Below are 141656 nucleotides of genomic sequence, written 5' to 3' on the forward strand. Positions count from 1 at the left end.
CTCGTTTTTGGTTTTTTTGGTCACCCCCCCCCCCCAAACCCCCCCCCCTCGTTCTCTCTCATTGCCTGGAAGTAAAAACAACGGTGCCACTTTTAAACGGTGCACTCTAAAACAACAGTGGACCACTAGGGAAATCAAGCTTTTGACACCAGGGACAGATACCATAAACATGTTAGAAAAATAATTAAAACAATATATGTGAATACGCAATAGATAACGATTTGTAAGTACACTCCAGAAGAGACATGATAGAGTGAAGCGAGATAAGAATACATAAGTAAACATAATTATAGAATAGCTAAAGGTTTGTACGCACAAGAAAAGAGATGTCTAACCGATAGGAGGTTACGTTTGATAGATATGTAATCGTAATTGCTCTGATTTTGCTTAATACGCTGCCGTTCGCATATTTTGACCTTTTTCAACTCTTGCGGTTTGATGAATGATTACATCTGAGCCCTGCTATTGATTGAGTGAGTTTTGGCAGTGATACAGCAAAGACCCCCTGGTTACAGAGGTCAGCCATTGATCCATGGATGGCCAATCAATATCAAGTGCATTAGTAAATAGTCTTCACAGTTCAGCCTTGAAAATTACTCACAAAGTCAATGATACCTTCAGGTCTAACCTTTTTCTCCTCTGAAAATGATTCCATGGATACCATAAGGCTTGGAGTTCAAGAGGACCTGCATTCGGCATGGATTATTGATTTTTGAATTCTTGATATTGAATAGAATGTTACCAAGATTCACATCAGGCCCAGTGTAATCAGAATGGCTGTGTGTGTCTGTGTGTGTTTTCTTTTTTAAACTTTATACAAGATGTTAACATAGCAAACACACATTCTCTCTCTCTCTCTCTCCCCCTCTCTCTCTCTCTCTCTCTCTCTCTCTCTCCTTCTCTCTCTCTCTCTCTCACTCACTCACTCAACCTCTCTTTCTCACTCACTCATTCTCTCCTTCACACCTGTATTACAGATAAACCATGTATAAGATTAAATACAGAAATGCTTTAACATGCGTGCATTTGAAAAGCTTTACAAAATAAACATATGCATGAGCCATGCTGTTTCTACTTCTCCGCATGTGTCTCATTCTAACATATGGTAAAGAACGTAGGCACAGCTCCTGGGCTTCTGTCTGATTGTTTTCAGTACGATGTCTGAACATTGTCAACATTTTAAAGATACTTGTTTCTTTCTTGTTTCTTGTTTCTTGTTTCATTGTTTCCACATGTTTCAAAAACCTGTTATCCTTCAGACTTACATGATACATGTTTCCCATACCTTTAAAATTGTTCTGCTCCATCCTAAAAAAAATATATATATATATACAATAATTGACCTGATGTGTAAAGATGTAAAATGTAAAATTTTCATTTTCACAAAGTGGTTAACAGATTTTGAAGGTCACATTTAAAAGGTGCTACCAACGCCCTGAGGCATTAAGTTAAGACACAATTAGTGTATAGCACTCCTAAAATAAGCAAGAACATTGCACTGTAGCTATGTAGAGTTTGTCAGCAAAGGTGCCTTTGAGAAAAAATGTTTAGTTCATACTGTTACAACAGACATGTCATTTAGTAAGCCCTTACTAGCTACAGAAACCATGTGGTTATGTAGCTGTGAATATGTCGTCTTGATATCTGGATTTCAGATTCACTCAGCGTCATAAAAAAAAGACCTGCAGTTCCTTCCACTTGCTGTGAAATACAGCACTCAGGGAATGAGTCACCTTTTGCCCCTGTGGAAGTAGAATGACTAAAACATAAAGTTGTGTGGAGTCTCTTTCTTTTGTTCGTAAATGTATTTTCAGGTTCTTTGCGAGAACAAAAAAAGTAGGGGGTCTATGAATGCTCCTAAGCTATGGAAGTGCGTGGGTGTTTCTTTTAATTGCCACCACAATTGCTGAAGTGGGAGCTTTTAACAGTGAATTGTCAGTGATATAAAAAAAAGAACGCTGCCTGTGATACTCCAATTTCTCTGATATTTACACGTGTTCTTAAAATTAGAAGAAGAAGAAGAAGAAGAAGAAGAGGAAGAAGAAGAAGAAGAGGTCCACTGAGACATGCAGTTTTGAAATTTTGAGGAGTCCATGTTAGTTTTGTAAAAACCGATGACAACTGATTTTTACAGGCCACAAAAAAAAGTTGTCCTGTTGATTTGTCTTCTGGCTTTCCTGAATATTGATCAGTATGCACACATGCAATTTTCTTTTAAAAAAAAAAAACCCTGAGTGCTCTTTCCATTTACTCACTCATTTTATAGGATGGTATAGACAGTTTCAATATGAGTGAAAGCTCTGACAACTTATTAATTGAATTATGATCTCATGCACAAATGGTGATGGACATATCTTCAGTCACACCACATTACGAATGTGATTCTACCATATTTCCTTTATGATACATCTACATGGCTTTGAGTTCATCTTCCCCACTCTTACACAAGAATTGTCAGTTTGTCCATGTAGAAACTCTTCAAAAGATGGTTTGTCCTGTGTTTATCATTATTATTATTATTATTATTTTTTACATTCAAACAATGCTTTCTTTCAAAGAAACCTCATAGAAAATTATTTTGTAATTTGAGGATGGTGGGGTTTTGAACAGCAGTTAAGAAAATTCATCTGATGGGGTTTTGTGAGCAAAACCACAAATGTGTTTATCAAAGTCGCAGGAAGTAGGCGTTCTTATAAGTACAGAGACTGGGCCAACCACTTCCTGTTGAGATAGGAAACTGTTGACGGTGTTACAAAGTGTACAGTAAACAAGTCAAATAAAAAAATGCAATTGAAAAGGAAATATGGTTTCAGAGTGGGGCTACAGGAAACATAGGTTTCACACAGTCCAAATGTATCTTTTCCCACGAAACAGATCATTGTTACTTCAAGTTATGAAAATAATTGATTCCACCTAATAATGGTCTTTTTAAAACATGTTTCAACAGTAAGTGTAACTGGCTCTGAACTCTGAATATAATTCCAAGAGAGAAAAATGACTGATACTTCCAACTACTGTAAATGATGGTGATCTCTTGAGCAATTACTTCTGGAAAAGTTTTCTCTGGTTAGGCAGAAACCATCCTTGTACCACAAAAACATTATTCAAGTTCACAAACTTCTCAAGTTCCACCAAACTGTTCCTAAACTGTTACTGCTGAGACCTCTAAATATATTTTGGAGAAGAACATACAAATTTGTTGGCATGTTAGAAACATTCATAATTCATTGGTCTAAATACTGGCAAGCTTCATACAGGACTTATGGGGTCCTTTTATTTCATGCCTCATTTAACAGTTATCAATCTGAATCTCATTAAAGGAGGAAAATGTGAGTGATCAGATCTCAGTATTCTTAAAATACTTTTGAAATCTGTTTTCATTCTCATTTTTGTGGAAGTAACATACTTTTGCCTGAAGATCTGGTGACAATGTGAACAATTTGCAGTAAGTGGCTTCCTATCAAGAAATAAAAATATGTGAACCTAGTCTGAGAAGACTGTAATACATATTGACCTGATTTAAAAGTGCTCTTTTTTTGTCTTGCTGAGAGGCAAAAAAGAGAAGTGAACATCCTATTGTTCTCACTAAATCACTGCTGGTTTAGATAGTCCAATTGTCTGTCAGTCTTTGCATAACAAGACCCACTACACCTGGTAATAATTTGAGGTTACTCTTTTCCAAGGATTCTTCAAACAAACTGACAAAACCTCTCCACCATGCGCATTACTGTGCCCTGCTGTCTAATTAGCAGCGGCTGGATTATGATGGTGCAAGGATACAGATCATTTTACTGCTGTCAGTCAATGTCAATACAAAAACTTGGGACAGGAATAAGTTTGGTTGACAACAGAGACCCCTGCCGGTCATGTTCCAGTATTGACGCAAGTCGCAGTATGTGTGAAACCCATCAGCGTAAACTAATGGATCGTAAACCTGCTATGGCACTCACATAGGTCGATAAAATACATATAACAAATAACTTTAAGCCTGCTGTGTTAAACGAGTATAGTGCAAGAGCATATCCTGAGTCGGCGGACCGAAAAAAAAACAAACTTTGACATAATTTCACCCGGAAGTGGTTTGGGGCTTTTAACAAAGTCGGAAGTTGTCCTTCTGCAAAGAATAGTTTGGAAGCGGAAACATGGCGCTGGATGTAAAATCCAGAGCGAAACGATACGAAAAGTTGGACTTTCTTGGAGAGGGTCAGGTAATAGAAGCCCCCTTTAGCTCAGTTATGTTAAGCTGTGCAAGACTGCTAAATGTTGAATAGTGTTCAAACTACAGTTGTTAGCTCGGGCGTTAAAGACCGGACTTGTTCGGCACCTTTGCACGCTACAGGACATGACACAATGAGGATGTAAACTTCACATGAGTCTAAATTAAGCCATTTAAGAACCGTAATACTGTTTCGTTTATATAGCATGCTAATATTTGTTTGTATGTTACAGTTTGCCACAGTTTACAAAGCACGGGATAAGACAACAAACACCATAGTTGCCATTAAGAAGGTAATATGTTTGACAATAGAATGAGACGTTTGGGCTGTCTGCACAAGAGAACCAGCCCTAGTTTGAATCTGATGGCTCATTCGTGCTCGTGTATGACGCATGCAGAAATCTTACCCTACCAATAATGTACAGTAATTGGCAGATTCACATTTGTTGCGCATGAATGTGTAGTTGAATTTCAGTAAACTACCGGTAATGTCCTTGTGAAGAGGCCATTAGTTGGGCAATCTCTGTGTAAAAACAGGGACAGTGGATAACATTACGGTTCAAATAGAAACACTCGAGCAATCTTGTTTATACATGAGAGAAACATACAAAAATACTTTAATTACGCTAATGCACCGCTCGCTGTCTTGTACTGATGACCTAGTCCCATTATTCATATACGTGTTTTATTGTCGTCACAGATTAAGGTTGGACACAGAACTGAGGCAAAAGATGGTAAGTGCCATTCATTTTAGATGCTGTCCCTGCATGGACCGATATTTTGTACCTACGTACTCCAGCTGTATTAATGGGAATTGGAGAGAGCTTCGCAGATGTTGGTTGTAATAACGAGGCAGAAGTATTTTCTTAAATCAAGTATTTTCACTGAAACATTCCTGCCCCAAATGAGGTGCTTATTATTGTTACAGGCATTAATAGAACTGCCCTTCGAGAAATTAAACTGCTCCAAGAACTAAGTCATCCAAACATCATCGGCGTAAGTGATCCACTAACTTGCATGATTCGATTCTGGCGAATGAAGTCCATAATAGAATTACGCTTTCCAATTTTCTCAGCGTTCATGGATATTCTTTTTGATATCTCTCCTAGCTTCTGGATGCCTTCGGACACAAATCTAATATCAGTCTCGTCTTCGATTATATGGAAACAGATCTTGAGGTGGGTCATATCCATAGATATCATTTGAGATGGCTCCAGATGTTTTAATTATTATAAGTCTTTTGTCAGTCAGGCCCTGCCTTTCATCTAGGGCCCTAACAGTGACTGCGTTGTGTTGCTGATCAGTTATAATGTGTCAGTGGTTCAGGTCCTGTATGTTATGTTACTCTTTCGTTCTACTAGTGGAGAAATTTAAATATATAGCCTAGTCATAACCACTCACCATAAAATTGTTTTACATGTGTGCAGTTGTGTCTGATGATTTGATTAGTACCCCCCCCCCCCCCCAAATAAAATTTAATAGTCTCTTCTTGACAAAGCTTAGATATTGCAATACCTTACAGCACTGATCTTTTACAATTTACAATATGGCACTTAGCAGATGCTTTTAACCAAAGCAACTTGCAATAACCGCGTCAGTCAGGTTCAAGTGCCTCATAAGGGAAAGACTGCGGTAAGAATGCAAAATGAATTCTGCTCCGTATCACGCCATTTAACCATTTACTCATATTTTCTCTGCTTCCAAGAACCTCTCTCTTTTAAAATTAATTAAACTTGGTTTGTTATGCACAGTTGACCACAAATTTGGCCATTTGAACCCAGAACTATCCTTTGCAGAAATATTGCGTCAGAATTGGTCTCAATTTTTCGTCGTTGTTTCAATCTGAAGAAGTTTGGTTACTCTCGGGGGCGTCGGAGCACTTTTTCTGCGTGTAATTCATGAGCTGCAGCTGAGAATTCGGTGGTTCTGAACATCAAAGGCAGCATTCCAGCGTGAGAAATTGCGGAATTCGTCCGAGTGCGTTTTTTTTAACTCCCGGGTTGAAATAAGCTCTCCGGTGTACTTTTATCATGCGCAGAACAAGTCTGGCCAACTCTAGTTGGTGCCTGCAGCTTGAACTCTGCTTAAATTTTAGCTGAAAAATCAGGAATGACAGATCAAAAGCATTAAGAGTGAGGAGTGAGCAGATGACCCCAAAACTTAATGGAGGATGGCACTTAAAAAAATCAATAGCGCCTCCCTAATGGTTTTGGCCTTCAACAAGGCATTTATCAAGTTAGACAGTCCTTGCAAACAACAGGCAAATTAATTTATGATGATGGAACTTTATGCCGACTGCTGCTGAGCAAAACATAGCCTGTTTATGGACTCTGTCCATATTCTGTTTCTGTGCCTTTATCAGATTTGAGTCACATAGGATACAGTGCTGGAAATCTGATCTTTTAGTTCAGTAAGCAGTGCAAAAAGCAATCTGTCCTCGTTTTCAGCAGCTGACCCCAAATCCTTACTGAAGTTAAACGTCTCCCGAAAACTTCTTGACCGTGTACCCATGAGCTTTTTTAAACAGGTTCCAAGCTTATTTTCAGTTGGTGTCCTGACTATTGTTAATGAGTCACGACGGCAAGGAATTTATTCTCACGGCCTTAAAACAACTGTTGTCAGGCCTCTGCTGAGGAAAAGAAATTTTGACCCCACTGTGCTTAGTGACTGAGGACCGGTCTCTGGTCTTCCTTCCTTCCCTCTTCGCAAAATAATCGAGGAGGTCGTGTTCCTCCACCTTAACGACAATCTCAATACAGTTTATCTCAATAAAAATGTTCAGCCTGGCTTTCGTGCCCGTGATAGAACTGAAACGGCACTTCTCGAAGGTCTCGGGGCGACCTTCCATAGTTGTTGTTCATCTGTAGTTGTTCATCTAGCGGTCTGTGCATAGATAACCTAAGCTTGCGGACGTCTCAGAATGTCTTGTATGTCAGTAAAGATAAAACAGAGGTTCTTGTTATTGCAAACGAAACATAGAGGAGATGCATGCTGGCATATCATAGACTCGTTGTCCCGGAAAGCCAAAAACCACATCAAGAACCTGGGACTTGTTTTTGACAGCAATCTTAGTTTTAAAAACCACATCAGCAGCATCTGCAAAACTGCTTACTATCCCCTCCGAAATATCTCTACCGTCATCCATGATTTCTATCAGCTAGATTTCCTTCTAGATTGGACTACTGTAACAATCTTATATCTTGCTTTTCTACCAAGAGCATTATTGCAAATATGCAACACAATCGAAAGTACTGCTTCCAGAATATTAACACACAGAGTGATGCTTAGTGCTTCTGAAAAGAACCTTGTTAAAACGTTTTTATTTAACATCGCTTTTAACTTATTAAATATTGAAATGATCGTTATCATTTATATGTGGAAACGAGGTTAACAAATGCTGAGCAGACAGTTTCTTCCAGTTTCTTCCGTGTCTGTTATTTAGCATTTGCTGAGTGTTGAAATGTTGCATGAAGTGATTTTTTTTTTTTTTCCCTTTTAAGGTCATTATCAAAGATACCAGTTTGGTACTGACTCCAGCCAACATCAAAGCCTACATTCTTATGACTCTACAGGGCTTAGAATACCTACATCACCATTGGATTCTACACAGAGTAAGGGCTTGGGGCCACACATAAACTTCCATGATGTTTAATATTCAGTTAAGTTAAACTACAAAGTGCATTGATATGCATAGCCGTTGAAAAAAAAAACTGTTCCTCCTTTTTTAATTTTCCATATGCTGTTCTGACACAGAACTGCTTATCATGTTTTTTTTGTTTGTTTGTTTGTTCTGCTTTTCCTTTTTATGGAAGGCATTTCAAATGTATGAACGATTGATTTATGGTTTGTTTACACTCTGTTGCGTAGGATTTGAAACCAAACAATTTACTGCTTGATGAAAATGGAGTGTTGAAGCTTGCTGATTTTGGATTAGCAAAAGCCTTTGGGAGTCCAAACAGGGTCTACACCCATCAAGTAGTGACAAGGTTTGTGTTTCTATCAGTGACAAAAAAACTGCATTTATACATCCTTTATGTAAAATTAACTTCTTTTTTTTTTAGATTTTTTATTCACAACTTGCTAACTTTTCAAATGTATTCATGTATTCTGTCAGATGGTACCGTGCTCCCGAGTTGCTCTTTGGGGCAAGGATGTACGGAGTGGGCGTGGACATGTGGGCAGTGGGCTGTATCCTTGCCGAGCTCCTCCTCCGAGTATGTCACATGACCTTCACAATGGGCGCGATCAAAGAACTTCATGCACCCGAACACACGCGCACGCACACACACACACACACTTTTCAACTTCTCAGTATTTGACAGTCTCGGTAATTGTTACAAAAAGAAGTTGCTGATGAGCTTTTGAGTCCTATTTGTAATATAAATGATGTTTTTCATTTTTCCATCAGTTACCATTTTTAGCTGGAGATTCAGACTTGGACCAGCTGACAAAGATATTTGAAGCTTTGGGGACACCAACAGAAGAGACGTGGCCAGTAAGCTCTTTTCTCTTTTTATGACTTCAATTTTGTCCTTTGATTACAGGTTGATTTTTTTTTTTTTCTAAATATTGTCAATTTTCTTACTCAGCTGTAATCAAAAACACGCCAGTCGTGAGTTTGACTGGCATTATGTTTTGCCCAACAAATGCATTGTTGTAGTCACCATATTTCTCATGTATTTTAATGGGATTTATTTGGCTTTGAAGCGAAACTGAAATGATCTTTGCGAAGTTATCCCAGCGTTATGAGGTCTTATGTTAGCCTCACAAGGATTCTTGGACGCCTCGACGCAGCTTGGCAAAAGAATCGCTCCACATCTGTGTCCAATCACTTTTTGTCAGATTATTATGGATTTTTTAAATCAGTTTCCATCTACTGGTGTGTGTGTATGTCTGTGTGTATGTGTGGGTGTATTGTATTCTTCTGGAGTGCAGTGTCTCTTACTGAACACACATGAGGATTCTACAAACACAAATTTGCCAAAATCTGCACTTAATGATGTCCAGGAGAATGCAGAGTGAAATATTTATGGAAGCATGTGTGTAAATAGAATAAGAAATCAACAGAATCGGTGCTATTTCCCATAGTTGTATTGAAACAGCGAAAGGTCGGGGTGATACTTTAAAAGTCTCTCTCTCACCTCTTTCTCGCTGTTGAGAGATTCCTCATCTCGTTCATATTGCTCTTGCAAAGTAGTAGAGGAATGCAGAATCGCGCCCACACATGGGATACCAGTGTGCCAAACAGTTTGTTGTCCACATATTGTGGCCATGGAGCAGCGTTCTGCTGTCTCCTGTATACTTCTGCTGGTCTAGTGTGAGTCATTCAAAGGCATGAGTCTTGGACCTTGGACGCAAACAGCAAACCTATATTTTGATAGGTCCATACTGAATACGCTGTTAAATGTCTGAGTGTGTGTCTGTTTGTGTGTGTGTGTGTGTGTGTGTGTGTCTGTCAAAGGGAATGACGAGCCTTCCCGACTACGTGTGCTTTAAAACCTTCCCGGGCACTCCTCTGGAGCACATTTTCAGCGCGGCGGGAGATGACCTCCTGGAGCTACTACAGGGACTGTTCACCTTTAACCCCTGCACTCGAATCACAGCCACTCAGGTAACCGTTGCCAATGCCTGAGTCGGGATCACCAACCCGCCCGGTAGTGATGAGTGGGGACAGTTCTGTACTAGCCAAACAGAACAACCGTAAAATGCCTTCATGCCTTCACAAGTTTCCAAAGTGGATTGAATCGATAATGGAACTCTTTCGTCCACCGATAAGTTGTTGGGACATGTTCAATTTTTGTGTGTTCAAACCAGAACATTTAAGATGACTTAATGTAATTTGCAGACGCATGCAAGTTGGAGGAGGGGAGAAAATCCCGAGTGTTTTTGTCTTTTCAGTGTTGAGCTGAAATGTTTGGGTGGATACAGAGATTTCTCTCTGTCTGTAAAAGTAATCTATCATGACCCACTGTGAAGAGCGTATGCATGTGTGTTAAAAACATTTACCAATAAGTGCACCAAGACACATTATTCATGGTCAAGTCTATCTTAACGTTAACTTAAGGGACGTTGTCTAAATCTCGATCCGACATCATTCTTATTCGAGCATTTAATGAAGGGGGAAAAAAAAAACGTTTTTGGCAGTTGCAACATAGAGCTCTGTTTTAATTAACTACTAAGATGTATGAGTGGGAATTATTTTTGAATACAAGAATGTTTGGGGATTTATTCGAGAATTCTTCTCTCAGGCTTTGAAAATGAGATACTTCAGCAACAGACCTGGCCCCACCCCGGGCCCCCAGCTCCCGCGACCAAACGCTTCAGCCGAGGCCCTGAAAGAGAAGGAGAACCTCACCATAGGGATAAAGAGAAAACGCGATGGAATCGAAGACGGTAAGACATACACGCAAGGCACAGCGCATAATGATATACAAAAACACATAGTATTAATCTTCTCATATACTGTGTAATCAAAATTTACTCAATGCTGCCTTTTTTTTTTTAGTTTTTTTGGAAAACAACAGATGTTTGCTTGAGACAATGTAGCTTGAGCCAGGATGTTGAACTGAATAACCCATGTTGATGGAGACCTTATGTCTTGGCCTGAGTTATACAGGTTATCCTGATTGCTTTCTCTCTCTCTCTCTTTTTTTCTTGTCTTTTGTTCAGTTGCCCTAAAGAAGAAGCTGGTATTTTAAATGGTGCGATGGGACCATTTCTTTCTTTTTTTTTCCTCAATGTCTCTGAGCCATGTGATCACACCTGCTGCTGAAGAGATTCTCTACAGATAATGTAAAATACATGTGCCCTTCACTTTCATTTAAATGATTTTGGTGAGTTGAAACCTCTTTGGAACAGAAATATTGTTGTTCAGTTGACTTGTCATACTATTTTTTTTTACATGTAGTGTAGATAATTAAATTATTAAAAAAAAGGGAACAGGTTTGTGTTGTCACTTTTTTTATTACGCTCCAGTGATTCTCTCCTGTAACATTTTTGCTCACAACAAACTGCTGAATGAATGTAATAGAGAGACTCATAATGAAAAATTGATTGACCTGTTTTTTCATCGGCAACATCTTAGCATCTCTGATTGTTGAAGGTCGAAAAGGCAATTGCACTTTTCCTCGTTTCCGGCATTCACGTGTGTGTCTGTCTTGGTCAGATTTCTGGGTCACCGACAAACCACAAACAGAACTCTCACACCAGTGTGACCGAGGTCATATTCACATGTTCAAGTCCCGAGGTTCAACTTTTAATCTTTTTTACTTTAGCTTGACTTGATTTTACTTTAAAGAGTGGATAGGCTGAGGTAGAGAGAACAAATGGAGCTCGTGCAGCTTGATTTTACCTGCTCATTCACTGTTGGGAATAGGTGAAAAAGAAGAGATAGGGAGAACAAACGAGTACATAAGAACTTTTCAAACCTGTGGTTCAGCACGCTTCTTGTTGCGAGAGAGGCCAGAAGGGGGCGTCGTTGTCATGAAACAGTCGCCAGACTCTGCCAATTTCAGGATCACATAGCACAACTGGTACAACTCGCACCTGGTGCAATAAAGGCCCTAAACGTTTTGATTAGCATGCTCACTGCTGGGCTTAAAGTGCTCGTGCCAGACCGCTCTAACAGGACCCGCGGTTTAGGCTGTTACTAATACAATTTCCGCAGTTTTAAACAAATGCAGTTTATCATGTCCTATTTAACGGAACTGCCGCTGTTCTCGAGAATGCCTCTGAAGAGAGTTTGTATTGATATGAGTTGTGTTGTCTATAGCACCTTCATTTGTACTGGAATCCCTTGTGTCAGCTTCTTTGTTTCCATCAAATCAAGATGATCCAAAGAATCACAGAGTGTGAAATCAAAACAACCCGCCGCTGACCCATCACAAACGTACTAATGCCAAGATCTATGAATATTAACTCGACTTTACTGAAAACAACAGCCACAGAAACCCAGCTGTAGCCAGATATCTAAGCATATGTAATTTAGCGATTTTGGAGAGCGACACAACGTAGCTTCCTTGTTTACCATTTCAAAGAGAATTCGAAACCGGGAACATGACGACAACGGAAGTGACATGAGAAGAGAAATCGTAGGTTTTGGCTGAGTCGTGAGTTTGTGGGAAACAAGACTACACGTTATGGATGACTGAAGCTCTCATCGGTGATTTACAGAATTAGACATCATCTCCGCCATCTTCATTGTCAACGACAGCATCTTCCTGCCTCAGTTTGGCTTCGATACGCTCCAGTACCCTTTGTCTGCCTGGAGCACATCAGGCAGTAGCCACTCGTAGCGCACGCTGTGAGATTCTTGAGACGAGTGAGGGCGAAAGAGTGCGTGAGCATAGTAATTGCTGTGGCGAAAATTTCATGAGCGGCAACATCTGTCCCGGATCGGAATAGGGAATATTTGTCGTCTTTTTCAAAATGTGCACCCGTTGCTGTATAGCTCAGGTGAGTACAAGAGCTTTGTCTATGCAATAGCTAAAATGGGTTTCCCTGTTAATGTGACCGCAGGCAGCGGTCCCTGGATTTTCGAAAAAAAAAAAAAAAACGGTTGGCGAGAGTCAGATTGTTTTCGTCGCTTGGCACTGACAATGAAAGTCAAGCTACATTATTTCAAAGCCAGTTTTATTTTTAACTTCAGTTCCAACTCGTTTTTACCGGGCTTTGTTCATGTATTGGTAGAGTGCGTGAGAGCAAACTGACAATGGCGACTATGTGTCCAAGTGTCAGCATCAGCAATGTTTACAACGAGAATTTATCACGAAACTTAATGTGTGTCAAGCTTTCATTTACTTGTATTTAATACAGCTTCATCGTCGTAATTAGGCTCCATCATGTTTTGTCACATGAGTTTATTGTTTCCATCGTTTAACTGGGAAGTGACCACCCTGTGCCCTTGATAATTTGCGATGACTCATTTGACGGGATATGGTGTTCATTCAAATAAACTCTTTAAACGCCATGATATGCTACAGACCTACACTCTTTACAGTTGTACTGTCGTGATATTTTCATTTTAGATTAAGTTACCTCGAAACTCAGGCATTGCTAGTCCAAGTTACAGTTACAATTTTGTTTGAATTCCTATTTGTATAGTCGTTGCGGAAATAATTGGGCTGGACCTTAAAGTAAGTTGGAAAAAAAAACAGTGAAGTATAATGTGAACGATTTAATCATGGAAAGATCAACAATAGCTTTGCCAACTTTGTCTTCCCTACTCTCTCTCTTTCTCTGTCTCTCTCTTTCTCAAGATGCTGATTTCTGCCTTAACTGGCCCACGTTAGTTGTTGCCCTTTTGTTAGTAAAGTAAGTCCGCGGGTGGTCTTTTCATTTCCTAGTTGATCAGTGAGGCTGGTTGTTTGCATAAGATTAGCGTTGGAAAACAGAGACCGGGCAGTGCGAAGTGTTGGTGGCTTGTGCGGCTGTCTCATTAGCGCTAAGCCTGTTAGGAGCCAAAGGCCCCAAAGTTTTTTTGGCAGTCATGATTAGGGACAGACATTGATAGGGGTCCAATTCCAGAACTCCTCAAGATTCTTCCTCCCCACCTCCAGCCCCTCAGTGCTAATTAAGACCGGGGTGGGTATAAATGGTCTCGACTAAGTGGCTACCATTTTCCCTCCCATCTATCTAGTTCATCTAAACAGAAGCTCACGATAAGAAAAGAAAAGAAGGCAGAGATGCTAATTTGGAGTTTTGGAATGTGGCCACGGACTGTGAATTCTTGTGAGAGGACTAGTTTCCACTGTAATTAACCATCTCAAACTATCAGTTAACACCAGGAAAGTTTGTGTTTTCTTAGCTTTCAGTGACCTGCTAAAAGATCATTCATCGCTGTATATGTCAAAACTGGGGAAACCGAAAACAGAAACTTATGTTGCATGTGATGTAAGGTACATGCTTGTGTTTTTGTAAACTTCTGGTTTCTTATTTTGTCCGTGGAACATTGTAACAGCTATTTTTTTCCCCAGGTTTGGAGTTATCTCCTTGGAAAATCTGCAGAGTGCTCTAGACTAGCTGCCAGAGTTTGAGTCACTCGCTGATGACTATGTGCTGACCCAGAGACATTTAGCACACATGACGTTTAGTGGGAAATAAATAGCTGTTTTTGAAATATTTGTAAACATAAGCGATTGACTTGTTTTATCTCTTGTTTTTCTTTCTCAAAGCAATTATAATTAGTCTAACCGCACTGACAGAACCATTGTATCTCTAATGGATTCATTATCCCTTTTAATTAAGTTTATTAGATTAACAGTTTTCAGGGGCCATCTGTGCATGACGAGTTTGTACTTTCTTTTTCTTTTTTTTTCTGGAGGATGCATGCATGTGTTTTTCTTTCTTTTTTTTGTTTCTTTTTAGTTTTTTAGGTGGCATTGGTTTACTTCATAGTATTGTGTGTCCGACTGCAAATCTCTTAAATAAGCCATTATCGCCAGCTGTGGTCTATCAGCGTGTAAACACTCCCCTTAACTGTACTCTTCAAGGTCAAGCTTGGGTTTGAACCTTCCAGAACCTCCCGCTGTGATTCAGAACTCACTTATGTAAAGAGGTGGGTAAACGCTCTTGAGAATCGGGGGTTCGGGACTGGCTGGCCATGCTGATTTCTCTCTCTGACAAATTCCTGGAAATATAATAAACAAACACCCTCATTTTGCCAAACATGTAGGAGTAAGACATGTTTGCAGTCGATGTGATGATTTCATGGTTTATTGCATGGATTTTTACCAGTCGCCACGAGTTTCCCGACCAGCTTATTTAGGACACAGTGAGGTGTTCAGTGCTGAGGGTATGATGAAATGGCATGAAATGCCCTCCCAGATGCTAATGTATTCCGCCCGACGACTGAACGCACCTATGGATGCAGAGGCTGCTCTCTCTCAGCACTTAGTATCACGTGTTAACAAGCTGTTTTTCTTAATTGAACGCATTAAAAAAAATAGAGATTTATGAAAGCATACAGTCATGAAACGTACTGATATATAAAGCTTTGTATGTGTCTGCGGTTTTTTGTTTTGTTTTGTTTTGTTATATTTTGTTTTATGTTTGTGGTATTGGTACAGTTTAACCCATTAAATGTGTTAACAGCATTTATAACTATTTAGTGGTTATAAGTACTAAATGTATAAATCCACAGAACGTCCTCTGTTGGCTAATATTTGTTGTTGGACTTATCTCTTTTCTTCTGGTTGTCTCTTCTTCAGTGGCCGTTCAGTCGGACATAGAGTGGGAACTAGCAATCAGACCAGATTGCACTAGTTGTGGCTTTTACCACAGGGGTCACATGCTCTTTGATTCATCTGGTTTACTCGTCCAGTCGTGTGAAAGTGGTGTTTTTGTCATGTACAGTACTGTACTTCTGTGGGGGGAAAAAATGTCCCTTTTGACGGAGCGGAAAATAAACTTCTTATATCATGCAAACCACTCCCGACCAAACTCTTCTGTTCGTCATTGCTTCTTTTTTATGCTCCATACATTTGACAGCGGAGTAGAAGGCTCAGATGTTCGGTGTAACTATGGTCCCTATTTACCAGACACAAAAGAACGCTTTCTTGTGTGTGTACACTTCAAACAGTGAAGTAATACATTTTTTGCCTAGACTATACAATTGCCTGGTGAACCAATCAACAATGCAGCCATTCACAGACCAGAGACTATAGAAGAATTGTTTCCTTTTTTTTTTGCCAACAAGCACACTTCCAACCAAAAGTGAAAGATCTCAGATGTAGTGTAGGCAGTTCCCTTTGTGTGTGTCTGTCTGTTTTTTTCTGTTTTGTTTTTTTTTTTACGGGCAGTATATATATCAGCGCGAGGGCTCTCTAGAGTATGAGTCACCGTTGTGTTTTACTGTTGTTTCCCTGTTTCACGTTGTCATGTCAAACCTGTCGATACTGTCATTTATGTAGTGCTTTATCTGTTCGGTTTCACATGGAAAAAAAAATTCCAAAGGAATATTTTTGAAGGGAAGGTGTGCAGTTTTCAAGTTGTTGTAAAGCAATTTTTTTGTGTTGGTTAAAATCGCATCTGATCAGCCATGTGTCAGTTGTTGTTTTTTTTCCCGCTTTCGACCAAATTCTTTGGGAAGTTTCGTAGTCTTGGTGTCATCTCTGGTCAAAGCCCCACGGTAAACTGTGTGGTAAACTGTGTTCCTTCCGATCCTGCTAGTATTTCGTGGGACTTTACGGTTGAGATTTTCAGCCAGTGTTATATGTGTGTCATCTCTTTCTTCCTCAAATGCCACGTTATAACTATCAGGAGGATATCGCCAGTCTGTAGAGATTATGTCTCGTCTTCTCCCAAATGTATTCTAAAGTTGCCATCTCAGTTACAACTGAGATGCAAAGTTACATCTCAGTTGAGCAACTTAAATATCCATGTTAAAATTGAGCATCAGTTTTTAGACTGATTGTCTACATTTCGACTGATTTTGTCTACATTCCATGTGTCTCAGCTTTAATTACCATGAGAAACTTCTGACTCTGACCAGGTGTGAGATGTATCAGATTTTCTCAGTACAGTAAGTACTGATCTGGGATAAGGTTTTTTTTTTTTTTTTGCTTTCTGTAATCCTATTAAATGTATTTGTTTGGACAGAAGGGAAACTGATCCTATATCAGTGCTCTTACTCTTAAGACACTTGATACATGTGAACCCTGGTTCTTTTCCTTAGCTTGGACATGCCTTTGTAAGAGGTCAGGTCACCTTTCACCCAGACCTCTTCCCGCCTGCAGCTGGAGAACAACAAAGGGAGTCCAGTCAGAGAATGGCTTTTGTGGAAGTTTCATCTGATGCTTCCATGGGGGATGGGCGTCTCACTAGCTGAAGTGGTTACCCACACTCTCTAACACTCTAAATGTTGGGTTAGCTGTTAGCTGTCCTTTGGTTAACGGACTGTAATGGAATGAGGCTAATAGGGTCTGGGGTCATAGTAGCTGGCCACCTGTCGCCAAGGGGAGGGGCTTAACACCCCTGTATTGGTTGCCAGCGAGACCCCTATTGTGTTAGGAACTTATGTCACAATATGCATTGTCTGTGGTGTAATTTACTACATGTTCTCACGGTCCTTGAGTGTCTCTGTTGTAAAGTACATGCTCTGGTTTGTACAGAGCTGAAAAGTCTTTCTGTAATATTTAAAAACGATTAAGAAGCCTAAGTGACCAAATACCTTTTTCTTGTCTTCAGCAGCCGTATTAGAGGCTGATTTTCGAGACAGTTTGTGAACAGTTGGGAAGACAGCAATAGTTATCAGCTGGATCCACAGTTATTGGTTTTTTGTTTTTTTCTGTGCTTGTCCTGTTTACTCCTCTTTGTTGTCGGCAGACAGTCAGTGAGCAAGTTCCAAAATTCCCAGACGCTCTCAACCTATCCCACATGTAACAGTCTGTGTTTGAAGAGATAAAATGGAGACACAACATTACTCGCTTAAGATGAATGTGTGGGCGTGTTTCTGCCATCACATCTGGCCTGAACTCAATCTGATATTCAAACAATATGATGAGATTTCACATTGTGGAACATTCTACAGTATTTATATTTAGTCCTTGCAATGTTTTTTTTTAAATTATTATTATTAAGTCCAAAGAATTTGCCAAAAGTCTTAAAATCCATTTTGCTCTGTACCTGGGTGTGTCATGTTCTGCCTCCAAGGGCAGGTGTATCTTTAGGTATTTTGGACGGCTGTCAAACAATTCTGAGAACCTAAGCAAACACATTCTCTGTGAACACATCCACCTCGGTTTTTAAAAGGCAAAGAAAACACGCAGGCTTTCAGAAATGAGTTTTCACACCCCTGCTGATGGTTACAAATGATGCGACCGCTATCTGGACCAAATACCCCCCCCCCCCCCCCCCCCCCCAAAAAAGGGTGAAAATAATCTACACATTGCTAAAATGAATGACTGCGATTCTTCTCCTTTTTTTTTTTTTTTGTCGTTTCCCTGTAGCTGGCGTGCTGCTGCGGCTCTGCGGCCTGCTCGCTGTGCTGCGGCTGCTGTCCGAAGATCAAACAGTCGACGGGGACGCGTTTCATGTACGCCCTCTATTTCATGCTGGTCACTATCGTCTGTGTTATTATGATGTCGCCGGCAGTGGAGAAAGAGATGCATAAAGTAAGTATCGGCTCGGTCGTTTCTTCGTTTTGTTCTGTTTTGTTTTGTTTTGTTTTTTAAAGATTCGCTTTATCAATAGCGTCTGTCTTGGATTTCTAGGTTAGGTTATAATGAGACTGTAACACAGGGCTTGGGTAGAGAAACTCCAGCCACACGCATTATCCAATTATTCCGGGCTTTGTTTTTTATTTTTTTATTTTTTAAGGGGAAATGCAAAACCTTTATCAAATGATATCTAATAAAGAATTATAATGCATACAGCAGACACAACAGTGTAAAATGAGAGAAATAAATCATTGGTTATATGTTGCTGTACAGTTAAGATGAGAAGTTTTGAATTTTTGTACAGAGGTATAAGTGTGGTATTGTGTTTTTCAGACTAATGGCAATCATATGTCTACCAGAAAGAACTCAAATTCTCAATAAATTCCCTTAAAAGCTTTTCACTGTGTTGAAGGAGTCTTATGTTTGGTTTAAAGGCCATTACAAGCAATGCAGTAATCAAATGGGGAAGACCAGAAGGCCCCGTCTTCATTAAACTTTCAAGTTTCACTGCAAGCACTCAAACACAAGCCATGAGTTTTTGCTGCAGTCAAATACAGACAGCCATGAAACAAAGGTAGACAAATGCAGGAATGTTTGTTTTGATTTTGGGCACTTGGGACAATAAGGTCTATGTCTGGAATCTTTCAACATTCCAAGAAAAAATGAGAGAATGTATATTTGCACTAATCCACAAATTACAGATGTGCATTTCCCATCGCTCTGTATCCAAAGCCGCTTTTTGAAGTTGGTTTTCATGCGAGAACCCTCTTCAGAGCATGCAACTACTGGACGGGAACTATTTCTGAAAACCATAGAGATGGTAGAATGGAATGTCATTTGGTGTGACTGAACTGTACGGCATTGTGTACAAGCCAGGCCGGCTGGAGGGTTCCGTTTGGCAGACTGATCGGGGGAGCTTGTTTTGTCTTTAGGTATAGGGTTGACTCCCTGCTGTGTAAATTCCACGAGAGAACAAGAACAGCTTAAAGGCCCCGTCAAATTACAAAAGACCCTCCTCTTGGAAGGACCTAAAGAGAAGCAAATTTACCACACTGTTTCTGGAACAGAAACAACTGAGAGACCTTGTTGAAGTTTTTTTTTTTTTTTTCCGTTCCCTTTGCAAAAGACTGTTCTCAAAATTTGAAAGCCCAGTCTCTTCGATGTCTTGATCTAATCAGAGAGAGATGTTAATTCTATACGTTGATTGCATTCCCCCAACCACAGATTAAAAGCATGCCAAAGCTTCGACAATTTTTTTGAAGCCCCCCAGCCACACAGTTCTGATTGGCCTATTTCACTTCAGCTCCTAAAACTCTATCGCATTATGTATCTAATGGTTTTTTTTGTTTTTGTTTTTTTGTACAGAACACTGTCAAATTACATTATATTAAAGTAAGCAGTCTCTATTAAAAGCAGAATGCTCCTCTAAACTTAATAGAAACCCCCTTTTGTCGTCCAGTTTGCCCGTTGCCAAGCCACAAAAGGCGGCCGCGAACGCGCCAGTCCGTGTGTACAGAGGTTTTACCGTCCCCACCTATTGTCCAAGTACACGTGAATACAGATCTCGAAAGGCCCTACTCATTCTTTCTCTCGTTTTTTTTTTTTTTTTTTTTTTTTTACTTTTTTCCCCCTGAAAGAGAATCGGATCAGTAGAATGCCTTATAATTTATTCATTCCCATCCCCTGTTTGTCATTCCGAAATGTTGTTGGCATCTTGTTTACTCGCTCCATTGAAACAGATCTATGGACGTTTGAGAGCCCCTTTTTCTTCTTCTACTTCTTCTTCTTTTTCCAGCCCAGCTAGAGCCGTGAAAGTTAATATGGGTACAATTAGGCCCCTGTCTTTCAGTAGAGAGTTGGCAAACGTCTGACTGGGGTAATGCGATGTATGCGTTTGTCCGTTCTAAACGTCCAGTGACCCAGTGTTTTAGGTCATGAGGCATCAATTATTCCCTCATTCAATCTCACCGATGTGAAACACGAATCTTGTGACTAGGAAAGCAAGCATGAAAATAGTTGTGTAAAAACGTCATTGCGTTAGGTGAAAGTGAGAATAATGAGTGTTTTAAAGTTAGTCATTTACTAGAATGAGCTGTAGCTATGTTTTTTTTTTTTTTTTTTCATTGACTGGATGACATTGCGGTCTGCATGTTTATTGAAAAAGAAAACGTTGTCGGAGCCATTGAATTGTGACTTGCCTGTAACCAGTGTGATAAGCGCTTTTTTTTTTTTTTTTTAATATATCACCCAAGGCTTTCGCACTGTTCCACATCCTCATTTGCATATCTGCCCCATGCATGAATTTTTTTTTTTTTTTACCTTAAAGGCTCTCGCTTCTGTAACTGGTGATGTACAGTTAAAGGACTGAATTTTAATTTCCTTCGAAGGATTTCAATTCAAATGTCCCCCAAGTGGAACCGACATGAAACGGAGCAGCAGTACGCTAAGTCGAGGCGGCCGGTGAAGCCTCGAGTTTAGGTCTAGCTAAGCCTTAAACCGAATCTCAACTCTTTTTTTTGTTGTTGTTGTTGTTACAGCATCTAATCCTCTGTCTGCTTTTTTTTCGTCTCGTCCAGATACCGTTCTACTCTGAAATGTGCGCCACGCTCAACGCGGGGGACAACTGCAAGACGTTGGTTGGTTATACGGCCGTGTACAAAGTCTGTTTTGGCATGGCGTGTTTCTTCTTCTTCTTCTGCATTTTCACCATACGAGTACGAACCAGCAAGGGGTTCCGGTCGGCCATTCACAACGGGTATGTGATCTTTGAGTCCCCGCCCCACCCACCCTCTTTTTTTCTTTGGAAAACATGAGACTTGCTCTGTTTCTGCATTGCTTGTCTTTCTCCACCCCTTGACTACCACACTTTGAGCTGCTTACATGTGTCCCAGGTTCACCAGAGCTGCAGGAGTTTGTGTGTATCCTTTGGCTGAAAGCCCTCAGCCGAGAAATCTCCCTACGAATTCTGTCCAATGGCGTCTTTCCTTCTCATTCTCAGCTGTCCACCCACTCTACTGTCACTGAATGGATGTATTAATTAAAGAACTATGGAGTGGAAATTGGATTGGAGATTTGAGAGTCAGGCTTTAATCTAACCTTCATACAGAAAGAGGTTTAACCCCCTTGCTGAAGCGAAACCCTCAGTGAATGGATCTTTGTCTTACGGTTAAATGTGACATAATGGAACAGCCAATATATGGCCACATCTTGAGAAAACTAGTGACAGGATTCGTTGTACAACCTGACGCCATGTTACACAACCCAAGGACGGACCTGTTTGCAAAACGGACATTCATTTTATGTTTACATTGGTGAAATACAACAGGATAGCCCTCTCTAAACAACGGAGGGAGAAAACTCAAGTGTTTGAGCAGCCAGATGTACAGTGGAATATACACTTGAGGAATTTTCATAGAGTGGTTGAAAGGGTTTTCAGGTTCAGTAAGCTGTGGAGTCATGTGGTTTCTCAACCACAAAGCTGTAGTTTTGTGAAAAATCATATGCATCACGTGGCCTACACTAACACTTACAGATCTAGGATCAGTTCCACTCGGCCCATATAAACGTTTTTATTAGGATTGTGAAAGAGAAACAGTGACACTGGATCAGCGTTGTTACCCATTGAAATCTGATATACATATATATATATATAACCTTTTGTCTGAGCTTGAAAAAGAAACTGGGTAAAGTAGAGTGTTTTTGTTTTGCACATATCTGTGGGAATTGGATGTTTGTGTACTCGTTTAAAATGACTGGGACAGTTACTGGACTATTTTCAGACGGACCTTACCCTCATACACTCTTTTTTTTTTTTTTTTTTTTTTTTTCCCCTCTCCAAATAGTTTTTGGTTCCTGAAGTTTGCGGCTTTGCTTGGCTGCTGTGCTGGAGGATTTTTCCTCCCAAACCAGGAGACATTTCTTGAAGGTACAGTATATAATGTCTTTTTTTTTTCTTCTCTCTCTCTCTCTTTTTTTTCTTTCTTTCTTTCTCCCCTACGTTTGAATCCTTCATTCAGATGTATCTTTGGTCGCCTTTAGTATCTACTCCTCCTAGCAAACCCTGAATGATTCAATGTTAAAATCCATCTCTACATCTTCTCCCTTTTTATTTATTCAGCTTTATTTTCAAAGAACTAATCTGCCCCAACAGATTTTAAAAGGAAAACACATATGTACATATCCCTCTAGAATTCTCCATCCTTATCAGTATGGCTTTGTTTTCCTATTCCAAAAATTATTGCTTTACTCAAACCTCAAGACGCAAAGGGAGAATTTCCTTTGCTGAACCGTATCCTGTGGTGGTACGCGCCCCGTGTCCGAAAGTATGGAAATCTCAGCGGATAAAGTCGATATCTCTAAGCGTGGAACAACATTGCTTTGGAACTCAACCAGTTCGTTTGGAATGCGCCAGTCATTTTAAATTACGGTCCGGGCGTCTCATTGACAATAGCAACACAGAACAGAGCGAGCTCGAGGCGCATTCGACACAGATCTCCGTAACCTCAACATTTGACATATCCCAGATATGATTTAACGATAATGACTTTCTGGTGATGAGGAACATCTGCAGAGCGGGACCCGCATCCTGCACGCTTCCTCGTGATCCTGCTCGAGTTGTAAATAGCCTCACGTGTTTGTTTCGCACTGATTTTGTTTGAGTCCATCCTGAAGCTGGAGAACGCTGAACCCTTGGCGTCGGACCTGAGTAGAGAGGCCAATGAGGCGACCTCAGACGCGTGAAGAATCTGATCGTGTCTGTTTTCCGCTTGTGTCTGAGATAAGCGAATGTGGCTGTGAATATGGTGGATCAAACTTGGGGAATTCATCTAAAATTCATCTTTTTTTTTTTTTTTTTTTTTCCCTTTCTTTTTTTTTCTGTCTTGCTTTTTTTGATTATAGTTTGGCGGTACATCGGCGCTGTTGGTGGTTTTCTGTTCCTTCTGATACAACTCATGCTCCTGGTCCAGTTTGCCCACAGATGGAACCAGAACTGGTGAGAGAACTTTCCAGCAAAATGCTAAACCATTTTCACAAATGTCTCCCTCTCATTTTTATATCTTCTCTCTGACACTTGGAGAACTTTTTTTTCCCATTTTCCACTAACCATGTTTCCATACCCAGAGTTTCACAGTGAATTGAGTCTTCCCACAACTGGAAATCATTATGCTTTGGGAACACGGAATATAGTATAAACAGGCAGCCCTCAATTTCCATAGACAGAGATTTTATATATGTGGCGGGGAGAGCAGGGTTTGCACTCTTTAAAACTAAAACTGGAATCTGAGCTCTGGGTTTTCGTGCTTGTTTGGTTGGTTCAGTCTTCTAGTTCATGTAACAGTTATTTAGGGATGTACTTTACCTGAGTTGGTCTGAACCAACTCCCTTCATGTGGTTGTTGAGTGAGGTATAGATACACATTTGTGTATCAAAGAACAAATGACTCTTGGATTTGAATGAATCTTGCTCTGCAGCTATAAGTGTTTTTTTGTTTTTTTTTCAGTAACACTTAAACAATAGTGGAGGCTGAGATGATGCTGCTGGTTTGCAGTCAGTGGCAATTTCTACGACAACAGCTTTCTGTGTGAGGCGATTTAAGAGCTAATATTTTACGCTTGAACCAACAGCACATAGAGCTCTCTATCACACCATATGCATATCTCTTTAATCTTCCACTCTTTCACCTCACTAGATTTTTTTTTCTAGAGATCTTTAGATACCTTTCATATCGTATTGTTTGCTAAATGTTGTTTGCTAAGAGCCTGTTAAACATTTCAATTCTGGTCAGGTGATTTCAGTACACTCTTAATTTCAATTGTTTGACCCTGAAGCTGTGTGTCGAGGATGAGTGGAAAGAGGAGTTACTTTTCACCTGTCCTCTGCATAAGGCCATCTGGAGAGTTTTGCATAAGTAAATGCTGCCAGTCAGCGGTGCGTGACCTCGTTTCGTTGTGGTTGATATTAACAGAGAGAGAATGGAGGGGAGGGAGAAAAAGTAGTCTTGGCATCTGTCCAGCTCTGTGGACAGGATACACATGGCCAAGGGTGTACACAAACTCACAGTTTCCTCTCCGGGCTGCCTAGAAGCAGAAAAAAAAGTCATAAATAAAAAAAATAAACGCTAACCTCGACACAAAAGGCCCCAAATAACAGAGTCATGAGTTTTTTTTTCTGTTTGTTTTTGTTTTGTTTTTTTTGTCTTATGTCCTGTGACAAAAGATAGTTATGTGTACAGACAAACCAGCTATTTTAGGTTTTCCTTACGTTTAAACACAACCATAATATTACATCCAACATATTTTAGTAATTGACTATCTTTATAAATAATTTAATAATGACATTTTAATCATTTTAACCTCTAGTGCCTTGAAGGTGTCTTTGTATGTCAGGATTTTGAGGTTGTAACATTTGGACATGTTTTGAACAGACAAAAAAAAAAAAAGAAAAAAGAAAAAATCTAACAAGATTTTGAACAGAATAAGATTTCATGTCTTTTTTTGGTTCGGGTTTTTTTTTTGCATTGAGAAGAGATAGTGTCCCAGAGGGACTCCGGGCAGAGACACTTTCCTTCTGCTCGGTGTTGTGACAGCTCTTGTGTGAATAGGCCAGATGACATGAGGCTGCCCCTGGAAAGCAGCCAAGTGTGTGACGTTCATCTCTGCTCGGCACTGGGTGAGGGAGCATGCTGCGCTACAGAGCGGGCTCGTCACAGTGCACTTCTCTCATTCGGTTAAACGGGGGTTTTTTTTTTTTTTTTTTTTTTTTTTTTTTCATTTTAATGAGGCTAGCAAGATACGGGCTGACTTTGCGGAGGGGAAACCGACACGGCGAAAGCGAACAATCTGGCGAATAAATCGAGCTCATCATATTTAAGATGCAAGAGATGTTTCTTAACCAGGAGTATGGGACCTTTTTTTTTTTTTTCTCATGCAGAAATTCCCAACTTGTGTAACTGTATGTCAAATTCACACGTATGAAGTTGATTTTAGCATTCATTTTTTTTTTTTTGTACACAACACCAGAAACCTCATTTTTTTTTTACGTACGATTACAATTACAGTTACGAATGCAGATTAGGCCGATGCAAAGAGAACCCACACTCCTCCTATGTTTTTACTAGCTGCTAACACTCTTTCGCTCTCTCTGTTTCTCTCTCTCTTCCTCTTTCCCTGTCTCCACAGGTCCTCTGGCGTGGAGCGCAACAAACTGTGGTATGCTGCCCTGGCACTGGCTACACTGGTCCTCTTCTCGGTGGCTGTCGGAGCTCTGGTTTTCATGGTCCTGTTTTACACGCATTCAGAGGCCTGTCTCCTTAATAAGATTTTCCTGGGCGTCAACTCCGGTCTCTGTTTTATAGTGTCTCTGCTCGCCATCTCCCCCTGCATTCAGACCTGTGAGTGACAAGCTTTCAGAAAAAAAAAACGTATTTGGGTTTAAAGTTTTATAAAGTTTAAAGTTTTATAAAGCTGTTTATAGTGCTTCGAAAGTGTAATGATTCAGCTCTGGTGTGTCGTGGTGGATTATTTTCTGCTTGTAACAACCTTGTCAGGGCCTTGGCATTTTGAAAAATTGCACAGAGTTTATAGAATAGAAGAGAATCCTGTGATCGCTCACACACACACACACACACACACTGTGAGCAGTGAATTTATCCTCTGCATTTAACCCATTCTTACACGCGGGTAGTGAACACACACACACACCAGGCACAGGAGCCGTGGGTGCCCGGGGAGCAGTTGGGGGTTAGGTGCCTTGGTCGAGCCCTCCTTCCGGTCCTGGGAATCGAACTGGCGACCCTTCGGTCACAAGCCCGATTCCGTAACCTCTAGGCCCACGGGCTTCTGCATGCTTGCAATGTATTTTCGTTAAAGCCCTCTAGCATTTTCTCACGACCAGTATGTGGACCAGTTTCAACCCAGCTATTTCTTTGTGCAGGTGTCAAAACAAGCAGACCTTTTGTTACAGTTGTCTGGAGTCGTATTTTATGTTTTTCCATTTCTTGAACATGTGTTTGTTTTTAGAGAACGCTGTTTTCTTTTTGGTCTGAAAAACAGATGTAGAAAGCTGAAAATATCCTCCTCTGGAATAGCTCCCTGAACATGGGAGCGTCAGAGAGAATCAAGGTCAAAGTGTAGCCTGTTCTGGGTGCTACGCTATGTTTGCTAAGCTATGTTTGCTAAGCTATGTTTGTTCTGTCCATACCACAGTCCAACCCACCTCTGGGCTGCTCCAGCCGGCTGTCATCAGTGTCTATGTCATGTACCTGACCTTCTCAGCTCTGTCCAGCAAACCCATTGAAAGTGAGTATAGGAAACCTCGCCTAGATTTGGGCGTGGAGCAAAAAAAAAGAAAAGAAAAAGAAAAAGGCTAAGCTAACATGCTTGTGTTGACAGTATTAGAGGCTTTCACCCTTTGTGGTTTCTGAATTTTTAGACTTGCAGTAGCTCTTTCATACAGGAACATAAATAGTGACCACGGCATCCTGGGAGTAGACAGTTAATGAGGAGAGTGAAACACCCTAGGAGAAATGAATTGAAGTAATTAAAATAGTAATGCACTATGAATCTATAAGGAATTAAAAGCACAGTGCATGCTCTCCTATATGTACATGTTTATAAATTGGGTGAAATATTTCACTCCTGTTTATTCATCCTGCTGTTCTTTCTCTTGCAGAGGTGGAGGTGGATGGGGTAAACGTCACTGTCTGTGTCTTTCCGTTCAGTTCCGGATCAGACAGCGACAACAAAATTGTGACGGGAGTAGGGACAACCATTTTGTTTGGCTGCGTGCTGTACTCTTGGTATGAGCTTCCCGTGTTTATTTTAGATCCTCTCTCTCTAAATCTGTCTCTCTCTCTCCCTCCGTCTCTCTCTCTCTCTCACTCACTCTCTCTCTCTCTCTCTCCCTCCATCTCTCTCTCTCTCTCACTCACTCTCTCTCTCTCTCTCTCTCTCTCTCTCTAAATCTCTCCATCTGTCTCTCTCTCTTTCTCTCTCTCTCTCTGGTTTATAATCTTTCTGTGACGGAGGAAGCAGGTCCTTAAACTGGGCGTCTGTGAGGACTGTCCCGTTTAGCCAAAGGAATGTAAACATGTAATTAAGCAGTTATTGTTGGGTGTTACATTGAACATGAAAGCAGGTAGTCTTGTCCTGCTTGGCATGAAGCTGAGATTATAGTGTGCCATGTTTAGCTCCCACACTGCGGATGGGCGGAATCGCATATGTTTTCCATTATCTGGAGACACGTCTGCTGAGGTTAGCTCTTTACTGAATTAGTCCATTTCAGAAGCACCAGAGCTGTGTAGATCTGTTATTAGTGGTTGAGATGAACTGAGTTTTAGATGGTCGCAACTCAAAGGTGTAATTTTATGTCTTTTTCATAACAGTGGATATACCCCACTGAGTTTTGCCTTTTCATATAGTTTAAGCAGTACTTTTATAATGAAAGATTCAAGCATTAAATAATTTTCTTTGTAATTATGCTTTTAACAAGTAAATGGAATGACTGGGTGGGGGGGGGGGGGGGGGGGGGGCACTTTTGCGAATACGCTATCAGTTTGAATCAGCCTTGAGTTTCCTTCTGTGGAACAATATTGGCTGCCTTTTTTTTCTTTTGATGTTTTTCTCCAGTTTGGGTGGAGTGAAAAAAAACCAAAATGTATGTTTGAGAAATGTCATTTACAAGAGGGAAAATGAGCAGAAATGGTTTTAACGGAAGGGCTGTTAACCTAATATTTTATGTCTCTCCCCCCTCCCTCTCTCTCTCTCTCTCTCTCTCTCTCTCTCTCTCTCTCTCTCTCTCTCTCTCTCTCTCTCTCTATCTCTATCTCTCCATCTCTCTTTCTTTTGTTCCTCCCCTCTGTGCATCTGTTCATGCAGTTTGACATCCACCACTAAGAGAAGTTCTGAGGCGTTGCGTTCCGTGGGGAACTCGGTGTCGGAGAATGAGGTATTTCACCTTAAATAGCCCATTGCGTCAATAGGTAACTGTCAGAAGAAAGGAAAAACACGACCACAGAGTGTCTCAGTCGCACTGAATGACATCAGTGCGCAGGAGTCCAGAACTATATTCGAGGCAAGAGATCTCATTCTCTCGCTGTGGTGGTTTGGGGATAGTGGTGGAAAAAATGACCTTTCGCTGCTCACTGGATCACTTCCTGTGCATAGTTTTAATCACAAATATGGATTTTTAGGCGTAATAAAGGATCTGACTTTACTGTCGCTGATGGACCTCCCTGGATGAAACTACTCGCTGAGGCACCTGACCAGTATTTACAGTTAACAGATTGAGATTTACTTGTCTGTTTTAACTTGCCCCTCCAACTAGATTGTGAATGTCACAGTCAAGGAGCATGTGAATGTGACCATAGCTGATCCTAGCAATAACTTTTTGACAATAACTTTTCCTCAGACTATCCGTGCCAGCATCACCTTAGCCACCGTTCCCCATCAAACATCAGTAAAACGTACCCAAAACAATGATCCCTCTCTCAGAGTCACTGAGGTCTCTTCCTCTAGTGATGGACACATGCCCAGCATGTTTAAACCCTCGTTTGAATGTTTAAATCCTAAACAATACCGTGACACAAACTTCACTTTGGAACCACACCTGTGAGGAAGCACGAGCAAACAATAGAATTGGTCATTCTCGTTTAAACGGTCGTTTCCTCTATTTTGGCAGTTTTCGCTGATGTAGGGATAAAAAAGTCGAACTAGGAAGATGGTGTTGTCGACAATAGAAGATCCGAAGACTGGTTTTGATTAAACTAGATGACTGTTCTGGTCTAGCAGAAAGATGATTTTGTTGGGAAGTGTCGCTTGGTTCTGTCTCTCAGTGATGTGTTTTTCTTTCAGAGAGCACGATGTTGCTTCTGCTGTGGTGACGACACAGGTAAAAACTGCTTTTTTTTCTTCTTCTTCTCCTTTTTTTAATATAGATCCATGTCTCAGACAGTTCTATTGGTTATCCACAGTGATAATCACAAACTTTTATCAGCTTCAGTCATCCAGTATGTGTTCAGCTCTCTAAAAACAAAATAAAAGCTGATCACTTACGAATGAATTCAAATCAGATCAAAGTTGAAAAAAATCTAGGTTATTGTACAGAGACTAAATTAAGGGGCAAAAAAAAAAAAAAAAAGAAAGAAAGGGTGTGCAGGAGACCTCTGGTGGTCATGAGAGTGTACTGCAGGGAGCCCCTTTGGCTGAACAGAAGGGATGCTGTCATTGCAGAGGACTATGATGAAGAGGAGAACAGCAGAGGAGGCCAGAGCGTCATGTATGACGAGAGAGAGGGGACGGTGTACAGCTACGCCTACTTCCACTTCGTCTTCTTCCTTGGCTCGCTCTACGTCATGATGACCGTCACCAACTGGTTCCAGTGAGTCATTTCTCTGTTTTTCTTCCGTTCACTTCCAGTCTCTGCATCCGTTTACGCTCGCGCTCACGTTCGACTTTCCAATCAGAACATCCCTGTTTTTTATATGCAGAACACCCCTCTCTTGAAAACCATGTGACAATGACTAGTCCACTGGTTAGAAGATAGACAGAGAAACAGACAACAATCAGACAGTTACAAGGGATTATGAAAGTTGGTGTTGTTGTTGCTGTTGTTTTGTCTCTCTTAATTTAGTGAAAGTCATAATTATGTCTATGCACTGTGATTGACCATGACACGTGTGTGTGTGTGTGTGTGTGTGTGTGTTTGCAGTTATCATAATGCAAAGATTGAGAAGCTGTTGGATGGAAGCTGGTCAGTGTTCTGGATTAAGATGGCGTCGTGCTGGGTGTGTCTGTTTCTCTACATGTGGACTCTGATAGCACCCATGCTCTTCCCAAAGAGGTTTGAGGCATAGTACCTGTCTCACTCACCCAACCCCCACCCTTTACCCAAAAAAAGAGACAACATGCCACTACTGTCATCCTACAAACAAACAAACAAACAGATGTGTGGGGTCTTTCTTTTTCGTCCTTGCCTTTGACCATAGCGTTCTATTTTTATTTGGTTTTATTTTGTTACTAGTTTTATGTGAAGAACAAGCTTGGTGTGTGTAGGCCCCTTTAATTCTTTCTAAGGTTGTTGTTGTTGTTGTTTTTGTATGCATTGATATTTGGAGCTTTGTTACAGTTCCGTCGCTGTTTTTAAGTCATCTCTTCTGTCACCTGTGACCCAGACTACATATAACTACATATAACTGGGGGGGAAAATGTAAATGATACATTGCTCAGGCTTACATACCACCTGTAAGTGTCTTGCATGTTACATTATATCCAATTAAAGGATGTGTAAATAACATTTCTCTACAAATAGATCTCGATATGGTTTCCATTTGGTTATTTTATCAGTAATTTATAGTTTCACATCACCCTTTGAGGCGTTAGAATTTAGAATGGTCTTGTTACAATGTTACGAAATAGAATTCATCAAAGAAAATGATGTTTTCCGTATGTATGTCATTATCTTTAGTCACGTTTGATACTGTGGGACCAATCTGTCATAGTAAGTCATTTTTAGTTAGACTATTTTGTCTGAAGAGAGAGAATGCTTATTTAAAGTGAATACATTTTCTGCTCTATACAACTCATGACTCAGGCTATGAGTAAAAACCTGGAGAATGTGTTCCACTCGTGGCAAGAAAAAAAAAAAAAAAAACGGAAATATACCTCAGCTCAGGAGACCAGTTACTGCCCTCACTGTTCCAAGCTTCTGTGCAGTTTTATAGAAACAATACTTTTTTCTCAAGTTTCAGGTGTGTTACAAATGCAATTTAGTAGTGTTAACCTGGGCTGTTACTTTTTGTCTTCTATTTCAGATGACAAGGGTGTACTTTCTTTTAATCTCAATTGTCGCCGTCATTAAATTTTGGTCAGATTAAAGCGTTTTATATCATTTTACCAAAGGCAAAATGTTAAAGAAGTTTATTGGCTCAAAGCAGCTTTGAATACCAAGCAAAAAGTACTAATGTTCAAAAATTGCACAAATAACGGATGTCTGTAAATTATGCCTAACGTTTCTCAGTCTGACCTAGTGTCACTGGAGCTGACAGGTAGCAGCAGCCCTCTGGAGATTAGTTTAAGAGATACGGAGTTTGTTTAACACTGCTTTTCCTCGTCTTTTGGTTGCCCTGTACTGTTACTCTTTTGAATAGATTCACATACACTATGTCTTTTTTTTTAACCGCAGTAGGCGATTGATGCTCTACATTGTTACTGTGTGTGTTCTGCTTTTTTGAATATAGACTCTATAGAACCCACCCACCCCCCCCCTCCCCCTCCACACTCATTTTAGATAGACTTTGGAATTAAGTGTATTTCACTTAACATGCGGAAAGCCTTTTGTCTTTGTTCTGGTGGGCTTTTCCATTTAAGTTTCTATTCTGACTCATCTTGTAGTGGTTTCTACTAACACTAATAATGTTCCATACATTTGCAATGTGTAAACCTTTGTTTTGTTTTTTTTAGTTACTGTTAGAAAATTGTCGGTTGAGAAGGATGAGCTGGAAACTAAACTGGAAATTTGTAGTATTTGAGTTTTTTAATTGGGTTCATGTAAGTGTGTCATTGCATTTAAAACCGAAGGGAAGCAAATATTCTAGTCGAAGGAGTATGACATTTGACTTTTGGAATAGAACAATTATAAAACATTAGTCTGTGTAGCAGTTTTTTTTTGTTTGTTTGTTTGTTTTTTGCTCTTTTTAGATAATATTTTCATCTAAACAAGCTTTAGGAATATAATCATCCAGTTTGCTTGTATGTGTCTTTAGCAATCAGATTTTTTTTTTTTTAAATAAAGACATGGAGATGATATGCCTTAAGAATTACAGTTGTTTGAGATGATAAAAGCTTTGCTGTGTAGTTCAAAACCATCGCCCTTCTTTTTCTGGAAGTACACAAATTGTTGACATTAGCAGATGTCCTGATAATTAAAAATATTTTATATTGATGTATAAGATAAAATATAACAACAGTTTAGACTTGAATGCCAAAAATCAAATCTTAAAACCTAGTAGAGCTTGCCTTTCACCACAGTGAATGGTATTCTTGGAATTTGGTCATTTTTTTTATAATTTCATCTTCAAATATGATACCTGTGAATTATTTTGGTGCTCTCTGATGGTGTTACAACTGTGTCTATGTGCAACAGATTACAAATAATCATTTCCTGCAGGTGACCGCTGGCCACGTTTACTGTAATATTTCCAATGACCACTAAAGTCCATGAGCCACACAAAGATTTATATGGCTCGCTGTAAAATGTTTTCGGGCTACTTTTGCATGAAAATAAACCACAATACTTCCAAAAAAAAAAAAAAAGGCAGTTTTTTTTTGTAAGTGTGCCGTTTTGTCGTGACACGTCTTTGGGTTTATTGTTCTTTCTTTTCCTTTTTTTTTTTTTTTTTTTTTAACAATATGAAAAACAAAAACCAGATTTTTAAGAGAAAAAAAAACCGTGAGCATAGCTGGCTGTGTGCACATGCATTATGAGCCTGGGACTGTGCACGACCAAACTTATAAAACGTTTTTCAAATGTTTGTTCTTTCAATAAAAAAAAAAAGACAACAATAAACAAAACATTGTCCTTTTTTTTTCTTCCTCTGCAAACCATTGGAATATCTTGAACATGCTGTGTGATGTACTGCATGCTACGTATAAAGACAAAATGACACCATCATGCATTAATGACAGCACATTTCCATTATTAAATTCATCCTCATGAATTACTGCAACAGAATGCTTCTCAGACATAATACCAACTCCACTCAAAAACGGCATAAAAAAAAAAGCCAGCACGTTGCAGACATAGCAGTGCTAAAGATCTCGCTCACCTCAGATTGCATATTAAGCACGTTCATTAAAAAAAAAAATATGTATGACTATGATTACAGCTCTCATTTCTGACAGTGCGTTGTGCATAGGTAATGAATGCATACATGACGGGAGCAAAATTATTTTCTGTAAGACAAACCACTGCTCCATATTTGACATTAGACATTTGTTGCTTGTATGGACAGAATTCCAGCTTTTCCGCTTGCTGCTGTGGAATCAGGCACTTCACGTCAGGAACGTCCCGCTTTCGCCGTCACCTTCACCCCTGGATGTGCTGAGTACGGTACACCTCAAAATCCTCAGGAATCGTGTCTTAAAAAAAAGGGGGGGGGGGGGGGTGAGATAGGATCAGATCATAAAATGAAGGCACTTTCTTTTTCATTTCAACATCCAAATTCTTTCTTTCTTTCCTCTTTTGGCAAAATGTGTAACAACTTTCAACATTAAACATTTTAGATTTATTGGCTCTCTTACACTGCATCAGATTAAAATTACACATCAAATTACTTGACTGACTTAACTCATAAGGTGAGTTATTTGGCCTATGCTTTTTCAATATTAACAACAGTCTAACAACAATACTGTGCCACTGTGTTTTTACACAGAAATGCAATAAATGTTCTAAGGGGATATACAGATTGTACTCACACTGAATTATAATCATTACATTAGATTTATCTGACTTTGATTACTTATCAACGATTACAAGACTATGTCAGATTACTATCAGACCACAATATTTTAACTTCCCCTCACCATTGCAGCGATACCGCAGGTTGGACCAGATGATGTTTTCCTGTGAGAAGCAGAACACACCCAGACGTCCACCTCTCATGCTGGTGTCAACAACCACTCCTGAATCAGCCACCAAACTGGGGCCCTCATAGAACCGCACCCTGTTCACAGCAAAACACCCAAAACCAAGAGTTTTTTTTTTTCTTCACAGTTTCATAACTTATTTATGATCTGACAGATGGCTAAGTTAAGTAAATGAACTATAAACCAAGTTGCACTCTAATCAAGGGAATCACACCACACGCTAGAAGAGATCTGATTCCTAAACTAGCATGTTGTGGATATGAATGATCAAATAAAATGAAAGTAAATAAAGCAGTGTATGCTGAGCTAACCTCTATGACAGAAGAAGCACTTCATTTGGTCAGTACTGCAGATGTATTACCTGATGTATCCAACCTGAGGCCGGTGCTGTAGGCTCCATCGATAGGACACCTTGTCTTTCCAGCCTACGTTGCGTGGGTCTTTCCACAGAAGGCGGACCTGGTCATTAGTGTCTCCTGTGTGCCAGAGTGAATTCCTCAGGAATTCTCCAGGTCCTGTCTTAGATTTCACTGCCTGAACACAGACAAGCAGACCACCATAAATGGAATCTGACACTGTCAAACTTTACAATAAAATCTGAATTTTCAGCTAACTGGCGAGAGTTGTAAGAGACTTGACTGCACTATAAACATGAATGTACCTTTGCTAATTCTTGTGATATACCAAAAGAATGCACAAGAGGGCGCTCCAATTACTATTTGTCCAGTTATCAACCCAGAATTATTTGTGAAAGAAGTTGTTGAGGTCAACTTGACTATCCTTGTCAAAACGAGCGTTAAAAAAAAGTAAAGCTCTAATGCAAAATTCCAAGCATAACCAAAATTAGCATGGACATTAGCATAAAATGTCGGTGAACCTTCAGCTGAATGCCAGGCTCTGCCACAGCCCTGAAGGGCACCGCCTGCCAGTAGGTCTGCTCTGTCTGTTTCCACATCACCACATAGAAACTGGACGAGTCCTGGTAGCCGAAGATGAAGCCGGCGTAGTCGTCGTCCGTCACCGTGTTGACGTGGAAAGTGCCCTCGAAGTCGACACCGTTGAAGGCCGTGTACCCTGAGAATTCACCGCGAATTTCAAACTTTTGGCACTACAACGACTCCAGAATTATTATTATTTTTTTTTTTTTTTTTTTTTTACAGTTTTCACGTTATGTTAGTTTCTCAGTGGTAAATATTTCATGACCTTGAGGAAGACGTTATAAGATAAACACGTACCCACAGCAAGTCCAGGATCACTGTTCATTGTCTGGACAATCTCCATACCCTGATGGAGCAATGCATGTATATATTAAAAACACATATATTACAAATATCATATTTTTACAATTCTGTTTGATATGTTTTTACAAAAAAGCTTGTTCAGTAGTCTTACAATAACTTGGGGCTAAACCTTGATGTTCAAGGATCAGGCTTTGTTACCACACTAATGTCAACTGTGGCGTGGCAGGTGACTGATCAGTAATTCACATTTATTATTAATGGACCTGATTGAGGACGACCCAGTTGGGATCGATCTGGGCTTCTCCCTCTGGATCCAGGACAACGGTCTGATAGGCCCGGAAGTCTGTCAGGGTGATCTCAGCATTCTCCGGGCAGTTATCAATCCGATCAATAACATGATCTTTGTCAAAGTCCCCAGTGCATGCATCACCAATACCATCCCCTGTTTAAGGGCATTTAAAAAAAAAACATTCATACAAAGTATATTAACCCACCCAGAATTCTTTCACAGTGTTTTTAAGAACTGTACAAAAATAACCTTAAATTTAAATAATAAATTGAATAATTTTCTTAGATACTGACATGTGACCACAGAATCCTCTAAAAAGAAAAGGTTAATTACTGTCCTAAGTAGACCACGTTGCCAAGTATCAGTATTAAATAAATCCCACATGTCTTCAAATGTTTCATTTGCCTTTGTACGTTGCCATGATAATGAAACATACGGTAATGAAACGCACGGGCGTGTTACGTACTGTTTTCGTCTTTCTGGTCTGGATTGGGTACCAGGCGGCAGTTGTCCTTTATGTCGGGAATACCGTCGTTATCATCGTCATCATCGCACTCATCTCCGGCGCCATCTTTGTCGGTGTCCAGCTGTGAGCTGTTTATGACAGTTGGGCAGTTATCTCTGGTGTTCTGATGTCCGTCCCCGTCTCTGCAACACAAACGAATGTGCTTCGCGTCAAGAGGTGTCCAGAAACATCAGACTGGCTGATATCAAATGCCTGAAAACGCGTGTCGGTTGTGACATAGGCCTACGTGTCAATGTTCGTGTCGCACGTGTCTCCCACCAGATCGTCGTCAACGTCAGACTGTTGAAATAGAGAAAAAGACGTTAAAACGAGCAGAACTTTATTTAGCCATAGTTCTGATGGATCTGTTTGTGATCTTATTTGTTAAAGCAGCCTCTGCTTCTAAGATTTGCTTTCTGTTATTCAAACTCATTTCATCTCTAACTCCCTGCTATTGAAAAACGATACCGCAGAATGAAAGTGTTTTAAAACACTGACCAAAAACTGGCATTTAGCATCTCTGATTGAAGAGTCCTTAATTACAGAGTCATTGATCGTAGAGTCATTGATTGCAAAACTACTAAGCAAACTTAAAGTCAGGGCGCACCATTTTTTAATTCTTTCACCACCATGTTCTTACTTCAAAAGTAAGAACATGGTGGTGCTTTCCACTGGCTGTTACTGTACAGTATCAAGACTCTCACATTTGGCATCCTTAGCCGGACACTTTATATAAGGCCAAAGTTTGGCAAGTTCAGTTCTTGGAGTTCCTGGACCCATATTCACTGTCATTATTACCTGTTACAGGGACGCTAATATTAGCAATTGGAAACTTATATAATAACACCTTTATGTGTGTGTGTGTATACACACACACACACACACACACAAACATATATATATATACACACACACACACACACACACACACACATATACATATACATACATACATATATGTATGTATGTGTGTGTGTATGTGTGTGTGTGTGTATATAAAGATATATATATATATATATAAAGGTATAGCACCCAGTGGAATGTTTCAGTTCAGTTTCCCTAGTTGTTTTACAGTAGGAACATGATGGCAAGAAGACTAAAGGGTAAATATTTTGTTTAAATTTGGCCATTTGTCAGTGTCAAATGTAAACAAATGTTTTAGCCATGTGCTCAACCTGGTTGGGGTTTGGAACATCTGGGCAGCTATCACAAGCATCACCGACGCCATCACCGTCTCGGTCCAGCTGGTCAGGGTTTGGAACTCTCTGGCAGTTATCCAGAATGTTCTTAAGACCTGGCAGACAGAACAGAGTCTCTCTGACCAATCAGCACCGCTGTGTATTTTAATTTTGTGGATAAAAAAAACAAAAACCAGACAGCTAGCACATGAAAGAGGAAGGTTACGCCAATTGCTTGTGGTCTAGAGTGAGCAAACACATTACATAATGTTCCTTAGCTTCAAAAGATTACAGATTGCTGCCCTTTTAGACATAATGCCTTAAAATCCAAGTTCCCGAGAAAGAAAATTCTTAGGAAGAGATGGTAGCTTGTCTGGAATACTGTATGCCTTTGTGTACTCTTGTTTTTCCAAGCTATATGTCACAAGGTGGCACTCTTTCCATGAAGCAGTTGTAGAAATAGTTTCCACTGGTCATCAGTTCTTGGAAAGGGTTCACATTGGAAATGTGGTTTTGCACAAGGAGACATGACCAAGCTCCAAAAGCTCTAGTCAAGTGTCTGGAGAAGTGCAAATGTGAAGTTCTGTCTGGACTCAACTTTTTTCCCCCCATATTTTATACTGGAATAAATAATTGTTCATTTAAAAGCACATTATCAATATGGCGGGTCAGACAGACTTAAATACCGGTATAGGTCTACGATATGAGTCACCTGAACACCTATCAAGAAAGTCGTTGAAAAGTGTTTTTAAATGCCAGTTCAAAAACAGAAGCACACGGTGCGTATGCTTCTGTTTTCCCCCAATAAAAATGACCTAAGCCAAAGAAAATTTGGATGAAAAACAGGCAGACAGAAAAGATTTTTTCAGTGTAACACACAATGCTACACTGCTTGAAACAGATACATTCAGTCAAACACACACACACACACACACACACTGGAAGTTCTGAGGAGGAGGCCAGAAGGTAAAGAGGCAAGTGTTAAGGGCATATAAATGAGTATATTCTAAATATCATATACAGGTATTCAGAAGATTTACCACAGCTGCCACTGGGTCGAAATAAGCCCAGTTTAACTGTATAAAACTGACTGAATGGAATAGAACAGAACTGAATCAGAAGTCACTAGAACTGATTTGGATTCAATGAAAAAGAAACTGCACTGAGATTAAGTGAGCTGAACTGAATTGAATCACCATCCCCATCCATGTCGTCATCACAAGCATCTCCCAGTCCATCTTGATCAGTATCACGCTGATCCGGATTGTCCACCAAGCGGCAGTTATCACAAGCATCACCATGGAGATCTTTATCGCTGTTCTTCTGGTCCACGTTTGGCTTCAGCCAACAGTTGTCCTACAATGAGCGTAGACAGAAATACAGTTTATCTGTCTTGACACCAGACATCTGTGGTTTAGGGACTCAGCGGTTAACAGTTCGTACCTGTTCGTTATAAATGCCATCGTTGTCTGCATCCTCGTCACATGAATCTCCTTTGCCATCATTGTCTGCGTCTTCTTGACCAGAGTTAGGCACATACTTGCAGTTGTCCTGAGATTTAAAATTCATGCAAAATTAACTGATTGTTAATATGCTTTGACCGCAGTCAAAGAAAGTCTAAAGATGATCAGAGACTGCCGATTATCACCTTTCTGCAATTGGGTCCTGTACATTCCAGCTTCCGGTCAGGGGTGTCATCAATGTCCGTGTCCTTTCCACAGATGTAACCGTCGCCTGCCCATCCGATGTTACACTAACGGACAATCAACAACTTCACAGCTGTTCAACGTCAAATGTAAATAAATTTGCTGTCGCCGTCAAACTTTTTACTCGGGCACACTTCATTATTTTTTTTTTAGAAGGAGGGTGTGATGAATAAGTTATGAGCCGTATGAGCTCTGTACGTTATGGCTTTAACATGCCTACTGTTCAGTCATAACCTATTGCTTTGTGTCTCACTGTGAAGAAATGTCTTTATCGTTTGGAGATCTCACCCTGCAGCTGATGCTCCCATCTCTCTCTACGATACACTCAGCATTCGGATCGCATGGATTCTCTTTGCCATTGCCGCATACCCGCTCTCCACGGCAACCTCTAGTTTGGTCACCGGTGAAGCCGTCTTTGCATGCTCCGCAGTAGTACGAACCCTACGGGAGAGAAAGTCTGAAACTACTTATCAAAATTCATAAATATTCCACACTTATCTCTTTTCATTAACAATACAACAGCTTAACAGCTTGAATAGTTAAGCATTTGAAAATACAAAGCTAGGATGCTACGGTGGGTGGGGGGGGGGGGGGTGTGGCTTGGTGAACGCGCCAGGTGGTCTTACCTCTGTGTTATGGCAGTGCGAATTGGGCGTGCAGCCACCGTTTTCAAGGACCTGGCATTCGTCTATATCATTACAGATCTGTTGAGAAATTACAATGACTGTCATACTAATGCAATCCAGCAACCTTTTTAGACATTCAGCATAAAGCAGATGGAGTCTTAATCAAGTGGCCTTCACAGTAAATAAGATTTCATCTTTAGTTTTGCTCTCTTGGGTTTTAAAATTTTGATCAGTATGACATAACTGAGAGTGGATAAGGATTCTTGTGCATAGAACTGACTGTACATAAAATGTTGAACTACAACTCAAATGGGATAAGATGAGGTATCTCAGCTACATTATCTCTGCTGGTCTCAACTATAATCTCATCAGTGGCATCTGGGAAAGGTGAAAACAGTGGCTAACATGCTAAAGTGCACTCTCTGTGGTTAAGTGACCAACCTGTTTGTTCGATTTAGCATAATCTATGCCCACGCCCTGAATCTCTGGACCAGTGTATCCTACTGGGCAGTTCTCACACCTGAAGCCTGGAGCAGTGTTGACGCATCTCACGCCAGGGAAACAGGGATTAAACTTGCACTGCAAACACACAATCCACCAGACAGAGTGTTTTTTGACTCCGACCTCAAAAGCCCAAACCATCAAATAAATATTTACTGTGGTTTTGTGACAACTCCCTGAAAGCGAATGGTAGAAAAATAAGCTCTGGAGAGCAATCAGAGTCACGTTTTTCCATCATTGTTGACTCTGAAATCTTAATTGCTCCAAGACGCCCATACTCAATGTGAGAGAGCAACGCTTGGATGGCTTCCATTACTCTCTAGTCTTAACTCAGAGATTTTCTATGTTTAGTCTGATTTTGAAACAAAATTATGGCATCGTCCATGGAAAGAAAAAAAAGGAGAGAGGCTTTTAAAAGTCTCATTCATGTTCCTTGGGGAAAATTAGTCAATGTGTATTTGTCATTGTTATGTTGGCTGATGATGAACTCAGAGTACATCTCTAAATCATAGACAGGCTTCTGGATTTTAAAGTGCAAATGTAGTTACGTTTTATGTCAACAAAAGACAACAGACTTACATCTCAGCTGCAGCTGTGTTATATCTTCAATACATCATGTTGGTCAGATACCAAATTATAATTATAAACTATATGTTGAGAGAAAAGAAAATTTCCCAAGTCTCACCTCATCAACATCATCACAATGCACCCCGTCTCCAGTGTAACCCACTGGACAAGGAGCACATTCAAAACCATTCTCTGTTGGGATACACATGCTTTGTTCAAAACAGACCCCTGGATCACACTTTGTTTTTTCCTTGGGCTCTCGTTTCCTAAGTTCCTGGGGTACATTTGGATGGTCTGAGGAAAAATAAAAACAAAATCTTGACTTTCATAGCATGATTCAACAAAGGTTCATTTAATCTGCCTTAGAGAATCATCATCCTCATTATGCCGACTTATCCAAGCGGCTTGCATGAACAAAAAGTAAACAGTTTTGAAACCAACTGAAAGGATTTTCTCTAGAGGTGCATCATACTAATTAAAGCCTAAAATCTTACCACCGCACGGCATGCATTCTGTCATTCTCTTTTTCAGAAATGCGGTTTCATCCATCTGTTGTAATGAAAGAATGAGGGGAAAATGAGATTAGGAAGACCTCTCTTTTGACCAAATGTGTAAGACACTGTCAGTAAAACTCATTTGACAAAAATTCACAGAACCTGTTGTCTTAGCATCTGTTTCATTTCTTGCATCATCTCCACAAGTTTCAGCATTGAACCGGGATCTAGCTGAGAGGTCAGTCCTGTAAGGAATGAACAGAGAGCCCAATTATTACCTCTGCAGGAACCCAGTTTGCCACTCAGTCAAAAAAAAAAAAAAAAACAGTCCGAGATAGCACAAAAGACCTCACCCAGCAGTTGCAATGATTCACTCTGGTATGTGCTGCAGTCCTGGAGGGTCACGACATTCTCAATGGAGTCATCGAGGACAATCTTGAGATCTATCAGCTTGTCCTGTAATGTAAAGTAGTTCTTCTTCACAACCTGAGCACTCAAAGGTGAAGTCAGATCAATCGTGCTCGGACAGGTAGTGAAGTTACAATCTCTTTTATGCCAACGTACCTGTGCTGTGGATGGCATAGTCTTCAGGGCGACCTTTTTATTTCCTGGTGTGAGTCCCAGGAAGGCAGCAGGCAAATCCTGCACGATTTCCACCAATCGGCAGTCGACGTAGAGGGCCATGCTAGGACTGCCTTTCCTCAGGCCTCGTACGTGGATCATAACGTGGTGGGGCTGACTGTCCGCCACTGGCACTTTGATAAAGTTTGCAGAGCCCATCTTATCGTTGCTTTTCAAATATTTCATTGATACTGTTGGACAAAAAGAGTTTGGAGAGGAGAAGACAGGAAAATATCAAAAAGGGGAGAGAGAAAGAGAGAGAGAGTCAGTGCGGTAACTTATCAAAGTGGACATGAGGTCGAAACAATGTCTTCTTGAGAACAAAACCCCTTCTGAAACTTCTTGTCAATCTATATCATTTTTCCTGAAGTTTCATACATAAGGCATCTTATTCGTCTAAAGTGGATGAAGCATTTTGCAGTGTTACCGTTTTCCAAACAGATTTTAAGCCACGATATTTCAGAGTATCCGTGCAGGACAAGAGCGTACCTACCTTTGTTCAATTTCCCATGCACAGTGAAATCAAAATAATCACTGTTATCTAAGGGATTGTAGATGCGAAAAACACGTGTTGGAGCTTTGGTCTGTAGTTGGAAGGTGGACAGTATAAAAACTTCATCAACATTCTTTGACTTTAGTCCTCCTTGCAGGAGATCAGGTAAACAATCCGGGGACACGAGGAGATCATAGACTGACAGGGAAAGGGGGGAAAAAAAAGCAAAAACAATCATAATCAAAACCAATCCAGGTATTCCTTCCATTAATTCATTTTATTCATATTATCTCCTCAGTGCTCTCTCTAAGAGATTATTTATTCTTCATTTAGGCATCCAAGGAATTCCAGGCATTCATAAGCACTTAATCTGGTTGGTATTGTTAGATATATTTGATGTGATCACCAGTGCATCCCTTTTTGACAAAAAGAATATATCTAACTTTTTTAAAATAATTTATAGTTTAGAATATAGAGAATATATATATAATCTCTTTTCATCACTGCAGGCATACTCATGGGCTCTGTTAAAAGTTTTTAATAGGCTGCTTTTTTCCCAGATTTTACCTCAAGCACACTGATTTATTAAGTGTTTGAAATCACACCTGTTTTAACTTCTGTGTACCACAGAATCCCTGCTGTGTTTTTGGTCATTTAGAACTTTATGGAGTGTTGCCTGCAAAATAGCTAAATGCCACTAATCCATGACCTGAATAACCAAATAGCATGCAGAGATTTATTTTGACATTTTACAAAGTTTGTGACGACATCTTTCACATTAAGGTAATATTCTTAGTGTTTTGCAGTCAGAAACAGAATCTTTCTTTGGTTTTCTCTCATCAGTTTACAAGTAAAAGATGCATTTGATCTCAGCACAAAAGCACAATCATTTTAAAACCTCTCCAATTCTGATGATAAAATGATATATAATAAGAGACACTGTTGCTACCTGCCAACGAAAGAAGAAGATAAATGTTAACCTACTTACCAATCCCCTGAGCTTTCACACTCAATGACAACTGTAGAGCCACCTGGGAAATAAATAAAAGTCTTATCCACTCATTCATATTTAAGCTATTTTTGCGATGCCTTATTTTCCACCGCCGTATAGTAACTCTGTTCTTTATTTTACAAGGTCAGTGTATCAGTACAGACAGACTCCTTTCCCCTTAGGCTGAGATGCAGTCTTGCAGCAAAATGAGAACCAGATAGGTGTGCGAGAGATTTATGCTTTTCAGATGGCTTTTTTACATGGAAGGTATCACCAAGTCCCTCCTCCAACACGCTCCTTCAGTCTTGTTCCCAGAATCTGGATCTGGATCCCGTAAGAAAGTCGGATGTGCAGCCTCAGATATCTGGACTTTTTTCTTTCTTTTTTTTTCTGTGCTGAAACTTGTAATGGTCTGTTGTTTTCTGGAATGCTAATGCGCATGTGCATTACTCCAAGTTACACAGCACTTGTATGGAAAGAAGAAAGACAGAACCACTGATAATCGGTAGAAAGTAATCAGAGAATGATGTTGGTCGGTGGAATAAGAGGATTTGTCTTGCCATGAGTCTCTGTGGCTACACTGTGTTTAAAAATCACTTCACCGTTTTCTTTTTTTTTTTTATTCCAAGCCGTATTACCATATTCCACCCTGAATGTGGCTTCCGACTGAATTGTGTTTATTCTGTCCTTCCATGAAACCAGTATGTCATGTAATCATCTCAATACAAAATAACAAGCTTTTTTTGTTCGCACAAACCAACACCAACATGTAGACAGGCATCGTGAAAGCTGATTTCTGAGGTGTGTAATGCAGTGTGTGATATCCTTCAGGTGCACTGTTTCCCTATAAGTGTTTAAGAGTTTCCTTGGAAATTGTGCAATAAAATGACGTTTACCCCTGCAAAGGAAGTCTTGTGTTTCATTTTATATTTACAGGAATGACCTGGCCTCATGCCCGCTCCTCTTGGACATTGTTTTGTTTGGGTGGTATTGGGTCCACGGGGGAATAGCTATACAGGACAAGTATTACAGCAGCTTCCTCTGTCTAAAATTCTAAACAAAAGCTTTTTATTGATTTTACTTTTTATTACTTTATTTTATGAGCCAGTAAAAATACCCCATACCCACCCACCCCCCCCCCCCCTTAAAAAAAAGGAACAAACTGAGGGTACAACAACAACAAAAAAAACTATTTTCTTTAAAATTAATACAGATTATTATTAGGACGTTTTTATCATTAGATGGTGTTACTGGTAAATAAAAACCTATATTAAATGCATAAACGTGTATGTAAATCATACATATGGTATTGATATTTATTGACTATATTGTGTTATTAGTAAATACAAACATATGCTAAATACATAAATATATGTATTTAAATCATCTACATGCTTTTACTTTTACTTATTCATTTGCTATTTTGATAGAGTGGCAATATCATTTGTTCACACACGCAGTCAAGGGAAGCTACAAAGCTATTGACAGTATGACCATGGAAACAAATATGGCGACTCCCATGGAGCTGCTTTGCTGGGGAGGCGACTGGGACTTGCCGTCCGTTCACACAGAGTCTCTCATTGTGTTGGTAAGTGAACACGATTAGATTTGGGCAAAATGAAATACTCGTATGCATTGTAGTGCAGGTGAAATGCAGGAGTGTTCTCTTGCCAGATTGCTTGAAGGACGCCTTTTTGAAAAATCGATGGCTAGCGAAAGTGGATGGGTTAAGTCAGCTGGCTAGCAAAACGCTAGCTATGTCAATCCATCCTCCGTGGTAAACAGCGCCGTTATAAGTACCTTGGTACCTAACAACGTCAATGCTACGTTTATAGTAAGTGACTCTAGTGCTGTCTGTGATATCTGTACTTTTCTTCTTTTAACGAACACGCTAACAGATACCTGTAATGTCAAGGTAATGAGAGAGTATCACAGGCTTGCTAACGCTAGTCGACTGCTTTACCCCACAGCTGTATAGTCTTTTCAAGGTCAGCTTCTAAGGGAATCTTTACTGTCCTCAGAAATATCCATTTTGAAAAGTCTCCAACAACGTTGTATCTTTCAGAATATTTTGCAGTTTGCTGGTTCATCTCTAAATTAGCAGAACAAAAGTTTTAGACGACCCCCTTTCGTAGAGCTTCTAGTCCTTTTTGCCCTCGCTAGATTTGTGAAAACCCCCTGGTTAGATCATTAACCCTCTTATGTGTTTAGATATCCCGCCCAGTATTGTACTTCAAACACAGTTTTGCTTTGTCTTATATTTTAATTAGCATACCCTTAGTGTTTATCACGTGTTTCATTGGTTTTCTCATATAGTGTAACAAGTTTATACTGGTTTGTTCATCTTTGCATTAATCTTGCACTGACTCAATTTGCTCCCTTAGGCCTATGCAAAATTTGCTGGTGCAAACCTGATAGCGAAGCCAATTGACTGGACGTGGAGAACAATTACAAGTAATGTATTTCACTTTGCTGTTGTTTGTTTGCTCTGCCCTTTGTCCTCATTGTCGCTGTTGTTGTTGTTGTTGTTGTTGTCACTGAGGCTGCTGTATATATAGAGGTAGGACAGTTCACCCTAATGATGTTTCCATTTATACCTTGGTTTTTTGGCCATTGTTCAGTTTGTTTCATAGTTTGGTTTGAAAAAAAATTGAACCAACTCAGAACTAACTCAGAGGTTATTCTTTCTTTTTTGTTAAACATATAGGCTTGCAAATTCAACACAAAAAGAACAGGTTTAATACAAGCAGAACCAAAACTCTCCAAAAAATGAGAATGAAAGAAAACTAATCTTCAATTACTGTAAGGGTCTTCTACTACAAAATGACTGGAAGAAAACTAAACTTGAGCAGAGATTATTTTGAAACTTTTCTCTATAACAAGTAAAATACATCTAAATATGAGTGCATTTTGCTTTAAGCTTTATCATCGTCTTCTTAAGCATGTATGTGGGTTACTTATATCACAAAAACTAACCTCGACCACCTTGTGTTTTAATCAACCAGTCAGTTAAAGCAGTAGTTCTCAAACCTGATCCTGGGGTCCCCTGCTCTAGACGTCTTTTCCTGCTCTACCTACCTTACTGAATTCAACAGTGGCACTTTTGATTGGCTGAGCACACCTGATTTTATAAGGAGCATTTTAATCACACTAATCAGATATGCTCAGAGCAAGGATAGATAGAAGATATGCAGAGCAGGGGTTCCCCAGGGGCAGGATTGAGAACCACTGAGTTAAAGCATACGAACACAGCGTGCTCTGCACAATGCGTCTGTTTTCTTGCAGTGAGAAATGCAAAGGAAAAAGAAAACGCCTGCCGGCTTTAAATTATGATTAATACTGTTCTTATTCAAAAGCACAGTGTGGAATGTTCACCCAAATTTAAAAAAAAAAAAAAAAAAAATCCATAATTTGCTAGACACATACTGCAAACCGAACCGTGAACTCCAGAACCACAATTTCCAGTTTCGGTACAAAACCGATACACACATGGTAGTATATGTCCTTGATGACAACCATAGTATGTGACTAAGATGTATGCCTGGGATGTGAGAAGTTACTGGAATGCATTGACACAGTAGCACTGATGTTTCCTGTAGAATACCCCCTTCGTTGTTGTATTTTGCTATACATTTCCAGCTCACAAGACATGTACAATGAAACTGCCTTTGTTTCCACAGCAACTGTACCACAGCTGCATCATGACGGTGCCACGGTAACAGAGCCTACATATATTCTCAACTATCTGAGAAAACAGGTAACACCCCTGCCCCCCCAGCCTACGCAGGAAATCTTATTTATTTGTGTGTTTGTTTTTGTTTGTTTGTTTGTTTGTTTGACTAATCTTTATCCATTCTCTTCCCATCCCCTACAGAGGTTCAATGCTGATTACGACTTAACTGCCAAACAGGGAGCCGACACCATGGCTTACATTGCCCTAGTGGAGGAGAAATTGCGACCAGCATTGGTAGGTCTAAGACATTGGTCCGCACTTTACGTTAGTCTTGGAGAATTACCGAAAATTCATATGTTGTTTCATGAGGCTTATCCCATACTTGTGTTTTTGGTTTTTTTAGCTTCACACATTTTGGGTGGACAGCGAGAACTACAGTAACCTGACCAGGCCATGGTTTTCATCACACTCGCCATTTCCGTTAAACTTCTTTGTCCCGGCTCGCCACGCGACGTTAGCGCTTTCGCGGATCTTGCTAACCAAAGGAGAGGCTCCCCTTCACAGCATCGCTGAAGTCGAGGGAAAGGTACAATAACTCTTCCCACACTCGGATTACGAGATTAAGGTTAAGATAAGAGAAGAGCACTCGTCAGTTATGCATCTTGAATTATTTTTACGCACACTTATACACTTTAAAATAAAAATCTGGTCCTTATTAATTACTTAATGAAGTTCTACTTCGCTAACAAATCAGTGGATCATTAAAAATATATTAGAGGTCTTCCAGGTAATATTCATTGACATTTTAACACAGGCAAATTATATAAAACCCAAACCTGATACATATAAATACATGACATCATGCATACACGTGTGACTCCTAATACTACACATGATAATCAGTTTACAGTAACGTGTGTGTCTTGCACTGTCACGTGAAGTGAGAATTTTCAGAGCCTGTCTGTTAAGTGTATGTGCTGTTGAACTGAAGCAGCTGGAAAACGGTTTAGCTCTCGGTGGAGGGGAAAAAGGGAGAATCTCAGCTGGTCACAGAGCGTTGGTGCCTGCGCGGGTTTATGACCTCAGCGTTCAGACAGGCCAAGCTGTTTACGCAGACGCACACGTCTGCCAACGTTTCTCTTAACGTCTGCTCATCATGTACATCCTGAACTCAGTCAAAACAGAAGACCTCTGGGGACTTCTGTAGTCAAACGACCGTCGAGAACGCTTTGTGACAATAAAACATTTAGAACATTTCAGAAATAGCAACACTGGCACACACTCTACAAGAGCAGACCCTGATTTTTATATAACCTTTTATTTAAACACAGTCATATTCACATCATGTTTTTATTTTCTTTATTTTCTTTTTTTTTTTCACCAAGGGCATTGAAAACTTTTGTTGTTTTGTGATGCTTTACGTTGTGTAACATTTTGGTTCATTTTGATGATGTCTTGTCAGATATACAGTGAAGCCAAGGAGTGCCTGAATTTGCTGTCTCACAGACTGGGAACGGCACATTACTTCTTTGGAAACACGTAAGTCTTGGGATGGAATTATGAGAATTCAGTGGTTTAGATTATACCAGTTGGGATCTTGCATTTGTTTAACCACATAAAAAAAAAATATTGACATAACAAAACGCTGATGTTAACACAATCCAGGTTTTGGAAATTTCAGAGGAATGTAAGTAGAAAAAAAAAAAAAAAAATATGGACCAGCCGTGTTATTAGGATGTTGACTACATACTCTCCAGGAGCATCTTCACGGAGTCTACACAGAACTCCCTCACAGCAGTCAGGGTTTAAAAACATTTCGGGTCGTCTCTCTTAGGCCTACGAGCCTGGATGCCTTTGTCTTCGGCTACATCGCCCCTCTGCACAAAGCCAACCTTCCCAGCGGTCAGCTCCAGAATCATCTGAAACAGCTGACCAATCTGTGCCAATTCTGCAACGCTATCCTCAAAAACTACTTCACCGATGGCACGCCTGGTAAGATAAGGGACGAGCCGTAATCCGTACTCCGATTTTTAACCTTTGACCCATATGTTTCTCCCTAAAACGCACCCAATGTCTGTATCATAATGCCTCTTGGGACTTTAAACATGTATATGGGTTACTTATAACTTAATAAACTTTTCTCATTTCCATTAATCGTAATCTTTTGACACATTATTTAACAATAAACATCATTATAATTATGCATGCTTGTATGCTTATAACAAGTACAAATCAGTTAGCGATTCGTATTTCTGTTTGGCTGTAAACATTTCTGACCTGTCTGTGTTATTGGCTTGCAGTCTTAAGAGGCTGTGCCCTGTCCTCTCAAGCTACACTAATTTTAGGCACATGATTGAAAGCTTCTGGTATTCTTTGGAAAGCTTGTCTTTTCCTACTTTTTTCCCCTCTCTCTCTCTCTCTCTCTCTCTCTCTCTCTCTCTCTCTCTCTCTCTCTCTCTGCCTCTTTGATTAGGCTCCCCTCCGTCCAGTCAGGAGACGGTGGACGCAAACCTCCAGAAACTGACACAGCTCGTTAACAAAGAATCCAACCTTCTCGAGAAGGTCCTGACCAGACACATGCATGTTTTCCTTGTAGATTGCCTCAGCGAAGAGCTACTGTAGCCCATTCTGCTAGTAGGGAAATTTTAGGTTTGGGTTCCCATATGCGATGCACCATAAGCTGAAAAGCATATTGACCCTTGAGTATTTTTAGACCTTTAGGGGTCGAACAGATCATCTATGGTTGTTAACTTTCCGCTAACTTAAGTAAAAATTCTTATTGCCAGACAGAATCAGTTATGGCAGCTGTCAAAAAACAGCCCATGTCAGGTAATAAAAGAGACCGGTCTTTAGCTCTAATGACCCTAGCCCCAAAGCCTCAGCCGTAAATTTTCACTAAAAATATGTCGTATTAAAATAAGATTCTACAGGACTTTAATCACAAATGACCTGTGTGCACATGTCTTTTCTTTTTCTCTCTGCTATGAGTGTGACTTCTCTGTGGTTTGCAGATGGATGACAATCTACGCAGCAGTCCTCAACACAGGCCGCACAGAACCAAGCCCAAACCCTCAGCTTTGTCCAATGAGAAGAACTTGACACCAGCCTGAGGAACCTTCTGGAAAATGACTTACTGCTCTTTTTTTTTGCCTTTTTTTTTTTTTTTTAAATTTATTTATTATCATCGTTATTATTATCTGACAGGATTTTGAAGCTATCTCCTAAACTACTGCAAAAATTACAGCGCCAGACTTTGACGAAAAGCTGTTTAGTCATGTTGAATTTGGACCACGTCAGATGTGTCTGGAGTCGTACCAAGTCAGGACCATTCTGCTTGAACTGCTCACAAGGGGCTTGAGTCAAATGCTTAAAAAAATTGAAACACGTTCCTGTTGAAGCACGAGTTGATGCATTGCGAAATATCCCCTTTGTCTGTGTAAGAAATATCAGACTTCATTGATTTTGTTTGTTTTTTTTTTAAGGGGGGGAAAAATAGTTATTAGAGTTGAATGATCAGTAAATGATTAGGTAATCATTTACTGCCTTGAGAGATGGTCCAAAAAGAACTTTTGAAACCTCACTAGGGAATTCACTGGTCGTGTTTCAAATTAATACCTTTTTTTTCCCCTAATGAAAAGAAGGGAAAAATGTTTGTTCGATCAACAAATGTGGTTAATAGGGGCAGAATGATCCAGTGAGAATGGAGTAATAGGAAAACTCTTGAATTGATAACACACATATTCAGAATGCTGAGGAGTATAAAGCTGAACCTTTAAAATGTTTGCATTAAGCATGCACTTTTAAGCACTATTTTTTTGTGTTTTTAACATTATAGAGACCTGTATTGTTGTTGTTGTTGTCCCAGCAAGACAAAATTACTTGACTCCCATAATAGTTTATATGCCACTGCCCATTAGACATTGTTAATATTGCGCACAGAAAATTTCTCGGTTTAAATTTGTTTCATTTCTGAAACAGCATCATTTCAAATGATGTCATCCATATATCATAAACAGGACAGCAAGAAAGGCTCACTTTAAACCATAGTAAGAGGCTAAACTGATTGTTGAAGCACGAAAACTAGTCATTTTTTAAAAAGGGAACCTGACTTTTTTTTTTTTTTTTTTTTAAGGAGCCAGGGGAATCTGTTTATTTGCAGTGGCTGGCCTCTCTTGCTGAAGAAGTCTAATCTTTGTACCAATGGCTAAAGTGCATTACAATACAACCTCTGTTATTTGAAAGAGCGCAGTTGCTATACTGTGTAAGCTGTCAATGGCCAGATTGTTCCTTGTCATGTATCGTTTACTTGCTTACACTTTTATTTTGCACATTTGTACATTATTCAGGATGACTCAAGACTTTTAAGACTGCATAGCAATGATTATGAAATAGGATGATTAAGTAGATCGTTTTCTTTATTTAAACTAAATGTGGTTGTGCGTTACCTGAAAAGAAAGGCGTAAGAATTCTGTGAGATGTGACGTGTACAACAGCAGCCTCTTGGGCAGCAGAGTTATCCAAAGGCTTCGGAAAAAAACGCGTGACCAGATCAACAGTTTCTTCCATGTCTCTTCATTGTGCCTATATACATTTCCAAAATAATAAGCATGGGGCATTCCAAACGTTTTTTACTTCCTTTCATGTCATCACAACACGTTACAGATTACTGCCTTTTTTTGGGGAACAGTTTAATTTTCGTGAACTTTCTGTAAGACGTTGTTGCGCTTCTGAGGCTTTTGTTGAATTTCTGCCCCAGTGTGGGAGGCTAAACTCCAACTGACCTTTAGTGTTTGTGTTTTGTGTGCCTTTTCTTTTAATTCATCATTTACTGTGTGACCATGTAACTCACTGTAGATGGCAAGGAATCTCTTTACCACTTTTAATGAAAATGCCATAGTGATATTTCTAAAACCAATTTCGTTTGATTAGGACGTGATGCCTTAAAACCAGTGTCAGTGCTGTGGAAATGTTTCGTTTTACTGCCAGAGAAATTGAGTTGCTTTCTCAGAGACAAAAATGGTCCAATCTAAACTAACTCCATTTCCAATATTTGACCACTTTCCCCATTAAATATTACATGGTATTGCACATGAACATTACAATGTAGTGTGATCATTTTTATGGAACAGAATCAGATGTGTTTTTGTGTCATTTATTTATTTTGGAAGAGTTAGCCAGGTCTCTCCCTCATAAAGGTCAACCACACTACTGACCTTTTATGTTTTTTCAGTTGCTGATTTAAAAGAAAAGCCCTCAAATGATTTGTACTGCGATATGCTGTTGTTTTAAAATTATATTGACTTTTGAAATGATCACAGGGAACAGTCTGCATAAAAACAGTATCATTAACTGTCACTTTCATTGTTCTCATATGAAGGTTTTCCAATACATATATATACATGACAACAGTGCAAGTGACATTATATTATAATAATATGCAATAAATAAAGTTTTGGTTAAAAAAAAAAGAAGATGCCTCCGAAATTGACGTCATTTGTGGACTAACTAGCATTGTGAAAAAAAGAATTCAAGGCAATATGTACATGGTTGCTTTTCTTTGTGGTCAAATTTACCAATGCCATTCAGAGCTGAAATGATACAATGCTTGTATCGTGGTGTAATTTGTGGTACAGAGTTCCTTAAAGGTCTTCTATTCACATTCGGCTCTTTTTCCACGAGTCTCGCTCAAAATAGACAGAGGTCAATGCGTAACACTGAGAAGTTTTGTTTTTCCATTACATTTTTATTCCCATTCATAGTCTCTCCAAAATTTAAGAGGAGAGTCTAAAGAGTCTCCAAACAGAAATTACAAAGCAGGATTTTTTTTTTTTTTTTTTAGCGGGATGTCACATGGAAGTCATTAGGCGGCGTCCTAATCTGCCACACCCCTGCGTGTACAGGCATGTGCGAGATGGAAACAACACAGATGAGAGTGTTGATCTCAGTCTCCTCTTTTACCAGAACTTATGTAACGACAAGGAGAGAGGGCTGGTCCATGAGGATGTGGCGTGAATGTGACTACACAACTGTAACCTCTTAATTATTGTCTAAAACCACGAGATGCCCTCAACCTTCTCTTGGCTTTTTCTTTTTCTTTTCTTATTTATCTATTTATTTTTCCTTGGGGAAGAGGCCCCTTTTTTCCATAGCAATAGAAGGTAAACAGCCTTTTCCATACAAACAGAAAAACTACTAACACAAAGGGAGGGAATGAAATTGAATGAAATTGAAAACATAATCAAGAACCTCTATTGTTTTAGTGCTGAATTCATCTGGCTGAATTTATATAATACTGCATGTCCCTTAGTCCAGTTTAAAGATATCTTTTTATTCCCCTCCTATTTCACATGTTTGCGGGCACATGCCCGTGTGAGGAGATGTCACTGTGTTTTGTCTGCGTGGAACAAAATGTTCCACCTGTCAGATGTTTTTGTCTGATTTCACTGTCCATGAATGCTACTGTCCATCCAAGGTCTTCACTGCTTGTAAACACAATCCAGTGTTTTATGTCTGACTTCATATTATATATCCAGTGTGATTTTTGATGTCGTTTGGCTGTTTCAAAAAAGCCATTTTCATTTATTTCTCACACATTTCAATTTTAAGACTTAAAAATGTATACTCTGCTTCTACAGTTACCTTTTAAACTTACAGAATCTAAAAATTTACCAGGCAGAGTTCTTTCCGGTGGTGAAGATGAAAAGGGTGAAATTGTAACTGGCCAGTGCTGTCATCTAGTGGTGAATATCTCTAGTTTATTTTGAGCTGGTTAAGCCTTGTGTGGTCAGAGCAACATCTTGAAAATGCCATATGCAGACTCGTATTGTCACATGTTGAATACGCCAGACTTTTACAGTTACCACTGTGTGATGTAAGACCATACCCTCATTTTAACTGAAGGGTCCCATAAATGGTTCACAGACACTGCCATCCATTTCCAAAAACAGATCGTTAAGATTAGTCAGTGAGGTCTATCTAAGACATGGAGAAGAAAAAAAAAGCAAGTGACATCAAACTAAAGCCCACTTTTTCAAAATCCTATGTAATTTCTACTTTTTCCTGGTGGTGTTATTAAATCCATAAGACAGACATATCATTTTACTTCTGATTATTTTGTCCTGCCGACCTGCTGAAAGATCAGGTATTTTCCAATCAGTGACAGTTTATTAATTTCAGTCATTCATACAAATACAAAAATAATCTACTTTATGGGGCTATAGTCCTCAAAACAGACATAAATATAAAAACAAAGGCACTGAATTCTGATTACGCTGTCTAGTAACAAAGGCATTGAATTCTGATTACGCTGTCTAGTAACAAAGGCACTGAATTCTGATTACGCTGTCTAGTAACAAAGGCATTGAATTCTGATTACGCTGTCTAGTAACAAAGGCACTGAATTCTGATTATGCTGTCTAGTAACAAAGGCAATGAATTCTGTGTGTGCACAAAGAAAATCAAGTACAGGTCAAAAGGGAGAAAAAAAAATTATACAAAAATTATGAGTCAGCATAACAGCTGTATTCCAACAGGTGACCCCTATAGAAAACCCAGAATAGAAAATATGAAAGAAGTCTTCACATTGTTTTACTTGTTGCTCATGGTTTTGTTTGTTGGTTTATTTTTGTAGTCTACTGTGATCGGCATCAATATTCAGCATGTCAAATCTTAACTACAGACTTAACACTGAAAAATACAAATAAAATATATTTTTTCTTGCTTGCTGTTTTTGCATTATTTGTGTCTGCACATCCCCCAAAAATGGTCTGAGATAAACTGTTGAATATTTAGCGTGGAAAGGATGTAGCATTTTTGTCATACAGCCAAAATATCACTGACATTTCATATTTCAGTCTAAAACTAGAAAGAAGAATTTCAGTTTTCATACAGTTTTAATCTTCCCCTAATCTTTAATCTTCCTCTTGTATTAGATGTCTCTAACATCTGTTTCATTCCAACGAAACTTAAACTTGGTGAGAAATAGGTTCAGTAATAATTGTACATATATCCATGCTATGCTGGTTGATTTAAAATTTTCCCAATAGGAAAATAATATATGCCATGCATTCATATTTCATATTTACAAAAACAAACAAAAAAAAAACAACAAAGAAAAAAAGTCACCACATATATTGTCAGTCACCACATATATTGAACATTTTGGGGTTTAGTGCATCAAAGCACAATTTGCACAAGAATTGTCCATTAATAAAATCAAATCAAATAAATATGTAGCCTAATAAGCGATATTGATACCAGAATTCCATTCTCTTGAAAAATTCCATGAGGATCATCTGACCGACAAGTATAGCTGAATAAGTGTGAATTAACAATTTGGATGGGTTAGCAATGCTTAGCAAACTCTGGTGCCTCCAATGTCATGTGCAGATCCAGGTTCCCAGGGTTCTCCAGGCCAAACACAGCATGGCAGGGCTGTGTGAACTTGTGTTGGAAAGAGCCAAGCTGCTGCCCATTCTTAGTGTTGAAGAAGAACAATTTGCCTTGGGTGAAGTCCAGCAGCGTGCCAATGCAAGCAGGCACATCAGTCACAAAAATATCTGACTGCACACTGTTGTGGAGGAGTTCGAACCTGCAGCTGTGGGGAGGGAGAGAAGACAAGGGCAGCCATTTAGAGGATTATAGTCTTAAAAATATTAGATTCAGTACCACAGTTCATTAATACAAACTTCCAGCTACAACCTCGTACCTAATGGATGTAGGTACGCAGTGGAGACACCAGGAGGCACTGTTTTCACCCACGGGGCTGTCACGGGGAAGTCCATGATAAGCTACGCCAATCCGATAGGCTTTGCAGCCTGCCACCACTGTCTCCCAGTAATAATGTCCAACTGGGGGCAAAAGCTCTCCCAGTACCTCTGGACACCTAAAAGGCAAGATAATTTCTTAGGTTTAAGACTTATGTGCACTCTACTGAGATTTTGTACAATGCGTTTTATTGCACGCAAACTGATTTGTGTGTAATCACTATATAGTTAGCACTACAAGTGTGCTGGCATCTCAGTGGTACCTAATAACATTAACAGTGTTAAATCACAGGAGAATTTGGCCAATCATCAGATTATGCCTGAAGGCTGTAAAAATCTTACATTACATTAATGGCGTTGTTATTGAATCAATGTCTGGATTTGCAATAGGATTAGTCAGCATGCTTAATGCACTGGGACGTGCTTGGACACTTACTCGATGAGAGAAGACATCTCGTGGAACGTTTCTGCTGGGTAGCGTACTGAGTTGCTGTCCTCTGAAACTTGAAGCACTGAGTTATCTGTTTCCTTCAGTAAGTGAAACCTTGTGCCTGCATGTTTACAGAAACGATAAAGCCAAAAAAGAAGAGAATACTGGATATGAGATTACGAGGTAATTTACCTCAGTGAACACACACTTCGTTCCCAGATGAAAATAGCAAAACCTAGCAAGACTTTGGCATTGGACAAAACTGTCATTTGTATATCCACAATTTACTTTATAGCGATCTACATGAATTTTAATGACCTAACTCAAAATTCATAGCTTAAACTTCACAACATACATAATCTATATGGTCTAATTCTGATAAGTCATCATTATAATTATTTTAACTATCCTTAAAATCGCTCTGAACAACATGTCCTTTGAATAAGGTTGAGAATAATGTTGAGATAACACAGTCTGACCTCTAGTAGAGATGAGAGCAGCTTCACTCTGTTCACTAGACCCAGCTCCATTAACAGATTTGATGTAGAAGAGGTAATTCTCATTGGGCAACAGGAGGACCTTATGTTCACATGCCTTTATTCCAGATATGGACCTAAAGAGGGTGATGCTTCTTTACCAAACCTGCAGCTTTTCCATGCACACAACCGCGTATTTAAGATGAGCAGAATCTACACAGGAAATCTCAGCAATGATTCTGGACACAAACTGCTCTGGACAATTCCAATCTTATTGCTAAAAGTGCTCTATGCATTGTGCCATTAGAAAGTCTGGGTAGAAACTCTTAAGAATGTGTTTGTGTTCAGTGCATCAGAAGATAATTTACAGGCTAAGTTAAGAGCAACCATACCTTAGCCCCTCTCCCTCACAGGCGTACTGGCGGCAGTACTCCAGGGTGTAGCTATCCACAGCACTGGGCTGAGGAGAGCTCCAGCGAAGGGTGGCGGAGTCCCAAAGAATAGTGCAATTCTCAGTTTGGATCACGGGCACAGATGGGGCTGCGGCCGCACATTTCAGTCACACAACGAACGCATGAACTTTAATTCATTGGTCCCTTTCAACATTTGTAATTTTGTGATACTACACACTGTCAGAGCAACACTACCGGAATAATTTAGTCTTAAACTCTAGAGCCACAAGTGTCAGTTCACACCAACTGACCCATGTAAAGCCGTTTCTTGCATGGTGAGAGAGAACAACAGAACGGCAATAAACAGTAAAAAGTCAGACAATAAACAATAAAAAAGTTTCAGTCATAAAACTGGTGCATAAAAAGCTCCGTCAAAGACAAAAATCACTCCCAAAAAAACCAAAACTGAATATATTAGCCCAAAACAGGCAGTACTGACCCGTTCTGAAGGACAGTCTCTCACTGGGTAGGCTACAACCTGTGTAGTTCACAGCCATCACCCACACTTTATAGCACTTATCTGGCTCCAGGTCCTCCAGAGTACAGTAGCTCTCCTTCACAGTCACTCTGTACTCTTCAGAGATGGCTATGGTTCAAGGATTTTTAAATAAGTTAACTGGAGAATACTCACTGTTATTCATGTACTACATCCATATAAGGCTTTAAAAACAGTAAATGCCAACTTAAATCAGTCAATTAATCAGTCAATCATGCACAATATGTATTTGGATTCAAGGGTTGGACAAAACACCAAACAATATATTGATATCTAGTATCTGATAAAGAATTTGGCTACCTTCTGTTTTCAGAACAGCTCCAACAATTATATTATTATTATTATTATCTTCAATGAGGAGAGCTGCTAGTTCTTAGAATGACGAGGAAGGGGGAAATCTACTCTGCACTCTGGCCTTCAGAACTTCCCATAAAGATTTGATGATATTTAAGTCTGTTGATTGGACATACACAGATCAACTCCTTTTTCATATGCTATTTCCATTGTCTTGTCTAACTGCAGCTCTATAGCTTTTTGTTATGAGTTAGTATGACAGAGCCAGGTTCCTGTATAGGTCCTCACCTCCCTGTGGGTCTTCCATGCAGTAGACCTGGAAGCAGTCGATAATATCTCCTTCATTAACTGTCCAATAGACAGTGACAGAGGTGCTGGTGGCAGAATTTGCCTCCTGAGCCTGGAGGTGTGGTTTTTGAGGCACTGTAATAAACAACAACGAGAACAACGACAAAAACAACAACAACAACAACAACAACAGCAACAACAACAACAGCAACGTCTTGTTACTTCAAATGCCATTATTATGTATGACAGAAACTGCTGTGACATTGTAGACTACGGATAGTCATTGGGTCATGCCTGGAATAGCTTGGCGATTTTTCTGGCCATTTCCGGAGGAGCCCTTGGCATAGTCTTCAAACACAGGCAGACCTCGTGGGCCCAGCTCCAGAGACATGGTGGATTCCAAAGCCGCACTGAGCCTGTTAACAAACAAGCAGATAGCAACACTAATGTCCACAACAACCGTGTCTTAAGCAATGCTAAACATTGAGAAACCTGTCAGTTAATATCAGAGCAACATGACATTAAAATAACAAGTTCCACATACATTCATTCTTATTCACTACTGCATTAGTGATCCAAATCCACAAACCATGCAGTTGTCAACAATTAATATTAGATTAGTACACAACCAAGGTAATTACAAGAAAAACTCAGAAGTGAATATTCCAAGAAAAAACAATGGTTATCATCCAGCAAATTTATTCATAAATTACGCCACAGTTAATAACCACACACTGATAAAGTGATAAAATGCCATTCCATAGGCTCCACGCATTGTCTCTATTACCTTGTGTCAATGTCTTTGGACGACTGGAGATGGATAAAAAAGATGGACGTGGTTTGATTAAATGTGCAATATTGGCGTAACTATTGTATATTAAAACAAGAGCATACTCTGCTGATACAAATTAATCCCTTCTTAAAGACTGCATAACTGTCTCATAACAGCAAAAAAGTTGCTCCATGAAATATTTCTATATAAGCTCCTGTGAAATAGATTTCTGAAGGCAAAGTCTAAAGATGAGGAAATATAACACATAATCTTTGCCGCTCAGAACAATGTGGTATATTTTGACAAAATGAAAAGTGTTCATTCAACTGTCAATTTTATTATTCCATGTAAAATTGGACTTTTGAAAGGATGTAGCATCAGCTTGGTAACCCTCACTCACAGTCACAAAAGCAAGCTGGTCTGACTCGTCCATATCTGACTCATCCATATCCTTAGCAGTCTTCTCCAAGGTCTCTTTAGCAGAGTCAATGTTTTCCTGGAAGGAGACAATCTGATCGTAGAGCTGCTCTAACTTAGTCTTCTTTTCTTCCTCCATAGCCTGAGACATCTCATTGTACTGGTCCATCACCAGTTTCAGCACCTCCTCATTCTGTGCCTCCATGGCCTGCTCTCTGCTCTTAAAGTGTTCCTGTGTGTGACCACAGAAACGACAGTCATAAAAAGTACACAGACACTTTTAGCTCACTGAGTTCTTTTGTGCACACAACCCATGCCTATGCCATAGAGCTAGGAATACTGATCTAGAGTATACAGGAGGTTTATGTATGTTTATGATAGCTTATAAGGGTTAATGGCTTTCATCTTTAACACCAGCAGATAAGTGTTTCAGAAGCACAGTATCTAACTCAGAAACATTCTTTAAATCTTTTATTTCTGATTTTATCTAAATTGTAACATCATTACAAATACTACAGTACCTCCACTGAGTTGTAAGCCAGCTCAAGTTCTGAGACGAAGTCCTCAACATTTTCATATCTTTCTTGCAAAACAGATATCCACTCACTCAGTTTATTCTGTGAACACAGACCCAGAAAATACATTTATAACCTGCATGTTCTACAGAGAAACATGACAAGCACAAGCCTTTGACAACAAGTTTCATGACTCCTTCCAAAACAGAGTAAAGCAGTCATTACGGATTATTTTTGATTAATTTCTTCATTTTGTAGTAAACACTCTTTATTCACAACCACAAAAGCAAGTTGATTTTAGGGGTTTTAGAGGGTAGCTAACGTGAGCAGATATATTTCAAGATGAATAGATTCTCCAGTATAAAACATGAGTCAAACCAACTCGTGGAACCTTCTCACAAAGCCATATTAAAAACGTTCTGTAAAAATATATGTTTGTAAATATTGCATTAGCCTGATGAATTCAGAAAACAGACAGACTAACAAAAATGTCTTAAAAGACATTTCTTAAATGCACTACCCTACATATTCAATATTTATTACAATAGTATTATAATTGTGAAAGGAGAGAAATATTTTGCTGCCATCAAAAGTGCAAAGAGTTCTCAGGGCTATCTAACACAGATGTCATGGTCCATGTACTCCGCAGAGAACAGTTGAATTGGATCAGATATCAGGCTGTGTCATCAGATGATGTCACAGAAGACCTTTTCCACTGATCAAAGTGGAGTATGACACCATAGACTCTCCGAATGGACAGTTATGTGTGAAGGCACTTACACCATCCCCTGATAGGAAAGTCCTTCACTTATGGGGGAAACTCTGACTCAGATGTTAGCATTCTAGGCAGATCCCCGCAGCTCAAAATAAGAAAGGAGTTCAAAAAATACTCGTGATATTATCTGAGAAAATTCATGTTAAAGATTTAAGATGTTAATAGCGTGAGAGTAACCCATTACCATAAAACACTAGAGTTCCCTTTGGCTGTGAATCACAGGTATTTTTTTTTTATTCAGCTTCCATTTGTGGCCCATGTTATGACAATAATGAAACAGGCTTTAGTCTTACCTTGATGTCATCATAAGCCTTGTCCAATGTGCACACTTCATGATTTTGATGTGCACCAAAAAGCTTATCAATTGCCGAGATGGGCGAACGACAGGAAAGGCAGAAAGTATCCACAGCTTGAGCTCCTCCTTCCTCTTCAAATTGTCTATCCAATGTCACTTGGGCACTATCCCCACCTTCAACGAACTCATACTCTGCTTCAACTGATTGATCAGCAGGATGGTCTAGAACATCTTTTTCAACATGGTGGAGTTCCAGGTGTTCCTTGTTTTCTTTGATTTTGGTTATTTCAGCCTCAGACTGTCTCACTTCTTTTTCAGAGACCATCTCATAGTCCAGCTCCTCTGCTGTTTTGTCATGAGCGTCTCCGTATTGGGGAAACTCAGGTTCTGTGATCTCTTGACCAAAGCCAGACAGATCCTCCAGAGGGGTAAAACTCCTGAGTGGTGAAAACAGGCTCCTGTCTTCAAATTCCATCCTTTGATCGGCCTCTTCATCGCTTCCTTCAATTTCGTCCGTTGGCGATACCCTCATTGTAGATGATTCTTCTACCTCCACCTCTGGAACAGCAGACACTCTCTCTGGAACTATGAGGACATCTGTGTGTCTGTCATTTAAAATACTTTCCGGTTCATTGGCCTCCTTATGATCTTTACCCTCTTTCGGAACTAGAGGTGACACTCTCGGTGATGAGTCTCCTATCGCTGCTTTTGGACTTGGAGAAATCATCTCAGGGGTTTCTGTTATGGTATCAGATGGTAGATCGTGTGAAACACTGCCAGTCTTGTCACTCTTTTCCTTTTTGTTTATTGGTTCTGTTGGCACAAGGGGTGTCAACACCTCTGTCTCCTCAGTCTTGGCTGGGGCTTCCACTATGGAATCAGTGTGTGTATCTTTCAAAACCATAACTGTTGATTCAATTTGATCCTCTCTGACTAGATCATCAATGGCTTTACGATTGTCATCTCTGGCCATCTCATTTCCCAAACCTATATCTTTGTTTGTTTCACTGAGGACAGCTGATTTCTCTGGTATGTGGCTATCTGGAATGACTTCATGCTGTACACCATCCTGAACACTATGAGCAGCTGTGCAATTTATTGTATCTGTTTCCTTTGTTTCTTCATCTTTGGGGACATCAGCTAGTATTTCTGTTTCCTGAACTGATGGAGTCTCCATCACAATCTCAAATTCTTGTTCTTTCTTTTCTGTGAGATCTGCTTTGATATCCTCAATTATTTCAGGTTCTTGTATCTCACTAACAGTGTCTACTGTAGTTTTCGCTTCATCTCCAGGTAGATCCTGCTTTTCACTCTCTGGCACCTGAATTTCAGCTGGTGTAGTCGTATCCATTATTTCGTCTAATTTGCCACGAGCCTGTTCATTCTCAACTACTTCAGGTTTAACTTCTAAAACTGCACTGGGGCTTTCTTCCTGACTTACAGGTTCAGGCCCTTTAATGCCTGTTGCTGTCTCTGTTTTGACCACTTCAGCTTGTACCTCATCTGACATAGCAGCATCCTTAACCTCCTCTAATTTGTCCTGAACCTGTCCATGTATGATCACTTCAGGTTTACCTTCCTTACCTACTGTTTCAGGCCCATGCATCTCTGTGGATGCCTCACTAGAATGTTTGGTCTTGTCAGTGTTGAGATGAGCTACATCTTTTATTTCCTCTGACTTGTCCTGAACCTGTCCATTTTCAATCACCTCGGGTTTGTCTTCCTGACTTACGGTTTCAGAGTCTTTAATCTCTGTTGCTGACTCTACTTTGACCTCTTCAGTTTGTATCTCAGGTGATATAGCTGCATCCTTCACCTCCTCTAATTTGCTCTGAACCTGTTTCTTTTCAATCACTTCAGATTTATCCTCCTGACTTACTGTGTCAGGCCTATGTATGTCTGTGGATGCTTCACTAGAATGTTTGATCTCTTCGGTCTCAAGCTGAACTGCATCTCTCAATTCCCCTGATTGTTCTTGATCCTGTCCCTTTTCAATCACTTCAGATTTATCTTCCTGACTTACTGTGTCAGGCCTATGTGTGTCTGTGGATGCTTCACTAGAATGTTTGATCTCTTCGGTCTCAAGCTGAACTGCATCTCTCAATTCCCCTGATTGTTCTTGATCCTGTCCCTTTTCAATCACTTCGGGTTTATCTTGCTGACTTACTGTTTCAGGCCCATGTGTGTCTGTGGATGCTTCACTAGAATGTTTGATCTCTTCGGTCTCAAGCTGAACTGCATCGCTTACTTCCCCTAATTCTTCTTGAACCTGTCCCTGTTCGATCACTTCGGGTTTATCTTGCTGACTTACTGTTTCAGGCCCACGAATCTCTCCAGCCGCCTCACTAGAATGTTTAATCTCTTCTGTCTGAATCTCAACTACATCTCTCACTTTCTCAATTTTTTCTTGCACCTGTCCGTTCTCCATCATTTCAGGTTTATGTTTTGAAATTTTGCTGGGGATTTCTTCCTGAGGAACACTTTCAGGACCCTGAATCTCTGCCAGTGCCTGATCAGAATGTTTGACCTCTCCCTCTCTTTTCTCTTGTTCTGTTGCCATGGTAGCTAATTCCATTTGTTCATCTGGCAGCTCTTTTCTACTGTCATGGATCATGATCACTGGTTCATCCACTGTAGTTGCATTTTCAGTGGTGTCATCTGCCTTTACCTCCTCTACGGCAGGTTGTATAACTATATCTGAAATCTTTATTTCTTCTTTATCTGTGGTTAACTCTTCAGTGACTATTTCAGGTCCTTGACTCTCAGCTGCTGCATTGGGCTCTGTATGTTCTTTTTCAGATGCACCATCAGCATGGACAGATTCAGAAGCAACAGATGATGCAAGAGTGGCCGTTTCCTCTGGTTTGTCAACATCTCGTTCTTCTTGTGGCACCTCAGCTTTTCCTTTCAAATCACTAGTAGCTTCTTTCACAATGCTTTCGGATTCCTGAATGTCACTTTTGATGTCTTCTGTTTTACACACACTTCCTAGTTTCTCAGCATCTTCTTCCACATCTGTTTTACCTCCTTCATGACTTACAGGCTCAAGAATTTCCGTCGCATGTTGTTGTTCTTCACAATCAGCAACAACGGTCTCAGTCAAGCTTTTGACCTCCTGAGCACCAGCACTGTCCTTGCTTTCTTCTTTAACCATCGCTTTAAGCGTCTCAGTGGAATCCTCAGCCTGCAGCACACTGTCTTCACTGATCGCTATCCCAGCTTCAGTGGCTTGTGCTTTACTGCAGTCTTCCTCCTCTGTGAAATCTGCAGCTTCTGTCTGCTCAGTGATGGCTTGTCCATGTTCACCTTTCTCCTCTATGTTTGTTTTGCCTGAACTTATTTCCTCCTCTGATTCCTTTTCTTCCCTCACCCGTACTAAAGAACCAGTCAGCTCAAATTTACTTTGCGGCCATATTGTTCTATCTTCTGCTGTGTCTTCTACATCAGGTGGATCTTCAACCGCTGGAGTCTCATCCTTCAAAATGAATTTCTCCAGATAGCCGTCTGCATCATCTGAATCAGACAGCCGTCTTTTGAATGACTTTTCAGATATGTTGCTCTCTGCATCTGAGTGGTCATCATCCTTCCTCCTGTCACCGACAGCATCCTCATACAGGTCTGAGTAGTGGAATGACAGTGCAGTTGGCTCCTCGAGGAGAATAGGATCTATAATTTTTGGTGGGCCCGGTGAAAGGAAAATAGGTGTTAGAATATCCTCTTCGCTCCCAAACAATCTAGATCCACTCTCCTTCAGAGGCTTAGCGGTTTCACTTGTGTCATGCCTAGTGTCTTCATTTGGTGACTCATCAGTTGGCTCATGGGTGTTTCCATAAAATACGTCGTCAAGATGGTCATTGAGTATTTCAACATCAGTGACGATGACGAAACTATCGTCCAATGATTCAGAAGGTTCCTCTGTAGTTTTTAATGGCTCGTCCGGTTGAACGCTTAGGCGTTCTGGCTCCTCTTCATCATCATCAGCAAGTAATTCTTCAGGCATGTTTGGGTCAAGTAGCGTGAATTTCTCTAAATAATCCATATCGCCCGTTGTATCCTTCTTAGTCTGTTTATTATCTGCAGCTGGAGAAGAACCCTGGTCTCTCTGATCTTCCTTTACTTCGATTACATCTATCCCTACAGCTGCAGAGTGGCTTTCTACAAGTTTTGTGTCATGATGCTTACACTTTGATTTTATCTTTGGGGTATCTTCCAAGTAGGATAAATTGTCTGCCAATTCAGTGCTATCTTCCTCATCTACTGTAGGAAGCCTTGAGGGAACAACTATATTAAGTATTTCATAGCCCTCAGAAATGAGGTTAAATAAATCTTGATCCTTATCCACTTTACTTTCCGTTGGCTGGCCATCTTCAGGGTTTTCTGATCTTATATTGGGCACAGACACTTCAGTCATTGCAGGCCTTTCTGTTCCTATGGCACTTCCACCACCTGACAGTCTGGAGCTAGGCCTCTTCAAACGCTCACCCAACTTGCCTCTGCTGCTTGTTCTTTTCCTTTTCCTAATCACTTTCTCCTCGTCCATAATGATGACAATCTTGCCCTGCTTTCCAGAGCCCTCCACATTATACGACTCTGAGGTGGAGCTGGCGTCGGAGGCCCAGGGCGTAGAGCACCTGCTGGACGCAGTCTCCCATACTATCCCACTATCCTCACTTTGAACCGTCACCATGGAGAAGGATGGATCCACCATCAGACACTGGAGTTTAGGCTTCACAGATGGATCTTGTACTACTTCCTTTAAACTGTGGAGTAAAAGGTTACAAAAAGGTTACAAGATTAATGTTATGGTTTTCCTTTAAGTTCTATTAAAATGTAAAAGTGAGATAGCATATTTTGGTGTGATATGTAAAAGCCAGTTTATGTAATCTGGATGCAAAATAAGTTGCTTGTTGTCTGATGTTCAAATGTTTGCAAGGATATGTTAGAGACCTTGGTACAGTAACCTGAGAGCTTTTAGGTGTGATGAGAGCTTAACAGATGATGTTCAGATACTGAGCTTCACAGATAAGCAACTGATCTTGAACACAGTGAACTGATCACTGAAAATAGCAACCATTGCTGATTAATGCCTGATTAATCACAAAGATGTACTGAACTCAGGCTGCAACTCTGAGCTTTTTTTTTTCTTACTTAAAACAACAATGACAACTACAACAACCCTTAAATATTATGTTAATTACATATGGTGCTTCATTATGTCGAAAGACTATGTATGAATGGTAGGCCATACAATGATGGACAAGTGTACTTTAAACAAATCATTTAGCTATTAAATATCAACATGGAGGAATTAGCTCACACTTGAACAAAATTCATCTCACTGGTTGAGAGGAAAAATATCACTTATCTGTCTTTTTTACTGTGAAAGTAAATGAGCAGTTTTGCAAATCCTTGAATTTATCTGTTTTTCTGGCGTAACATCCAGAATACCTTGTTTTGACTTAAATATTTGGTATTGTTGGATTGAAGGAAGCAAGCAGTTGGCTCACACAAACTGCAACACGGCGCAAGTAACTAAGCACAGATGTGTCACTAGTCGGGGTCTTCTTCATTTCTCGTTTCTCTTCTGGGAATGGACTACAAAAACAGGATCGCTAATGAACCGAGGCTACGCAATTATTTTAGTTATATAAGTAACAACATGCAAAACCGTCCTTCTTATAAATCGCCAGAATAACTTGGGAACGCAAAAATGACCATTTATCTATCTAGGTCAGTATCCCACGGCGGACACGAAAGTACCTGTTGTGTAGCTCCTCTATTTCATCTTCATCGTCCATAAGGATAGCCTCCGATGACTCTTCTTGTAATTCCTGTAATTCTGGGTCAGTTTTGTCAGATTCGTCTTGTAACTTAGGATCCATATTGTTAGTTTTAGTAAATGTAGTGCTAATTCAATGTAATTTTAGTTTTGAGAGGGGCAGCTTCGAGTTAGGATCATGGCAAGTTGAGTGGTACGCCTTACTCAGCGCGTGCCAGAAATAGACTGCAAATATTCTCCAGCTTGAGAGGCAAGTCAAATGAAAAATGTGGACAGGTCGTGTTGCCCTCTCTTTCGAAACTCACATTAAATTTCCTTTCGAAATAAAACTTTACGTCAATGTATTCAAATAAACTATTTAAAGACTTGTCTTGATATGATTTGTTTGATAGACTGTAACCACAGAATGCTCTGTAACTTGAAACCTGTTCGAGGGGGCACCACCATGCTTCGGGAGAGGCAGCAGGACTGAGCCAATTTCCCTGCCTAGAGCTAAATATATTCTCCAAACCAACTCCTCCTCATCCTCCGACTGTTAACACTATGCGTGTGTCATAAAACTCATGTGTAATTAGACGGATGACAGCGAAGAAAACTGAAGATAATACAGTAATAACTGTCAGAGCGGATTACCTTTGTATTAGAGGCATCAGTAATGGTCAAATGAACTTTTCACCTTAAGAGCTCCCCTCACACCTCTGCGCATCGATAACAAAAGCAAGCACTCGAATATTTTGCCTTTATTATTGAAACGTGAAAGTTTGAAAAGACCGACATTCTTTACTAACGCCAGTATTCCACTTAAATATATGTTGATAGAAGTCGTCTAGTGTCAACAATTATGGTTATCAAACTCAAGCTGATGAAACGAAATCAGTAATAAACATCCAGTATTCGGCAAAGGAATTCTAATTTAAGTTAAAATGATTCTGTTAATACCTGATTACATACAAACAAATCATGGACCACAGTAGAATATCAAAAATGTATTTAAGAGGACAATAAGACACATTTTCACATGTTCAGAAATTTAATCCTTTAAATAAACATTTAAAATACTGTACAAAATGTACAAAAATGTGACAGAAAACAAAGACAACACCTACACAAACAAAATATATTGGTAAAATTACCCATGAGCATAGATCCAAAATGAGACCTGCTTTACACCATGAATCATACACAGAAGTTATCATCAAAACATCTCTGAAAGAATCATACTCAGATAAGCAAGAGTAGGTTACCAGGAGAGTGGATATTTGTTATTTAAAGAGCAGGTTCACCTTTTCTTAATCATTATAGTGTTCTTACCTTAAAACAACTCAACAGATGGGGATTCAATGCATAGACAAGTTTCAAGACGGTAACGCTAGCATCCTTATAGCTGGAAACAACTGGAGTTATAAGGTTAATATATAGACTAGCCAAACCAGCTAATGCAGCTAACTGTTACTGTCTTGGACTCAGGTAACACAGTCAGTGAAAAGCATCAAATCCCATCTGAGTTATTTTAAATGAGGAACACAAATTTTTGGGAGAATGGCGAAACTATTCTTTAGGGAAAGGTATATGAAGAACTTTTCTGAAGAATTTTATGTACTAGAAAAAAAATGGAGAAAATGTTACATTCGATACCAGTTTGTTTACCATTCACATGATGTTGCATTGGGATTACGACGAGGAGAAAAAAAAAAAAAAAATGAACGTCAGTTTTAAATATAATCAATGCCACCTGAACTTTGTGTGCCATGAAGTGATCATTTTGGAAGGAATTAAAACATTTAACTTTTAACAGTCCAAAATGTTGTTCTTCACCAGCCCTTCGCGTGAAAGAAACTGCAGCTGAGAGAGAAGGATGAGCCAAACAGAAAATGACAAATTCGTATCCCAGACTATGAGGAGAGAAAATGCAGACAACCCGCTCAAATCTGGCAACAGTAACATACTCCAATCATCAGTGCATCCGAGATTAACCGATTCCAGTTTTCTCTGCAGTTGGAAAACAGGAGGTTAACAACGACAGGGTTATCTTTTTGGTTTGGTTTCCTTCGTGGGCAAGATGAAATTCAGATCCTTCCTCAGCTGAAGAATCTGCCAGGACTGGAGGGAAACAGGCCAAATGTTAAAGGAATATTCTTTAACCCCCCCGCGTGCCTATTCGACATGTTTGGAAAGCTGAGAAATGATACCGCGTCAGGAAAAAAAAAAGCTGCCATAATCCCGTGGTTTTAGCGTATATTTGTAAGAATATAATCTGATCTAACTAGCTTGGTGCAAAGCCCTTCATTTTAGAACAAGGAAATGCGCTATAAAAACGTTTTAAAAGGAAACATGTAAACAGAATGTAACATACCTCCATAAATTGCTCTTTGATGACATCAAATTTCACTTTCTCATGGACAGCTCTGGCAGTGTTTGATCCGTCAAAAGGTTCTTAAAAAAAAAAACCCCAAAAAACAAGTGTAACTTATCCATACCACTAAATGAAAAAAGACCTTCTTCTTTATAAGGGCTGTTGTGTCCACATAATGTTGCTTAATGCATTACTTAAATAGCCAGTTTGCCTAAATTAGATGGTCTTGCTGACATTGTGCTACACTGAAATTGTGCCAGTGATAAGTATGATGAGAACAATTATACCCGAGCGATCAAAGGTTTAGGGAGACCAAAGCATCCAGGTTCTTACCTTCCACACAGATGAACTTGTCTCTCCACTCCTTGCAGCTTGGCTTGGGAAGAACTTTGGCTTCACGCACTGAAATCACGAGTTTGTCCCATCTGACAAATTAGAGAGTGCATGTAACTACGAAGAACAATACATATTTCATCCGATATAAACATTAATATACACAATATCTAAAATTGTCCATCAAGAGGTTTTACATGTGGTCTTCCCAAAACAAACAAACAAACAAACAAAAATCCCCAAATTTCATACATGTATGATTAAGTTAGAATTCAGGAGTTTTTATTCATGTTATGATTCTTTATTTATCAGAACAGGCCATTCATCGGCCGTCTTGTTTGGGCCCGCCAAAGGCCGAAAGTCATGAGATTCACCTGCTGCTGTCAATCAAACACAGAAGTGAAACAGGAGCCGATCGACTTCGGATGCAGGTTATGTGAGCTGTACAAAAACCATGTCACTCTCAGGTGGGCGGCAACCCCCTCTGCTAAGTGAGGTCTAACAAACAAGCTGTGTGCTTCATGTGTTAAGGCTACTAACCCAATTAGCAACGACAGCTTACATACAAGCTCTTAGCATACTGGGCTAACAAACAGTTATATTTGCCTCAATGACCGTGGAGTGACACTGTTATTGTGATAAGCTCACTGAGGATTTGTCAGAATGTATAGAAAGGGAAAACTGCTACTATATGTAAATGCACAAGCTGATACAAGAGATTCTTATAATTATTTCAGCATGACAGCGTGACTTCCTAAAGAAATAGGCAATAAAAAAAATCCACTGTAAATCCCTAAAAATGTTGACTTCAGCTGTTTTAAAAAGTGCTAACGCGATGACTTGCCTGAAAACCGTGGCGTAGTACTTCAAGAAACCGAGGAACAGGTCTCCCAGAGACGACTGGTTCTTTGACACATACGGGGGTATGTTTCTGGGTCCGGTTGGCACGAGATGGATATCCATTGTGGGGCTGAAACACTCCTGTGTGCGATAAAGAACAAAATTGGTTATGCTGCAGTAAGGTGAAACTAATCAGCCGAAAAAAAGGTTTCTTCATTCGGTTCGTCTCTCTCGGTGTAACATTCGCATACTTACAGGATAATCCATTTGAAGGCAGGGAATGACTGGCTCAGGCAGAGCTAAGAAAAACAGCAGACGGAGGAAATAAAAAAAAACACAATTTGTACTAATTCCCATGACAAATAACGGCGTTCTACAATGGTCAGCACAGTGTGTGAGTGACCACTATTATATGTACAGTGTGCATGCATAAGAAACAGTACATGTCTTTAGACTGAATATAAACATCTAATGAAAATGACAGATTTATATAACTTTAGCTTTATGTTTAAAATTCTGAGGAAACTGTACTTATGGATTACAGAGCGAAAAGCCGACGGGAATAGGTTTTAACATGGCTTTGGCTATATTCTCCGGTTGTTCTTGATAACCAGTTTCTTTAAAAAAAAAAAAAGAAGAAGAAGAAGTCTCATGCTGTTGGCACACACACACACACTTAGCCAAATGTAATGGAATCCCAGTGCTCACTCTGAAGGTAATGCAGAACCATAAGGACCAGTGTGTAGCTACTCAGCGTCCCGCGGCTTGCGTCGTTGATTCCGTGATGACTAGCCCATTTCTTGATCACAAGGATGATGGGACGAACCCGTTTTTCAACTAGAGCAACGGCACAGTTGACGAAAAGGTCAAACACCTTTCTAAAAGAAACATCCAAATTTGCATCCAAACATCCAAAGTGTCTACATATCGTTGTACTTTGTTTAATTCTTAGTTTGATCATTTGAACTGCATGAAAGAGGCTTGTGAGGGATATTTATTAAATACAGTAAACTCACTGTATGCATACGTCCGTAGCAGGAAGGTGTTCCTGATACCAACAACATTGTTTACATTCAAATCGAACTCCACTCCACTGTGGGAAAAACAACGTAGAACACAATTTGTGCCTGTTAGCTCATGTCATTTACAGTTAATCATTTTCTATATCCCTGGATCTTTCTCCTTTTCTGTCTTTCTAAGACATTCCTGTTATTTGGACCTAATGCTGCACAAACTTAGAGATAATAACCATTTAACCCATCTGGCATGAAGCGTATTTTCGTGGGCAATAATGGAAGCTTTGAAGAGCAGATATATAATCAGGGAGTACAAGGTAAAGGAAAGCTTTAAAACAAAACTGTCAAGTGAACAATGGATTTCCTCCATTTCTGTTTTCTCAAAGAAAACTGAGCAAAAGCCATTTTTTTTTCAGAAAACGAGCGTGATGTTGTCAGTGACTATGTCGAAGAGAACACCAAGTTAAAACAATTGTCTCCCAACATTTTTCACTGTCCACAACTGAAAAAAAAAAAATCAAACCGAACCAAAACAAAAGACAGTTTAACTTTGACAGATTCATACATGCATACGACATACACTTTTCTGGCATTTATTGAGCAATTTAACTAGAAATACATATTCATGTGTACGCAAATATAAATGATCTGAATTTTAGTGTTACAAAGCTCAAACAGTGAGTTAAGTTATTGGACACACAAAACCTACCTCACTTTGTCCCTGAATTTCAGTATGGGCACTTTTGCCCGAATAAGCCGAGGTCTTTCAATGTAAGCTGTCAATCAGAAATAACAGAACTTGATTCAAAACTACATCAAACTTGCAAAAACTTAAATAATAACTTTGTTTGGACAAATCCTGCTCTTTCACTGATTACTAGCTCCCCCTAGAGGCTTCTAAGATTAATGTCACCAAAACTAAGATTATTTTTAGTCTACATGAATAGACAAAAAATATTCAGAGGGCGTTCCATAACTGTAAAAGGTCAAATGAATAGTTATGATATGAAGATAGATAAGCACAGCACTTACACAGTTTGTATAACAACTTTTGTACAAGACTAAGAATATACACGGCATCTGTTTTCTGGTTAACCTAAACAAGAGAAATTATTCAGAGCTGATTCTTGAAATACATTACACAGAGGATATATTTTCATTGAATTAAACATAATAAAAGCATTACATAATTTATAAGATAATTAACCATCGATAAACAGCAAATTCTCATATTAACAAGAAAGAACATTCCATTAGTCTGTTAATATGAACTTACGGGTCCCTCTTGAATCACAAGACAGAGATCAGCATCACTACTCCTAGTGCCGAAACCGTTAAGGGAGGATCCAGCCAAAAAAACCTGAGCAGCTAAATAAGAGGTAACAGAGGGGAGAGCAACAGGGAAGAGGGAAAGGATGGTTATTCGAGAAGAAAGATATTTTCTCATTATACTGAGGCAGGACTCTTCAAATCTGGTTTTTAGGGGTCTGGAGTCCTGGATTTTGAGTCAACCAGGCATTGTGTTCCCTGATTAAACTGCTTACTCTCTGCGTCTGTTCCCCGGGTCACACCCTCAGCCTCTATTTATGAAGCAGGACTTCAGCAGGACTTCAGACTTCCAGTAAAACCTGATGGGAAGAATCCTAAACTACAGTATACTGAGGAAGTGAAGAAAAGCAACGTACTTGGAAATAGGGACTGAATGTCCGTCTGCAGGTGTGCTCGACAAAGCTCCTTCTTCTCCAGATCGTCACTCCTCTGCTCACAAGCAAGAAAGAGCTCCAGAATCTGATGACTGAGCTGAGAGAGAGAGAGAGAGAGAGTGGGGGGGGGGGGGGGGGGGGGGGGGGGGGGGGGGGGGGAGGGGGGGGGGAGGGAGAGAGAGAGAGAGAGAGAGAGAGAGAGAGAGCGAGCAAAATTTACATATATATCAATATTTGCTATTTTATCAATATGCGTTGTGTTAAATTAATTTCAGTTAGACATACAAAAACCCACTCAAAATAAACAAAGTTTAAACAAACAAACAACTTACTTTCTGTAGTTTTGATAGTATTGAGCACTGTGCTAATGTTTAAAAAAAAAAAAAACGTTAGAGTTGACACTCAGCCATCAAATCTGTTTACCTTGTCCTTGACCGAGGACAGTGGCAGAGAATAACGGGCATTGGGATGTGATTCTTCCCTAAGGAATGGGACATAACCCACTGGTTTGTGGGCAATGGGTAAGCGCATGGGAGGAAAGAGGTCACTCCTGGCCTCTTCCCGTCGGGATGTACCAGCTCCTGGCCGAGGTGCTGGAGAGGAGCTGGTGCCTTTGATTGGTCGATCGTAAGGGCCCGGGGAACTGATGCGCTGTTTTTTCAAGTCATACTGGTCCTGGCGGTCTCCTCCTCTCCTTTAATGCATTTATAAGAGTGCTTTGGTCAAATGAAGTTCCCTTGTTTCCACTTTCAATCTCAGCAAACGGCAATGGCCAGGTTTAATGTTCTAAAGAAACAAACAAAAAAAAACTCACTTTCTGTTCCCCGGTCTTAACCTATTAGGATTACTGGGAGGTATGTAATGTCTTGGTGCCCACTGATAGGTTGTGCTGATTACTGGAAATCCATTTAAGTTGTTGCCACGGAAACTGGAGAAGGAGAAGATTAGATTATATGGGGTAAAAGCAAATCACAATGATAATGTCAAGAGCTCAGCTTCAGCACTGCTGACTGAAACACAATTCCATTTGCTACCTTTAGAGCAGTTATGAATAAACAAGAAAAGTTCCTAAAGTTCTCTGATAAGTTAAAGAGGGGAAATTCGTAACTCACTTTGAGTTTGTTACGTTCAGTTGTGTCTCAACCCATTGCTGCTGTGAGAAATCATTTGGAATATGACGTCGACTGACGGCATCATTAAGTTTTGTTTGCCCATGATTATGGGATAAGGTTGGAGACCTGGGCAACATGATCTTTGGTAAGGAGAGAGAGCATTTAGTCCGCCGCCTGCATTAAAGACAGAAAAAACACACACACACACAAATTCACCCGTGAACACAAGCACTGCCCGCAAAAACCACACCTCGAGGAAGTAGGCAGATGTAAACACAGGGCAAAAGCCTACAAGCGCTGAGGACAGAACAGGCTGTAAAACACATATAACAATTTACTGTAAACTGGAAGTAGAACTTGCAATTGCCGTTTTACACAGCTACCAAACAATTCAAAGTAACGATGATTAACGAAGACTAGACTATCAGCATTGAAGTGTAGTTGACTTAACTCACGAACTGACTTGCCTCTTACTGTATTGGTTAACTGCCCAAAGTATCCTACGTGAGCATAGCATAACCTAACTCAAATAGTACTGTACACAGCCTTGGACATCGTCACATATTACAACTGACAGCAGAGTTATTATTACAGTCTAATGCTGCTTAACACTTCACACGACAAAGTAAAGACTACTCGCTCATAAAAAGCTAAAATTTCATTTTAGTAATTGTAGCATACCAATTTAGCGAGAGGCCAAGCTGCTCACTGGCTAGCTTTAGTGCCGATCTATGTTATTTATTTATCTGCAGTTTAGCTCCTGCACGAAACCCAATGGTCCGGCAGACAAAATGTATCAAAGCTATTTCCAGTCACAGTTATGAAACGTATATTGTTGCTCACCGATTTGCCAGGTAGATGACTTTAGCTAACAAGCTAAACGCAAACCACAACTAAAACTATTGATATGTGACGCCTGACTTGTTTATTTCTGCTTCTGGGTCATAATTTTTGTTATTTCCGGTACCGCTTCTCTTCGAAATAAAAGCCTTTTTTAGTGGAAGTAAAGTGAACAATAAAAGTCCTCATTCTTTAAGTTTATAATAATACACCAGCGATTTAAAAAATGATAATTTCTAAAATGAAAATGCATATGAATCTCTCTTTTCTTTTCATTAGCACCCTCTGCACACACATACTTTATGCCGTAACGTTACACTCTGGTCGTTATTCGTTTTTGCAAACAGTAGGCTATTTATTATCTTGTATAAGAGTTGAACAGCTCTTACATAGTTTTTCAGACCAAATGCAAGATGCTACAGACATTTTAATTAAATGTATTTTTGTGTTATTTCATTAATGATGATGATGATGATGATCATGATCATGACGATTATGATAATGACGATGATGATGATGGTAGTAGTTATTTATGTGTATGTACAACAATAACGTCAAAACAGTTTTAGAACACTCTTCCCACGGGTAACTCTTTATCATGAACGCGTGTAAAATCTGATCTTTATCATCTACAGAGGGCGTTCTGATCGAGTAGGGTGTAAAGGTGTGGGTACCCACTGACAGAAGGTGTGGGTCTATTGAAGGAACGCCAGTCTATCGTACGGGAACTTGATAGGCTCATTCAGCTTAGTGTCCATCAATGGGAGTCTATGCTTGATGTAGCGTACAAGGCTGTGTTACGAGAATATTACATACTTGCTCAAATTTCAATCAAAAGGGCGAATATTTCGCATTGTTGAAATATTATTTGAAGATGCAAGGCTTGTTATGTGATTTGTCAGCGTAGTTTTGCCTGAACGTTTGTATGCTTTGGACATAGCGTCGGGATCAATTTAATGTAATTCCACTGGCTACCCACACAGTGTAATAGCAGACGCAACGTTACTTGTAAAAATGCCGCTGCATGCGAGCGTGGATCGCATTTGAGAAAGAAGCGAGTGAAAGACTGATTGAAAGGAATTAGAACGGCCATGTAATAGTGCTGTTACTCTGAATAACTGGCGATCTGCGAGAAAATTTCAGGAATCTGCCTTATATTCTCAGGATTTATTTTAACGACACCCTAATTCGAAAACCATGGGGTAAGTATCATAATACATGCTTACAGCTCTGTGGGTTAGTGTTGTGTTGATATGACGACAGTGCAGAATTAAGCGTATTTTTTGAAAAGCCAGTTTAAATATAAACGGCTGTAATAGTATTTTCATTATAAATATCTATGTGATTTGATGTACCTAACGGCGAAAAACATAGCCTGTTCGGCAAGGCACTCCCATAGTATCCAGATAAGCCACGGAACCATTTTTGGGGAAACTTTAAAATGTAAGTCTAGGTTACAGATGATCTGGGAAAACGTGTATTGTTATGAATAATAATTTAACGGCTATTTCATGCTTAATATTAGTGTTCATTTGTCGGAATAACGAGAGTCACATTCTGGCATAAAATATGTTTAAACTAGATGAAGGATTTTAAAATAAATGATTATATAAAGTGTAAGACTTCAGTTTGAACGAGATCATCTATTAATGTACATTCTAATATTCAAAGCAATTTGCAAGGGCCTTGTGTGACCCCACATCCATTTTCCGCCCCGCCCCCACTCGCCGCACTTTTCCTGAGAAGTTCATGGGCAAAATATATTTCTTTCAATGAAGAAAAAAAGAAAGAAAGAGATCCAGAGTATATTTCCCATGATACGAGCGACGCTGTAATTAACTGCCCAAATAAGTTAGGTCACTTTCACTCTACTGTATTCAATGGTATCACAGCCACTCAGTGGCAATTTAAGCGGTATGCATGTACATCGCTGTAGCTATAAGTCTTGTGAACAGGATTGTGTGGGCATATGCACTCTCTTCGGACATTTTGTAGTGACTTTTTTAACATCTCTAGTCATTCTTCCAAATCTGTCTTATTCCAGAGTTTTTTTGGTCTTATTTAATCTAATACACCACAAAGTTTATGTCTTTGAACAAGGGTTGCTGTACTCTGTTCACCTACTTCAAAAGAATCTTACTTATTGTCAGAATCTCAATGCAGACACGCTCTGTTGTACTAACTATCCCAAGCTGAAAAAATGAAATACCATTTCACCATTAATGCTGCAAGCATGACCTGAAAATTTGAAACTAGCTGGTGCAAGCATCACACTCTTTGTTGAACCTGCAAATAACATTTAGACATTTCAAGCGGCAAATATAGCTTCTGTCTTATTAAATATCTACATTATTTGGTAGATGATGGTGTTGTGTTACTCGGTGTCTGCCCAGCAAAGAGTGATGCAGTACTCTGAAATGAAGAAGATACAAAATGGTTTCTTTTTTAGTCTGGCATTTCAGTGGTATGGCTAGATATAGATTTGGGAGAAAGAAAGAAAGAAAAACAAAACAAGACAAAAAAAATGACGCTATTTTACCCCCCCAGATAACCAGGTGTTTGGTCTTCTTTGGAGGAAGTGAAGGGCAAACCAGATGGATTTTCCTCATTTAACGTTCAAAAAGGTGATGCTGTTAATTGCTCTGAGTAAGCTGCTAAATGGACATGTTTTCAGCTGCGTTGCCCACAACTGAGAGTAATCCAGCGATGGCTCAGTAAAAGCACCTTTTCTAAATGTCCTGTTTTCCTGTATATTGATCATCTGCAAAACTTCCGCCTTTGCTGTTCGAACTGAAAATCTTTCATGTGACCATATCTTGCTTCTCAGATCAATCGATTGATTGAAAAGGTTTTTTTAACCTCTGAGGACGTGGCCTCAAGACCACAAAGAACCTGCTGGAGCCTTACTGACATTTATTTTCTGTGGTTCAGTAACGGCACTCTTATCATTCTAAGAGTTTCATAGAATGTTTCAATTGAATATTATTTGATTTTCTAGTTTATTGTGTGCTTTTTATCCATTTGCACAACTATGGAATTGGAGAGTGCTTCATAATTGACCCCTTCCGTTTCAGATACATATCATCTTTAATACTCAAGTTCAACTTCCATTAATCTCAAATTGCATACCCTCTGCTGGTAAAGGAAAGGAGTTACAGTAACTGTGTTAAACTCTAGAGCAAGGCTACACAACTGTGGCCACCAAAGCCGAATTCAGTCCTGTTATTCCTAATCACTGAACCGTTTACTGAACACTTAGAGCAACAGTTTGGACACTGTGTGTTCATACATGGTTCCTATGTATGTAAAGGGAGAGTGGAAAATCTCTAGTACCCATCCTCTGGAGGACCAACAGTTGAGTATTTATGCTGTAGAGCGAGCCTTTGCTTTAAGGATGTGTGTGTTTCATAGGTCTCTATACAACCTAACCAAAACCCATGAATCAGAGACTTCATTCCCCAGTCAGGCATACAGTTATTGGGGAAAGGCTAATAACTGTATGCCTCCACAGTCCAGTCATTTCAGTTCAGTTCAGTCTGCAAACTTATTTATCATGATTGCGTTTGATCCAGTCTGAGTTGGTTCTGTAATACAAAGGAGAACGTATATCTATATCTATATCTATATCTATATCAGTATGTGTGTGTGTATATATATATGTGTGTGTGTGTGTGTGTGTTTATATATATATATATATATATATATATATCAGTTACTCACAGCTCACACGCTTAAGATGGTACTGAAGTTGTTTGAGGGCAGACAAATCAGAGCCCCAGCCCATGTACTACCAGAAAGCTAACCTTTACTTCACTGCCTTCCCCTACGCTTATTCACACAAGTCGGTTAAGTTGGCAGATTTCATGTAAGCATCAAGATTTAATATGAGATCAGGTTTAATGCAAACGTCAAGGTTTGATGTGAGGTGACTTTAGACATTGGTCAATAAAAAGAACTTTTGTTTCATAACCATAAAGTAACTAAATGCCTGTTGTTCCTTAATGATGCACAACATTTAGCAAAGCAATGCAATAATGCAAAATTATTTATGATTCTTCAATCATTATGATGATTTTTTATATCACTACCAGGAATTATTTCCCCGTTTTGACACTTTTAATTCCTGAAATTTTTTGTCTTGTCTTTTCTTCCCTCTTCTTCCACCTCTTCTTCTTCTTTTTTTTTGTGCATACCCTGTTTCTCTAGCATCGCTAATTTGTCAGTTCTCAGAAGTCTCAGGTTGAAACTCAACTTCTAACTTCCCTTCTCTGTAATTTTTTTTTTTTCACTTCACGTATGGTGATTGCTGCTGAATTTTAATGCTAATTATGCAAGAGGTCCTTTGATGTTGTTCAAAGATCCTCAACACCCCCCAGTGCAGTGTAAGCACTTCCCTATCAACGTCTCCTCGCACTCTGCTAGCTTTCCCTCTCTCTTTTTCACACTCTCCTCCCCTTCATTGCCTCCATCACTCCCTCTTTGCATGCATATTTCTTAGCATCGCGCCTGACGATAGGCAGTTTTTGGCGCACAGTAATGGAATTGATCATGGGCATTAGCTGTTGTTGGAAGTGGGAAGACAACCAACTGTATCTCCCATGTCTGAATCCACACAGCTTATCTCGAGTCGTCTGTCCTTGATCCTATGATTCTGATAATCAGTAAGCATGTTGTACTAGTATGAATGGAGGTTGGGGGGCTTGTAACTATGTTTTTAAAGGATTGGAGGTTGGAATTGGGTCATCATGGGGGTTGACTGGGTGTGCGGTTGATGCTAGAAGCCTCCATCTGCCAGCGATGAAGAGAACGGGACGATGAGTTGCTCGGTAACTCTCCCACACACAGCTCCAGCGTGGACCCATGGGAGAAGCTGTTGCTGCTGATTGTGTCTGCATGATGCTGTACTCTGTTTCACTTTTAGTCTGTCCAGTTAAAAAAAACCCTAGCGCTTATTGTCCTTTTGCTTGATGTGTGATTACAACCATGTGGGTGTTGTTTGCCACACTCCTGTTCTTGACCCTCGAACACCGACTGGAGATGATGCGAAAGTTATTTCACATTTAAAAAGGTAGACTTAATTGACATGGGTAACATTTTCTAGATTTAAGTGGCATTTTAGTTACACAAAAGAAAATATCTATTGTTTGTAATGGCATGGCTCACACAGAGGAATAAAATTGCAGCAAGCCTTTAAGTAAATGCCCTTTAATAGGAATTTGGGAAACCACGACTCCTAAATCAACTCCTCAACTACTTTGAACCCTCTCACTTATGTATCCTCACACACTTGCATGAGTGGACAGAAAAATAACTTGACAACTCCTTGGACAGAATTTACCCCTATGGTCTGAAGAGAATTTCAACTTCAGCTTTCAGATATAAAGCAAAAAGCAGCCCAATAAGAGGAGGTTCTGACCGTCTGTCTTCTCTGTTTGTGGTCAGCATATGCCCATCCTGTGTCTCGCTGTAATTGAGCATGCTCTTTTACCCGCCCCTGCGCATGGTCAGGGGCAGGCTTGACAAGAAAGATCAAACCAGGGGGTGGGTAGGATCGTGACAGATTACTGCGTCCCTGGCCTATATTTAGTCTCCCGCCCCGCTCTAGCCAAACAGCTGGTATTCCTGTCTGAGCAAAGCAGAGTTCATGCGTCTGGGCGGGCTGGGAAGGCGGTGAATGCCTCTGGTGTAGTCGAGTGCAAAAAAAAAAAAACAAAAAAAAAAAAACAAGATGGAGGCAGGCGAGATGGTCATCCGATTGCCGGGCCGGTCCAGTTCGCCTTGCGGCTTCGGAGAAACCACGGTGCTCCGGCACAAGGAGGTTCACCATTTCTTTTTCGTCCCTTTCAGGGAGCAACCTGTGTACAGCACCCGAGCACACGTCTTCCAGATCGACCCTAACACCAAGAAGAACTGGGTCCCCACCAGCAAACATGCTGTCACTGTCTCCTACTTCTACGACAGCACCAGAAATGTCTATAGGATCATCAGCCTGGATGGGTCGAAGGTATGGCCGTCTCTCTCCCTCTGCTTCTTCTGCAGCTCCTTACCATCAGATTGTATGGCCTTAAGTGAGATACCTGGTTCTGTTTGGTTCTGTCATTTGTGGGCCAAAGTCCCACGCTTAGAATTGAGTTCAGGCCAATTCTAAGAGCAATGTTCAGATTAAAGTCCTCAGTTCATTTTAATTCCAAAATGGACTTTCCAACCAAAGTCACCTTGTTGTCTATGTACGAATATGACAGTTATCTGTTTCCAATATAATGCAACTTACAGTTCACTTTGACTGGTTCCAAGCCTTAGTTTTAGTGCATTGCAAGTGCATTGGCTTTTCACAACGGATTTGAATGCATACTACAGTCAACTAGTAAAGGAGTAAAATGTGCGATAGAAATTGATATCAGACATGTGCCAAGGTAAGCAGGTTTCTGGTCCCTACAGAGAGTGTGGGACTGTTTAAGTGTAACCTAATACTTATGGTGCACTGGTCCAGTGGTCAAGACAACATTAGCAGACACAGTGGCTTCGAGTACTGTAGCTGCAGTAAAAACCAAATTGCATTCATATAAGTCAGTGTAGCCTCCTCCCCTTATTATTATTATTATTATTTTTTTTACCAAAAGCTGGCGTACCTTTTTTTCTTTACCAGCAGGAGGGTGATCAGAGGGTGATCGATGTCTGATCGAGCTCCATCAGAATTCCATTCAGACCCCCCCCATCCCATTGTATTACTTGAATGGACAGAAAAATGAATCATACATATTTGATCAGGCACCAAAAAATAACGAAAGTCTAATGACCATGGAGATACTCATGCATCTTTTCTCCACGCACATCAGCCATTCGGATGAGACGAGAGAGGGATAGCTGAGACCACGGGCAACTTAATCCCTCCCTTTCTTTAGCATGGTGCACTGAAAGAGAGTGTGTATGGGGCAGTTAAAATAGACCCCTGTGGAGTATGCCTCTGTTTTAGGATTCTTCTTCATCTAGCACTGAGTTTCAGCGACAGAAATAACATGCAAGGTGATCCCTGTGCACCAGAGTTTTCACACGCAGCGAGACAACACGGTATTAGCCTAGAAGTTACTGTTCAGTTGAAATGACCAACGCACGTTGATTTTTAAGGAAAATTTTTTTCGCTGTGTTTTTAGCGAATGCGTTTGTATTGCCGTCATACGTCAAGTCGTCAGTTGCTTTTTGATTCTGTTAAGTCAAATTATGAATGTGGAATATTTCCCTGGTTGTATATAAATAAGATCTGAGACACTGTGCGTAGCGTTTGAATGAAGTCGTTGCAAGGATTTCAAGAGCGCTCATATGACAGCGTGGCTTTGGAATGGGGTCAGTAGAACGAATGTGGTCTTAAGGTCATATAAGGGGAATTTCACCATTGGTTTACGCTGGCCTTCAGTGGCAGTAATACAAGGCTACACTAATCTGTTGGCTTGTGTAAACTCTGGCTTCTTGTCGAAGTCCCTGAGTGTGCTTCATTTCTCATTTGGCCCAACAGCTCTTCGCCTTGCTCTGACCACTAGCTATGGAGCCATCTATAAATCCTAGGAGGGATTATTGTCCCTGACTGGGGAAGCCAACGTCTGCCCCTGGCTAAAATGATAGCTATAAAAAGCTCCAAAAAACAAAACGGTTAATTACCCTCTTGCGAAAGGTGCACTCGGATTGTAATGAGTTCCGTGTTTGTAAGTATTAATTCTAATTATGCATCAGCAGACTCAAGAAACATTGCCAGTGTGCAATATTTGAATGACGGTAATCCTTCACACAGGCATACTTAGCTCAGTCAACGTCGCTCTGTTTTTACCTGCCGCCCATGGTCGTATGTGCTTGCAACATCTCGAGAAATCATAAAATGTCACATGGTTGTGATTTTTGTGAAGAATGGCAAAATGTCTCTGCGTAGCCGAAACATACCGTGTTAAAGAAGGAGTTGCCTCTGAATTACAAAAAGGGGTTTGGATAAAATACACCTGATTTTTGAACAGAACACTTAGATGGAAAAAGCGTGTCTGGAACTGGAAAGTCTACTCTGAATACAGCTACACCAGATGTTTCTCAGAATGCCGTGTGAAGCTTTTAAAATGGTTCAGTAGTAAAGAGCTGAGAAGATTTAAGAAGCTTTCTGCTGAGTCTGGTCTAAACTGTACCACTCCAGAGAGAACCAGTCATCCAGTTAGTCCACAGGAACCCCGCTGGTTTTCCAACCACCCCTTAATCAAAGGTTTTTTTTTTTATGATCAGATGACTCATTAAATGTTTTTTTTTTTTTTTTTTTGGTACTTTAACTTGTATGCATATGAATCTTGCCAGAGTGTAGCTTTGACCCCCCCACCCCACCCCCAATTTAAAAAAAACAACAAAACAAAACAAAACAAAAAAACCACTGTTCTGAAGTGTAATTCACGCCGGTAGCATTTACTGGTTGTCCACCCACAACAAGGCTTTCATGCAATTACAAGCCTGCAGAGATACTGCGTGTGCTAAGATTAGCCATCCGGAAGAGCTACACTCCCTGCATCTGTAATATACATAGCCTTTTAGCATTCTGATAGCGCAGCGTTATGTATGCTAAGAGCCTGCACAACAAGATTCAAATCTGTCAGTTCCTGACTTGGAATGTGTGCTGTCATGTCACTACATTTGCTATTCAGCATAATTAGTTGTTCTGCATAACATTTCAGACCATGCATACACATTTTTTGTCTAGTTCATTTATTCTTTAGCGTGCAATTTAAATGTTAGCTGACATTACTAACCATAGACTCACTACTGCATTTTGACTTTCTGAATATTGATATATTTTGGCTGCCAGTCTCTTGTCTCTTTCTCTTTCTCTCTCTCTCTCTTTTTTTTCTTTTACTTACTCATGGCCAAGGTGTTAGAATTGCTTCAAAATGTTTGACCATAGTAAAGAAAATACAGCATTACATGGGATTTAAGGGTAGCCCTGGGCTATAAAATTCCTATGTCGAAACATAAAACATCTACTGTGGCAAAGACAAACCCACAGCAGCAACACAGCCCACCAGAGAAAAGGATGTGCATGTGCAAGTAGCAGGGGGCTAATGGGAGTGATCGCTCTTCGCAGGGAGAGATGAGGGGGTGGATGAGAGAGAGAGAGTGTGTGAGAAAGAGCGAGCGAGAGAGAAAGAGAGGGAGAGGGAGAGAGAGAGAGAGAGAGAGAGAGAGACTCGCTCCCACTCAGTCAAGTGAGAGGTGGTTTGTGTAACACATACAGAAGAAACGCAGGAAACTGAGGGAGGGAGATGGAGCTTTCTCCCTGGGAATCACAAGGTTGTGGCCCACCCACTGTAGTCCTGGAAATGTGTGGGAGGATGCAGAGGAGATGAGAGATTTGAGGAATTAAAAATAAATAAATAAATAAAATAAAGAAAACTAAAATCCTATACATTTATTTATCCATTGCTGTCTGGATCAGTCCATCTGCCTGTCCTTTTTTTCCCATCATGTTCTATTCCTCTCCCACCTCTTCTCTCTCTCTCTCTCTCTCTCTCTCTCTCTCTCTCCCTCACTCTCTCTCTCTCTCTCTCTCTCTCCCCCCCTTGCATGCTCTTGGTTTTCCGCCTACACAGACACATTTGCTGGCAGTATTGCTGGTCATTCCGTCGATAACATTTCACCATGTTATAAAGCAGGTAACGCGTTGCGTTTTATTGCAGCCACTTGTCCTAAGTGCCTTAAATAATTGGTTGAAATAAAACTGTTGTCCTGGGTGATTGAAGTTGCCAATTTTCAGCATCATGTTTATCCTCGTTTTACCACGTGACTAGAGAAATGAGTGATTGATGAGTCGATTAGACTATGAGCTAATGTAGCAATTTATTGAATTCACTGAGTTCCATTCTCTCCCTCAGCCCCCCACCCCCCCTCTCTCTCTCTCTTTCTTTCTCTCTCTCTCTCTCTCTCTCTCACACACACACACACACACACACACACACACCTTAGCAACACACATGCCTATACATCTCTGAGCTAGTTGATATTTACTGATTTCTCGCACGTGTACTATCTTAAGCAGGACTGGGTTAGTTGCTCAGAATTGAGTGATGGAAATGTCTAAGGCTGAGACCGCACAGATTTTGTTCACTCCTTGAAGGCACTGTCAATCAGTCCATTTTAAATTAGCATGCTATTTGACCCCATTATCCCTCGAGTTTGTCCTCAAAAGATATTCCTTGTTGAGAGAGGAAGAGAATTGTGCTTTACTGTCACACATCTGCTGTAGAATTTGACTCTATTCTGAACTTCTAACTTTTGGGAGCTGAATAGACCATAGACACTGGTATTTTCTTTTCAAGGTCCTTTGAAATGGTGATACTTTTCCCTTGTGTACCCTCATGTTCTTTTGATGTTCAGTGTGTTGCAAGAGACTTTGTTTTTTTTTTCCTGGATTCCTCAGGCAATAATAAACAGCACTATCACCCCGAACATGACTTTCACAAAGACGTCACAGAAATTCGGGCAGTGGGCAGACAGCCGTGCCAACACAGTGTATGGATTAGGCTTCTCCTCAGAACGTCACCTCGCCAAGGTGGGTGGAATATATTCCCTCTCTTTCTCTCCTTCTCTCTCTCTCTCTCTCTCTCTCTCTCTCTCTCATTAGTCTCTCTCTTTCTCTCAACACCCTCTTTCATTTCTTTTTTGTCTGTCAAACTCTCTCACCCCCCCCCCACTCGCCTTCTCTACTCCTCTCTCTCTCTCTCACCCACTCCCCCTCTCTCTCACTCACCTTCTCTCTCTCTTTCTCTCTCTCTCTCTCTCTCTCTCTCTCTCACTCACTCTGTGAGTTGGGAAACACCCACACACTGTGTCCTAATAAGGCAATGTACAGTCATCAGCTGGTGGGAGGCTGCATCTGTGTGGTGTTCCTCGCTCTCTCCTCCTGCATTATGATTAAGCGCTGTCGTGAACTGGGGGAGGCGAACTACAGCTTCACTGTCAAGCTTATACAAGACTATTCTTCTCTTCTCTTCTCTTCTCTTCTCTTCTCTTCTCTTCTCTTCTCTTTTTGTCATTAACTCAAACTCACTCAATCACTGTCGTTCTACTGTTTATGTGTAATCACGCATTCACACACTGGTTCTTATCCAGTAATTAAAGCTCCAGTCATTCACTCATTCTTATCTTATCTCTATTGTACAGACAGACTTTTTTCATTTTTCACTTTGTAATTTACTCCACTTGCACTCAGATGCAACTGTCTCTCTCACTCTCACACACACACACCACACACACACACCACACACACCACACACACACACGCGCGCTCGCTCGCAATGCCTCCATACACACATACTTTTATTATGAGAACTGTCATATAAAGATGTTTGAGACACAAAAGTTATGATCAAAATACCATAAAATTGTTCAAATACAGATGAATCATTGATATGTGATTGTGAACCTGTCTTACTATAAGGCTATTTTTATTGTTAGTCAAGAGAAGTGTACTCCGTATAATCTACCCATGCTAAAGTAAATGGGGATGCCTCTGTGACACCCTGGGAAGTGTTTGCCCTCTAAAAGATGTTTCCTTCGTTTTTACGTCTATGCTTCAAGTTCAAGGGAAACTGAAGTGCCGTCTTGTAATTTGCGCTTTTCAAGCCCTCTGGGTTTTCTCACTGCTTACTCCTCATGTCAGTTTGCAGACAAATTTGCAGAGTACAAGGAAGCAGCCCGCCTAGCGAAAGAGAAGTCTTTAGAGAAGATGGAACTTACAAGCTCCCCTTCTCAGGTATGTTACCCTAAAGTTAAACCTCACCCACTGACCTCACCTCAACATTAAAGCCTTGCAGTTAAATGACTTCAGTTATATTTATTGTACAAATACGTTGTACACAAGCACAGAACTAACTCTGACGTCACGCTGTTTTAAGAAATTTCTGGATTTCTGATTGATTGATTGATTGAAATATTACTCTGCATGATTTTTCATTCTGCCTCTGATCAGTTGGATGGTGCAAATTTAGGTCTTTATTAGATTTGTTTCAGGTCCATATATATAGAGTGATCTAAAGTAAGAGTGCTGATCAAAGATCAGCAATGCTTTTCTGCCACATAATTGTATGTATTAGGGTCATGAATGGCAAAAACTGATCCTTGATCAGTAGTCTTTTTCTGAGAAGTTTTATCCATATGAGCTTTGATACAACCATTGAGAAATCTGATACACACAAATACGGCTGTGACTTTTGCTAAAATAGATTCGTTGAAGCCTTGTTTGTTTGTGACTTCTGTAAGGAATCAGCGCCGGGTGACATCCATTCACCCTTGACCCCACCGGTGACGTCTGACCTCTGCCGGATTAATGGCACTGGTGATGATGTCACTCTATCAGACATGTCTCCAAATTCTGAGGTTCCATCGGAGTCGTCACAGAATACACCTTCGCTCGCTCACAGGTAAACAGCACGTCCACCTTAATCCTGGTTCAGTAGCCTCAATGCAAAAATCTTTTTTTGTGGTTCACTACCTTTGTTCATGACCTCATGGGAACACCCCTCATAGAATTTATAACATCATAAGTGTGTCATTCAAATCTTATACAAAAGGTGAGGTCTGCTAAAATATGCCAGCTCTTAGGAAATGCATCACCATTGGAATCTGATAATCCCAAACCTTCTGTTAGATTCAGTTCTGTTAGATTCACCTGATTCATTGAGTCCTGATTCAGTTTGATTCACCTGATTCATTGAGTCTTGATTCAGTTTGATTCACCTGATTCATTGAGTATTGATTCAGTTGAATGAGTTTGGAGCAGTGGATCAACATGCTTAGATGCTTTATTTTGTAGCACATAGGCTGGGCCATGTCCCACAGTTTGAGTCTCTCAGGTTTGCCTCTTCATGTTTAAACTGAAATGTACATTTGGCAGCATGCTTTACGTAACTTAACATAGTCAAGCTTTCACCTGCATTTTGAAAAGCCTTTAGAATGCGAATCTTTTGTAGGATGTAGCTACACCCTCCACACACATTATGTTCATCCTCTGTACAGGCCTGAATCGGCCAAACTGCTAAAATGTGTCGTAAACTGTTAAAAAGAAAAAACAAAATGAAGAACCAAAAGAAAGACCTAATTGAATTTTGTAGACAATGACAGCTGCAGTCAAGCATATTGTTATGAATTCAGTCAGTACAAGCACTGTTTAAGTGAGAGGCTAATTAAAAACACGATGCTGTCATCAACAAAGTGTCCCTAGGATATCGGTCGGGTTTGAAGAGAGTGTCTTAATCAAAACTGAGCAGGACTTATGTACCATTGTGAAATCATTTATGTAAAACAAAAACAAACAAAATACCAACCAACCAAACAAACAAAAAAAAATGTAAAGGCAATACTGTGTAGCATTTGAACATACCAACGATATATGGTTTTCTTGAGAGAGTTATTTAATTTTTTTTACGTTTTTTTTTGTTTGTTTTTTTCAGAACCGAGTTATAAACGCTCTCCTTCTGATAAAAAAACCATAACCCAGTCGCCATCCTTCGGGTTCTGATCTTTTTGAATATAGCAACTGGCAACATATCACATTCCTTATAAATGTACTGTATCACTTGTTTCTGCACATTTGTACTTTAAAGAACTTGCATTACTAAAAGCGCTGATTTTTGATGCCAGGTAATAAAACAGTGACGTGTTCTTTATGGAGGTCTAAAATAATTGTTTTGTTTAAGTACGATATGTTAATTTCAGTCTTCTTTTTTGGTGCTCCTTTTTTCGATTATCTTGAAAAAGAAACATTCCTTAAAGAGGCGGTTTATCACAGATGGCTGTTTTTGTGGAACTTGTTGAGCTTTTTATGGTACTGTAATGACAATGTATCAATCAAATGTATTTTTATGACATTTTTCGAAAATGAATGAACCTATGTGAGCTGTAAAGGGTTTGACATGTTAATTAAATGTTGCGACTGTCTTACATAATACAAAGTTGCTGAAATTGTCGCTCTATATCGATTTTGTGCCTCTGTCATTCCACTTACGGTCCAGATTTGACTCAGTGTGTGTTTTTTTCATATGGTCAGAAAAGTATTCCTTCCTTCACAGTCGATGAATTTTTCACTAAGTTGGAAAATATTAAAAAATAAATAAATAAATAAAAGGATTTGTGTTTGTGGGGGGAAAAAACATTACAAACAGCCGGTGTTGCAAGCTTTAGCACTTTGTCAGAGCTGAGGGCAAACCCACAGACTGAATCTGGGTTTGACTCAGAATAAGCAGAAGGTGTTATGTGTATAGGACTGGTCATGGGACTGCCTCCATGACTGATTTTATGTTGGTGTTGATTCAGAGATACTTATGCTGTAACTGTACCCTTGGCAGGACGATAGTGGTATGTTTATGACATATTTGGGTGTAAGGTGAATTTCATAAGAATTGTAGCTCATTAGTTAGTGATGAATATAAGACATCTTTCATCTAACATGCACACACACAAACACACGCACACACACACACACACACACGCATGCACACACACAGACAGACCTACAACCAACACATACAAAAACAGACAGAAACCCCCCCCTCCACAACCCCCTCACACACAAACAGATACATGGGCTGGTTTGATTGGGACGGTACTGGATGATGGCCAAATTATAAGCTGTGTCGAATTGTCTAAGGAGCGTGTATGTATATCCTTTTGTTTAGGTGGAAGGGTTTCCATGGTAACGTAATGCGTGCATACTCATTTTATTTAGTCAACTGATTGAACTGCACATGAGTCATAATCTGCTCACGTTTTTTGGTGACGGCATTGCCATCACAAACACTCAGAGGGATTTAAGACTCATGCAAGTCCAAATTTCAGTAGAGAAACTTGAGAGTGTTGGGAGTGCATTGATTTTCTTTCAGTCTGCGTGAAGGGTGACTCTCTAAACTGGTGTAATTTCACAAATTGTCAGACAAAATTTGTTTGTGAACCTGCAGAGCACAGTTTGTATATACTATTCAGAGCAACTTGTCCAATTCACACTCTCACACTAAATGGTGGCCCAAAGACTTTATTTTACATGTACAAGACTTAATAAAAAAACAAAACAAAGGAGATTAAATGAAAAACAGAGACATAGTGATGTTGTACATATTAGAATGATAAAGAAAATATCTGAAGATCCAAAATAGTGATGAAATTGGTTTTACAAATACTTGAAGAAAATATATTTGTTCATTAAAGTTTGCGAGAGTATGAAATAGACAACATTTGTTACCACTAACCAGCTGTCATGGTATTTGCTTTAATTCAGCTGAATGAAATAATGATTTTTTTTTTCTCTTTTATTCATCAAACTCTTTAAAACAGTTTTAAAATGCAAAACTGAGAGAAGTCACCGTCAAGCTTACGGTCGCATAATGTTCTTTAAACAAAAGCAGGGACAGAAGCGCTAGTTAAATCTCAATTCTGAAGCGGTCCTCAGTAAATTGTTTTACTTTAACATAGTGCTAATTATTCAAGATAACTCAGCAAATCTTTTTTTTTTGTTCTTCCCCAGATTAAATTGCCTCTCACTTACCGTAATAAGGTCCTTCAGCATAACAGCATAGTTAATGGAGATCTCAGCTCATACTTCCCTCCCTGTCTCACTGAACGTAAAGTGAGACACTACGTCCTTTTCGCTTCTCTCCGCGAGAAGAGACGGTTTCTTGGAGACTGTCATTCCTCTCTCAGCCCAGCATGCCTCTTTGGGGCTTTATAAATGAGTGAGGCCTCCTTCGTGTTGTGTCAGAGACTCAGTGGGTGTTGAAGTGTAGGATGAAGTGTCGTCTCTAGGTTTCTACATCACCCGTCATGAGTTCTGGAGGGGGTTGCAACGTGAGAGGAGGAAGGGGTGTGGGGGTTGATGGGGGAGCTTGGATGCTAATTGGGGAATTAGCATTATCTTCCCTTGGACCTGAGTGTGGGTGGGTTTTTTTTTTTTTTCGTAACACTGAATTCCATACGTTTGACAGTGTGAGGATGGCTTGGCCGTGTGTGGGAGAGAGAGCAGAGGTGGGAGCTCTTCCCACTGCGCCCCCTGCTGGGCTGGATGACAGGTTTGGGGACCAATCCAAGGCTTTGAGAAGTGAGAGGTGGGTTGAGAGTACGTGTCGTACTTGCGTTTTAGAACTGCTTTATAACAGCGGGTGACCGATGACGAGAAATTGTCCTTTGTTTCTGGACTTGGCACTTCTGAGCAGTACCTGCTGTACTTGTTTCTGCTTGCAGTGTAAAGTGAATGTTATGCAAACAGTTTGGAAATTAAGTACAGATACGTCACTGTCACATGTGCATTAGTATCTTATCAGTTCAGCTTTGTTCCCTCATCAGTACAGACTAATCCACAAGTACGCTGATCTTGTTGGCCTGTTAAATACCAGCAGTTCATATACAAAAAAGGGTTTTTTTTTTCTTCCTTTGCTGACCAATTACATATTTTCTCCCTTTTAGATTTGACAGAGGAATGACAAATTCAAATCACGGTCTTCAGAGTTTCTGATATAATCTCTTTTAATTTACTTTAAGTGCAGAGTGATTTTGAGTTAAAACACATCACAAACACAGCAGTGGCCTTTTTCCACTCAGTCCGTTTTAGTCACTTGTCCTACGCTATGGAGCTGATAAACTGATTGTAGGATTAAACACATTCTATGGTCCCAGTCAATAGTAAATCATTCAATTACTCAAAGATAATGCGAATCCTGTGTCATTTTTTGCAAGTGGCTATTGTGACATTGCAGTTCTATATTCCATAAAAACTATTGTGACTAACTGGTATGAATGATGCTTTTATACATACATTAAATAATATCCTATTCCACACAGTAATTACAGTGTATTACAATTCTTACTACATAGGGGTGCAGGGATTAGTCATTTTACCCGGTAGATGGCCTAACTATGAACATGATGTGTTTTAATAATTGAAGTGTCCTCCTACTATATTCATGTTTTATCTTTTATTTTCTTTTATTTTGTTTTGTCTTTTTTTTTGTTTGTTTGTTTTTTGTTACAGCCCCACTGTAACCAAGCACTGGGAAGCTGAGTTAGCAGCACTGAAGAGCAACAACGCTAAACTAACGGCAGCGCTCCTGGAATCTACGGCCAACGTCAAACAGTGGAAGCAGCAGCTGGCGGCTTATCAAGAGGAAGCGGAGAGACTGCACAAAAGAGTGAGGGGACGCTGCATGGGAACAAAAGAGTTATATAATGTTATATAATGACATGAAAGGGTTCTGATTCAGAAAAAAAAAATACATACAGACTTGGAAAGGGGTTTCTCAGAAGAGATGTACCCGTAGAGGAGGAGGGACAGCAAGAAGTTTAAAAAAAAAAAAAAAAGTGAAAAGTGTGTAAAAAAAAAAAATCAATACAGTTATATGCAGAGATGACGGAGTTCTTGTTAAGCATGTGTATGTGCATGACTGAAGTTCTTTTGACATAATGAGGACTAGTTACCTAGTGGGGACACATTGACCCAACGGGAACATTTTGCTGGTGCCCACTTGAGAAAAAGTGTTTTCAGAAAAAGAGATATTATTGTTACAAGACCAAACTATTTGTTGGTTGTGGTGAGTGTTTAGAGCTAGGTTATTTGGTTATTGTCATTGTAAAATGACATAGGCAAGGGACGCCCGTATGCAGACAACATGTATGTGCGTGTTTTTACGTGTGCTTGGTGTGTGCGCGTAGGTGTGCGTGTTTTTTATGTGTACAAATGCTTTCTGAATTAATTTGCTTTGAGCACCGTAGATTGTTCCTAAACTCTTCCATTATTCAGCAATATTGGTTCCTCCTGTGACCTGTTTATTTTTAGGTAACAGAACTAGAATGCATGAGTGGACAAGCCAATGTCATCAAATCACACAAAACAGAACTCAACCAAACCATAGAGGAGCTGGAACTGACTCTGAAAGCTAAAGAAGAGGTATTCATCTAAGCATCCAACCCTCATCTTTTCTTAGTTCATCCTATTGTCCAGCAACCCATACTATGTAGATTTCCCCTCACCAGGTGTTTCAAAAGCATTCACAATACAACAGGGGAATAATCACTTCTCTAATGTATGCAAACTATTTTTCTATTTTTTTTTTTTTTTTTAGGAGATGGAAAAGTTGAAAGAAGAAATGGAAAACGCCAAAGTGCTACAATCGGAAAAAGATGCACTCACTGAGAAATTGCAGGTAAGGAGGCTCCTACAGGAAACCGAGTGAGAAGAGACGATAGCTCTGTGATTTCAGTTGGCCGAAAAACTTAAAAGATTAGGTTTAATACAGTCACTAGGGGAAGGGTAGGGTGTCTTAATTTGCTAGTGAAGTGTTTTCTTATATCCAGCCCCGGGGACCACCAGGGCAGAAATTCTTTGCTTTCACCCATCACAATTACACCTCATACAGCTCTGTCTGCTGTTCAACACAGTCTGAGCAGAATAAGCACTTCAGTTCTGAAGCTTCATAAACAACTGAAATTGCAACTGAATTTGAAATTGAAATTGTTTATGTCGAATTATGTTTACTGGAAAATTACCTTAGAGTTTAATTTTTTGTTGTTGTTATTTTTAATAAGGATTTTATTTCATTTTCTGAAATAACAACGTTACGCTTGAACATTAAATGTCTGCTCAATGTTCTTTATGTGGTAACAGAATTCAGGCAAGTTTTCCAAGAACTTTATTCCTCTTTACAGGAGACGGACACGCGGAATAAGGACCTGGAGACACGGCTAGCCGATCTGGAGCAGCGACTGGAGGCTAGCCAGGCAGAACAGGACACCTTCCGGAAGAATCTAAAGACCCTTCTAGAAATCCTGGATGGAAAGATCTTCGAGTTGACCGAGCTGAGGGACAACCTGGCCAAGCTGATTGAGGGTAGTTAAAGAGCACGGCCCCCTTTTCCCAACATCTGACCTTTTGCCTCAAAAAGCAAAAAAAAAAACAACAACAAAAAAAACAAAAAAAAATCTATGACTGGAAAAAAAAGGGGGGCGGGGGGGCACAGCAGCCTGGTGGACGCACACCCAAAAAAACAAAACGGTATATGATAAGACGCCAAGCAAAGGGAACGTGGCCTGTATCCACTTAAAGCCTTCCTGACTGGAGGACACCTCTCAAACACTTACGTACATGCTTACATAAACACTCGACAGCACTTGAATTTTTCACGTGGATAAAACCAATTTCACGAAAGAAATGTTCGATTTTTTTTTTTTCCAGTTCCCCCTACTGTGTACAAACCCAGCACTTAATATTTCCCCTTCTCTCTTTTATGATTTCCGGCATTCTTCCTCACTATATTAATTTATGTACGGCCAGTGATAGGCAAACAATTAACAAAGAGAGGGGAAAAAGCTGCCAGTTTTCTTTCTTTCTATTGGGTAGCGAGTAACAGGCGATGCAGGACACGCAAGGCGCGGCAGAGGACGCTGGGAATGAGCCTGACTAAGTCTTCGGGATGTTAGAGCCATGACAATGTAGCCCAGCAGCTGACCTTTTCCCCCTCAGTGAAGGGAACTGCCTCCGCCTGTCGGATTACTCAATCAACTGAACCACAAGGAAAACCCTGGAGAGTCACCAAGTGTTTACTGTTACAATAAAGTCTATAACTCCTAAAGAGAGGTGGAACTTGAGCTCCACAACCATCAGCTGTTTGCAAGCATGCACAAACTGAACAGAGACGACAGTGGACTCAGTGGTCAATGGTACGGTAAACTGTATGCAGTGTAATACATCGGTAAACAATGCCATAAACTCAACAATGTAAACAGAACTAAATACTTACCTCTAAAACACAAAGTGTTTGCCTACACCATTGATAACTGAGCTGCCACTTTCTTTTAACAACACTGGTGTGGTAAGAGGGGAAAAGTAAATACACAGGCTTTTCCAGACTGAGCAATAGCAGTAGGAGAATCTGTGCATTTTTTTTGCAAATTATCAGGTATTCACACAGCCTCTTGAAATAATGTGGCCTACCCTGGAGATGTTATCCACCATAAGTCTCCTGTTATCTGTGTAATGCTTTTTAAAATAATACTGGCCTTAATTAGGTGAAACCTTATGAGTTTCTGTCGTTTCCATTTCTGAATATGTTCAGAGGAAGTTTATATACTGAACTGAATTTGACGAGCTTCACATTCAATGTTGATTTTACTGCACTGGACTCAACATATCTAAATATTAAAGTATTATAGTATTACAGAACATTTTTGGCTAATGTAAACACAATACCTGTGGCAATGCCAGTGTGATTCCATGTGCTACTGAGAGAATTTTACAATTTGTTTGTAATAAGAGGAGACTGAAAAATATATGTTGAAATAGGTGCTTTTGAATCGGGGGATGAACGTATGAGTAATTTTATGCATCGATGGTTGGATTTGATCCAAATGACTGATGTATTATATCTATAAGACCGTGGTTGCATTTTCAATAAATATACTCAAACCATCTTCAGATGCACCATTTTATAGCAGTTCGCAGTTTGTTCTTCATTTTTGAAGTGCTGTTTTTACTTCCAACTGTGGCTGATATAATCAGTGAATGCGAGTAAAAAAAAAAAAAATAAATGAAAAAGAATGTTTTTGTCTTCCACGTACCGTCGCAAACTGATCCGTAATAGCTTATCGTTCTCATAAATGTATGTGAATCTTACGGATTCCTGAATGTCCTCTTTAGGCCTTTGGATTCCATTCCCTTATTTTTTAAGACCACACAGATAACTCTTTCCTCAAATGAAATTCAGAGGATCAGAATCAAATTGTCCATTCTTATATGACAGACAAAAGATAGATTCCGGTGACATCACTGTGTGTGACACATCTCGCAGTGTCTTTTTTACATCACAGCAATACTTGGTATTATCTCGCTACCATTAAAAAGCCAACGTTAGCAGATCAATCTACTGTATTTCACGCCAACAGGGGGTAATACGGACCTCTGATCTCTAAAGAACCGTTGGCATACAGTGTCCCCTTGTGGAGACAGGCTGTAATTAGGTAAATCCTTATGTCGACATCTTGAGCGGGACATGATGCCTCTAAATATCAAATTAATTAAGGTAACTCAACGATGAATCAAAGCCTTTCGCATAGCCTATAAGAATGTTAGATTTTTATTATCTCTCTCAGTAAAATCTACCGTTAAAAGCAGAAGCGGACATGCTCTCATAAGTGATGATTCTTGGTTGTCATTTAAAAACTAAACGAGACGGCAGTAGATGAGTTTCAGCAGAGCGGTCCCCAACGGCAGCTGACTGTGGATTACAGGTTTTCTGTTTAGTCCGTTCTAGCACAGAAAAAAAGTTTATTTGTTTGCTCATTTGTGGTTACAAATGTAGTGCTCGAGATGAACCAAAATGTGTACGATTTAAAAGAAAACTAACATAACTAACAAAGACTGTATTCTGGCAGTCGTCAATAAACAATGAATAGAAATGTAGGAAAATACAGTGGAATTGCTAACAGAGAGCAGTGATCATAAACCAATATCAGTAGCCATATGACATTTTACTGTATCTTCTCAGCAGCCTTAAACTCGTTTAAGACATTCATTTAATGCAGTTTTTTTTATTTTGAAATAAGTAGATCAAACTCTAATAGAACATCCCTTTTCCACAGATAGAGATGTCGTGATTAAGATGACTGCCCCCTGAAAGGGTCCGGCTATTGATCCTCACGAGTTTCTCAGGAAAGTTGATAGAATTAAGCTGGACACAGAGGATTAGTGCTGTTATTCATTTATTACAATGTAAGATGTCTTAGGCTCCAGCACGGTTAACGGGACAGTCATTAGAAAAGGGTTAACCGTCAGAACATCACGAATTATCGCATTACCGTGAGGCAGCAGCATTTCAACCCATGATTCGCAGGTAGCGGAGAGAGAAATAGGGGGCGACAACTTCCTTGACCCCACAATATGACGTCATGATCATTACACCCTCCATGGTTGTGGGTTAAATAAAACAAAATGTGTGCATTTAAAATAGTAAATGACAGATTAAAGAATATCATGAACACTTCCAATGTAACGGCAATAAAGAAGAGAAGAAGAAAAAAGAAACATGTATATATTTGTCAGCTGTTTAATAGCCTGCTTCGCCAGTTGTCTTGCACAAAAAAACTCACTTAAACTTTCCCGTGGAGATGTTCTCATAGACTCTTTCGCACCTAAAAAACAAAATAAAAGTTTTTGGGTTTTTACATGTGTAACGAAGGATTTATGAAAAAGAACACATTAGTCCAAGTAAGTGAGATGTAAACGTACTAGTGTAGACGGATTACTCACTTCTTTTTCGAATGGGACATTGTGGCTAGAACACATTGCCGTTTGTCATCAAGACCTTCCCTTCTGAATTTGCCTGGAAAAAAAAAAATATTGTCAGCAAAAAAGTTGGTCTGTCAACTTACTAGTACCCTGCGAAATCTGTTTTCTACCTAAGACATCATAATACGTGTTGACTCATAGAAAGACTGACAGACAAACTGATAGACAGATATATAGATAGATAGATAGATAGATAGATAGATAGATAGATAGATAGGTTGATTGGTTAATTTAAGTTAACGATAAGGCATAAAGCACGGTGTGACCTACCTATACGGCATAAAATAACTCCAAAAATGATGACAACTGTGATTAGAGCCAAGGAGGATGCTAACACAACAGTCCAGAAATTCTCGCATGCCGCTGGTTGCGACAGTCTCGCAGGCTGAGAGAGACCCGCAGACTGTAAGACTTCCTTGACGTTAACAGACAGCTGTTGCACTCCAGCCGTCCCATTTACTTGGCAGATGTATGTTGTATTTGGTGAAGTTAGAGGAACAGACGATGATGCAAAGAAGGTAAACGTTTGAACGGAGTGCAGGGACACATCAAGGTTCTGTGGTTTCACCCATACAACTTCTGGAGGAGGGTTACCAGTAACTTCACAAGCGACAAACGGCCCAGAACTGTTAAATCGGATGTAAATGCTGAGTAGGACTTGCGGCACTGCTGAAAAAAAATTGACTGAGTGACTTTGGAGGTCACCTTGGATAAAAATGCCTGCTAAATGAATATGAATTAATATAATAAATGTAAATCTATCTATCTATCTATCCATCTATCTATCTATCTGTATATCTATCTATCTTTCTATCTGTCTGTCTGTCTGTCTGTCTATCTATCTATCTATCTATCTATCTATCTATCTATCTATCTATCTATCTATCTATCTATCTATCTATCTATCTATCTATCATGTGTTTAGCGTTCTCTTGTTATTCTAGGCTTGAACTGTTGGAATAGTTTACTTGATGCCGTGTTTCGAGTTCACACGCATGTGATGGCACATTTATAAAAATTCGTGTCACTAATTTTAAGTTAATACATTAAATTGTATGTAATTACAGGGGATAACATAGCAGAACATGCATAATTAACTTATTTAACTTAAATTTTTGCCATCACTTCAAAAATACCACCCACCTGTCACTTTGAGCTCAGTCCCGTTTGCTAATTCAAAGGCATCTTCCTTATTCTCCAACTCTATGCGACAGAAGTAAACGCCGGAATCCTCCAACGAAACATTCTTAATGTGGAGAGAACTGTTGAGGTGTCTGGGATTCTCCAACAACGAGAAACGGCTGTCGGAGCAGGAACAGTTGTGCCCTTGCTCCAACGGTTTACTCACACACTTGAAAACAATGGTTTTCATGCCTGGGCCACATTCTCTACTCCAAACCACACTTATTCTCTGGGTGCTTTTTTCTTTTGGAATCTTGAAGTTGCAGGGAAGAATAACATCTTTTCCGATGGTCCCGTTGACAGTTGTGCTGACATTTATTGACCACTCAGAATCCATACAGACTCCTTAGTGAGGGGTGAAAGTAATCTTGTCATTAAAACAGTGCTGACTTTTAAAAACGACAAAAAATTTCAGAATAAAAATGTAATTGCCTTACCAGTAAAACAGAAAGCACTTAAAAACAGGACAGTCAAAAGTTGCACACTGATAAAAGTCATTGTTTGAATCAGCTTCTAATCGTTGAGATTTACAGACAAGGCACTAGGTCTCAGCGTTCTGACCGTCCTCCTCTTACTTCTTGTAATGCTCTTACTGGTATTTTTTATGTTTGAGTTTTGACTTAAGGGTTGTGATAGAGATGACAGTATAGCTGCAAAATCAGCAAGATGAGACGTGATAAGGTGACCACAGGAAAAAGGAGTTTCAAAAAAGGAGTGAGAAGCTGGTTTCCTGTGTTTGTGGCTCTGGTGAGTGTGGGAGGCACTTGTTTTTTGTGGTAGTTTAAAGCTAAGCATTAGTGAAGGAACAGCGCTTTCCCCTGCCGCAATATGCACAGCTGAGGTGCCCTTGACCAAGGCACCTAACCCCAACCGCTCCCCGAGTACTGCACTGTGGCTGCCCACTGCTCCGGGTGTGTGTGTGTGTGTGTGTGCTTGCGTGTTCATCATCACTACCTTGGATGGGTCAGGGCAGGGCGAAGCCTATCCAGAGGTAGCTGAAGCTCCCGTCCCAGCGTAAGGGAGGCTGCGGGTTGGCGCGATAATGTAGCAGCGTCTAGGGGAAGCTGGTATTTATCGTGCACCCTTGGGTGAGGTGCACCCTGATTCCGTTCTTTATGGACCGATTCAACCATTCCACCCAGCCATTGGCAGCAGGGTTATAGAAAGCTGTGCGAATATGGCGGATGCCCTCCTCTTCCAGGTAGGAGGACAGTTCGTGTGAGACCACCTGGGGCCCGTTAGCGGTTGTGATTTTCTTAGGTAAACACGTGGTACACGTAGGGTTCCGAGTTCGAGTGAAGCAGGCGCATGCCCTAAGCGGAGAGGCGGAACCCCGCATACTCAGTGGCTGAGGTCCCAAAAATGCACTTTTCACCATTTAGTCTGAGGCGGTGCACAGCCAATGCAGTGAGCACGCTGTTGAGGCATTCGTCGTACATTACAGTGGTGGCTCCGTGGACAACAATGTCATCAAGGTAGACGGCCACGTCCATGATCCCAGCCAAGATGGAGGCCATGATTTTCTGGAAACAACTTGGGGTTGTGCTCAACCCAAAAGCCATACATTTGTAATGGAAGACCCTTTTGTGGATAATGAAGGCAGTGAGGTTCCTGCTTTCAAGGTGTAGGGGCACCTGGACATAGCCCTAGCAGAGGTCACGTTTTGAGAAGACGGTGGACTGCTGGAACTGGATGGTGAGCTCCTCTGTTGTTGGCAATGGGTATCTATCAAGTATTATGACTTTGTTTACCACTCTCAGGTCCACGCAGATGCGCAGCACGCGCTTCTTCTTCTCAGTCACAGCCAAATTGGATATCCAAGGTGAAGTGTTCACCTGTAGCTCAGAGGAGATGTCATCGCGCAGGGCCAGAGGAGAGTGGCGGAGCGGCTGCATGATAGTCATTACTGTTGGGTCTACCAGGTGTTGGCTGGTGAAGGCAGAGAGACAGCCCAGCCTGTCGAACATTGCAGGCCACTGTTGCTGCCAGGGGTTGGAGATGGTGTGAATATCTGAGCTCAAGAGGTCGAGACCAAGGAGATTGGCCCCGTGGCGTGACATGTAGAACGTGTTTTGTCTCCATACCTCACGGGCAGCTGAAGAGAGCCCACAATGTCAATTTCAGCATTACCGTAGCTGCGTAGGGTTGTGGAGGGCTGTCCCAGTGCCTTGTGGGAGAAGAATCGCTTCCAAGTTGCTAAGTTCAGCAGTGATACAGTGGCCCCTGTGTCAAGGAGGAGGGGTAGTGATGTTTTGAAACGTCAGTGAACATGTTTTAAATGACACTTGTCCTGGGCGAACATTATGGATAATTGTTGCAGGCGCGGCTGGGTGTTGTCAGTAGGCTCTGGCTGGGGCAGACCTACAGACTTTGCAGAAGTGGTTGAGCTTTCCACAGCTGGAACAGGTTTTCCCACGAGCAGGACTGGTCTGTGCTCTTGAATTGTGTGTGGGAGCCACAGTTCCCACATGGCTGCTGTGAGCAATCACAGGCTTGTGAGGCTACTTGTACTCTGACTGGGCTGCTAACAACACTGACAAGGGGGGTTGGTGACTGTGGCTGGGTTGTACCCACTGGCTGATCGTCTGGGGGCAGCAAGGTGGGAGGGGACAGATTGGTCACACATTCCAATGCAGACTCAACCTGCAATGCTATCTTAAGATCCGGGGCTAGTGTCAGGTCATCAATTTCGAGCAACGGTTTGTCCCTAATTCTGTCACAGTTCGAGTGTAAAATGAGTTGGTCATGTACCATTTCGTCTTGTAGTGCCCCACGTTTGCGTATGCTAGCTAAGCCTCATAGATCAGCTACACACTAGCATATAGTTTCACCTGCTCGTTGATGTCGGCACCTGAATGTAACGTGATGGAGAAGAGCACTGTGTGGAGTGGCAAAATGCTTTCTGAGCAGCTTTACAGCCTCTTCATATGTGGTAGATGTTGCGAAAGTTCCAAACACGTGCTGTCCCTCTGCTCCACGACAGTGCAGCAACAGTGCACACTTTCTCCCATCTGACACATCGTCCAAGCCGGCAACGAGGAGATATATCTAAAATGAGGATATCCTGTGATTCTATTGGCACGGGTAGTTCTCCGGGTAAAGCCCGGAAGGGTTAGGGTGGAGGCAGAGAAAAGTCCGCCATCTCTCGTCGCCAATGTTGCGTCGAAATAACGGACACAACAGGCCAAGTTCTAGTCGGCGCGTACTCCATTTAATCAACAACACAACTAACACAGTTAACTGACATGACTCATGTAAAATGTAAAACAGGATCGGAAAACAGCATTGTCGTAGCAATGCCAGATGTAACCCTCAGGCAAAAACCCTTGGAGAAACATGTAAAAAAACGGTCATGAATCTAAGGCAAGGCAGGATGCATATGTAAGTCAAGATACTTTTAATATAAGGACCGGTGTAATGAACAAGTCACACACGGCAGAACAGAAAATCAGTAAATAATGCTAAGCAATGCACTTTGTGAATGCAAGACCTTGCAAATAACCGAAAGAATTATGGAGTGTTTATATAAACAGAGAGCAAGGCTTAAAGAAGCAAAACAGGTGGGATGACTGAATGATTAACTGCACAGACTAATGAATCAGGACACCGTGTAAACCAAAGAAAACAGAACAACAAAAGACCAGCAGAGGGGGTAAGTGAGGACAGAATTGTGACAAAAACATTGTTAACCTTACATCTAACAATGTGCAGTGGAATAAGGACATGTAATCTTCTTAAACAACTGATATAGAAAAATCTGTAAAGCAGTTTCAGTTCCTATGCATATTCTGGATGTGGTTCAAATACACAAACTACTGTATACACATCACTAATTGAAATCCAAACAACTGTAAAGGAAAAAAACAGAGAGAGACCATTTGTTATGTTGTTTTCATTTCTCCAAAGTGTTTCCATACATGATACACTGATAGAAAGAGACAGATATCTGGAAAAGAGACTCTCACAGACAAGGTTTTGCCGGTCTTCATTCATGTCTGTGGTCAAATATCAGGGTCTGTGGTCAAGCCTCGGGGGTCGCCATTGAAGGGCACAAGGGTCGCCCTGATGCCGGACGAAGGTTTTCCCAGTATTGACGATTGGACCTTCAAGACAAGATACAGGATTCTAATATAACGCTTTTCAAATGTCCATTTAAAGATGAAAAAATAAATATCATAATAAACTGAAAGTCTCTTTCTAAGCATGCTACTGTTAGCTGACACATTTATCGGTTCTTCTGATGTAACTGCTGCTCTCTGAGGTACCATTTCAGAGTTTTGTCAAAGGTGAAATTTGGTTCAAAGCAGGATATTTTTTTTTCTTAGGGTCTGGCATATTCAAAAAGCCCCTGAACATGTTTAAACATGTAGGCATCTTGCTTGACCAGTTCTGCTCAGAAAAGACATGCTTAAACACCGAGGCCCTGTCTTTCAGCCCAAACCCCCCCCTTCTGCTAATGGACGCTGCAATGCACCATATTAGTCTGTCAGTGCAGCGGGCTCAAAATATCCAAAGGTGTGGTGTCTGAATATATTCAGCTGATTATACTGAGAACCAAAATGCCAAACAGGCTAACGGGATATGCTTTGAACAGCTCATCTCGAATATCACATTGAGATGCTTCATGTCAAAATTAGAGTGACTGATATGGATACTTCCGTCTGTAAACTTTGATGGTATCTTAATTCGAACTCAAGTAAGTGTACCAAAAGTAAACTGGTTAAGAGCATGTCTACATGTGCATCAAAAATACGTGATGGTTACTAAGCTCTCAGATGCGTCCTTTTGCTCAGAAGCTAGAGTGTCTCACTCACTGCACTAAGGTCACTGGGTTGAGTATCGCTTGGGGGGGGGGAATCAGTCACACCATCTCTGTTTCTTTAAAACCACAGCACAGTTTTCTAAACATTGCGGTCGAGGCTATAAGCTCAACGCTGGATGCACTGACAGTTGCACCATGCAGAACCATAGACAGGGAATCAACACTGACTGTTTCTGCAACACTGAGGATTTCGTGCTTGAACAGCAGGAGACTCAAAGTAATGTGAGCATTTCTGTGCATTCTTACTTTGCTTTAACCCAGGGTTTGTGGTGTGTTGCCAGTGCACTTCCCCAAAGACCATGCTTCTGAGAGGCAGGGGGTAAGAAACCCCTCTCTGGTTCCAACTCTTCAGCCAAAGCTCGGATGTGGTAGGGTTCAAAACCACAGCATCCTCCGATGTAGCGTATGCCGGCGTTGTAGGCCTCTCTGGCATATTTCTGCATGTCCCAACGGTTCATCGCTCTACTCTCCAGTGCTGAAAAGAGGAACCCAGTCACAAACAAAATTATACAAAGAAAAAATTACAATAACGTATCAGAAAATTACTAGTCATAATCCTATTCACAAAGTTGCCAATCACTCAGGTCTTTTCATAGCATCTGTCATGTTTTACAAAAATTAATGAAAGGAGAAAGTACAGTGTAATACTATGTTAAGACACGTAAAACATTCTGAAACTCGTAAAAGTGTAGATGTGCGATAGAGCGCACCACTAAACCAATACGGGCCCTATTTTCACACAAACACAACTACATTTTTGTTTTATTCTTACAAAATGGGTACTCTGGGAGGCTAGTATAGCCCCTGTGGTTGCACTCTGGCGTATGGAAGCCCAAAGGCTGGATCATCAAATGGGCTTTCAGATGGGCTTCCTCCAGTCCCTTCTTCATTAACTTCACCGTTTTCAAACAACACGTAGGATCCAAGTGGCAGTTGACGCCAACGATCTGTGCACCTGGACGGCACATATCGTCAGCAAACAACGTTTATTGTCAGAGTATTTGAAAACAAATGAAGGACAAAATATAAAACGATACAACCTAAGAAACAAAAGCACCATTTTTATCCACTTTGCAAATGGTTTGTCCTCAGGCATTTCAGACACAAAAGGTCTAAAAAACGGTGAATTTTTGTGTTCCATTTTTACTTTATTGCTTTCACATGTGGAATATTTGAACCAGTGAAATGGCTCACACGCCATACGTGCACTTATGGGTCTTGTGCGTGTGGGAAATGAGCAGAGAAATGTTACCAGCTTGGACCAGCCTGACGGCACAGTCTCCAGGGCTGACTCCATTCAAGTCGCCCTCTGGAGAGATGCACAGTGTGGCGGCTACAGGCTTCCCAGAAGTCTTCAGTACCTGCACCGCCCACACCGCCTCTTCGCCATGTGCAAAAAACTGAGAGAGACAGCAAAGGCAAACCACCAGATGTCGATATTGAACCAGTTATCAAAGTTCTCTGGGGGGGTACCAATTACCTTTAAAAAATCATTTAGGTTTCTCTGAGTGTTCTGGGTCTGACTCTTTACTGTGTGTATACCACTGATGAACTGTAAGCTCATTTCATTTCTATTAATTTATTCATAATTACTTACTTACTACAGACATTCCATTTATTACTATGAGCGTGGTGATTGTAATTATTAATTATTAATAGGCTAATATCACTGTTACAAACAAATGCATGCAATGGATAAAAAGCAATATTTTACTTTATATCATCATATTACCATGTGTTAAAGATAGCTTAGTAATTTATGATAATATGTGAGGATCTGATTTAATGATTTAATTATGATATTTATCAAAGTAAAATGTAATTCAAATTTAATTTCGCTTGTTATATTCCAGGTTCTGGTGCATCAAGACCAACAAGTCTAGTAAGGATGGAACTTTACAATTAAGCAGCGACAAATTATGTTGAATCAGTATCACAGAAAATTCTAAAATAACATTGTAGCATTAAAGAATAAAATAATATTATGAATGATATTATTCTGTGGAATCTTACAATAACAGCAACATACTCAAAAACTCAAACATCATGAAGTCATGTTGCTAACATGGATAAACGAAGTGCAATCTTACTCAGGTGTAATAAACAGGTTGTAATAGCAGTAATTACCTCCGCAATCAGAAAATCAATATCCTTCTTCATGAAAACATCCAGCTGCTTCTTGAAGATAGCCTTCACCTCTTCCTCATTGCGACTGTTAACATAGCACGGAGTTTGGGACACTGAACCTGCAACCAGCGCATTCCCCTCATTGGCCACTTCCCTGGCCAGATCACAGGCAGCTTCATTTATTTGTTCCCCCTGGGAAGGTTATGAAAATGGCGTAGAGTGTTTCATTTGTATCCACATTTTCAAAAAAGACAGGCAAGCAGAGAGCTCATTGGCCTTAAGGGATGATGCAAGCTTTTCTGGTCTGAATCCACGTGAAGAGACCAATTACTGCTTCTGTTACTTTTTTCATGGCCATAAAGTGTGGTAAAAGATATACTTAGCCTTTACCGTGATATTGGTGACATTGCCGCTTATCTCCAGTTTATCATCACTGGAGTAAAAGGTAAAAGTCTCCAAAACATCAGCCCCAGCCCTCAGGAATTCCCTGTGAAGCTGTCTCACTGGAAAACAAAATATGGAAAAAACAAAACTCAATCATTCAGGCTGGTCCACGCAAATAAAAAATGCTTGTCATTCACTGTAAAATGTATGGAGTCAATCAAGTATAAGTTATAACTACTAACTGACAGACCAAAATATGTCAGTTGGCCCTAAAAAACACTCTAAATATAAAATATTCCCAGGCTTTCACCGTTATGTATAATATTTTGTACATATTATATGACTGCAGGGATACATATTAGCTACACATGCAAAAACGGAATCAGACTGTGAAATTATAAAATAATATTTAATAATTCACCCGCTTCGGGGTGCTCAACGACCGCCTCCGGTGTCCAGTGGCCAGCTTTCACGTAACCCCGCCTTTCGAGCTGCAACACGTAACCTCCATCACCGATAACCACCTCACCAGCATCCAAGCGTTCTAGTATTCCCTTAAAACAGGGGTGCCGTGAGTAAGTTTTAAGTACCCATTCTGTCTCATTACCATGTAAAACCGACCTGGGCCCTCTTACTGCACAATGTGTCCACTCGAATTCTAACAATCTCAGACTATCTACTCTCCACAATCGTAGAACCTTGGTTAAGTAGTCTGCATTGCACCAGACAAAGCCTGCATTTTTAATTAATACTAGCCTTACTTAAACAATATAATATCACATCACAACAAAGTCGAAAAGGTCAGGAAATAATGGCCTTATTTCAGCTTGGCTTTACAACGCAGCTGATTCTATGCAATAAAAGTTGCCATAACGGTTGCAATAAAATGATCGTGACTTCATTCGTCTAGCTCACTAGTTATTTAAATTCCGCACTAAACAGAGAAAATGTCACTTACTCTCTTCATCATTTACTCCACTAATACGTCTATCTATACGCAAAGCAACTGTTGCAATAACTAGCCTCCGTAACTGGGAAATTAGCACTTTTGGCTAAATGTAGCGTTCGTTTCAAAATAAAAGTTATCGCATGGGCACTGAACAAAAGCACCAAAAAGTCACAATAACAAATAGCATTCTTATTCAAAATACCGTAAAAGACAGTAAAGTACTTTACATTAAAAAATAACGTAAAACAATGAAATATGTATTGCAGGATAACACAGACAACTCTTCCATGCTTAATAAGGGAGTAATTCCAGATCTACATCCTTTCACAAAACAAGCAAATATCGAGGCCTGAACTGTCTTTGTAGAAAGCAGTGTTGAAAGGCAGTGTTAGAGTTAAAGTAATGAGCTACTTTTTTCTATTTACTCATCTCTGTAACACACAGAAGTTTAAATTCTTGTGTTCACATTCCAATTACTAACTTAATTAGAATTTTTCATCACTTGCCCTCATATATATTCTAACCACATAATAGCCAATTAATTACATGGAATACAAATATTGTACATATAATCAGACCGTGAAGGTTTTATAGACAAACTACTAAAAAGTTTGTCAGAGCTGACTTCAAAGAGAAACAAGATTTCTAGCAAAGAATTTACGAAGCTCTGAATTTAGCCAAAGTAAGGGTTTTGATGATGAGCTGAGCATGTTTCATAATGTGTATTCTATTTTCTTCTTAGAAAAAGTCTTTCTGGATGTGGCTTGTCTGTAATCAAACTACTTGACCACTGTATAGCTGTCACAAATACGGAGAGAGGCAGGACACACATACAGGGCAAGCTTTATTTCCAAGACAAAATTCAAATCCAAAATCACAAGATATTTTCTCAGAAATAATATGTGGCTAAAAATGCAACACCTCCCATGCATATAAAGGACGTGCCTCAAAAACAATAAACAGACAAACAACTGCACTGGCATTACTGAAGCAACCAATGACTACAAAAAAACAAAAAAATAAAATAAATGCAGTGGGATCATTTGATCAATTGTTAGATGATCTTTTAATTTCTCTAAAATGTTTCAGTTACTTGTATGGAAAGAGACAGGTATCTGGAAAACAGACGAAGACGAAGTGCTCTGTGCGTTCTGTATCTGCGGTCAATCCTCAGGCGTTGCCATAGAAGGGCACAAGGGTCGCCCTGACGCCGGTCGAAGGTTTTCCCAGTATTCACGCTTGGACCTTCATAGACATGAAGACAGGATTAGGATATAACACTTCCAAATACCAGATACAGATGAAAACACTTGTATAAATGAAATAAAGGTCTGCGCTACCACTGTCTGACCTATTTATTTGATGCTGTAAGGTACCTATTTATTTGATGTTGTGGTAAATCTTGCTATCAAAGCTGTAATTTGGTCGAAAGTAGGATTTTTTTAAAAATTTGTTGGCTTTAATCTCAAACATGTTTCAGAGGCAGCTGAATTTGTCTTGAGATGGACACGTAGTTATGAAAAGCATCGTGTAAAACCAGTTTTGCCAATGTATGACATGTTTCGCTCGTGAGGTCCAGAGTTTTTCTCTCAGGGGGCTTTTCTGACATGCCACAATATCACTACAGCGCAGCAGATGTTAGTCTGTCAGCGCAACAAGTCCATAGTGCGTAACATTTACACTTATTCATTTAAAAGATGCTTTTAGCCAAAGTAACTATCAAGAAGGGCAAAATACAATCCTGTCTGTGGAACAAGTGCCACAGCAAAGTTCAGTATTAGACCAGATACAAGTGCAAGAAATGTTGAAGGAAGTAAAGGTATGAACTACAGTCGGATACAGGTAGAGACAGTACTAATGGACCACTGGCCGGGGCTGCAAAAGTGCAGGAGAAGCATAAGACATGCTGTCTGTGTTCGTCCAGATGATTTTACATTAAACTGAAATGACAAAAGATGCTTCCAAGATATATCAGTGCTGCAATACTGAGGATTCTGTTCTTAAACATCAAGAGGTTCAAAGTAATGTGAGCATTTCTGAGTTCTTACTTTGCTCTGACACAGGGCTTGAAGTGCGTTGCCAGTGCACTTCCCCAAAGACCATGCTTCTGAGAGGCGGGAGGTAAGAAACCCCTCTCTGGTGCCAACTCTTCAGCCAAAGCTCGGATGTGGTAGGGTTCAAAACCACAGCATCCTCCAATGTAGCGTATGCCGGCGTTGTAGGCCTCTCTGGCATATTTCTGCATGTCCCAACGTGTCATTGCTCTGCACTCCAGGGCTGAAAACAGGAACCCAGTGACAAACAAAATAATGCAAATACATTATGACAATATATGGGAAAATTTCTGGTTATACTTTTATTCACAGTTCTTAATCACCCAGGTGTTTTCATGGTATCTGTAATACACACACACACACACCCCAACACACACACACACACACACATATATGTGTGTATGTGTGTGTGTGTGTGTGTATATATATATATATATAATTTTTTTCTAAATCTGTGAACAGGAAAGGTAAAGTGCAACGATATGATAAGACTGGTGAACTATTCTGACTCTTGTAAAATTACAGATGTGTGAAATTGTGGATCGCACCAGTGAACCTTTATTGGCCTTATATTCACACGATTTCAGTCTCTACGTTCCTGTATCCTGATCAGTCGAAGAACATTTGAACCTGGTTGGCTCATTACCTAATTATTGCTTGTACTAATCCTCAGTTTATTCCCTCATTGTCTCTGTGTATATATATCCCTGCATTTTCTTGTCTTTCACTTCGTGTTAGTACTGAGCCACGTCTTGTTCCTTGGTCCCTGTTAGCCTTGTCTCATGTTAGCCTTGTTCTCTGTTAGGCTTGGTCCCTTTTAGCCTTGTCTCATGTTAGCCTTGTTCTCTGTTAGGCTTGGTCCCTGTTAGCCTTGTCTCATGTTAGCCTTGTTCTCTGTTAGGCTTGGTCCCTGTTAGCCTTGTCTCATGTTAGCCTTGTTCTCTGTTAGGCTTGGTCCCTGTTAGCCTTGCTCCATGTTAGCCTTGTTCAATGTTAGCTTTGTTCCCGGCTCTCCCTGTTAGCCTTTCTGTGTACTGAACTGAGCTTGTTTCCTGACTTTAGATGTTGCATAGCCTAAGCAGACTGCATTCTGTGTACCAGACCGTGCCTGTTTATTGACTGTAACTTTGGATTAGAGATTTTCCTGTACTTGTGTCCAGTCTCTCTCCTCACTTTGTGACACAAAACAAAATTTTACTTAAGTCTTATTCTCACCAAAAGGGAACTCTGGGAGGCTGAGATAGCCTTCGTGGTTGCATTCTGGAGTATGGAAGCCCAAGGGCTGGACCATCAAATGAGCTTTAAGATGGGCGTCTTCCAGTCCCTTCTTCATTAGCTTCACTGTTCTTACACAAGTCAGAGGATCCAGATGGCAGTTGATCCCAATGATTTGCGCACCTGGACAGCACCGATCGTCAGCAATCAAAGCATGTTTACTTTCAGAGCAAACGGATGAAGGACAAAATATAAAATAATATTGCCTATTCAACTATTGCAGCCTTTTAGGTTCATTTTTCACCTGCTTTGTCTTCATGGACCATATGGCATTTAAGAAACAGAAGGTTGAAAATTGATAGATTTTTGTATCCAGAATTTTCTTTTTGCTTTAACAAGTGTAACATTTGAACCAGTGAAATGGCTCGTATACCATATAAACTGAAGACTCCTATGTCTTGTGTGTGCGATGTCAAATTTTGTGATGCCAAATTTTACGAAATATCAATGAAGTATCTTGTATAGTAACCCCAAAGGCATGTCTGTCTTATGCGTGTGGGAAATGAGCAGAGAGACGTTACCAGCTTTGACCAGCCTGACGGCACAGTCTCCAGGGCTGACTCCATTCAAGTCGCCCTCTGGAGAGATGCACAGTGTGGCGGCTACAGGCATCCCAGAAGTCTTCAGTACCTGCACCGCCCACACCGCTTCCTCGACATACGAAAAAAACTGAGAGAGACAGCAAAGGAATGAGAAAAGGCAAACCACCACATGTCAACACCGAATCAGTTAACAGTGAGGGAGGGCACTTAAATATACAACCTAATTTTTTTCTTGGTTGTCTGAGAATGAAAAACATTTGATCCCACTAAAAGCTCTTGGCTTGACTGGTATGTGCATATAGTTTCCTGACAACATATAAAAACCATGATGATCCAAGACAAGTGAGAACCGTATGGTTCCCAACAGATCACCCTTACCAATTACCCTAAAATGATTTTAGGCCTCTTTTAGTGTTTTAGTCTTTCCTGAAAGACTTTCCTGTGAGCTCATCTGATTTCAATTAATTACTCATAATTATTCATCCCACCTATTCCATTAATTACTATGAGTGGTGAGTGCTTTAATTATAAAAACGTTATAATCATTCTTATAAACGAACGCATGTCATGGATGAAAAGCATTATGCTACCTTATTTGATCATATTACCATGTGCTGCATGTAGCTTAGTAATTTCTAATCACACATGTGAGGACCCAACTGAATGATTTGTTGATTATACTTAACCATGGAAACCATTCTGATTCAAATTAAATGCAACTTATTTTATTACAGGTTCTGGTATTTCAAAACTAACAATTCTCAGTAATTATTCTGTGTGACTTTATTGTATAAATAAGTAGCAACCAATTCTGTTGAACCAGTATAAGAAGTGTTTGGATCGCATACTGTGATTAAAGAATATCAAAATACTGTAAGCTATATTTGACCATTCTGGTTATTTTTGAGTCACACAATAATAGGGACATAATCAATGAGTCAAAGATCATTAAGTCTCTTAAGTGACTTGAAGAAGCCGAGTGTATCCTGTGCCTCAGCTTGATATAGATTATGGGAATCCCATATGCATAAATAGGGTCCAATCCTACTCAGGAGTAATAAACAGGTTGTAATAGAGGTAATTACCTCTGCAATCAGAAAATCTACATCCTTCTTCATGAAAAAATCCAGCTGCTTCTTGAAGATAGCCTTCACCTCTTCCTCATTGCGACTGTTAGCATAGCACGGAGTTTGGGACACTGAACCTGCAACCAGCGCATTCCCCTCATTGGCCACTTCCCTGGCCAGATCACAGGCAGCTTCATTAATTTGTTCCCCCTGGGAAGGTTATGAAATTGGCGTATAATGTTTCATTTGTATCCACATTTTCAAAAAAGACAGGCAAACAGATAGGTCATTGACCTTAAGGGATGATGAATCCTTTCCTGGCCTGAATCCATGTGAATAAACTAATTACTGTTTTTCACTGTGACAAAATTACTATTTCCATGGACATAAAGTGTAGGAGGTCTTTAGCCTTTACCGTGATACTGGTGACATTGCCGCTTATCTCCAGTTTATCATCGCTGGAGTAAAAGGTAAAAGTCTCCAGAACATCAGCCCCAGCCCTCAGGAACTCCTTGTGAAGCTGTCTCACTGGAAAACAAAATATGGAACAAAAACAGAAATCAACCATTTTGGGCAGACTGTGAAAACTAGGAATAAGAAAATAAGAAGACATGGTCATTCACTGCACCATGTATAGTGTCAAACAAGTATAAATTATAACTAACAACAAAGATATCAAGCCTCAAAGAGCTGAAAAAACCACTCTCAATATAGAATATGCCCAAGCTTTCACATGTATGTATAACATGTAGTGCATATTAAATGTATTGTGTAGATTCATAATTACAATCATAAATGTTACACAGGTTAAAAACAAAATCAGACAATGCAGTTACAAAATGATCGTTAATATTCGCAACTTGCCTGCGTCGGGGTGCTCAACGGCTGCCTCTGGGGTCCAGTGGCCAGCTTTCACGTAACCCCGCCTTTCGAGTTGCATCACATAACCTCCATCACCAATGACCACTTCACCAGCATCCAAGCGTTCTAGTATTCCCTTAAAACAAGAGTGCCAAGAATAAGTTCTTTCAGTCCCTCTGAGAGGGCGGTTGTACAATGTTGCGATGCTTTGGCCTCCTTTACTGCAAAACCTGAAATAATAATAATAATAATAATAATAATAATAATAATAATAATAATAATAATGTTTATTTAGAGCCCAGTATGACTATTTATAGTCTCAAAGGGCTTTACATGTTTATAACAAAGTCAAATCAAAATTACATTATGCATAAGTTCGAAAAAATAGATAAGTCTTGTTTTAAAGGTATTGAGAGAGTTTGCCCCTCTAACTTCTGTAGGTAAATCATTCTAGAGGAAGGGAGAGCGGTAGGAAAAGGCTCGGTTGCCAGCGGACTTGTTTTTAACTCTTGGAATGACTGATAGCCCAGAATCTTGAGAGCGAAGGGTGCGAGGTGGGTTATAGGGTGTAATTAAGTCAGACAGGTAGGAAGGCGCAATCCGATGTAAAATGTTATATGTTAATAAGAGGACCTCTTCAGTGATTGCCGAGTCGAGCATAAATCCTAATGCGTTTCAAGTTACGTTTGTCTTTGGCTTTTTACTTTTTATTCCCCCAAATCCCCATATATAGTATACCGCTAAATCGGCTCCTGAGCACGCATGAATTTGTCAGAATGCCCATCGTGTCCCTGTATCATGTAAAACTGACACTGGTCTCCCTGCACAACACGTCCGTTTTTATTCTGAGAATCTGTGACTTCTCGTAACATGACAAATGAAACGTAAGCCACGTTGTGCTTTCTACGTTAATTCATTTATACTAAATGTCATAAATATTATTCCTGTTATGCAGTGTTTCTCCTGGGTATCCAAACCTCTGAACAACACTGAAGAACTGAATAAAGTATGGACTCAGAAGTAGACTACTGGAGCATGGAGAGTTCTAATGCCGTCCTATGAATTCCATGGGGGCAAAAACACCACCGTGATTGAATAATCGAGGGAATATGGTAAATTGAGACAATTAACCCATATTGCACTCCAAAGAATTATGATTTTTTTTGCTTAATACTGCGATCCCAGCCAGACAAATCGAAATTGTTTTTTGGAAAATTTACATTTACAATTTCACTGCAGAATTTGGTCTCTCTGGAGGGGAGTTGATTCTTTGCCATCAAAGTTGCAGCGAAACGATATGATTTCATTCTTTTAGATCTCCAATCAGCCAAGCGACGCACAAAACAGAGAAAATGTGGCTTACCTTCTTCATTGTTTACTCCAGTGATACTCGTCTGTATGCGGGGTGCAGGGGCGACAAATTTATGCAAACTCGCAGGGAGAGGGTGGGCTGGCTGTGTGATATTTTTCAGACATTATGTAATAGGAGGGGTTAAATAAGGTCTCCACATTGTTTACTGTATCGCATAACTTCCAACAGGTCAAGAGTTTTTTCGACGTTTTTCCAACGAAGAAAAGAGCACTTCGAGAGATCCTGTAGGTCATATAGGTTATAATCAGTATTTCCATGCATTTCATGCATCGCGGAAAGTAGGCTACAGCAAATATGCAAGAGATCCGAAGTGCCCACCAGCTGTGGGCGCAACAGCGTTGGATTCAGTGTTCAAACACAAAGTTTAGTTGCAATGTTTACGTCTCCCTCGACTGCTTCCTCAAGAAGGCTTGGTCCAATCGGCCAGCGGTTACTTATTTATTATTTTCCTCTATTTTTTTTAAGGAGCTATCACGTGTTTAGTATGCGATGTGTAGTATGTGAACTGGCGCGATTTTCACCGATTAGACATTTGACTTATCTTTTAGGCGGCCCTTTGGACACGGAAGCAGGTCCGTGGATTGGTGATTTGGCTGCAGTGTTTCATGTGCATGGTCAATCTGACGTGAGTTTGAATTCAATGCTGATTTGGTATTTATATTTTGCATTGGAGAACAATGAACCTGTCATATTGCTAGGTGATTTTCCCTTTTCTGCTACGAAAACTGCTATGTACAGTCAAATGTAAAAGACATCCTTACTGAATCCATTTAAATACTTAAATTAAAAAACCACTTTGAACCACTTGGTATCTTATTTTTGCATTGAATTTGTATTTGCACACAGACATCTTTCTTGGGCACCAGAAAATAAACTGAACAAAACCCTTGTAACACTGTATGTTCTGCTGTTCTATAGCACTGTTTCTTGACCTGCTTTTATGAAGTTGCAGGCTGAGTTGAACTTTTTACAGTGGTTGACCTGAAGTTACGCTCGTGAAAGGTCAGCATCTGAACTTCAACCTTTAACCCTGTCAAAGTGTTATGAGAATCCATGTGTCCTGTGACCCATAGATCTAAGCTGTGATTTAATCTCCTGTATTCATGTATATGAGCAGTACTTTGTACTTATAATGTCTTTTCAGAAGTTTACACAGGAAAATAATTGAGTGTTCTTAACTGAATGAGTTTAACTGATTACTTAACAATTTAAAAAAACACACATAGAGTAGTATGATTTGATCAGTTGTTAGATCATCTTTTAATTTCTCTAAAATGTTTCGGTATAGGTTAATCTTATAGAAAGAGACAGATCACTGAATAAGAGACTATCGAAGACAGAGTTTTCTGTATCCGTGGTTAATCTTGAGGCGTTGCCATCGAAGGGCACAAGGGTCGCCCAGATGCTGGTCGAAGGTTTTCCCAGTATTCACGTGTGGACCTTCACAGACATGAAAACAGGATTAGGATATAACACTTCCAATTTCCAGTTAATGATTAAAAGGCTTATATAAATGAAATAAAAGTCTGTGCTACCACTATCTGGCCTGTTTATTTGTTATTTCAAAGTAACTGAGGTACTATTTGAAGAACAGAGTTGCTGATCTTAGTATCCAAGCCATAATGTGGTCAAAAGTAGGATTTTTTTTTAATTTTGTTTGTTTTAATATCAAATGTCTAATAAGCAGAATGTATCCTACGATGGACACACTAGTTATGAAAGTATGTTGTAAAGCCGGTTCTGACAATTTAAGACATGTTTCAGTTACATGTTTTGTGAGGCCCAGAGTTTTTCTCTCTGATGGCTTTTCTGACAGACAACCATAAAACTACAATGCAGCAGATGTTAGTCTGTCTGTGACATAGTGCATAAGACATGCTGAAGTGCATAAGTGCATAAGAGTGCATAGTGCATAAGACATGCTGAATTCATCCAGATCATTTTAAATTGAGCAGAGATGACAAAGATGCTTCAGAGTTATAACGGTGCCTTGCTGGCACTTAAGAGCCGGACTTGCGGCACAATATAAAAAAAAAAAACATCTCTGAAAGGAAAAAGTTCATATTGTTTCACTAGCGTGGTCTATGTCCACTCACAGACTTGGTTTGTTGTTGGAGATGAGCCAAGATAAGGGTGGTGACGCCCTCTGGAATGTAGTAATGTGAGTGTTCTTTTCATTCATTTTCATTTACTGTACAGATATATAAATAGTTTTCTTTGAATTTGTGTAACATAACTAATAAGACCTGAGAGTTCTCTGTCTGCATCTTTCTTGAAAAAGAATTCAGGCGTGTGTCAGCATGTAGGGCTTAGGATTGTAGGGTAAAAAGAGGTACAAATTAACCCCCTCCCCCCAGAATGCCAACACCCTTCATTTTTGGGAAAACTTGCGATTCCCCTGAACAAACAAACATTCAGCTCCTACAGTTGAATCAGAATCATGTGTTGGTGAGCTATTAATTCCATTGCACAACAAACTATATTATCTGTTTTGTTGTTCCATGTTGTGCCTCCCTCCCAAGAGCAGGACTCACAGTGACAATGAAACAAATAATTACATTCCACGGCTGGCCTGGTATCATTCGAGGCTAAAATTCATGACAAGCAACATGGAATCCAACCCTACTGCCACCAACAGTATCACCCACAAGATTCAAGAGTGCCAGTTGTTTTGGCAGGCTCATTATAGCAAGGCCAAACACCCAGTGACTGGTGAGAGATAGAGAGGGACATTGTGTAAAAAATTTCAGAGTACTACTTTGGAGGTCCTTGAGGATACCATTTCTCAATAAGCAGCGTACTCCCAACAAGCTTGTTTGCCTTGTCTTAAGACTCCAAAGAATGAATTGATGAATTGAAAAAAAAAAAAACCAACCATAAAATCCTACATGTAGGAGGAGGAGAGAGGTAATGTAAGATTCTCACCGTGCTTTAACCCAGGGTTTGGTTTGCGTTGCCAGTGAACTTCCCCAGAGACCATGCTTCTGAGAGGCGGGAGGTAAGAGACCCCTCTCTGGTGCCAACTCTTCAGCCAAAGCTCGGATGTGGTAGGGTTCAAAACCACAGCATCCTCCAATGTAGCGTATGCCGGCGTTGTAGGCCTCTCTGGCATATTTCTGCATGTCCCAACGGTTCATCGCTCTACTCTCCAGTGCTGAAAAGAGGAAACAAGTCAAAAATAAACAATGTTATCAATAATGCATGATAATATACCATTAAATAACTAGGTTTAACTTTATTTTCTGAATATCCTCAGTCAGATCTTTTGACCTTATTGATAACATTTTATAAATCTCATTTAACGTGTCGAGTTAAAGTGCAGAGACTTGATAGAGTGCACCAGTAATCGAGTATTTGAGTCTTTCAAAGAAATTCCACCGGCTTTGGTTGTACAAACAATCAAAACAAATCTAAATTTTTTTCTTACAAAATGGGTACTCTGGGAGGCTAATATAGCCCCTGTGGTTGCACTCTGGCGTATGGAAACCCAAAGGCTGGATCATCAAATGGGCTTTCAGATGGGCGTCTTCCAGTGCCTTCTTCATTAGTTTCACCGTTTTCAAACAACACATAGGATCCAAGTGGCAGTTGACGCCAACAATCTGTGCACCTGGACAGCACATGTCAGCAAACAAACAATGTTTACTTTCAGAACATTTTCTAACAAATGAAAGAAATGCTATACAAAAGCAAAGGCCTCATAAAGTTTCACCCTGCTCTCCCATTTGTGCACCTGGTTTATCTTTAGGGATAAAATGTTACTTCAGAAACAAACGTTTAAAAACGTTGCATGATTTATCTTCACTTTTTGCTGTTTAATAAAAAATACCAATTTTTTTTTTGAGAAATCAAAGTATCGAAGTATCAACCAAGGCATGTCTGTCTTATGCGTGTGGTTGATGATTAGAGAAACATTACCAGCTTTGACCAGCCTGACCGCACAGTCTCCAGGGCTGACTCCATTCATGTCGCCCTCTGGAGAGATGCACAGTGTGGCGGCTACAGGCTTCCCAGAAGTCTTCAGTACCTGCACCGCCCACACCGCTTCCTCACCATGTGCAAAGTACTGTAAGGGACCGCAGAGAGGTCACAGAGGACAAACACGAAATATAGCCATTACATCAATGAATAAAGGTCAGGAAAAGTGATAGATACAAAACATCAAAGATGACTCAGTGATCCCAAGAACGAAAAAGCTGATTGTGCAACAGGCCCTTAGCTTGACATGTGAACATGCTGATGATGTGGGTATGGCCATGGACTTGCACAGAAGACTGATCAATTAGATGAGGATGTAGCCAACAGTTAGTTGAGCATTAGTAATTATATTAAACTCATTTTTAATTCTCCGTGAGTGTTCCTGTCAGACTTTTTTTTCCCTTGAGTCTCCATCACTGATGAACTATTTTATTAATTTCATTTTGTGCTGTTTCAGGAAGTAACCATAACAGAATTTTTTATCAGTTGAGTGATGCCAGGTACTTGTTCGCAAAATGGGTCACTACGTACTTCAAAGAAGCAGAAATATCTCAGCATAACTCAGGGGCGATTGAGTTTAATTTTAGGCATTCATGTGAAACAATTATAAGAAATATATATATACTGCTAAAACAAGACTTTTGCTTTACTCTGGTATAATATGCTACTTGTTAAAGCTGTAATTACCTCTGCGATCATGAAATCTACATCCTTCTTCATGAAAAAATCCAGCTGCTTCTTGAAGATAGCCTTCACCTCTTCCTCATTCCGACTTTTCAGATAGCATGGAGTTTGGGACACTGAACCTGCAACTAGCGCATTCCCCTCATTGGCCACTTCCCTGGCCAATTTACAGGCAGCTTCATTAATTTGTTCCCCCTGGAAAAGTTACAAACAAAGCATGTGTTTTACGTGGACTCATGATTCAACTCAAAATCACTTTCTGAAAGAAAAAAAAACCCTCTGTTTTTTATGCTTTTGAGTTGCGTTTTTTATACAGCCATAAAGTGTGATAAGAGATATCTCTAGCCTTTACCGTGATATTGGTGACATTGCCGCTTAACTCCAGTTTATCATCGCTGGAGTAAAAGGTAAAAGTCTCCAGAACATCAGCCCCAGCCCTCATGAATTCCCTGTGAAGCTGTCTCACTGGAAAACAAAAGACGGAACAAAAATAAAAATCAACCATTGAGGGTGAATTGTGCAGATAAGTTACATTGTTCATTATGCTAGATCCATTTTTGTTCATGCACCTGAGATCAGAGGTGTAATAATCACTAACTACACTTCTCCACCCAAAGTAAGTCATTAAACCCTGGGGAATACTCCAGACAGAGATCAAAACAGGAAAAATTACACAAACCAATGAAAAACAGAAATTAGAAGTGATAGTCTTGGTTTGTACACTGCCTGTCCCTTTGGATAAAAGCATCTGCTAAGTGAATAAGTGGAAATGGAAATGGAAATAGTCTAACCCACCTGCCTCGGGATGCTCAACGGCCGCCTCTGGTGTAAAGTGGCCAGCTTTCACGTAACCCCGCCTTTCGAGCTGCAACACGTAACCTCCATCACCGATAACCACCTCACCAGCATCCAAGCGTTCTAGGATTCCCTTAAAAACAGGAGTGCAGCAAGTCTGATAACATTTTTGAAACACCTTTGAGATGAACAGCTTTTTGAGATTAGTGAAAGACTGGAACGGTTTTAAGGGTGTAAGGGAGACTGGAAATGGTTTGAACTTGGAGGATAAGGTAACCTAGACGGAGGTTTTATGTGAATGTTTTTTCCAAGAAAAAAAAATGGCGAAATTGGGCTAGGTTGCTGTTCTGCATCTGATACCAAGTGTCTGAATTTTCTAAAATCAAAAGACAGGGTCAGCAATAGATTTGAAAAAAACTTGAAAAAGCTTTGATAAACTATTTCTGCCATGACAAAGAGCCAAGTACAATAAAAGAGGAACTCCATGACAGGGAATGAGTCATCACAATGGTTTGGAATGACTGCCTGTCTGTTCGCTATCCCAAAGAAGGATGGCCACAATGACTAGATAAATTTCCCACAAAGTGTAGGAGATGGAAGGGTAGCTGCTCATTTTGGTATGCCAAGAGGAGAACAGAGCTTTTGCAGTAGCAACTGAAGGGGATTTGTATTAAGCAGGTGAAGGCTGTCTTTCTCCCAGACTTAATTTATGGATTATAGTATAAAATGATCTAAGTGAAGTGCAATCATCCTAACTAGTTAATTCTGTGTAGCTTTCATCCTGTCTGACAGCTATAGAAACATAGCCAGCCAGTTATCTCGTTGTTTCATGGGATTCCATTTCTGGTTTGTCATATGCATAGTGTAGCACAATGACTTCTACAATGTGCAGCTCCATTTGAAATGAATCACCTACTGGCAGAAGACTACACCATACCATTGTGCAGCCATTACCAGTACAATCAGGCCATTACAGAGCAACTTCATAATACAGAGGTGTAGCAAAGTTAAATCTACAGTGGAGATGGCTTTGCAGAACTGCCTCAGAATTCCCAGATTTTCTCACTGGAACTGATTCTTCAAATATCGCAATGAAATTCTGTAATGTTTTCATATGGACTGCAAATATTTTGCAATATTACAACAAAACCTTTCTGATCTAATAAACCTGCATGTTGAAAAATGAAAAAAATCTTTGCTTACCTTCTTCATTGTTTAGTCTCTTGTTTTAGTGCTTCCCTGTGTAAGCAGACGTATGACGTTTATGTAACTTCACTCAGACAGATCCTAAACACGCGGCACTGGGCGTGTTATAGCCTTTCAGTTAGTGCCCTGGACTTTGTAAGTATACAACCACCCCACCCCTCCCCCAACCAGGACTGTGCCTAAACTCTGAGAAATTATTCATAAAGACAATACATCTCATTCCAAAAAAAAAACCCCCACTGTTGATATCTCTTGTCGGCTTATCAGTCAGTGACCAGGGTCTTCTGCTGATGTACTTTTGAAGAAGGTATTTAATCTCAAGTTTGCCTCAGAGATCCGTGACCTCTGACCTAGAAAATGGTAACTGTGAGCACTACAGCTAAATGGGTCAATGTAAACAATATATGAAAATTTCACATGGGGACATGTAGTCATATATGTGAGAGCTTGGCTGCAGTATTGACCATTACAAATAAAATGAAGCGGTTATATCTGGACTAAAACAGGTATTATCAATCCCAGTGTCCTTGGGTTGTACCAGCTATGCTGTTAAAAGTTAATTTGCAGCCCTGGGCAGTAGGCCACTATCCAACAGCCAAAATACAGGATCCAGACCATTAAAAAATGAATGCATCTAATCCATTGCTTAAAGTCTGAGTATTTTTCATTCTTAATTGCATTTTTTCTTCTATTTTTTTGAGGAAAGGGCTTCGGAATAGTGGTTCTTCCTTGGAAGAAAAAAAATCATCCATCCATTGGCAAGATAACGTTCATAAAACGTAACGTTTATATAACGATGACTGTCATAGTATGTAATGATGACTGTCTTAGTTATAGTGTTGGGTAGAATGTTATTCAGTAAAACACAGTTGCAAAATTGAGTCTCAAAGGTCAGTTTATTGTTGCCAAACTCAAATAATACAGAGCGAAACACGGCATCACAGAAACGTATTGTTTACAAGTGCTAACAGGAAGATTGGATGAAGTGACTGTCTTCTCACCATTCCCACCCAACCCATTCACTGACTCACTCAATCACTGGCTCACTCACTCACCCACATACATCATTCTTTTTCATCTAAAGCCTTTGAGGAAAGCAAAGATCATAACCTCAGAAGTTTCCCTTTACTTTGTCCTTGCTTTTTGTTGCATCTCCAGCAGGTGTTGGATCTCCTGCGCTGAGGTGGCCTCCTTGTGCTGAATGAGGTCAGCGTGACCTTTGGTGATCCCCCAACTTTCGGGTGTAGACAGTGAAGGGCATTTAGGACGTCCAGAAGCCGGTCTGATCTTCTCCCAATATTCACGTCGGGACCTTTGTGTATGGAAAATAAACAAAACAAAAAAACAAAACAGAACAATGAAATGTTAGACTTTTTGTTCCCAAGACAGCAGCACACTCTGCTCAAACTGAAAATGTCTCATATATAGACTACAGTTTTCAGGTTCTGACCTTGCTCTGACCCAGGGTTTGGTGTGCATCTCCAATCCACTACCCCATAGACCATGCTTCTCAGAGGCGGGAGGTAAGAAACCCCTCTCTGAGGCCAGTTCTTCTGCCACAGCACGGATGTGGTAGGGTTCAAACCCACAGCATCCTCCAATGAAGCGTATGCCGACATTGTAGGCCTCTCTCGCATATTTGTGCATGTCCCATCTGGTCAGAATTCTGGGCTCCAGAGCTAGATCAGAAGATCCAGTAATATTTAACCATTTATCAGAACCGGGATTGGACAATGTTCCCCTTTGAAATGCTTAGCATCAGTACAACTTTCTTCCAGTACAAATCAAACTCAACAGTCCAGGCTGTCCTCAGGAATTCTATCAATTACAGTTTTAAAAGGCAACATAAAGATGCCTACTAACACTCCAGGTCTCCAGGAGGTTGGCTATCCTCACTGAATTCAAATTTACATCAGAAATATTTCTCGTGTCCTACCAAACGGGAACTCGGGGAGGTCGATGAAGCCTTGGCGGTTGCAGTCTGGGGTGTGATAGGCCAGGGGCTGAACCATGTAGTGTGCCCTCAGCCCAGCACGTTCCACACCCTGCTTCATGAGCCTGACGGTCTCCACGCAAGTCATGGGATCAAAGTGGCAGTTGATTCCGACGATCTGAGCACCTACGAAACATCAGGTCAGTACACTCTGCGGTGATGTGAAACGAAGTGAAATGAAATGAAAATATGTCGACGGGGGACCTACCAGCCTTAACCAGCTTGACAGCACAGTCTCCAGGGCTGACACCATTTAGGTCTCCTTCAGGTCCAATACACAAGCAAGCAGCAATAGGTTTTCCAGTGGTCTTCAGGACCTGTACTGCCCATTCTGCTTCCTCAACATGTTCAAAGTACTACAAAACACATGATTTCATTTGAACTCTTTTGATGTCTTGAGAGAAATGTATGGCTTAGGGATGTTTTGCTTCAGATGTAGTAGATTTTTTTTTTTTTTTTACCTCAGCTATCAGGAAGTCCACATTTTTCTTAACAAACACATCAATCTGTTTCTTGAAGATGGCCTTCACCTCCACCTCACTCTTGCAGCTGAGATAAGAGGGAGTCTGACAGACTCCACCAGCAACCAAAGCATCACCCTCATTGGCAACCTCCCTGGCCAGGTCACAGGCAGCTTCATTGATCTGTTGTCCCTGTACACGGGAAAAAGGATCAGATTCAGTGTGGTGTTGCCATATCAGTCTGCAGTTTTGCCAGAGAGAAAGAAAGAAAGAAAGAAAGAAAGAAAGAAAGAACAGACGAATAAAGGAAAGAATGAACAAATGAAAGAAAGAAAGAAAGATAGAAAGAAAGAAAGAAAGAAAGAAAGAAAGAAAGAAAGAAAGAAAGAGAAATCTTTCTTTGAAAAGTGAAAAGTGTTATGGGCCAGTCACGAGTGCCAAAACAATGGGTGTTTTTTCTGTAGTGATGACGTGTCCATCTGTTATACCTAGCGTAGGTTCAGTGTGACCAGTTAAACATTAACACACTCACAGTGAGACGCAGGTTGTTTCCTCTGTTCTCCAGTTTATCATCACTGGCGTAGAATGTGAAGGTTTGCATGACATTAGCCCCTGCTCTCAGGAACTCCCTGTGCAGCTGACGCACTGAAAACCAATTGAATCTCATTTATTTACTGAGCTGCATTGCATTGCATTGTCTAAAACAAAAAAGGCAGCCTTATAAACTATTAACAGTCTGATCTCCCAGAGATTTATAATGGCTTGACTATTATCATAATCAGACAGCAAATGTATTTACAAATGTGAAAATATTTTATGGTGCATAGAAAAAGCACACGATTAAAAAAAATAACTTGCCCAAAATGCAATTAAAATAGCATTACAGCGACCTCAACCGTTTTATGGACTATAAAACACAACCATGTTTCTTTTTTTTTTTGGAACAGAAAAACATTCCTTATCAGGGATTTTCCGTGGGTTATAAAGTTACAGCATAGTTTGCATGTAATCTGAACCCAGGTGACAAAGTCATACAGTTGCTGTGAGCAACTCTTACCGGCCTCTGGATGAGTGACAGTGGCCTCAGGAGTCCATGGCCCAGCCTTCACGTAACCTCTCTTCTCCAGAGCGAACACAAATCCTCCATCACCGATGACAACTTCACCCGCATTCAGACGCTCCAGAATACCCTACACATAGGCATAATAATTCGGTTCAACAGAGTTTAATCTGAAAAGATAAATAATCTTAATCTGAGATTGCTAATCTAGGTAGATTAAATGAACACTTTCCAGGGCTCAAGATCCCGTCTTTGGCTGTTGATTTTTGACGTTTTAAACTGGCTGTGAAACCCTGCAACTGTGACTGAACTTTTGCGAGCGCAACTTGCGGCGTGTGTTTACACTACTGCGACCTGAGGACGTTGCGATAAACCCCTTGCTCATTCATGTGTTTTACTCCATATACAACTGTTTGACTCATCTGATAAACATGACCTCCACATGCTGCTTCAACTGTAAAAACTTTGCTTAGTTTTTCTGCCTGAATAATCCCTCATGGCCTCTTCAACACATTTTAGGAGAAAAAAAAAATAATAATCTGACATATTCCCACAAAAGGCACTCCTAACTCTGCTGATAATATAATATAATATAATATAATATAATATAATATAATATAATATAATATAATATAATATAATATGTCATATATAAATGTAACGGCTCAGTATCATGATACTTTGGGCAGTCATTCTTGTCAGTTACAGCCAGCACACAAGCTAACAGCACACCATTCTCCACTGATACTGACAGCTAAGCAGCACAAATCTGCTTGTTATCCATTATGGCTTAGAGATCACTGTAACGGTGTTGTAAAGACAGAAGTACTGCCGTATACCTTCTTGCCTGGTGCCATCTCTTCCAAGTTCAGGTGCAGTTCAGAGCTCTTTGCAACAGCAAACCCCACTTAGCCAGTGATTGGTGAGTAAAGAACAGAAACCATTATTGTTTATATTCTTTAAATTCAGTGATGGGAGGGTCTGATGTCAGACCCAAACTCCTTGGTGATTGGAACATTGATATTTGGGCCGTCACATTACGTAAGCAAGACTGGTTCTCTCTGAAACAGAGCAGACAACACTTGTTGCCTCAGAGGGAGGTAAGCGTCTTTAGAACAGTGTACAGCTAATGTTGGGTCCCTTATCAACCTCAGAATTGTGTTGCATTAAGTGTACCAGGAGGATTTACACAGAAAGCAACATTAAAGCCTGCCAAAGTTTACATGAGTGAGGTCTAAAATAGATTAGCCTTTTTAATCATTAGAAATGGGATGCTTGTTCAATTTGCCAATGTAAATAAAATCTGCACTCCAGGTGACCTATTTTAAATGAACCTCTAATAAATGCCATGAAGATATGTGTGTTTATTTGTTTGTTTGTTGTCTGAGAGAAGAAGACATGTTGAATAGAAACATATGTAGAAATTAAATGGGATTCTTTAGCATGACCAAAGTGCTGGTCTGATTGATCTGACACATTCTTTTCTTCTTCTTTCTTTGTATTTTGAATAGAGGAGAGAACTTTTGACCACCTGATAGTGTCTTTGTCCTTGGACAAATTTACCCGCTTTTGGGACTCACCCACAGCTGGATCATACCGGTTTTGTATGCATTTTCATGCTGGTTACTCTTTGTTTATCAACAGTGCCAAAGGTCAAAGGCTGTCCCATGACTAAGGTTATGAATATAATCATGTAATCTAATCTCCCTAACCTAAAAGTGTCATCTTAAGTCACGTTCCATTATCTCGTATAACACCTTTTTATATCATAAATCAACAACATTCCGAAATGAGTATCTTCCAACAAAGAAGTGCCACGCTGTAGGTTTGCACACGGCACAGAGACAACGGGGCTTTTCAACATTTGTTGTTCTTGGCATTGACTTCAGAAAGGCAGAGGCTGTAACTGGCTCGCACAAGCGAACACTAGTATTGTGGAGCAGAGAGGGTTCCACATTCAAAATGAACATATGAGAGAGAGCATTTACCTCACTTACCCTCTTGCTTATGTTATGTGCACCAAGAGCATTTACCTCATTAACCCTCTTGACATATGTGTAACCATATATGACCCGTATTGGTGTCAGTTCTGTTGCACTCATTCATGTTTTTGTGTCTAGTGAAACATTTACACACTTGTGTGCCAGAGCTCCACTGGCTCACTAAGAATTTCCTTAAAATGAAAGTGAAGGATGTTTCACCCACTGAACAAAACGTTTTAGTTTATTTATTTATTTAAAGCCAGTGGACATTCTAAGTGTGAAGGATATTTTTCAAGATCGATTTTAGACTTGAAACGCAATGAATGGCTCCAATTTTTACAATGGGAAAATGCAGTGGTTTGAAATTATGCTTTTCAACTAAGATGTCTATTAACGATTTGTTCAGATAACTTATTTTTAACACTTTCATATCGGAGGACAGAAATGTATTTAAGAGGCTTTTGTCGACGAATGCCCACTAAACCCTCTGTATTGGAAATATTTGGCCAACTATCGTGTCTCCAAGTTCAGGCTCAAACTTTGGGCACTCATCTAATGCCCTCTAGCGTTAAAAAAGCGAAATTGCTGCAGACCCGCCTACTGTGGAATGAATTTAAAGACAGCTCTCAAATTCGGTGGTAAATATGGTGTGGGCGTGTAAATACTGAAATTATGTACGATTTTCGAAGTGGATTCGGATGTTAGAACCATGTTAGCAGCTTTGTTTGAAAGTTTAACAGAATTTGATAAAAGTCTTTTGTAATGACATTGTCACATAAGGGATCAGTTGAGTTAAGAACAGACGGAATAATGGATGAAAGATTGCATGAATGAACAGACGAATGTATTAAAACTGTTATTAGGCAGTACGTTCTTTACACACATTCTTTACCCAAGTAGAAGTAGAGATACTTGTGTAAAAAAGACTCTGGTAAAAGTAGAAGTACTGATTAAACTTCTTTAAAGTTCAGGCTCTGAAATATACTCAGAGTATAAAAGTAAAAAGTAGTCCTTTGAAGGACATGTCTACCGTCTGTTTCTGTACCAAGCTAACTGAACCACACGTCATATTAACATATTTCGAAGACCATTAAACCATTTTAATTCCAAATAAAATAACAATAAAGAAAAACAATATATTGAAAATAATGAACATTAACTTCGCTCCAGGGTGAGAATTAGTTTTCAATGTCACGGACATCACATCGAATAGACGCGTTTTCTAAGCAGTCGAATGTCCCTTTCTTGTCCGTTTCGTCTTGTTACGTCTTTTACGTCGTTTTCGTCTTGTTACGTCTGCCGTGCGTGATATGCACAGATGACTATATCAAGGGATCGTCTTTCCTATGTGCTATTGTCCCATCACTTTAGGCTGAAATCGGTCTAATATTGGGAAGGCGCGCAATGATGCAAAATAAAAATAATGGATAATTCCCTTCAAATGCATTAAAACTAAAGTAACGAGCCTGTTTTAAAAAAATGTATGCAATAGAGAGTACAGATGTTTGTGTTTGAATGCAGGGGATAAAAGTACAAAGTTGTCAGAAAAATAAATACTCAGGTAAAGTACAGATACCTGAAAACTCGACTTAAGTACAGTAACGAAGTATTTGTAGTTCGTTACCTTCCACCTCTGTTATTAGGATAATAGTTTGGATAGCTTTTCTAATATCACCACATTTTAACAGAGAAAGGGGAAAATAAAAAGAATAAAGAATAATGAACAGATGAAAGAGTAGTGTGTGTTAGGGAGAGAGGGAGAGAGAGAGAGAGAGAGAGAGAGAGAGATGGGAGGGGGCCGCTGTCAACTGTATGACTACCGTGAGAGCGAAGCAGGGAGGAGGCAAAAATGCGTAGTTCGCTCCCAGAACTCAGTGGACTGGATTTCGATCAGTAGGTTATTTATCCGGGATCTGTACAAGCTCGAAACTCGCGCATCGGTTTTACTATTTTATTACTAAAGAGTCCACACTGGTAAGTAAATTTGATTGTAAATATCTGTTTGGGATATTGACATAGCCCCTCAAGTTCTCATTCGCAGAATTCGGAACGCAACGAGGAAGTACATAACTGCCAATGTAACGGACATCAACTCATTTTCTGGTTACTCGGAATTCTCACCGGAGCTCTCCCGGGACTCTCTCCGCAAACTAATTTCACTCACTCACTCACGTATAGAGAATGCTGTATTATTAAATTAAGTACTAACATATTCTCACATTTTGGCAGTGTCGGTAAAATAATCTACTGTAGGCTACTATGAAGTCTTGATGAGACTAGATAATACACGGAAACTGAAACAACATTAACCTCACAGCACTGAAAACCCAATTCATCTTGGTTTATGACTGTCTTTCAAAAAGAGTCTAGGTAGTAGTTGGTTTTAATATTTTATTTGTCTCTTATTTTTAGGTCTAATAAGCAAAATGAAGAGTTATGAATTAAAAGACGTTTACGGGTAATGTTATCAGGATGTCCTCTATGCATAAATGTAAGACTACTCAATTTGTTTAAATATATTTTAAATTTATGCAACATTAAAGATTAGTAGCATCTACAAGAGAATAAGGTAGTTCAAATTCTAATTGCATCTATAGCCCTGGTTCAAAACATATAGGCCTACCTATGGGCTATAATACAATTCAGACAACTCCTGCTACCCGCGGTTTTGACAACTGTTCAGAATCAGCGCCCTCCAAGACATTTTTGGATGATTATTTGACAGTGTTTTGTTCATGTATTCTGTCTCAGAACTTTTCTGATTTTTGCTGACGCGCACCTCTATATTTGAAGTACCTCACTGATCTTGTTGACCGCAGCTAGGCCGTTAAGTTATTTTTGTTCAGTGTCCTTGATGTATAGAGAGGGAAAGAGAGGTACACTGGTCAGGACCACCTGTGCAGTTCCAGAAGCAGGACCTTTGATGTGTGCAGAGAGAAGCTGAATAGACGTATTAAAGATGTCCTGAAGGTCTTCGCTGCTTCATCTGGAATATTTTTATTTTGTCGTCTTCCTCCTGAGCCACTTTCGTAAGTGAGGTCGGTATAGCGGTTGTGAATGGAAAGCAGATGTTTAAGATTTGAGACGTGTGCCACAGAACAAAACATCTGTGCAGAAAACTGGCCAGTGTTAAATGAACTGTGTGAATGTTTAGATTGTCCAAATCTGGATCTTGACGTGGGACAGTATAAACACAATTAGAGTTAATTTAACGCTGGTGAGTTTGGGGTGTGTGTGTGTGTGTGTGTGTGTGTGTGAATTTTAGGCCTATATGTTCCCACTGAGGGTGGATGATACTGAGCAGTTCACTTTTAGATTTTACGTTTAAGAAGTTGTGTGCTGATAAAATATATCACAGATAGCCTGAAAATGGATTAAAACAGAACATTGCTGTTTCACATCATACTCTTCCCATATGATGCCATTGTTTCTACACAAGTTCCAGCCTTCACTTACAATATAATTGTGACAGTTATCTCATAGGTGTCTCTAAGCAGTGAGCTAACTGGCGGCTTGAATCAACAGTGAATATGGTCTCTGTCCATTTTGCTTTCTTTTTCTAATTTCCACTGTTTCCACTGGATTTCTTGCCTGTGGTGGATATGGCCTCCCACCCCCAACCCCCTGTTTTGGTCCTAATTTAACATATTTTTCTCATTTGTTTAAAATCTCTGCTTTAACTGGAGATGTCAGTCAATTAAAAAGAAAGAAAGAAAGAAAGAAAGAAAGAAAAAGAATCAAAATCCCTAAATACCCATATATAGAAAGTTTCAGGGCAATGCTGTTGCTCACTGCACCCACTGTATTTTCCTGGCGTGCCTGAGCATGTTGGCAGATGTGCAGCTGCATCATTACACAAACTTGCTTCAGCTTATCTGACAGAAGACCTGTCACTGTGCCGGCCTGAGGAGAAGTTGCTTGATAGCTGTCAGGTTGTTGTAATGGTGTATTTAGAGACCACAGATGTTCCCATTTCTCTTTGTTTTTGATTGTTATCATTCTTTTTCCCTAGACATAAGCTTTGAACCTCATTTCTTCCTTTGTGTTTTTCTGATTGTTGTCAGACAGCAACGGCTATTAAAACATACACTCGCACACACACACACACAAACACACACACACACACACACACACACACATAAAAACAAAATCTTTATCACTGAATTTGTAACACACATGTGTGTTTTGTTCCATATCAACTGCAATGCCTAATTTAAAAGCTTAAGTTCTTTGATTTTCATTGTGAGAATGGTTGGCCATCACGACACCGGCTTATCTCTGTGATCGGCCCCGGGGAAGCGGCGGCGTGTTTTAAAGCTTTCGTAATGGGAGCCGAATGGGAGGGACTGACATGAGTCTTTCAGGGTTTAATTCTGAGCTGGACTATGAGCGCGGAAGTGAGCCTGCTGATTCAGAGATCTTAAGCAATCTGTGTGCGTATGTCCCATGAAAATGGGAGGACCAGATACTCATGGACCCGGTATCTGTCCTGGTTGTTCTCTTTTCACATACACACCCACACACACACACACACACGCACACTCACACACAAACTTTCTTAAACAAATGTGTCTGTCTTTCTGCTTTTCTCACTCTTCTAGGTGAAAAGGGCTGGATCTAGATTTTATGGCACAGACATCCTGAAGAACCCCATCATAGTGAAAACGTCTGCCTTTGAAGACATAACAATGTTTCTCACACGCGGTGACTTCGTGGACTTTAAACACTCCAGAAGCGTTTGATCCAGTGGAGCTTTTTCTATTGCACCTCCCTTTATTTAGCCCTATAACGGGTCGAGAAACTGACGCGTTTTCCCCGAGCGCATATTTCAGAAGAAGAACCGTGTGGGCTTTTTTGAGTCACCATTATGTGTCATGTCATCGTCACGTGCCGTTCACTGCTTTGGACTCTCCTGAGCATCGTGGTCGCATTCGCCGAGCTCGTTGCCTTCATGAGCGCCGACTGGCTGATCGGAGACCCTCAGAGTCCAAACGCCAACGTCTCCTCTGTGTCCTCCCCAAAGGCCTCAAGACCCACCCTGGGCATCTACAGTCGATGCCTCTCCCTGTCCCAGTGGAAAGGGGTTCAGTGCGGCCCGTATGCAGACACCTTCTGGGAGATCGCTAGTGGTTTCTGGCAGGCGGCGTCTGTGTTTTTGGCCACTGGCATCCTGCTGTTGTGCATGGTGGGGATCCTTTCCATCTTCAGTTTATGCTTTCAGAGCATCATGAAAAAGAGCATCTTTAACATATGCGGCTTGTTGCAGGGTTTCGCAGGTAAGACCAGAACGATGCTTATTTGATCTCAACTGTGCTAACGTGGTGGCTGGGAGCTGGGAGACACATATTTGCATGTCACTTTATGAATCCTTGTATTGATTGATTGATCACTTTTTCAATACGTAACCTCAGTTTTATTGTCAGTATCTTCATGGATGAACTGATTTGAATGAAAGGAACTGAACTGTATATTTGACTGTTAAAACTCTTTGACGATGAGGTACAACACTGAAAATTCCACTGTTGGCTACTACCCAGTCCCACAACGTCCAGGCTTGTCTAACATTCTGTTCACTCATACCTTGATTGGTTTCCTATAACTTGTCACAATGTGTTATTAATTCTTCAGCAGAGGGAGAGAGGGAGAGAGAGAGAGAGAGAGAGAGAGAGTAAGGGAGAGAAAGAGAGAGAGAGAGAGAGGGACAGAGAGAGAGAGTAGAGAGAGAGTAGATACTTTCTTGAAACATTCCTGTGCCCTCCATTAAAATTGTCTGTCAAGTGAAATCTTTCATCTTTCATGATACAACAGTGCTGTTGTGTAATGTTATTTGGGTTGCCCCATACTTTGGCCACTGAGCCCTGATTTTAGGTGACTATGATATTCTTAAAGTGTTCCCTGAAGTCTTGCATTCTAATACTTTTTTCAACAGCACAACTATTACCCGCAACTGTCCCAGAATTATTGTAGAACTATTTTCACACTGAGCAACATTGCTCATAGATATGTAAGTAATATTAAAGTAGTCTTAGTGAATCACCACTATCTAGTCTGCCTGCAGTTTGATTACTCATGTAGCACTTTCATGCCTTTGCAGAGTATAATACACCAGGTTTCTGTTTGTTATTATAAACTCATGCTTTTTAAAAGTTCATAATAATCATTCCCTCATCTTGCTGATATTGATGTGATAACCTAATGACAGATATATGGAACTTTCGAGTACAGTGTTGTCTGACCTTGCTGTGGTTGGACAGGTGCTAAAGCTCATTTTAGAGTCTCCTCAAACCATTTCTAAGTATGATGAACATTTATGGCTGAAATGCAGCACATTTGGATTAAAAAAAAAGGAAAATACAGTTCTTTCACTATAGTCTTATGCCAAATAAACTGAGACCTAATCACACCATGAATCATAACCGCACTGACATTCCACGAAAGTGAGTCAGACCTAAAGCAACTAAACCACGAGAACAATGCCTTTTCACCATCTCTGCCAAGTTTTTCACTTTACATCCATAATCTGTCTTTAGTTTTTAACACGGCATCACATCACGCTAAGAATAGTTTTTGACTGGTCAGGGAACAGTGGTGCTATTAACTTTGTTTGTTCTTTAATACACTGAAAACACGTAGGAGGGTTTGTCTTTGGGCGTCTGTGTTCTAAGAGAGATTTATGGTAGAGGGATTGAGTTAATCCCAAGTAATCAGCAGAATGTCGTCAGTGGCAGGACTTCACTTGCCTGCTGTGATGCGCGTTGATTGTTTCTCTCTGATAAGTGGGAAACTACCCAGAAGAAATCAACAGATGTTTCTGTTCTGTTTTGCCTCGGGAAGCGCATACTTGAGGAGTTATGTTACTTGCCTCAGGAGCAAACAAATAAAAAAAAAAAAAAAAATACACAGATTACTTTGGCAGTGATGCACGATATATAACAGCAGTCGTAAACTGATTTCTCCTTCTCTTTCTCCAGGTCTGTTTCTGATGCTCGGGTTGATTCTGTATCCCGCTGGTTGGGGTTCCGATAAGGTTGTCCACTACTGCGGTTCTGATGCCTCTCTGTTTAAGGTGGGCACGTGCTCACTGGGTTGGGCTTTCTACACGGCCCTAGGTGGCACCGTTCTCACCTTCGTCTGCGCTGTGTTCTCCGCCCAGGCCGAAATCGCCACCTCCAGCGAAAAAGTGCAGGATGAGATAGAGGAGGGAAGAAGTCTAATTTGTGTGCTGTGAACCCAAACGCATATATAAACGCTGTTTGTTTTTTGCTAAAAGCTGGAGAGACTGTTATTAATTGTGATTGTAGCCCAAAAAACAGAGTTGTTATTGCCTGAGAATGATTAAAATATTAAATGTTCATTCACGTTACTTTCTCAAATATCTAATACTGCACATAGTAAACACTACCAGCCTTTTTGACTTTTACAGTGTTCCTCACAATGTTTGTGAGCTGTTTATATGTTACAACTGTTTGCAACTAATCTCTTGGATGAGATGCAACTGGTTATGATGTCATAAGTCTATGCTATTTTCAGGTGTTTTTTTGTTTTTATTTTTATTTTGTTTTGTTTTGTATAACTGAAATGGCTGTGACGTGTTTTCATTTGTTTCTGAACTTCTCTCTTGATTAATTGAAGTACACTGCTTTCGTGTCTGAATTAATACTGTAATTACAATGGATATTTTACCTTACATTACTAATATTTGATGAACTCAACTGCACAACAGCATTTTCATGAAACAAAAACTTTGTACAGACTCTGTTGTTTGCTATTCAGCTATGCTTGAAATCTTTTGTAATATTTTCAGCAAATAATGTATATATTAACTATAAACTTTATTTTTGTATTTTGTCATTCCAAAAATGTATGATTGGGATTTCTTATATCCGACTGCAAAAAATCTTTCTGAAACATCAAATATATACAGTGTAGATTGCCATCTTCTTGGATAATCTTTTTCCTGTTGGCTACATACTGCTGGTATAAGAGACAAGACAGGAAATAGTGTTTTAGAAGAGAGGAAACACTTATCTGGGAGAAGAAACTATCAAGAGGAAGAAGACACCATGCCCTAACCACCAACAGTGTAGGTTTTCTTTAGCAGCCTCCATCGAAATATATTTAGGTCCGTGTGTTTATCTTAAATGTTACAGTGAATAACTCAACAAAAGTTTCAGCTGTTGCATCGAAATTATATTCCTGTTTTATGAGGCTTTGCAAGGCTCAAATCAGTTTGAATACCATGCTTGCCTATTTAAAAAAAAAAAACATACTAGGTTTAAGATGAGAGTTAAATTTACAGGTAGATAACATTAAATAGCCAAATATCCTAGGGGAGTGTTGGTTGTAAGCTTTCACAAAGAGGGAGTACACAGCCACTAATGGAAGTTTTCTAATGATTTACCGCGATGGTTACAGTAAGGGGTGGGTTTTGAACCTACCCACTCTTAGGGGATCGGGCCACACATCAGATGACTTCTGCCAGTTGTTCCAGCCCCCCCCCCTTCTTTCCCCGCTGTTGATCAGAATGCGGGACAAGCCTCTTTATCTTGCATGACCACACGATCAATTTATAATTAGGTCCGTGGTGATTAATGTCTTTCCAATGAAGCACTCACCGCTCTGATGAATGCACGCCGGACTTCCCACCCAAATCGCTGTCTAAACAGGCCTGGCTAGCTGTTTCGAGTCATTAGTGCTTACAGGGTGCGGTCATCAGGAATTCTGGAAGTGATGTTTGCTTCAGCGGCATCAAGTTTGTGTTTGAACTGTATGAGCGCCAGTGTTTGAATTGTATAAGAGCCAGCAGTGCCAATGAAGTGAACGTAATGACTGGCTCAACTATTAAGATGTGATTTTCCAGTAATAATGATCAGCAACGAACAATGAAGTACAGCACGTTCTGTAACGGTATTCTCTTAGAGAACAATTACCCGGAAAACCTCAAAGTGTTGGCAACTAAGCTCTTTTGGGCACCAAAGCATGACGTGTAAATCTTTAAAAGACTCGTTCTTTTCTTTACTGTGAAAGAAAAGTAAAAAAGTGCTGCTCATGAAAACAAAAACAGAAATGTAATTTGGTTGATGCCAGACAAGAAAAATTACAATGAACCAGGGATATTTTCATCAGCTCACAAGACCTGTAAACCCGACAGTTTGACCTTTTACGGCGCTTCGACGCTTACATTAATAATAAACACACAATTTGTTGACAAAGGGGAAAGGAAAGAATTGTCAGGAAAATTTAAAAAAAAAAAGAAAGAAAATTATTTTAAAAATTTAAACCAGTTAAAGGTTTAGTGTGTAATAACATATATTCCACACTTGGGGGCGCTCGCGTCAAGCTAATTTGACTTGACTCTGCTCAAATTTGAAATTAACAGACGCGAGAGCATACCGGTACACCATATAAACACACTTAATGGACGAACAAGCCGCAGATGTGATGAACTTTTAAAAATAATTGAATTAGAATTACAATCATGTTCGTTCCTCATTAAATGATAACCAATAAGGTCAAATTCATAAATGAACTTCCACAGTACCTATATGAGGGCCGTTTGGTCGTTAAGATGACAGATATTTCCCCTTTCCAAGTGCTGAATTTCCGGTTTAATTTTTTCGTTTAAATCATATCGCCTGAATATATTAATATACTGGATTGTTTTTTTGATATGGCAATATAAAACGTAATACTCCCTGCCCTAATTAACTGGGACTTAGGCAAATTTTGTTATGAAAACAAATGTTTTTTCTTTCTATTTACCTTCCCCAAAAGCTGCTCATTTACATAACCTGCGTACTAAACCAATGACACAAGAAATCTGATGTAGGAAGGGCATCCCATAAAACGTGCGGACTCAATAATTCAAGCGGTACTTGCAAAGTAAACTGTTGTTAGGGCTCTTTCCTATTAGATTTAGAATTTCTTTTGGACCACAGTCGCGTTTGCTCTTATTAAATGTGTTTCCTAGTTTACCTTACATAAATGGACCTCAATCAGATTCGGTATGAATAATCAATAGATAGTCAACAGGGCGGAATGGCCCGGCTCGGGGCAGAGCATGAATCTCGCTAATGGCGCGCGCTTCCAGGTATTTAATTAGGAATAATGCACCACTTGGGGATACGGACCATCACATGGTTTGTTTGCCACAGAATGCGAAAGGTAAACACGGAAGAGGGAACGAGGATGGAAAAAAAGAAAGAAGAAAGAGACTAGTGTCATTGCTCAGAGGTGAACAGAGGCCAATTCGCTGGAAACAACTGCTTTCGTAAATGGGTAGTGCATTAGTCTTCTTAAACACCTGGCCATGGTCATTTAGAAGTGTTCATTAAACACTGGTGCCGAGTGAATGGGTGCGACAGTTCACTCCTGCTTAATTGCATGAACGAGGTCGGCTGTTGATTCGAAGAGCACTTCAGTGTTAAACATTAGGCCAAGTGCTTAAAAGCCAAACCCCACAATTATCCCTTTTGATTGAACGTGAAAAAGTGCAATGCATTATCGACTCAAATTAGAGTCGTTAGCTGGAATTTAAACATGCCCATGTAAAAATGAATAGAATTTGATATCATAGCTCCAAATATTGACAGCGTTTTTGCACAAACAACACAAAAAGCAACAAGAACAGCAACCATATATTAAAACATAAGAAGGAAAAAAAAACCCCTACACAATGTCACACGTTTTTGAATGCTTAACGTAAAAGTAAATATTCTTGTCAAATATAAAACTGGCACGCTTAGCCCATATTTATCATTACTCTATATGCGACAGGTAATTAACAACATATCTATCATGTTCTTGTAATTACGTTGTAGTTAGGTATAAATATCCATACATATAAATCGACTGTAAGGCAACATAAAGTTCAAGTTCATGATTTTTAAAGGCAGAAGAGATGACGAGAAAATATTTCCATCTTTGGCAGACAGAGGAGCTGCAAGTGGGCCTAATAACCTGCAAAGACCTCTACTACCACTCCTCCTCACAACCAATGGTGACCAAACCATTTACTGCTGACAGAAGACTTTAATATCAACTCAACACTTGTACCAAAAGATAACACACCGGACATCCATGTCCATGGAGACTATTAGGGTATGTTTTGAGATAGAGCCCATATATAATATAGTAGAGTACTGTGGTATAGGGAAGGGTAGAGAGTGGAGTAGACATTTCTGATTACTGACACTGCACAACAGCTCATTAGAACCAGGTCAGCACGCAAAAGTTTATTCTTAGAAAATGTTGAATCACTGTGTTGTGTTGTAAATGCAGCATACCACACGAAACAGTTAACAGTACATTTAATTGATTTCAGGCTTTTCGTAACTCGTATTTATATAACATTGCATGTATATGTCATGTATTTTCAGAATCACGGCAGCTGTAAAACGCAGTTGCTTTGTGTATGCGGTAACTGTCGGTCTTTGGGTAAACTATTTGCTTCGATGTTCTTTGGTACACATCTCTTTATTTTGGTGCTAAGGTTATTTCATTTTATAATCTGCTGTGTTCTGTATTACGCCGAAGGCACGTCGGACGAAGTTGTAGGTAAATTGGTCCACGTGTTGCGTGTATGGCTTGAATATCCATGACTCAAGCAGAGCTCTAAATGTGAACCACGGGTGGGCTGGAGTCTCTCTTAGCTATTGATTGAACACAGTTGGTGGTGATGTGGGAAAATAGGTGGCGGGAGTGTTTGGTGTGTAGTGTTGCTGGTGGAGGTGTGTGCATGTGTGTGTATTTGTGTGTGTGTGTGTGTGTGTGCGTGTGTGTGTGTGTGTGTGTGTGTGTGTGCACATGCATGTGCCTGTGTGTGTGTGTGTGTGCGTGTGTGTGTGTGTGTGTACCTGTGCAGATGTTCCATTGTGATGTATCTATTATCTAGCTATTACAAGACAAATGAATGATCTCTCCTCTTTTCCATGCTTCTGGAAAATTGAAATGGGAGGACGGCGCGATGGAGGGGGAGAGAGAGGTATCGTCCGGGGCTGCATTATTAGGGTTGTTGGGGCGGCTATTAATTTAAGAAAGAGAGGAACGCGTTCGGTGTGGGTTGGCCATTGCCACGTTATCAATCAAAACCTCGCCCGTTTTCCGGAGAAGATCACACACTCTCTGGTTTATGCTGCCTTAATTAGAATTCATGGCAAAATAGATGTGGGTAAGCATTCAGCACCCTTCATAATCTCACGGAGAATTTATAGTTATTTGGCTATATTTATATAGCATTAACATCCTGTCATGGGACATGACTAGCTTCCTTGCTAACAGATACTGGTTGCTCTGATAACAAAAGCTGAGGTTGTTTAAAGCAAAGTCATCTCTGTTCATTAATAAAGCCATTTCCTAGCACTGTGTGTATTTTTACTAGCCACTACCACGTCAGGCAAATGAATGGATACATTTATATACCACTTTTCTCAAAAGAAAGGCAAACTAGGAGATGATACCGGAGACTTTGAGAAGTCACACTGTCTGAGTTGAAAAGAGTGGACACTAGAGCCTGAAGACGATGATCCAAATGAGATTTAATGACGGGAGAAAAAGCCTCTAGAGTCTAGAAATCCAAGAAAGATTCTACACGTATTTTTCTTTTTGTCTGAATTCATCGTCCAATTTTTTTTAAAGATAGCTTTGAATAACTCGTATTTAAGCTGTTATAAACATGTATATAAACCCATACTCTTTTGAGCATCCTCAAAGTGTACACAGCTGTTGCACTTGTCTTAATCCAGATTCAGTCAGAAAAAAATGACACTGCTCTACTTGTATTCATAATGCATTCACAAACTGTTTATGAAGTGATACTTATCCTTTGGCGGAAGTAATGGCAAATGAGCTGCAATTAAATGGACACTACCCCCATTGGCAGCCTCATCCGTTAAAGTATATCTCCTTTCTCCTCTTCCTAAATGACATATTTTATGATAAATGGAGGAGAAAAAGTCAAAGCTGATTACACACTGCACTAGGAGTGAACGGCACTGTCAGAGGAAAGAACGATTGACTTTCCATTTACATATTAATGGAAGGAATTGTTAAGAGAGCCTGAAAGAATGTAAGAGGGGAGAGGGGAGGGGAGGGGGGGTAGTAATATTGGTCGGCTGTGGCATTTCCAAATAAAGCTGATGCAGGGGGAAAAAAATGGAAATTAAACCTTTTTAGCTAAATAAATTCAAGGCCTCCTTGGTAAAGAACACTATTTGCATTTGCATTTTCATCTGACGCTTTTTTTGAGTATGTGATTGGCTGAGAATGATGAGCCTGTTTAAGTTTGGTGTGTTTGTTGCATATTTGATGAAATTGTGCTGACAGTCAGCACAAATTAGATGACCTGTCTCATTCATGTTGTCCTTTATCTTTTTTTAATCCTTTTTTTTTTTTTTAACTCTTGTTGGTAAACAGCATTCATTGGCAAGTCATACGTCATTTGTGTATTATGAATTTCTAAAGAAAGAATGGGATGATGGAGATAGAAATGGAGAAAGCAAAGAAGGAGAGAAGGAAGAAAGAGAACAAGAAAGAAAGAAAGAAATCTGTTTAAACGGTTTGACAAATCAGTACAGTGTCAAAGCACGAGTTCATAAAAATCAGTCATAAATCCATAATGTAATGCAATGGAAAAATTTCTCCCCCACACGCTTTTTCATAATGAGCTGGATGGAGAGCAAACCATTGAGAAAGTGCTGCAGATGTGGGTAATCTTCTGCAACACATACCAACTTATCAAGCGTAGTTTTAATGTGACGCATTTCATTGGCTGCTTTATGTCCTTGCCTGTTTCTCAGTAAAAAAGATGATCTTTGAGGATAGACATGATGATGACCATGGCTATACCTACTCATTGTAGAGACTATTATATCTCTTCATCTCATCCTACAGCAATTAGACGTGGAGATGCTTAACTTGTGCTCTTGGCTTAAATAAATGACTTGTGTGTGTGTGTGTGGTGTGTGTGTGTGTGTGTGTGAAATGTAGGTTAATGGAGACCTTGTCTATACATTCCTCTTGTATCAACTCTTTCATCTCTTCACTGCTGTGTAGCTTTGCTAGGCACATACATGGCTTTTGATGGCATTTCCATAAACAATACAATAGAAGTTATAGAGTCAGACTTCACTTCCCCGAACCAGACCCTACAACAGCTATTGAAGTGTGTCATTTGGGAACAGGTGTCAAATCTTCTCATTGGCTTTTATTAAAGAAAAAAAAATCACAAATAAACAAAATGAAGAGGGAGTCATAGGAGGAATGTTCAGTGAGTTTTAGGCAAATCCGCACAATCAAAAACATTATTACACACACACACACACAGACACACACACAGACACACACAAACACACATGCACACACCCATCAATTTGGCCAGTGTGACCAGGTTTTCCCGTTCACCCGTGGCTTTGACAACGCGGCGTGCCACCCTTCTCTACCCTATTAGAGCCACTAATTAAGCCAGCTCACCCTGCTGCTTCCTTAACAAACCCAGCATAATGCCCAAATTACGCCTTTATTAATTCAAGTCACTATTTAATGGTTTTTAAAAATGATTTATATTGTTTTTCCTGTTCAGAACTAATTAAATCTGTTGCCTAAATTAACACAGGCTTTTCATCACTGGAAAGTTGAAAAAGCCGCTCAGCGTCACATTTTCGTGGCGAGTTTGACGTCTGAAAAATCCAGACAGGCAGCGTAAACAATTACGGAACTGGAATGGAAGGGAAAACAGAGCATCAGATTAAATTTACAAGCAAAACAGCATTATCTTGTATATGAGGTGAAGCTTGAAACATGGCTTTGAAGTGTTGTTTTAGAGAAAGGTGATACATTTATGCAAATATTTTAATGAATCCTTATTTGTACTTTAGCTTTCGAGTACCATGCTAAGCTAATGCTAAATTATGAAAGGGGTATTGGAGAATCTTATAGGTCAGAAGTTAACTTTCCATTGGACATGAGGATATTTTTTCAAAGACCAAGTATTCTCGATGAATCTTTAGTGTCTACAAGATTTGGAGGCACCGACTCAGCGGGAGAACACATCATTTATGCTAATAAACTTGAGTTGCATAAGGCAGTCCCCAGTCAAAAATGCCAAATTCTGCATCTTGAGAAGTAATTCATGGATTGGTATGGTTTCATTAGACTCGTTCCTGAGCTCCTCGTTCTGAAAAAAATGGCAAGACATGGATTTTCACCAGTCTCGAAAGCCAAATAAAAATAAACACATTATGTGAAAAGAATTTATTTAGGTTTTAATCCCCATTGTTTGTACAAGGGATTAGCTAAAATAAAATAATAATAATAATAATAATAATAATAATAATAATAATAAAACTCTTAAATGAAGTAAATACAGCAATCTTTCATAGAGCCTTAACAAAACAACAACAGTGAAAAATCTGTATGGTGATGATTCCATTGCTGGAAAATTGGGAATGCTAAGAAATAGGAATTTCCACACTATGATGTGATATTTAGCCATCTCTCTTTCCCTCCAACCCCATTACTCTTCCCATGCTGTGAAATTCCCATTTTACACACTTTGCTGGTCAAGGTCATGAATTATGCATCGTGCTGGAGAAATCCTCAATCTCATGCTTCGGGAACACCGGTGCATTAGCCTTCGGTTCCATCTCTATTACCAAGATGAATGTTGAAGAGGGGTGGTT

The 141656-nt window shown here is 40.0% G+C and overlaps 12 protein-coding genes across 15 annotated transcripts; 5 read left to right on the plus strand and 7 right to left on the minus strand.

Annotated features, from left to right (window-relative positions):
- Positions 1-4137: 4137 nt before the first annotated feature.
- On the plus strand, positions 4138-11030 carry cdk7 (cyclin-dependent kinase 7). The gene is made up of 12 exons (XM_030791658.1): positions 4138-4208; positions 4450-4509; positions 4917-4950; positions 5145-5212; positions 5326-5394; positions 7717-7827; positions 8084-8202; positions 8331-8430; positions 8625-8711; positions 9678-9827; positions 10465-10609; positions 10886-11030. Exons 1-12 carry the CDS (start codon positions 4143-4145, stop codon positions 10912-10914), a joined length of 1038 nt encoding a protein of 345 aa, XP_030647518.1. The 5' UTR covers positions 4138-4142; the 3' UTR covers positions 10915-11030.
- A 1300-nt stretch (positions 11031-12330) lies between these two features.
- On the plus strand, positions 12331-32269 carry serinc5 (serine incorporator 5). The gene is made up of 12 exons (XM_030791203.1): positions 12331-12670; positions 18163-18327; positions 20949-21127; positions 22215-22297; positions 23272-23365; positions 25551-25762; positions 26577-26669; positions 27043-27169; positions 28248-28317; positions 29223-29259; positions 29601-29748; positions 30079-32269. The coding sequence occupies exons 1-12, from the start codon at positions 12644-12646 to the stop codon at positions 30221-30223; spliced, it is 1380 nt and encodes a 459-aa protein (XP_030647063.1). The 5' UTR covers positions 12331-12643; the 3' UTR covers positions 30224-32269.
- A 1184-nt stretch (positions 32270-33453) lies between these two features.
- Positions 33454-43301, minus strand: thbs4a (thrombospondin 4a). Its single transcript, XM_030791786.1, has 22 exons — positions 43223-43301; positions 42235-42432; positions 41685-41932; positions 41474-41576; positions 41283-41365; positions 41121-41175; positions 40745-40884; positions 40000-40137; positions 39559-39636; positions 39221-39373; positions 38875-38979; positions 38670-38777; positions 38423-38582; positions 37224-37342; positions 36296-36348; positions 36010-36191; positions 35518-35696; positions 35249-35297; positions 34891-35087; positions 34375-34547; positions 33951-34090; positions 33454-33506 (listed from the first exon to the last, which is right to left on the minus strand). The coding sequence occupies exons 1-22, from the start codon at positions 43299-43301 to the stop codon at positions 33454-33456; spliced, it is 2793 nt and encodes a 930-aa protein (XP_030647646.1).
- Positions 43302-44720: 1419 nt separating this feature from the next.
- Positions 44721-50008, plus strand: mtx3 (metaxin 3). The gene is made up of 9 exons (XM_030791204.1): positions 44721-44813; positions 45610-45679; positions 46906-46982; positions 47100-47192; positions 47302-47484; positions 48361-48437; positions 48733-48890; positions 49372-49460; positions 49910-50008. Exons 1-9 carry the CDS (start codon positions 44721-44723, stop codon positions 50006-50008), a joined length of 939 nt encoding a protein of 312 aa, XP_030647064.1.
- A 5233-nt stretch (positions 50009-55241) lies between these two features.
- cmya5 (cardiomyopathy associated 5) lies at positions 55242-66755 on the minus strand. Its single transcript, XM_030791787.1, has 13 exons — positions 66634-66755; positions 60872-65633; positions 59810-59905; positions 59272-59520; positions 58887-58909; positions 58394-58515; positions 58100-58234; positions 57461-57607; positions 56962-57109; positions 56573-56706; positions 56100-56214; positions 55606-55782; positions 55242-55494 (listed from the first exon to the last, which is right to left on the minus strand). The coding sequence occupies exons 1-13, from the start codon at positions 66753-66755 to the stop codon at positions 55242-55244; spliced, it is 6483 nt and encodes a 2160-aa protein (XP_030647647.1).
- Positions 66756-68372: 1617 nt separating this feature from the next.
- Positions 68373-74871, minus strand: tent2 (terminal nucleotidyltransferase 2). Its single transcript, XM_030791336.1, is given in 15 exon segments — positions 68373-68752; positions 69006-69085; positions 69339-69430; positions 70183-70319; positions 70434-70477; positions 70887-71015; positions 71195-71271; positions 71904-72014; positions 72241-72290; positions 72471-72562; positions 72880-72994; positions 73321-73591; positions 73712-73825; positions 74010-74183; positions 74853-74871. Coding segments are annotated over 14 exon segments (1524 nt in total). The 5' UTR covers positions 74147-74183; positions 74853-74871; the 3' UTR covers positions 68373-68677.
- Positions 74872-80577: 5706 nt separating this feature from the next.
- Positions 80578-93740, plus strand: homer1b (homer scaffold protein 1b). Of its 2 annotated transcripts, none has more exons than XM_030791338.1 (8): positions 80578-80853; positions 85285-85416; positions 86527-86623; positions 87133-87286; positions 91882-92038; positions 92683-92793; positions 92969-93049; positions 93552-93740. In XM_030791338.1, exons 1-8 carry the CDS (start codon positions 80578-80580, stop codon positions 93738-93740), a joined length of 1197 nt encoding a protein of 398 aa, XP_030647198.1. The 2 variants fall into 2 exon arrangements, with proteins under 2 accessions (XP_030647198.1, XP_030647197.1); XM_030791337.1 differs by having other exon boundaries at positions 86527-86619; positions 87126-87286.
- An 8225-nt stretch (positions 93741-101965) lies between these two features.
- LOC115827885 (betaine--homocysteine S-methyltransferase 1-like) lies at positions 101966-106667 on the minus strand. Its single transcript, XM_030791788.1, has 8 exons — positions 106659-106667; positions 106122-106254; positions 105707-105819; positions 105317-105508; positions 104442-104589; positions 103962-104144; positions 103436-103664; positions 101966-102470 (listed from the first exon to the last, which is right to left on the minus strand). Exons 1-8 carry the CDS (start codon positions 106665-106667, stop codon positions 102389-102391), a joined length of 1089 nt encoding a protein of 362 aa, XP_030647648.1. The 3' UTR covers positions 101966-102388.
- An 808-nt stretch (positions 106668-107475) lies between these two features.
- On the minus strand, positions 107476-113893 carry LOC115828085 (betaine--homocysteine S-methyltransferase 1). Its single transcript, XM_030791996.1, has 8 exons — positions 113812-113893; positions 112452-112584; positions 112003-112115; positions 111606-111797; positions 110500-110647; positions 109919-110101; positions 108698-108926; positions 107476-107894 (listed from the first exon to the last, which is right to left on the minus strand). The coding sequence occupies exons 1-8, from the start codon at positions 113818-113820 to the stop codon at positions 107813-107815; spliced, it is 1089 nt and encodes a 362-aa protein (XP_030647856.1). The 5' UTR covers positions 113821-113893; the 3' UTR covers positions 107476-107812.
- Positions 113894-115056: 1163 nt separating this feature from the next.
- On the minus strand, positions 115057-120567 carry LOC115827611 (betaine--homocysteine S-methyltransferase 1-like). 3 transcript variants are annotated; one of them, XM_030791500.1, is made up of 8 exons: positions 120481-120567; positions 119278-119410; positions 118835-118947; positions 118486-118677; positions 117739-117886; positions 117248-117430; positions 116746-116974; positions 115057-115260 (listed from the first exon to the last, which is right to left on the minus strand). In XM_030791500.1, the coding sequence occupies exons 1-8, from the start codon at positions 120487-120489 to the stop codon at positions 115179-115181; spliced, it is 1089 nt and encodes a 362-aa protein (XP_030647360.1). In that variant the 5' UTR covers positions 120490-120567; the 3' UTR covers positions 115057-115178. The 3 variants fall into 3 exon arrangements, with proteins under 3 accessions (XP_030647360.1, XP_030647359.1, XP_030647361.1); XM_030791499.1 differs by having other exon boundaries at positions 115057-115257; positions 116744-116974; XM_030791501.1 differs by lacking the exons at positions 119278-119410; positions 120481-120567 and having other exon boundaries at positions 115057-115257; positions 116744-116974; positions 118486-118678; positions 118835-118941.
- A 793-nt stretch (positions 120568-121360) lies between these two features.
- LOC115827356 (betaine--homocysteine S-methyltransferase 1) lies at positions 121361-124915 on the minus strand. Its single transcript, XM_030791162.1, has 8 exons — positions 124837-124915; positions 123995-124127; positions 123470-123582; positions 122938-123129; positions 122685-122832; positions 122420-122602; positions 121934-122162; positions 121361-121795 (listed from the first exon to the last, which is right to left on the minus strand). Exons 1-8 carry the CDS (start codon positions 124852-124854, stop codon positions 121609-121611), a joined length of 1203 nt encoding a protein of 400 aa, XP_030647022.1. The 5' UTR covers positions 124855-124915; the 3' UTR covers positions 121361-121608.
- Positions 124916-130846: 5931 nt separating this feature from the next.
- On the plus strand, positions 130847-133207 carry lhfpl2b (LHFPL tetraspan subfamily member 2b). The gene is made up of 2 exons (XM_030792008.1): positions 130847-131255; positions 132951-133207. Exons 1-2 carry the CDS (start codon positions 130847-130849, stop codon positions 133205-133207), a joined length of 666 nt encoding a protein of 221 aa, XP_030647868.1.
- Positions 133208-141656: the final 8449 nt, after the last annotated feature.

The sequence above is a fragment of the Chanos chanos genome, chromosome 14 (assembly GCF_902362185.1).
Source record: "Chanos chanos chromosome 14, fChaCha1.1, whole genome shotgun sequence".
Classification (NCBI taxonomy): domain Eukaryota; kingdom Metazoa; phylum Chordata; class Actinopteri; order Gonorynchiformes; family Chanidae; genus Chanos; species Chanos chanos.

Coding starts and splice junctions, on each gene's coding strand:
- cdk7 (XM_030791658.1), top strand. CDS start 4,143: ATGGCGCTGGATGTAAAATCCAGAGCGAAACGATACGAAAAGTTGGAC. Junction 8,431..8,624: donor TTGCCGAGCTCCTCCTCCGA/GTATGTCACATG, acceptor TTTTTCCATCAG/TTACCATTTTTAGCTGGAGA. Junction 9,828..10,464: donor CTCGAATCACAGCCACTCAG/GTAACCGTTGCC, acceptor TTCTTCTCTCAG/GCTTTGAAAATGAGATACTT.
- serinc5 (XM_030791203.1), top strand. CDS start 12,644: ATGTGCACCCGTTGCTGTATAGCTCAG. Junction 21,128..22,214: donor CGGTCGGCCATTCACAACGG/GTATGTGATCTT, acceptor CTCTCCAAATAG/TTTTTGGTTCCTGAAGTTTG. Junction 29,749..30,078: donor ACCGTCACCAACTGGTTCCA/GTGAGTCATTTC, acceptor GTGTGTTTGCAG/TTATCATAATGCAAAGATTG.
- thbs4a (XM_030791786.1), bottom strand. CDS start 43,301: ATGAATGAGTGGATAAGACTTTTATTTATTTCCCAGGTGGCTCTACAG. Junction 41,176..41,282: donor AACAGATGCTAAGACAACAG/GTTCTGTGAATT, acceptor TCATTACAACAG/ATGGATGAAACCGCATTTCT. Junction 35,088..35,248: donor TGATCCTGGACTTGCTGTGG/GTACGTGTTTAT, acceptor GTGAATTCTCAG/GGTACACGGCCTTCAACGGT.
- mtx3 (XM_030791204.1), top strand. CDS start 44,721: ATGGAAACAAATATGGCGACTCCCATGGAGCTGCTTTGCTGGGGAGGC. Junction 44,814..45,609: donor CAGAGTCTCTCATTGTGTTG/GTAAGTGAACAC, acceptor TTGCTCCCTTAG/GCCTATGCAAAATTTGCTGG. Junction 46,983..47,099: donor TCAACTATCTGAGAAAACAG/GTAACACCCCTG, acceptor CATCCCCTACAG/AGGTTCAATGCTGATTACGA.
- cmya5 (XM_030791787.1), bottom strand. CDS start 66,755: ATGGATCCTAAGTTACAAGACGAATCTGACAAAACTGACCCAGAATTA. Junction 58,235..58,393: donor AAATCGCCAAGCTATTCCAG/GCATGACCCAAT, acceptor TGTTTATTACAG/TGCCTCAAAAACCACACCTC. Junction 56,707..56,961: donor TGTGAGGGAGAGGGGCTAAG/GTATGGTTGCTC, acceptor CACCCTCTTTAG/GTCCATATCTGGAATAAAGG.
- homer1b (XM_030791337.1), top strand. CDS start 80,578: ATGGAGGCAGGCGAGATGGTCATCCGATTGCCGGGCCGGTCCAGTTCG. Junction 86,620..87,125: donor TTACAAGCTCCCCTTCTCAG/GTATGTTACCCT, acceptor GACTTCTGTAAG/GAATCAGCGCCGGGTGACAT. Junction 92,039..92,682: donor CGGAGAGACTGCACAAAAGA/GTGAGGGGACGC, acceptor GTTTATTTTTAG/GTAACAGAACTAGAATGCAT.
- LOC115827885 (XM_030791788.1), bottom strand. Junction 105,820..106,121: donor CGTTGAGCACCCCGAAGCGG/GTGAATTATTAA, acceptor TTTGTTTTCCAG/TGAGACAGCTTCACAGGGAA. Junction 103,665..103,961: donor CCTCCCAGAGTACCCATTTT/GTAAGAATAAAA, acceptor TCCTCTTTTCAG/CACTGGAGAGTAGAGCGATG.
- LOC115828085 (XM_030791996.1), bottom strand. Junction 110,648..111,605: donor TAGATTTTCTGATTGCAGAG/GTAATTACCTCT, acceptor TGTCTCTCTCAG/TTTTTTTCGTATGTCGAGGA. Junction 110,102..110,499: donor CGTCAGGCTGGTCAAAGCTG/GTAACGTCTCTC, acceptor GGTGCTGTCCAG/GTGCGCAAATCATTGGGATC.
- LOC115827611 (XM_030791499.1), bottom strand. Junction 118,948..119,277: donor CGTTGAGCATCCCGAGGCAG/GTGGGTTAGACT, acceptor TTTGTTTTCCAG/TGAGACAGCTTCACAGGGAA. Junction 117,431..117,738: donor GGTCAGGCTGGTCAAAGCTG/GTAATGTTTCTC, acceptor TGTGCTGTCCAG/GTGCACAGATTGTTGGCGTC.
- LOC115827356 (XM_030791162.1), bottom strand. Junction 122,833..122,937: donor TGGACTTCCTGATAGCTGAG/GTAAAAAAAAAA, acceptor TGTGTTTTGTAG/TACTTTGAACATGTTGAGGA. Junction 122,163..122,419: donor CCTCCCCGAGTTCCCGTTTG/GTAGGACACGAG, acceptor CTTCTGATCTAG/CTCTGGAGCCCAGAATTCTG.
- lhfpl2b (XM_030792008.1), top strand. CDS start 130,847: ATGTGTCATGTCATCGTCACGTGCCGTTCACTGCTTTGGACTCTCCTG. Junction 131,256..132,950: donor CTTGTTGCAGGGTTTCGCAG/GTAAGACCAGAA, acceptor CTCTTTCTCCAG/GTCTGTTTCTGATGCTCGGG.